The 144,179-nt window shown below is 37.9% G+C and overlaps 1 pseudogene; it reads right to left on the reverse strand.

Annotated features, from left to right (window-relative positions):
* Positions 1–17,216: 17,216 nt before the first annotated feature.
* Positions 17,217–59,040, reverse strand: LOC118838599 (annotated as a pseudogene).
* Positions 59,041–144,179: the final 85,139 nt, after the last annotated feature.

A 144,179-nucleotide genomic window follows, 5' to 3' on the forward strand; every position in this document is an offset into this window, starting at 1 on the left:
AAACAAAACCTCTCTGAGGTCCTTGATACTTTTTTAGTGTAAAGAGTTTCTGACACCAAAATGTTTGAGAACTGTTTACCTAGGACCTGGGTGAAGGAAAGATATTCTATTGAGGCTAAAGGCAGGGAGAGCAAGGAAAAAATTTTCCCTTGAATGCCCAGTCTTACTCATATATCAACATCCATATTCTCCTAGATATAGAGACCTAACAGTCTATTTCAAATTGGGTGTAAGTGACCTCTAAATGTCTCACTTTCCTCAATATGGTAGGCACAAAATTGGTAGTGATCAAAACTGTGAATTTCATAAATTTTTTTTATCACTCTCCCTCCAACCTGTCTCTGGGACTACTTTTCCTTGATTTAAGTAGAATTAGTTGATGGACCAGCACCAAAGAGTAGCCATTAATGAGTACATATAAACTAGGCTCTATTGGAGTGTCCCCTGGGGTCTGTCCCTGACCCTGTGCCGTTTAAAATTTTTGTCATTGACTTGAAGGTATACATAACATGCCTATACTATTCCCAGATGACATGAACAGGAAGAATTGCTTGCAAGCTAGATGTCAAAGTCAGCATTCAAAAAGACCTTGACAAGTTAGAATAATTGAGTAAGAAGAAATTTAATAGAGATAAGTATAAAGTACTACATTTGGATTTTTAAAAATCAGTTTCACAAGTGTAGTATGGGTAGAAAACAGTTCAGATGAAAAAGATTTTGGTTGACAAGCAGTATAAGTCAACAATTTGCCATAGTAAAAATAAATAACAATTTCAGGCTACATTGAGAGAAATGCTGTCCGGAATGAGGGATGAGATAGATGTACTTTATTCTATTCTGGTCCTAACCTATGTGGATTATTGTGTTCAGTACTGAGTACCACATTTTAGGAAGGACTTAGACAATCTGAACAATGTTCAGAGAAGGGCGATGAGGCTAGTAAGGTGACTGGAATTCATTTTTATCTAAGGCCTGATGGAAGGACTTGGGATGTTTGACCTGGGAAGAACAGTGGGCGAAGACATGAGAACAGTATGGCAAATATGGAAGACAGATAAGACCCATTCTGCTTGACTTCAAAGGGGCCCAAGTTGCAGAGAGGAAGACTAGGGAAGGAAAACCTCTAAAATTAGAGCTCTCCAAAAGTGAAAAATGCTGCCTGCAGAGGTGCTCAGCGCCCGCTCACTAGATGTATTCATATGAAGGCTGAATGACCATATTTCAGGGCTGTTGTAGAGGCGGTTCTTGGTCAGGCACAGGTTAGAATAAGTGACCTCTGAGATCTCTTGTGATTATATTTCTGTAATCCTGTAATTATGTTTATTCCATACTCTGGAATTCTAGTGTCTTATGCAGTTTCCTCCATAGCATCCATAACAGATTTGCTACAATGCTTTAAATATTTCTACTTTATTCAAATACATAAAGGTCAGGCTAAGTAAATCTAATGTGTATTTCCACTTAGATATTAATTGTTATCAATGAGAGGACATTTTCATTTGAATATGGACTCTCCGGATACACAATTGTTTAACCAAAAGCCATAACTTTCTATGTGTGGAATTTATTTACCATAAAGGGGATATTTAGGGGGATAGGGCTCTTCTCAAGATCTCTCAAAAATATTATGTTGCTTACTGTCTAGAAGACAGATCTTGTGGGTTGGAGAGTCATGTTTGATGGGGAAAGAATACCTGCAGAAAGGATTATCCTTGTTCTCCAAGGTACACAGCATTGACAACAGCCTTGTATGTGAACTCTGATCAAAATAGACTGTGGCAAATAGAGAATATTACTCACTAATTCCCAGGACATGTGGGGAAAGTTTTCCTCCCAATGAAATAATTACCTGGGCTGTGGAAGAATCTGTTTTTGGAAAAATTCAGGAAGTTTTCCAAATGTTGTGTTTACTCTTTAATGAAAGCATTCTATCAATTATTCTCTCAGACTAATAAGCAAAAACAAGCTTCAATTCAGTAACTTTAACTTTGCAATGTACTTTTCCTTTTCTTAATTTCTTCTTCTTGCTGTGTATTATTACATTTTATTTTACATCATTTGCATTTCCCTATTTCCATTTCCCCTCCACTCTCCCTCCCCCTCCTAGAGAGCTATCTATCATAAAAAAAGAATAAAAACAAGAGGAAAAAACAGTTTAGCAAAACTAACCAAAACATCATCCAAAGCTGCATTTTCTGTTAAATCCGTCGATGCTTATTATTGTGTTATCAAGTAGGAAGACCGAGAAGTTCCTTTATCTTTTGACAGATAAGAAAATTGTGGTCTAGAGGGATAAATTGACATGTCTAAAGCCATACAACAAGTTGGTAGCTATACTAAAAAGGAAAAGCAACTCATCTGGCTCTCTACCTTCAGCCTTTTTTATTTTGCCACTTTCCAAGCCAGCGGGAAAACTTTTCGAACCAAACAAATTCAAACGAACTCAGAAAAGTCAGTTGTGTCATAAAAAAGGCAGATATTAAAATGTCTCCTCTAATTTTTGCTCCTCCGTCATATGTTTTATCCCGGGATATCAAATTGTTTACAAGCAATTACAGTAATTAAGCATAAATACACCCTGGTGAGGCAAATATTATTATCCACTTTTTAACAGATGGGAAAGCAAAGACTTGGAGGATTGGAGTGACCTGTACAAGGCCAAAGAGGGTGTTAGCTACAGATGTACAGATAGAGCCCAGGAATTGTACACAGCAGCACTTGGATTTGCACTGCCTCCCCCTCCCTTCTTTCTCCATTTCATTTCTTTGACTTTTGAGTGATTCTTTGTGTTTGAAAAGATTTGAAAAAGGAAAATCAGAGATGGACATCATACAACGACAGCATGAGAAATAATATAAATAACAAAACCATTGGGAGATGGTAGGGGAATGGTAGGAAAATGACAGAGCCCCTGCCTTGGAAGCTGTTCAGGCACTGGCCAGGCATCTTACCCGACTCCTTGAATTCCATAGCAGGGGCCAATGATGGAATGTCAAATAGCTTCTTCTTAGGAATAAGGCAGTTACGTTTTCTAGTTCTGCTTGTTCAGAACAAGCCTGAGCCCATAAAATGAAGATGACTGGAACCAAAAAATAAAAGGAGGCAATTGGAAAGAACTCCTGTATTTACACAAGCAATCACACTGCCCTTTCTGAAGGGCTTTGGAATTTGTAAGTCAAATGTATAGTTGCATTAATATCAGGGAAATTACAGCCCGGGAAGAATGCAGAAAGACAAGGAGGCTAACTCCTCGCACTGTGCCTCCCTGCCCATTATCACATTTGACAAACAGCTTGAATTCAAGCAGAAAGAATGGGGCAAAATAGAATCAGACAAGAACAATGGAGTTAAATGTTAACAAAAACAAATCAGAAATGAAAAGTCAACAGGCAAGGTTCATGGCACATTCCCCACATCTGAAGCAGAAAAGCCAAAAAGAGAAAAGGAGAAGAAGAAGAAGAAGAAGAAGAAGAAGAAGAAGAAGAAGAAGAAGAAGAAGAAGAAGAAGAAGAAGAAGAAGAAGAAGAAGAAGAAGAAGAAGAAGAAGAAGAAGAAGAAGAAGAAGAGTTGGATTTTTTTATTGAAACATTTGAGAAATTTTTTAGCTGGTTTGTCATCATTTATCAAAGTAAGATGGATGCCGCCTACAATAAGCCAGGAAGAGTTTTGAAAGCATCCCACAGACAGCTTTATGAAGTTGTGTGTATAGGATGGAGAAGTATCAGGGCACCCATTTTTACTGAGAAGCAAAAGTTATTTATGGCCCTAGTCAATTTTGTGAAAACATATATAGCCACTATATACCAAAGTTGATAAGGAAAGCAGAGCTTGGTGATGTGGAGAAAGGCTTATAAGGCCTGTCTCACTGACCTTCTTTCTGGAACATGCAATCATTGCATTTGTCAGCCTCTATTTCTTCAGGTAAGGGAAAAAAAGGTAATAAAGTAGACCCATCCCAAGCAAAATCTCTATGAGAACATACTTTGGTCCAGGGAAGAAGATTCTTCAGTGGGACAATTCACAACAAGGCACAGAAGTATTTTGATAAATTTAATTATTTGCAGTCAGTTTGGGGAGGAAATATCTAAGGAAAATAAAAATATATATATACTTCTATGACTTTGGAGTCATGCCAGTCATTCATAGCACCCAGAGGAAAAAAAATTGTGATAGTCACAAGCCACATACCTTTTATCAAATTATGACCTCCTTCCTTGCCTTGATCTACATGCTCTGAGCAATGTCATTAGATCGGTTCACTGTATTAATTTTTTTATATGTTTTAAAGGAGCACAGTGTTGGGCTTAGGTTTCCATTATTTGGTATTGCTATTATTTGAGAGATTGATTGATTAATCAGTCCTGACTTTTGATGTCATTTGGTATAGAGAACTCCCAGCTTAGAAACTCTCTCCAACTTTGCAGATTAGCAACTCATACTTAACCTATAGTCTTAAAGAGCTGCCTAGAGCATTGAGAAGTTTATAGAGCTTGCAGAGCCCTCAAAGGCCATTTAGTCCCACCCCCTAATTTTAAACATAAGGAAATGAAGTCTTAATTAGAATTTAAGTGTCTTGCCTAAGGTCACAAAAATGGTTAGGTAACTTGCTCATGGTCACAAAGCCAGTATGTGTAAAAGGAAGGATTTGATTGAAAATTGAGGGGATGCCCATCAATTGGAGAATGGCTGAACAAGTTATGATATATGAATGTAATAGAATACTGTTGTTTCATAAGAAATGATGAACAGACATATTTCAAAAAAACCTGGAAAGACTTACATGAACTGATGCTGAGTGAAGTGAGCAGAACCAGGAGAACATTGTACACAGAAACAGTGACATCATGAGATGACCAACTTTAATAGACTTACCTCTTACTTAGCTCTTCTCAGCAATACAATTATACAGTACGATGACGATTCCAACACTCATGTTAGAAAATGCTATCCACATCCAGAAAAAGAAAATATGTATTCTGAATGCAGATTGAAGCATACTATTTTCTCCCTTTTTTTCTTTCTCATGATTTTTCCTTTTTGTCCTGATCCTTCTTTCACAACATGACTAATGTGGAAATATATTTTATATGATTGGACATGTATAGCCTATATCAGATTGCATAGGGAGGGAGAAAATAATTTGGAACTCAAAATCTTATAAAAATGAATGTTGAAAACTATTTTTGTATGCAATTGGAAAAAAAATCAAATACTATTAAGTTGAAAAAAATTTTTAAAGGAAGGATTTGAATCTATATATTCCTGTCTCTATCTAAGGCCACAACCAACAAGGAAATTCGGAAAAATTGGTTTAGAGCTTAAATAATCCAGATAGTTCACTAGTGCTGAAGTGACTTCACTATGCATTATGGTCTGTCAAACTAGTGTTTTATTGGTCTGAGAGAATAATAACACTGCAAAATATTGGTATGACAGTGAGAATCCCAACCCAGCTTCATCTTTGATTTCCTACCTTTTATCACACTTGGTTCAAGTTAAGAGGTTTTCCCATTCATTTGAAATAATGGGCACTAGTACCGATAGCATAGTATGTTCAACATTTGACCTCAAGTGCTTGGCTTAGTCATGGTAGCACAGTCTTCTATCTCAGTTGAGAAGAGCAGGTCCCTCTGGAAGCAATTATCAATCCTGATTGGCAGTGCTTTTGCTGGAATTCCAGCTCCCAGGTCTACATTTCAATAATATAATCAAATGTCCACTTTCCCACAGAGCTGGTAATCTACAAGATGTTCAATAGAGAACAAAGAAGTAACTTCCTAATGACCTCCCCAGCTGAGATAACCTAACTTTTTCCATGACATTTGAGTTTATGCTTCCCTATATTGCACAAATGTACACAATGCAAAGGACAAACTCCTTGGCTAGAGAACCAGGCTTTATCAATCTCCACTCTCTCTTCCATTGTTCTGTTCTGGGTTTTGTTTTCCTAAAAACCAACATGAATATCATGCAGCAACATCAGATTGTCACCAAATACACAATGTCAATGATGTCATTGTTCTTATGATGTTTATTGTTTCTCTTGCAACCAATTTTTCTCTTCCCCTTTCCTCACAGTTCGCAGTTGGATGAAATTGCTGAAAGCCTAAATCTCCCCCCAGTTAATCCCAATTTATTAATGAATCTCTAAGTTTACTGGTCTGCAAGTATTGTCATAACCCCCTCCCTGGGTTAGGAACTTAAAGTAAACTGCCCCCATGTCCTTTTTGGTGATTATGAGACTTGAGAGAAAGCCAATCCAGATCTCATTAGAAAAATCTGGTAATCCATGCCCTAAGAAAATAAGAGGAATCCTCCCACCTTTTCCCAATACATCCTAGAGAATAAAGTGTCCCCATATAGGAAGATGTATCATGGGTAGGGAAAGCAACAGTCAGTAGCATTTTGCTCATATGGCCATTTGGTTAGAAGGTTCAATAAAAGTGGTCACAGTCACTTTGCTTCTCCACAACTAGAATCTGGGAATGGAACATAGATGAAATATTTAGGAGAAATAGCCAAGAAGACTGGCCTCAGTTGTGGAGCCCTTTGGCATGTTGAGTTATTAGTAGAGACCATGTTGGATCCAGTTAGTCACTGAGTCATCAGGTTGTCAGGGTTACATTGCTTGGGACCCTCTGGGGTACCTACTTTGATATTGCTATGTTTCTGTGTGTCTTTTAGGGTATTAACCCATGGGAAGGTAGCCAGGGAATAACTCAATATTTCTTTTGGTTTCCATTCACCTAATGTATCCAGTTTTCTATGGCTAGGCTAAGTTCTGCCCAACTTGCTGGAAATTAGCTTTCCAGTCTGGGAAATCTTGGATGCTGCCATTTTGAAACAACCTAAGTTACAATTAGAACAAGGAAATTTTATACAAATGACCTATCAAGCACAGGGTGTTTCTGAGAGTCTCAGAAATATAATAGTTGAATTGATGACAATACTCTTTTTCTGTTTCACTGACCGTGGGTAGGTAGGCTATTTACAGGCTCAAGAAAGATGTGTTTGATTTGTAGGATGTGATTGGAAAGTAAGTATCCAAGGCAAGATCAAGCCATCTATCTCATCACGATAGCTAAGGCCCCAGACCCATGAGTCTGCTGTTATATTGTTGCTTGTATCTAAGGAAACATTAAAGCAAACAGTGATCTACCAGAATGAAGTAAGCTTTATGACACAATTTTGTACTTTTGCATCAGCTGGGCTCGAGTGGCATTAAGATAAATAAAACAGGAAGATTTATTCTTAGCTAGATTGTTGTCCTTTAGGGAAGTACATTATTGGATGTTATGGGAAGTTTAGGGGTGAGAGCTTTATGATGCCTACGTAGTCACATAAATGGGATACAGTAACCAGTGTTAGAAATAAAAAGGAGGATGGTCACTAATATTAATATCAATAAATTTAGACAATTATGCATGGTTCTGTGTTGGGATGAGGTGGTCATGTGTAAAGGCAATCAGTGAATGGGAAGATCTCTGCCCATTTGAGTGGGCTTTGAGGGCAGGGCTCTCAGGATCCTGGGGGAGTGATTAGGACTGGAGCCAATGGAAGCCTGTGGTGGGAGGAGCTTGCTGAAAGTTTGGAGCAGAGCTAAGAGGGAGTTGGTGAGGCAGTTGGTGAGAACAGTTAAGAGCTGAAGGAGAGAGGAAGCAGTCAGCTAGCTGAAACACAGCTTGAAGATTGCAGCGGAAGCGGTGGTAACGGTGGCAGGTGCTATAAAAAGGCAGGACTGACCCTTGTGGAGACCGGAGAGTGCTGAGCAGGGGCTTGAGGCCAGTGGGTGGTCTTCTTGCTGCAGGGCCCTGGCATTGGGGGGGGGGGCGGGGAGGGAAGCACCAGTATGGCTTGGCTTGCTGCCATAATGTTTTCCTATGGCCTCCTAGTCACTATTGTGACATGGCCATATTGGCCTTGGAAGATTCTTGCCAGGATGTCGAACTGGGGACACTGGTCTGTAGGTCTGCTACTTCTGAGTTTCAATAAATGCTTTAACTCCTCTGCTTTCTACTTAGAGAATTCCTTATATCTTGCGATTCTGCACCATTCAGGCACATTCATGGTTATCTTTGAAGTCATGAATTCTGCCTTTTGGACCTCCTTTTCTGGCTAATTCTGCCTTTCAAGGCATTCTTCTCCTCATCAGCTTTTTGGAGCTCTTTTGCCATTGGAGTTAGTCTATTTTTTAAGGTGTTACTTCTTCAGCATTTTTTGGGTCTCCTTTAGCAAGTCATTGACTTGTTTTTCATGATTTTCTTGCATCACTCTCATTTCTCTCCCCAGTTTTTCCTCTACTTCTCTTACTTGCTTTTCCAAATCCTTTTTGAGCTCTTCCATGGTCTGAGACCAATTCCTATTTTTTGTGGAGGCTTTTGATGTAGGCTCTTTGACTTTGTTGAGTTCTTCTGGCTGTATGTTTTGCTCTTCTTTGTCACCAAAAAAAGATTCAAAAGTCTGAGTCTGAATCTGAGTCCATTTTCGCTGCCTGTTTGTGTTCCCAGTCAACTACTTGACCCTCGAGCTTTCTGTCGGGGTATGAATGCTTGTAGAGTAGAGGGTACTTTGTCCCAAGCTTTAGTGGCCTTGTGCTGCTGTTTTCAGAGCTACTTCTACACAGCAATCTCTGCCACACCAATGCTCTTCCTCCCCCAAGAACCGCCAACCGGGACCGCAACTCAGATCCAAGCAGGCTTTGCACTCTCGCTCTGATCTACCACTTAATTCCTCCCACCAGGTAGGCCTGGGGCAGGAAGCAACTGCAGCTGGAAGCAGCCCCAGAGCTGCACCACTTCTGCGCCCCCAAGGCTGGGGCTGACTGTGCACTCCTTTCACTCTTTTCTAGCAGTTCTACCCACTAACCTTCTCTGTTGTCTTTGGTGTTTGTGGGTTGAGAAGTCTGGAACTGCCACAGCTCGATGACTCAGGGCCCTACCACCTTTTCTGCCTGGCTCCTGGTCTGGTTGGTCCTGGCACAGTCCAGGATGGGCTGTGCTCCACTCCACTCCCAGCTTCATGTGACACACCCTTCCCCGCGACCATCCAGGCTTTCCTGGGCTGGAGCCCTGCTTCCCTCTGCTACCTTGTGGGTTCTGCAGCTCTATAATTTGTTCAGAGGCATTTTCTACAGGTGTTTGGAGGGACCTGGGGGAGAGTCTAGGCAAGTCCCTGCTTTCCAGCTGCCATCTTGGCTCCACCCCCTAAGGTTAACATTTCTGGTACATTATCAAATAATAGAAGTGATAATGGGCATCCTTGCTTCACCCCTGATTTTATTGGGAATGCTTCTAGTTTATCCCCATTATATATAATGCTTGCTAAACATTTTAGATTTATATTACTTATCATTTTAAGGAAAATTCCATTTACTTCTGTGCTCTTTAGCGCTTTTAATAGGAATGAGTGCTGTATTTTGTCAAAAGCTTTTTATGCAACTCTTGATATAATCATAGGATTCCTATCAGTTTTGTTATTGATATGATCAATTAAGCAGAGAGTTTTCCTAATATTGAACCAGCCTTGCATTCCTCGTATAAATCTCACATAATCATAATGTATTATCCTGGTGATAAATTGGTGTAATCTCCATCTGGCCCTAAAGAATTTTTCTTAGGCAGTTCATTTATGGTTTGTCCAATTCCTTTTTCTAAAATCAGGTTATTGAAGTATTTTATTTCTTCTTCCGTTAATATGGGCAATTTATATTTTTGTAAATATTCATCCATTTCACTAAGATTGTCAGATTTACTGGCATACAGTTGGGCAAAATGGCTCTGAATGATTGTTTTAATTTCCTCTTCATTAGTATTGAATTCACCCTTTTCATTTTAGATACTGTTAATTTGGTTTGCTTCTTTTTTTATCAAATTAACCAAAGGTTTAGCCATTTTATTGTTTTTTTTTCCATAAAGCCAACTCTTAGTTTTATTTTTAAGTTCAATAGTTTTCTTTCAATTCTTTTAATCTCTCCTTTCTAATTTCGTACTTAATAGGGGATTTTAAATTTAATCTTTTTCTAGCTTTTTTAGTTGCATGCACAATTCATTGATCCCCACTTTCTTTAATTTATTCATGTAAATATTTAGAGATATAAAACATCCCCAAGAACTGCTTTGGCTGCATCTTATATGTTTTGGTATGTTGTCTTATGATTATCACTTTCTTTGATGAAAATATTGATAGTTTCTATGATTTTTTGTTTGACCTACTCATTCTTCAAGACTAGATTATTTAGTTTCAGTTAATTTTAGTCTATCATTACATGACCCTTTATTACATGTAATCTTTATTGCATCTTAATCTAAAAATAATTCATTTAATATTTATGCCTTTCTGCATTTGATTGTGAGGTTTTTAATGCCCTAATACATGGTCATTTTTATGTAGGTGCCATGCACTGGTGAGAAAAAGTTATATTCTTTTCTTATCCCAATTCCATTTTCTCTAGAGGTCTACCATATCTAACTTTTCTAAAATTCCATTTACCTCCTTAACTTTTTTCTTCTTTATTTTGTGCTTAGATTTATCTAGTTCTGAGAGGGAGAGATTGAGGGCCCCCATTAGTATAGTTTTGCTGGCTATTTCTTCTTGTAATTCACTTATCTTTCTCCTCTAGGAATTTGGGTACTATACCACTTGGTGCATATAAATTTAGTGTTGATATTACTCCATTGTTTATGGTACCTTTTAGCAAAATGTAGATCCCTTCCTTATCTCTTTCAATCAGGTCTATTTTTGCTTTTGTTTGTCTGAGATCAGGTTTGCTACCCCTGCTGTATTTTACTTCAGCTGAAGCATAATATATTCTGGTCCAGCCATTGACTTTTACTCTGTGTGTATCTTTCTGCTTCAAATGTGTTTCTTGTAAACGACATATTGTAAGAGTCTGGTTTTAAATACACTCTGCTATCTGCTTCTGTTTTATGGGAGAGTCCATCCCATTCACATTCACAGTTATGATTAGTAACTGTGTATTTCCCTCCATTCTATCCTTCCCCCTGTTTACACTTTTCTCTCTCCTTTTACTCTGTCTCTCCTCACCAGTGTTTTGGTTTTGACCACTGCCTCCCTTAACCTGCCTTCCCTTCTATCAGCCCCCTGGCCTTTTCTTTCCTCTTTCTCCTCATACTTCTTATGGGGTAAGATAGATTTCTATACCCAACTGAGTGTATATGTTGTTCCCTCTTTGAGCCAAATTTGATGAGTGTGAGGTTCAAACAATGCTCATTCCCCTCCCTTTATCCCCTCTATTGTAATTGGTCTTTTGCACGTCTTCATGGGATATAATTTACCATATTTTCATCCCCTTTCCTCTTCTCCCATTACGATCCTTTTTTCAACCCTTAATTTTTTTTATATCATCATATTAAAGTCAACTTATACCCACATCCTCTGTCTATGTATACCCCTTCTAACTGCCCTAATAAAGATACAGTTCTCAAGAGTTACACATATCTTCTTCCCATGTAGGGATGTAAATAGTTTAAACTTATCAAATAACATGGTTTTTTTTTAATTCTCTTTCTTGTTTACCTTTTTATGCTTATCTTGGGTCTTATATTTGAAGATGAAAATTTCTGTTCAGCTCTGGTCTTTTCATCAGAACTGATTGAAATTCCCCTATTTCATTGAATTTCCATTTTTTCCTCTAAAATATTATGCTCATTTTTTCTGGGCTGGAATATCATATTCCAAGCTCTCTGATCATTTAATGTAGAACCTGCTAGATCCTGTATAATCATGACTGTGGCTCCAAGATATTTGAATTATTTTCTTTCTGGCTGCTTACAGTATTTTCTCTTTGACCTAAACATTCTAGAATTTGGCTACAATATTCTTTGGAGTTTTATTTTGGGTCTCTTTCAAGAGGTGATCAGTGGATTCTTTCAATGGCTATTTTACCCTCTGGTTCTAGGATATCAGGCAGTATTCCTTGATGGTATCTTAAGAGACGCTATCCAGGCTCTTTTTTTAAAAAAATCATGGCTTTTAAGTAGTTTAATAATTCTTCAATTATCTTCCCTGGATATCTTTCCCAGGTCAGTTGTTTTTCCAATGAAGTATTTTACATTTTCTTCTATTTTTTCATTCTTTTGATTTTGTTTGACTGATTCTTGATATCTCATAGAGTCATTAACTTCCACTTGCCCAATTCTAATTTCTAAGGAATTATTTTCTTCCATTAGCTTTTGTACCATTTGGCCAATTATATTTTTTAAGGAATTGTTTTCTTTAGTGGATTGTTTTTCTATTTGGCTAATTGTATTTCTTAAGGAATTGTTTTTCCTCAATCAATTTTTGTCCTTCCTTTTCCTAGCTGTTGCCTCCACATACTTCTCATTTGTTTTCTCTCTTCTACCTCTCTTACATGACTTTTAAAATCCTTTTTGAGCTCTTTCAAGAAGACTTTTTGGGCTTGAGACCAATTCATATTAGCCTTGGAGGTTTCACATATAGATGCTATAACATTGTTGTCCTCTTCTGAGTTTGTGTTTTGATCTTCCCTGTCACTGTAGTAACTTCATATGGTCAATATTATTTTTGATTCTTGCTCAATTTTCAACCTATTTTGTGGCTTTTAAGGTTGTGCTCTCCTTCTGGGGCACAGGGTTAAGCTTTTAGTTCTGGGGACCAGGGTCATGGTCATTGTTTTTATATACCATGATTTTAGATGCTAGGGGCTTGCTCATTACACTGAGGTGGCCCAGCCTAGTCATGCCTGTTGTTGCCTGGTTTCCAGAGCTGGCAATTTGCCTTCTGTGCTGGGGCTAGAGGCCTCACAGATGGCCTACTCTCCCACTGGTAAGCTGATCTAGGGCCAAGGGTCCTTGGTTGCTGATCTGTCCTGTGGCTAAGATCCTCCCACTTGCTTGCCTGAACACCATTTGCACTGGGCTGTACTCCCTTTTTACCCAAGTGAGACTGACCTTTTAAGTCATCTTAAGCTGGAAAATTGTTTCACTCCAACTTTTTGTAGGTTATCTCACTTTAGAATTTGGTTTAGAGGCTCGATTTAATGTTGTTTCTGTGGGGAAACCAGGGAGAGATCAGGCAACTTCTGGTCTTCTCTCTGCCATCTTACCTTGAAGGTAGATTCTTGATAACTTTCTACGTCATATGAAAAACATAGCTACATTGTTTGACATCTCCAGGAAACTTGCCCAATGTGAATATGTTTCCATCTATTATATCTCTCCTAGTACATTGACCTGTGGGATAGAGCTCAGGAAAACATGGTGTTGTGCTGGTTTTTCCCTACCTTCCACAAGGACTTTGTGTGGTGACATGTATGGCACTTCCTGACAGCACTAAAATTGGGCAAATGTGGTCAGCTTTCTATTCTAAAGCAGAATAGAACTTACCAGTTGCCTGCTTACAGTTTCTTCTGATGTTATACCAATCTATCCAGACCTTCTATGAGTTTCCTATTACTATATTCTTCCCAAATTACATTCCCCACTACCTAGTCTATAAATATTGGCTACTATGTGTGGACTCTCAAATACACCAAAAGACTTATAATGCGTGGCCTTGGCATAAGTTCCTGTTTCTGAAAGACCTTATAAAATCAATTCTTATAAGGAAGTTAGGGTCCTACCACCTTAGGCGGGGCATAGGGTGTGGGAGCCATGGGATACCACATGCCCAAGGAAGGCAAACAAAATGCAACACAGATTCCAGCAGTTGCCACTTGGCTGGTCAGCACTTAAGAAGGAGAAAAAAAAAAACAGAAATAAAGAAATTTCTCTTTCAGAATTACAAATAACATAAAAATGTATGTCTTAAGTCACAGCATTGTAGCATTCGAGCTAGAAGAGAACCCAAAATCATCTAGTTATACCTGCTTATTTGACAGATAAGGAAATTGAGGATCAGAGAGATTATGTGATTTACTCAGGGTTGCACAACTAGTTACTGCCAAAGTCAGAATTTGAACTCAGGTCTTTTTTTTTTTTTTTGCTTAATGCTTGGCACATATTAGGAACTTAATAAAATTTCATTGATTGTTTCCTTGCTTGTTTGATTTATAAGTCCTGTACTCTCCTTTACAGAAATCCTGGATGCTTACCTGTACTTGACTCTCTCCTCTAGTAATTAAGTCATCAAAAGGCAAGTCTAATATCCACCAGCACATCCTACCTAAATATCCTATCTAATGCTACCCCACAATATTGTAATTCAATATACAGAGTGGTGCAATGGATAGACCATAGGACTTAAAGTGAGAAAATCCGAGATTTAAATCCCACCTTAGCTAGAGCTCAGTGCTGTCATGTTCTCTGAGAATATTCTGAACATTGTCCATATCCAATCCAGATCATTTCACCATGCACCAAGCTTGTATTCCTACACTATTATGGTCCAAAGTAATTGCCCTTCAGTTTTCTCAGGAAGCTAGCAAGTACAAACTATTCCACTAGTTTGTGAGCTCTCAGCATCTATGGTCTCTTTAGAAGCTTCATTGTGACATTCCCATAAACTAAAATCTAACCATAATGTCTTAGAAATGTGTTTTGTGAAATGCTGTGTAATGTTTTGATGTAATCCTGGGTGATCTTTCCTGCTTCCAGCAGCTTAGCTAGTTTTAAGAATTGGACCCTAAAACACCACATTCACTGAGTAATTAAGATTCTTTAGGTGTTCCAGACTTATTAGTCTTGTGTGGTTTGAACATAACATTGGAAGTTCACAACAGTAATAAAATCAACATGTTTTATACAATTCATTTTGATGGGGGAGACTAGCCAAGATGGCAGATGGTAGGAGGAAGTAGTAAGCTCAACTCCCTGATCACTATTCCAACAACAATCTAAGGAGAATGCCAGACCAAATAGTGATTGAAAAATCAAAAGAGAAACTGAAGTAAGGCATCTTTGGAGTCTAAAATCGCAAATTCAACCTACAGGCAAGGAACCAGAGCAGAAACTGTGGAATATGGCTGGCCCAGGATCATGGACACAGCTCCCAGAGCTCCAAGCTAGACTAGTATTCCAGAGACATCCAGGGCTGATCTCAGACTCTCCTACAGTCCCATGTCAGTATCAAGGGGTCTTCCAGGGGGCCCAAGAATGGGGTAACCCAAAGGGGTTAAGAACATTGACTCAATACCTCGTGTCCTGAGGTAGGCCAAAACCTTGAAGACAAAAAAGAATGGAAAACTCAGACTCAGTGGCCAGGTCATTAACTAGGTTACAGAGATGCCAAGAACTGTTTTCTGACTAAGACCCCTGCCTGGGCTAGTATCTTGAGACATCTCAATGGGGCCAGAAACATAGACTAAATTCCAAGAACCTCAAGGTCTGAGTGACCTAGAGCAGACTGTAGACAACGTCTCCTGCCCATGATGGCAGTGCAGGAGTCTCTTCAAAGGACCAGAATCCTAGTGTCAGTCCTCATATCTCCCAGCTATGTTTGCAGAGAGCAGACAACTGGAAGAATGATTAAAAAATAAGACAAAGATCTATTATGATGCCAGGGATACACAAGACACAAAGACAGAAGAAGAAAATGACTAAAATACCTACAACAAAGCCTCAAAGAAAAGCTTGTTCAGATGATCAATTAAAACTCCTAAAATTATGCAAAATGATTTTTATGGATTTAAAATTATATTTTAAGTGAAATGTGAGTGACAGAGAAAAGAATTGGAAAAAGAAAATTTTTGTAATGTGTCAATGATTTTGAAAAAGGGAGAGAGAAAAGGATACACTAGGGAGTAAAAGTGGAAGAATGGAGGCAGAACTTACTTTCTCACATGATGGTAAGTGAAAGGAGAAGTCTATGCAAGTGAGGAAGGAATAGAATGAATAGACAATCACTTGATTCTCATTTTGAGCTGACGCAAAGTGAAGTGAGCAGAACCAGGACAATATTTACACTTTAACAACAACATTATGAAAATAATTGTGAAAGGCAAGAATTCTGATCAGCAAAATGATCAACCATGATCCCAGAGGACTGATGATTAAGAAAGTTGCCCAGCTGCTGACAGAGGGGTGATAGACTAAATAAGCAGAGTGAGATACATTTTTGGGCATGGCAAATGTCGAGATTTGTTCTACTTGACTAAGTATTTTGTGATGGGTTTTTGTTTTAATTATGTTTGGTTTTAAGTGGAAGGAGTAGACCTGGGAAGAAAAGAGGATAGATATTTGCTAATTTAAAAAAAATTAATGCAATTCAACAAACATCTATAAAGCACAAATAGTATTGGGATACCTTGCTAGTAACTAGAAGAAGATATAATATCTGTTTATAGCAAAACTTTTTGTGATAGCTAAGAATTGAAAACAAGGTAGATGCCTAACAATTGAGGCATGGCTAAACAAATTGCAGAGGGATATAAGCCTGGAAGAATGACTTAGAGACATAAGGAGAGTCTTAATGAAATCTAGACCTTGTTAAACTTTTCTGGATTCTGAATTGTCTATTAATTTTATTTAATTTAGGTATTTATTCTGCTTCATACATTAATCACAAATTGTGGGCTCTAGAGATTTGAACAAACTGAGTTCAGTGACAAGTGCAACAGTAATGATACTGACCTTGAACCCAACAGTCCTGATTCTAGGGCTTAGCCCAGTGCCTGGCACTTAGTAAGAATTTAATAAGCGTTTGCTAACTGAATTTCGCTCCCATTTCCTTACCTGGAACAGCTCCCTCAAAACAAGGCCTCCAGAGATCATGCTTCCTTTCATGCATGAGTTTTTTCCACTAGAGTTTGGAATTATAACATAGGGCTGAGCCGTTATGATTAAAGAACAGATGACCACAAACTCATCTACAATCAGCCAGCCCCATACTATGCCTCAAATTCTTCCATCGCAGATTTCTTGTCATCTGCTCTGCTGGGAAATATATGCCTGCTGCATTCCAAGGGAACAATAATCAAGTCAATATTATGTTGTTTGACAAAAGGTATGACAATCAACTGTTCTGCAGCTCCAAAAACTGTCCCTGTAAGTCTCATGGTAATTACTCTCTTCTCTGGCTATCCCTTCTTTCTGTTTGTTGTCTCCTCCTTTTAGAACATAACCTCTGTGAGAACAGGGTCTTAGCCTACTTAGGTATTCATATGCCCAGAATGTTGCACACTTCTTGATACACACAGCACTTAATAAATGCTTTTCCATTCATACTAGCTATGTAAATTGAAAGATCATTTAACCTCTCTGAACTAGTCTCAACTATAAAAAAAGGAAAAGATAATTCTTTCATTTCTTAGAACTCCAATTCCATTGCAACTGCCCACTGGACATCTCCACGTGGGCCCAGGTCAGTGACTCAAAACTTGGCTGGAAGTAGTCAAGTCGAGTGCTGTAGGCATGAGGCATCTCCTCCAGTTGTCTGTTCTTGGCTTCAAAGTCATCCTTCACAGGCCAGAGTTCTTCTTGTACCTGGTGGAGTTTGCCCAGATCTGGCCCTGTCTTTTCCTTTTCATCATACTTTTCCACCTTGTATTGCAGCTGTTTGTAGCCCTACAGGGCCTGTTCCCACCTCTTCACTGCCATTTTGAGGCTGGGGAAGACACTACCAAACTTTTTAAAGCGCTTGATCACCATCTTTTGGATCTGGTTCATCTTTTCCTGGTTAAAGGCATCCATCTGTTTCATGGTCATATCTAGTTCAGTCACCATGTTTAAAAATTCCTGGTCTTGCTCACAAAGTGGGTTGGAGAGGAGATCAGAGGAGATCTTCACAGCTGATTTGGACATGGCCAGATTGTTAGCAGTGCTCTTTTTCAGGTCCTGCTGTACCTTCTTGGTCTGATACTCCAGTGTTTGAGCTTTCCATACTCCCTTTCAAAGTCTCTTTCCACTGTCTTGGGGAGAATCTATTTCTTGGGCTCCCCAATCTTGAATAGAATCCAGCTCACGGTGGCAGCCCCCGTGTCTGAGCCTGACGTTGCAGTCCTGGACCTGGCCTCAGAAAATTATAATTCTTAAGCATTCTTTCTCACAAGATTGCTATTTTTAAAATATAAATTGTAAAACATTATAGAAATATGGCTAGTTTGGTCCCAACCATGGTAACAAATGGGGCAGGTAGGTGGCACAATGAATAGAGTGCTGGGCCTGAAATCAGGAAAACCTGAGTTCAAATGTAGCTTCAGAAACTTACTAGCTGGGCAAGTATCAGTTTCTTTATCTGTAAAAATGATCTGGAGAAGAAAATGGCAAACCATTCTAGTATTTTTACAAAGAAAACCCCAAACAGGGTGTAATGGCAAGCAAAGTGGGACTTAACGCAGTTGTTTTTCTTTTGGAGTGCTTCCCAGCACTAAGGTAATGAAGTACCTTTGACTGAGCCTTGACTTTGTTTGAATCGAGAGTCTTTGATTGAATCAAGGGTCTTTGATGACCTGCTTAAGTCACAAGAAAGCCTAAGTCACATGAGTTTGAGTCACATGGTTGTGACACCCTCTGTGGGCTGACCCTGAAGAAGTTAAGAAGTGAAGAAGCTGAGGTTAGCTTTTTGCTTTGGGGGGCTTACTGATTGGAAGAGTGCAGACTCTAGGTAGCCATTAAGGAGCCCCCCAGCTTTGAAAACCCAGATGTTGATGCTTCTATCTCTCTTTGGTAACTATGTATTGCTATGGACAAACTGTTAGAAGCCCTCTCTGCTGATTTGTGTTATTTGCTCTGTTTATATAATTTCTGCTTGTAAATTTTCTCTCTGAAGTTCAGGGTGCTTACTTTTTCCCCCTGAACTAAGTAAATGATATATGTATGTTTAATTAAAGTGAGATTATAAACCCCTTAAAGATGCTTTCCCTAGAAAAGCAGATCAAAGGACCTGTGCTAGCAGCCCTCCTGTGTGCTGGTGCTGTTGGTCTTACACCTCCACAGCAGCTGCAAGTAGCATTGTTGTTACACAGGGACACAAAGAATCAGACCTGATTTAGAAAAAAATGACTAAATAGCATTGTAAGAGGTAACTCTGGTTTTGTTTTTGTTTGCTGAAAAACAGTAGGTCTTCTGCCACCAGGGATGATTTGTGACTCTAAAACTGCCTAGTTGTGATCTTGCACCCAGATTCTAATTTAATGAGTGTTTAAACATGTGTTGACAACCTGTTCATTATGTGATTACTTTGAAGCCCCTAAAGATCTGTCAGGGTTAAGTTCATCACTGTTCATAACTGAAGTGACAGCTATAGGATGAGGACCCAGGAAAGAAAACATACTAATGTCATTTCCTTTTTTTATAATTTACTTTCTCCTCAATTTGAGGGCTATCTTGCTTTTCAAGTGGTTTTCCAAAATTGCTCTATCTCCAGTTTTCCTTGGTTGGCACAATGTGTGTCAGAGGTATCATCCACTCATTTTTAGCACCACTTCTCTCAGTCACACCCTTCAGACCTCTGGGAAGAGAGGACACATGGATGATGAAAAGCAAACATTTTGACAGAGGAGAAAATCAGGTTTGCTTGTTATGTAAATGTCTTACCTGTCTACCTTTAGAAACTATGCAAGCTGATTGCTTGCTGGTTTTTAGTAAAATATTGTATCTTTTAAAATTTTAATATTTAATTTATTTATTTTCAGTTTTCAATATTCATTTCCACAAGTTTTAAATTATCTCCCCTTCCTTCCCCTCTCCCTCCCCAAGATGGCATGCAATCCGATATGGGCTCTGTAAATACATTCCTATTAAACACATTTTCACATTAGTCATGTTTCATAGAGGAATTATAATGAATGGGAGAAACCATGAGAAACAAAACAGAAGAGAAAAGAATCTGCTTCACTCTGCATTCTGACTCCATAGTTCTTTCTCTGGATGTGTATGGCATTTTCCATCATGAGTCCTTTGGAAAAGTTTTAGGTCCTTGCATTGATGAGAAGGCCCAGGTCTATCAAAATCAGTCCGCACACACTGTGGCTGTTACTGTGTACAAAGTTCTCCTGGTTCTGCTCACTTCACTCAGGATCAGTTCATATAAGTATTTTTAGGTTTTCCCAAAGTCTACCTGCCCATCATTTCTTATAGCACAATAGTGTTCCATTATGTTTGTATGCCACAACTTGTTCAGCCATTCCCCAATTGATGGGCTCTCCTCAATTTCTAGTTCTTGGTCACCACAAAAAGAGCTGCCATAAATATTTTCATACCTGTGTGTCCTTTTCCCATTTTTATGATTTCTTTGGGATACAGCCCTAGAAAAAATATTGCTGGGTCAAAGAGTATGCCCATTTTTATGCCCTTTTGGGCATAGTTACAAATTGCTCCCCAAGAATGGCTAGATCAGCTCACAGCTCCACCAACAATGAACTAGTGTTCCATCTTTCCCACATTTTCTCCAACATTTATCATTTTCTTGTTTTGTCATGTTAGCCAATCTGGTAGGTGTGATCTGGCACCTCAGAGTTGTTTTGATTTGCATCTCTCTAATCAATAGTGATTTAGAACATTTTCATATGACTATAGATAGTTTTAATTTCTTCCTCTGAAAACTGCCTGTTCATATCCTTTGACTATTTATCAATTGTGGAATGACTTATATTCTTGAAAATTTGACTCAGTTCTCTCTGTATAAAATATTGGATCTTAACAAAATGAATAAATACAGGCATATTTTTATTTCCCATGAGAATGTGTGGATTCCATAATCCTAAATTTCCTGCCAGTTAACACTTTCATGTTCTGACATTCTAGCCAAAATGAAAGGACTTATTTCAGTGCAATTTAGTTCACCACCTATTGAACACCTGTTATGCACAAAGCACTGTGCTTGCTTTTAGGAAAACAAAAGTAAAACTGAAGATCTGCCTTTGAAGATCTTACAATCAGTGAGGAGTCAAAATAGGACATCTCTACAAATAGACATGTTGCAAGACAGTGTACAATCAGAAAGTGTGTTTGAAGACATTTTGAGGAGGAACAGACTACTTTTAATAAGGGCACTCAGGGAAGAATTCATTGAAGGCATGCAACCTGAGCTGGGCCATGATGGAAGATTTCAACAGCTATTGTGGGTTAGCTACTACAATATTATTAGGAAGAGGTGATGAGGTCTGAAATTAGGTGATGACAGAAGGGATGGCTGGCAGACATTTTGTCCAGATTGATCAAACTAAGAGTTATCATTGAATGTAAAAGAGTTAACATAATTTTAATATGTGTATTTGCTAATTATTATTCTCTTTTCTGAATGTTAACCAGTGTTCTTTTAGCTGCATAATAGATGTGGAACAAGTATAGATCATATTGTTGAAAGCATGGACTTTTTAAAAAATTCTGCTCAATTTTGTCTTACATGATTCGACTAATTAGTTAGTCTCCATTTTACTCCAGACTAAGAAACTAAACCCTATACCAATATGCCACAATTAATTATAAAAATCCTAGGTTATCATTACATAGATATTGTCTTAGTAACAAACTCTTGATATAACTGTATCTTATTTCAACACACAAAGCCAAAGATCTCTTTTTAAGGAACATAGAAGGGGGACAAAAAATGGAGGTCTCAGGTAATTAATTCTATTACCTCTTTCTCCATTCTCTCTAGGTACCACAAATCTATACTTCTTGAGATTCTCTTTCAGTACACACTAGAAAGACATCTTGAACTTGTCCACAGCTATTTCTAACTTGTCTGATCTTCATCAGTCAGTTTAAAGGAGCATAAAATGTCATCTGCCTCATCCGTCACTGTGTGTGTTAATGTATTTATCTGATTCCCTTACCTTTGCTCTCTCAGCTTGATGCGATTCTGAATCTTTCCAATCACTTAATTTATTTCAGTCACTCTTCAGGCTTACTGAAGTTGAATTTCTCAGGTGGACTAGTTTGAAATGATGCCATGCTCTAGCAGTTCTATAAGCAATTATCATCCTAATAGCCTGTAAGGCCTGCTTTGTATATCTCTGTTGGTTGAGTGCCAGATAGAGGTCTATTTTCCCCTAAGCCCTTGTCTTACTTCTTTAGGAAGACTTCCTGATGATGTCTGGTTTTACTTATTTACAATGACTTTCCAACTTAGAGATGGCTAATGACACTGCTATGTATAATTGGTTCATATGGACCCTGGTTTCAATGGCCAATGCCACCAATTAAAGCTAACCTAGCAAACACATAGCCATAGTTGTCAAATACACATATAGTACATAGAAAGTTGTTCACCAATTGTGGGTAACATAGCCTAGTACAGAAATCATCAATGTTTTATCACCATAAACAGCAGCAGCAACAAATATTTGTTTATTGTCTTGAGACAGTATGAAGGAATGCAGGAAAGTTGAGCTTGGGGATATGGAAAGCAACAATTGTTGCCCATTGCCCTGGGGAGAGCACCATTCTTTTTCATGATGGAGTTGAATGTGTCCCTAATATAAAAGTAAAAAGAAGCAAATCTTTTTTGCTTGATGTTTATAAATACCCACATTTCACTGATAAAGGAGAAAGAGAATAGAATCAAGAGAGACTACTCAGAGTCAGCAAAGCCATAGGATTGTGTTGCTCCTGAGAAGTGTTCCTTATATTTCTGTGTTGTATGTGTTCTTGGAGAAATTTTTCATTTTGAATCAGGTTGTAAACTGCTTGAAGTCTTAGAATTAGCAAAGGTGTTCTGATGAAGAATTTGTGACTATAGGGCAATGAAAATGCCTCATCACCACTTTGATAATACCCTCTAAGTTATTCCTTCCAATACAATGACAGAGATGAGTTGATTATTATTCCAGAGGAGCAATTTGATGCATTTGCCATTCAACTTAATGAGATTAAATATGTTTAGAGACATGTAAAGGGTACCTCCCATGGATATAGTTATGGTACCTGGAACCTTACTGAATAAGCACAGATTACTCCTCTTATTGATTCTGGTGACTGCGATTGTCTCCCAGATTATTGGCTACTGAAAGTCAAGAAGGATGAAACATCTTTAGAAAAGATGCCTCCCATCCAAAGTGTGGTTACTTAGAAGAAACAAAATTTAAAAACAAAGGCATATACAGAATTTAAAGAGGTAACCAAAATAAGAAACCAAAATATGTATCATGTGAGTCTAATAAAGTAGAATTACAATTGGACAAAGCAAAAAATAATAATTAGCAATATAAACAAAAATGAATAAGGAAATTACATTACATTTATAGGAAACATAGACAACAGACCAATATCAATAATAAACTGATGCATTCCAGGTCACATATCATCTTAATTCACAAAGGAAAAATTAACCAATTCTTTTTAAAAAGAGCTAGCAACAAAATAATAGTGGGAGACTCTGATATTCCTCTATCAGAATTGGACAAATCAAACATTAAAAGAGAAAATGAAAATAAAATTAAACACATTAAAACAATTCAGAACTAAAAATTGCCTGCTAAATGCGACCAGCAAAGAACATATTTCTCAACATCATATGACACTTTTACAAAAATTGATAACGTAGAAGACCTGCAAAAATGGCAGAGTAGGAAGAAACAGTACAGTTTAGCTTCCCCCATAACTACTCCAACAAAAACTAAGAATTCTAGGTTAATTAGTGATTAAAAAATTGAAGGAAAAACTAAAGTGGATCATGTTTCTAGTTAAGATTTCAAATTTGATCTATAGACAAATGACCAGAGCAGGAACTGTGTAATAGAAGTAGATTGGCATGAAGGACTTAATGCCTCAAACTCCAAATTAGGCAAGCAGTAGAGGAACAAAATGAAGTCAATTTGGGACTCACCTACAGGACTAGTCCAAAAGGAAGGGGTTTATATCTTTTGACCAGGACAAATTTCTGCTATGATCAGAACATGTGCTAGTTCATGGTATGGAAAAAGAGAAGAAGAAAAGAGCCCTCATTTGGTCCTGGGGTCTAACTGTCTAATACCTAAAGAGTTAGCAAATGGTGTTTGCAAATTTAACACATAATATTTTATATGAACAGCCTACATTTCCCAAAATGCTTGTAAAAAGAAAATGAAACTCATTGAGTAAATTCTAAGAACTTGAATCCCTGTGTTACTATGTATCTAGAGAAAGAAAAAATGTGTCATACAGGCAATGGAGATGGTGAAGATCACTCAATTCATCAACAAATATTTGTTAATTACCTACTATTACTATGTGCCAGGTACTAGAGAAACAAAAAAAGGAAAAAAAAAAGAAACAGTCCTTACCATCAAGAAGCTTACAATACACTCCATTTGGAGAGATAGCATATGCAAGAAATACATGCATATATATATATATATATATAGATATATATAGATATAGATATATGTATGTATGTATGTATGTACATATATATACACACATATATACAGGTACATATGTGTGTGTATATGTGTGTGTAATAGCAATGCCCCTTGAAGGATTGGGGTATTATTTATACCTTTAATGTGAATACACAAATTAGATTCTCTAAAACTCATGGCCCCAAACCAAAGTTCTTCATTTAAATGGACCAAGTTTAATTTTAGGGACTCCTTAATAATTGCATTCTTTATCCCTTGTCTCTTTTTCTACTGAAGCTATTGCCTGGAAACATCAGATTTTGGCTCATCTGTGAGTCTCCAAAAATACAGGAGAAGTTTAAAAACAATTTCTTGTCAGAGCCTGAACAGATCATGTGGAGAGACCAAAAATATTGACTGAGACTACTGTGGCAGTGTTCAGAAACCCAAAAGTCCCAGAATGTTGATGAGGATCAATGGAACAAGAAGGAAGCTGAGGTTCTGTCAAGCTTCATATACTGACTCCTAACTGGAGAGAAGCCAACATCTTGAGTCTGAGGTGAGGGCGTCTAGGAAGACAATGACAGCATTCAAGACTACTAAGGTGTTTCTGAGCCCCCAAATACCAATACTCCCTAGAGCAAGAAGAAATAGCTACTTAGCTACAAAGATGAGCTAGAATAGTGTGATCCTAGCAGGCATAGTCTTCAAGAGGGATGACTTCATTGAAGTTTCCACTCATTTTTTTTCACATTCTAAGAAGTGAGGATCCTTTTCCTCTCTTTAGATGAGTAAGTCTTAGAGGAGCTGTTTGCCCACACTTGTCTAATGGGAATCATGAATGAATTCATTCTCAAATGAATGCTGAGAAATAGAATTGATTTGAAAAGCTTTGCTTTTCAAGTCAATCCTCATTAAATAATCTTTTATTTCAATGTTATTCCTCCCTGGCATGGTGGTAAAGTGCAAATGGAATTTAGATAACTTTTAGATATTTATTGAAAACTGGGGGAGGGGAAACCATGGAGCAAATTATGATCATCCACAATACCATCACACTTAACCCTACTCCATTTGAAGCTAAGTGGAATCGAAATGAAAATTGTACCCTCAATTTCTTAGGCACTAGTGGTCCTTAGGATGGGGGAAAATATACCTACCATTTTTCTCAGATTCAGAACTTGCTCTTCTACTGGAGAAACAAATAATCCTGCTAGACTGAGAAGCAAAGCACTGTTAGGATATATCTATACAAGCAAGGTAAGACTGAAGCAATTATCTGATGAAGATAATTACTGAAGACTGCCAAGTTGGAAAATTCACTCAAAAAGTCATCTTTTTTTTCCTCAATAGCAATCTGAACCAATCCAGATAATTGTCTTATATCTCCCCTTCCTCTACCAGAAGTGACAGCCTTTGGGTTTCAGAAGTCATTAATATTTATTGAGCACCTACTATGTGTCCAGCACTATAGAATGGAGGGCTCAAAAGAAACATAAGACACAGTCAATCACTTTATTAAGCAGAAGCAAAAACAAAAGAGTTAAAATAGCACCTTAGGGTGAACAAAGTGTGGGTGGAGACAAAGAAGAACAGAGGCACAACCCGGGTCTTCCTGGGACAATTTGAGAAGATCCAAAGAAATATCCCAGGATGAGGTTTGGTTCCTATGAAGAGTAAACACCTCCAGACTAATAATTAAATAATTAGACAAAACATGAATAATGAAAAAAATAGGAAAGTGAAACATCTTATAAGAAAAACAAAAGATTTGGAGAATAGATCAAGAAGAGAACATATAAAATATGAAAACAATTGGACTAACTGAAAGTTATGATCAAAAAAGAATCTTGATACAATAATACAAAAATAATTAAAGAATATTGTCCTGAAGCATTAGAAGAAGGCAGGGAAGTAGAAATATAAAAAAAAAAAAATTCATCAAACACCACTTAAAAGAGATCCTATGAGGAAAACTCATAGGAATATCATAGTCAAAAACTGAAACCCCCAGCTCAAGTTTAAAATATTAAAAGCATCAAGATCAAAACAATTTAAATATGATGGTACCACAATTAGAATTGCACAAGACCTAGCAGCAGAGACGTTAAAGGACCGCAGGTCTTGGAATACAATATATCAAAGAGCAAAAGACCTGGGGCTGTGGCCAAAAATATCATACCCTGCAAATTTAAGTATTATCTTGAATGGAAAAAATGGACATTTTATAAACTCTCAGACTTTCAAGACTTTGTTAAAAAAAGTCCTGGACTTAATAGAAGATTCGACATACAAGAACCAAGAGAAACATAAGGTACATACCAAAGACTGACTATAAGGGATTCATAAGGACAGACTGTTTACCTTTTATATAACATAAAATTAAAATGTATGTCTAAGATTCTTATTAATAATTGGCAAGTTCATAAAAAAGAGGTAAACCTGACTATGATATGAATTTAAAAAGTAAAACTATTTAGAAACTGTTAAAAAGAGTAACTATTTTATACAAAAGAGGTGCAAGAGGAAGAAAGGATACAGAGGAATTAAATGGGGGAGGAGGGCTGGTAGTTCTGATAACTTACTTTCAGTGGGAATAGGTTTAAGAGGGAAATATATATATGTTTAAAAGTGTATAGGTCTTCTAAATTTAGAAGAAATAAAGTGGTAGGGGTATAGTGGGGGGTGGAGAGGACAAGGGAGGGATTTTTAGAGGGGAGAATGAGGAAAAAGGTAAAAGGGGGTATAGAAGGTGTTTAGATTTATGGGAACAGGAAGAAAGGGGAGAGATCCGTGGAGAGGGCACCTAATAAGAGGGCAAGGTAGTTGGTAGAAGTAAGGTAGAGGAATTCAGAGGGATAGGAAACAAGAGATATCCACAAATAAAAACAAAGATCAGGAGTAGAGTATGTTTGGGAAAGTATATGTCTATATATGTATATGTGTGTGTGTATATATATATATATATATATATATATATATATATATATATAGCTACAGAGAAACATATCCAAACTTTATTGTAACCTTCAGTAGTGGGGTGGGGGGAGGAGGGAAAATAAAAAGAACAAAGTAAAAATGTACACAGCAGAGAATAAAATAAAATTCACAAGAAATAGAAGAAAAGATGGACAATTCTCAACACAACATGTATTACTTATCATATAGACGTTCTTGAAATGAAAATCTATGGTTATATATTTTGAATCCTCTCCTATATTCTGCTATGCACATGATGTTTTTTTTTTCTTTCTTTGTATTTAAGTTTCAATATTTAAGTTTGTGATATGTTTTGTTCCTTTTCTCTGTTTTGTATTTGTGTTCTGGCCTTTGAGTCTAAAATAATTTTTTTTTGAAAAAAAGGCAGCTTAGGTGATGCAGTGAATAGAGCACCAGTCCTGGAGTCAGGAGGTCCTGAGTTCAAATCCAGCTTCACATACTTGACACTAACTGTGTGACCTTGGGCAAGTCACTTAACCCCAATTGCCTTGCCTTCCCCATCAAAAAAAAAAGCTTAAGAATTGAAATGGGATTTGGGAAAAAGAATAGTTGAAATGTTGTTTCAATGTTTGTGGCAAAGAATATGCATTGAGCAGAGCCCCCTACTCCTACCCCCAGCTTCCAAGTTCCTGACACTGTGACTGGCTCCTTTGCTCCCAAACTTGACTCAGTTGTAGTGATCAGTAGGTCATAGGGGATGGAAAAATTGTCCTTTCTCTTTTTCTGTCCCTCCAGAATAAGTCTTTTAAACCCACACTTATAAGTACCCATTCGGGAAGAGCAAGGTAGACTAAACATAGAATAATTTGGATATGTCCTTAACATTTATCTTACTTTCCCATATCATAGTTATTTTTGTTTTTTATGTTGTTTTCCTGATTAGACTGTGAACTCTTTGACAATTTTTTCTTGTGGTGGTTTTTGTTTGGGTTTTGTTTTTGCCTTTCTTTGTATCCCTAGAACTTACCACAGTGCCTGGCACATAGTAGATGTTTATTAAATGTTATTTGTTTGAAGCACATTTCTTTACCAATTGTACTGTATGTAACGGCCCAGAACCTGAATGAAGTCTAAGTCAGGGTAAGGAAAGATATAATTGGGAGAGTCCATTATATGGATCAAACCCTTAGGACCAGAGTTCAAACTCTAGATCTTCCATTTGCTACCTCTGTGATCTCAGGCAAGTAAAGTAACCTCTCCGAGCTGTTTCCTCATTTGTACAATGGGATGGTTGGGCTAGATGGCATCTAAGGCCCCTTCCCTTCTAAGGTCCTATACCTTGAAAGCTATAATCCAATAACCTTTTCCTGGAATGAGAAGGCTTTCCTATAAGTGGAGTTGGGGCACACAGGAGCAATTCTGTCCATACCAGGAGCTAGGGTGACAGGTTAACTCATTAGAAACGGACAGAGGCAGAAGGTGATGTAAGATGTTACAGAGAGGCTATACAATCGAGCTCTACCCTCAAGATATGTTCAGTGTACTCTGCTTACTGCCTGTCCTTGTGGAAATGATATGGGAGCCTGATTCTGGAAAGCCATGATGACAAGAACTATGATTGCCTTATTTGGAGAACGCAAAGATATTCAGTAACTGCTAACTATGCGGCGAAGAGATGGACTAATGATTGACTGCTGAGCTAGAACTGGGCTGAATTCAAAAGACGCTAACCAAGCCAAAGTGAGGGTTCTTCCTCTTCCCTGATGCTGTGCTCAGATGAGGAGGTTCAAATGAGGAGGTTAAGTATTGCCTTTAACCCTCAAGGTTCCGATCTATAAACATAAGGACTCTTTCTCTCTTGTGTCTACGCTTTAAAGTAAAGGAGTATAGACAATGACTACGACCTTGTGAGCTTACCCCAGAAGTCCAGGAGCTTGAGTTCATCATGAGGTTTGTGGGAGACCAACCACAGGAGAGGTAGCCACCAAAGACATATATAAGTGACTCACCCGACCTAGTCCAGTGATAGCAGAAATGCAGATTCATCCATCCTTCAGCTATGCTGTACTTGGAAGTGAATTTAATGGGGCGATGATATGGAGAAGTTGCTTTAATATTGAGTTTAGCCTCTATCAGGGACTGACATGGTATAGGAGAAAGTATGCCCTCAGATGTTAGGGGAAATTGTTTTGTAATTTTTCTTGTTATATGTTCCACAGTAAATAGCCTTTTTTATAAAAGGTAATTGTCATTTGGCTAAATGAAACTGAGGCACTAATCACTGTCGGTTAGAAAGAACATGCTGGAGTGAGTGCCCAAGCTAATAGCATTAAAGGGACATATTTTAATCCCTCAGGATACCCCTAGAACTCTGAAGGGAAGATGTATATGACCAAACTCTGGTAACGCAATTCATCAATGCAAAGAGGATTTGAGAGAAGTAACTCAAAGTTTAAAGACTAAACAGGGATAGAAATGTTAAGAAACAGAAATTTACAATACTCAAAGGAGGAACTGATGATTGGAAAAGTCAGGTCATCTCTATGTTAGAGTTGAATTCCAACAGACAGAGGATCAAGCTAGACAATGAATATAAATGTATTACTCTCTGAGACTTCAAGAGTACATTTAGCTGTGTATCAGCCAGCCCTGTGGTACATTTCTAAGGTGTCCTAAACGGCTGGAGAACTCCTACTTACTCATGCTACCCTCCATAGAATTTACAGGGTAACAGGCACATTGGTTTGTCAACTCCTTAAGAGGACAGCTTGTATTCTCTCAGTCTTTGTAACCCCTCCATCTAACAAAGTGTCTTACAGATAGAAGGCACACAGTAAATGTCTGTAGACTGAATAAATTGCCACCCAAACTCAAACAGACTCCTAGGCACTAAAATAAGAATGATTTTCAGGTTGTACTATATGTTTTATGACAAGGTGAAATCAAAAGGCTTTGTTCTTTTGAAAAGCACTTACTAAGCACCTACTGTTTATATAGCTCAGTGCCTGTAAGGGCCCCACAAGTGTCAATGAGATGAATTTCATGCTGGTACAAAATCACCCATCTCAGCAAGCCAAGCACCCAGGGATCTGGGATGGTTGACCCAGTTAGGACCTGGTAAGCCCTTTCATAAAGTTTCCTTCATCATAGCCACACAATGACCCCATCTCAGCCCCATGTTGCTATGCGACCATTTTCCCACTGGATTCCAAAAGTAGAACCTGCAACATAGCAAATACATTTCAAAGAACAGAGGTTGATGTCGTAATCTCCCCAGAGAACACAGGGTAAGAGTGACCTCCTGTCCTTCCAGAATTTTAGACTCTGTGTTGAACGCTTAGAATCAATGCATATGGATTTTTGTTTAATTAAACTGAAGTGGCAATATTTCCTTCAAAGATATTTCGACAATTGCAGAAAAAGTGAAATGATGGATCAGAGAGGGCCTTCAGAATCTTTTCCATTAAAAAATAAAATATTGACACAGGAAGAAATGCATAAATAGAGAAAAATGTAATGCTCATCAATGCAATTGGACAACAGCAGCTGTGATTACCTACCTCCACTTGACTATTGGAGTGACCCTCATTCTTTGGTCACCATTAATAATAGCACAATGATTATTTGGCTTGAATGACCAGAATGTAACTAAGATCACAGTCCCCTGGGCGAGTCAGTGACTTTTATTTACAGCGACAAGATGATCTTTTCACTTGTTTCTCTTTGGATAACACACACACACACATACATGTAAACACACACACATGCACGAGCACACACCTCTCTATAAAATAGGTACAACTAGGCCTATCCCTTGTGCTATGTATTTTTTTTAATCTGCTGTTAATTCTTGATGATAGGTAAGGTTCTTCTCTTTCCCCTTGAGGATTATTTTTTTTTTTGCCCCTTCAGTTTTGTGATTGGGAAGGACAAGTATGAAGTCCTGTGACATTTACAAGGACCTATTCAACTACTGACAGAGTTATGATTGAGCATGTAGAAACATCATCTTGAAACCATTTCTGTAGGAACTTCTCTGTTAATTGCTGTTTGATATAGTTCAGATTTTAAATACCTATCTACATACACATACATATATACACACATATGTGTATATATGTATATGTATGTATGTATATATTTATGCATTTAATTCAAACCACTATAGTAACTCTTTAGGTTAGCTTGTTCTTCTTAACTAGGACACCTGGGGGAATTTATGGAGAGGAAAGCTTGACTCATTCGGGGAGGGGGGGGGAACCTATACCAAAATGAGAAAGGATGATGATAAAACAAAATGAAACAAACAACAAAAGAACTATCCCTGTTCTCAAGGACCATGAGTTATCTAAGAGGAGAGAAAAACTGGATAGTGGTGGGGCAAGGGTATGGATGGGATTCTATCTGTAGTTGAGAAGCTGAAAAGAAGCAAATTTTGGTTCATATGTTATTTTCTTCTAGAAGAATAGCAGCTCTTTGAGTACAGGGAATGTTTCATTTTTGTCTTTGTACTCCCATCTTCTAGCACAATGACTGGTGCAAAAGTGATACAAATATTTGTTGCACTGAAATTCTACTGTGGAGTACAGCATGCAAACAACAAACATTAAACATCTACTATATGTAGGCACTGTGTGAGAAGGTGTGTCTTAAGTAGAAAACTGAGCCAGTCCCTGCCCTTGAAAAGCCTATGTTCTACTGGGCAGGATAAAACATGTTCATAAATAATATATGCAGGGTATGTGCAAAAATAAATACACAGGGTTTGGGGTGGGTTACACTATCAAGAAAGGACCCTGGAAGGAGGTGATACGTGTACTGAGACTTGAATAGAGCTTGTAGTACAAGAAGTAGAAGGGAGGAGGACCAGTAATGCAAACCAGGTTAGCAACAACACAAAAATCAAAGCAGAAGAGAATATTCAGATGGAGGGAGTTATTTACTCAGTTGAAGATTGCAAATGTAGTTAGGATGAGTACTGAGACAAAGACACTAGGTTTAGCAACAAAAAGACCCTTGGTGACCTAGGAAAAAGAAGTTTCAGTTGCATGGTAAGGAAAGAAATCAGATTGCAAAGGGCTGAAAAGTAAACTGGAGATGAAAAAGTAGAAGCAATGACCTGCTTCATTTCCAAGATGGGCTGGTTTTCCCTTCCTTAAGCATACCGATGTTCCCTCAATCACTGAGTGAAGGTATCTTTGAGGTAGAAGTTTAGGTAGGTATCTTTTTCTAGCAGCTTAGTTATGAAAGGGAGATGAGATCAAGAAAGATTGCTGAAGTGGATGGTAGAGTCAAGCTAAAATGTCATTTTAATAAACATAGGATTTAGGAATGTTTATAGTCAGCAGGGAAAGAGATAGTAGATAAGGATGCATTGAAAATAATTAAGGAGAGAGAGGCAAACCTTAAGGAAAGATGGAAAGGGATGGTATAAAAGACACAAAGTGGAAGATAATAACCTTCTCATTCTTTAAAACTAGAGCAAAGGAGGGGAGGGGATGGGATTATATTGAGTTGATTTAAAATTTTGAATTGGTAAGGAGAGGGAACCTGAAATGAATGGCTTCATTTTTTTCAGCAAAGTTCTCTCCTGAGAGAGAGGAAGTAGGAATGGTGTTCCTTGAGGAAGGAAAATAAAATTTGGAACAACTACTGTTCAAAGAGTGATAAAGAGCATCAAAGAAGAGTAAAAAGACAAGAGTGAGTTAAGATTGGATAACATAAATTTATTTTACAAGCAACAGAGTTGTGTCGTTTCTTCTAGTTGTGCTTCTGGGTATATGTGTATGTGTGTGTTTATTTTTTAAGACTAGATCTCATTCAGGCTGGAAGTTTAGGAGGTACCTGTGGGGTCCAATACCACTACCAAGCCCATGATTAGCATGGGAGTTTTGACCTGCTTCATTTCTGAAATGGGCTGGTTTTCCCTTCCTTAAGCATACAGATGGGCCCTCAGTCACTGAGTCTCACCATATTGACACTGTACTTAGTACAAACACCCAATAATCTTAGCCTACTGCAGTTCAGAACTCTCTAGTTCAAGAGAATAGCTTGCCTCAATATCTGTGGTAGCCAGAAATGCAGGCTGTGCCACCAAACCCCACCCAATTGTATTCACCAGTATGTGACCTGTGGCAGAGCTCAAGTGGTGGCAGTAATTCAAGGTTTGAATTGGGAAAGGAATGAGTACCAATAGAATAATGATGAATAGGATTCAAAAATAGAAGACAGTGTAAATCTGAAGTAATTAAGATTTTGAAATGAAGAAAGTGAGACCAGTGCAGGTTAATGGCCTGAGAAAGTGTTTGTGTGTGGGGCGGGGGGGGGGGGGGGGGGGAGGGGTGTCAGAGGGTGGTGGGAAGAGAGTTGTATGTATGAAATTATTGATGTTTTAGTGAAGATAGAGTGCATGTTTAGGATGAGAGAGGCCCAAGGAAAAATGGAAGAATAAGAGGTTATGATCACCTAGAGGAATTTTAGAGTTGTGGATTATGGATGAGAAATAATTGGTGGAGTGATAATGAAAACAAAGGAAGACCTATTTCTGTATAGGACTGAGGTAGAATGAAAGTATAGATCATGTCAGTTGAGTTTGGTGAACTAAAGTTGGGTCAAAGATATTTCAGTAAGACCAACATGTAAATTGAAATGCCCAAGTACAAGGGCAAAGATGAAAATATAGAGAAAGATTGTGAGTCAGGTACTGAACTCCCAGACATAGGAAGGTGAAGGACTAGGAAGACAGTAGATAATAGCCACCAGGATGTATTTATGATGTATTTAGATGCCATGATCTTCAAAGAAGAAGTTTCTAAGGACTAGCAAAAGAGAAAAAGCAGTGAGGAGCAAGAAGGACTGCTCCTTCTCCCAACCCAGGTGATCAAGGGGCATGAGATAAGATATGTTATACTGGAGAAGGTAGCCAAGGATCAATCTACCCAAAAAGTATTTCTTAAGTCTCTACAACATTTTAGGCTCTGGGGATACAAGCATAAAGAATGAAAAACAACCTGCTCTTCAGTGAGCTTACATTCTAATGGCATGAAAAAGTATATATAGTGAATAAATACAAATACATACAAAGTCGTGAAATAAAAACCAGTTGGAGAAGGAGATCAACAAAAGTTGAGAGTATTAGGAAAGGCTTGAACTATGTTTAAAGGAAGAGAAGGGTTCTATGGGACAAGTACAGGTGAAGGAGTAATGTCCAGCAAGGCTGGAAAGATAGGAGGAGATAGGTTGTAAGCCATTTTTAAACTTAAAAGGGGAATTTTATTTTATTTTTCCTAGAGGCAATAGGAAGCCACTGGAATTGATTGAGTAGTCACATGGTCAGATATGTGCTAAAAGAAAATTAATTTAACAGATATGTATGATAAACTAGAGTGGAGGGATATTTGAGGCAAGGAGACCAATTGGGAGGCTGTTGTAATAATATAGGTAGAAGGTAAAAAGAGCTTGATTTAAGGTAGAATTTGTGTGAGTGGAGGAGAGAAGGGTTTTAGAAGAGGAAAGGCAAGATTTTGCAGTTGCTTAGGTTTTACTTAGAGAGGGGAGAGAGAGAGAGAGAGAGAGAGAGAGAGAGAGAGAGAAAGAGAGAGAGAGAGAAAACAAGCAGAGTGAGTCCAGGATAATCCCAATGCTAAAACCCTAGGAAACTGGAAGGTTAGTAGTGTGTTTGACAGAAAGTAAATCTGGAAGAATGGTAGGTTTGGAGGGAAAGATGGTGAGTTCCGTTTTGGATAGTATCTGGTGGGGAGTTACATTTCTGCAATTACAAGATGAAAGCAGTATGAGAAGAAGAGGTCTAATACAAGCTTTTTTATCAATTTGAGGGGGAAGAAAAATAGAAAAAAATAAATTTGGGAATAAAAAAGGGACACAATGTAGAATGGAATACAAAGCAATTGGACTTTTCCTATGGTATAGTGAAAGGAGCATTTTTTGGGCTTATAGGTGCTGGACATCCTCTTCACTACTAAGAGACCTACCCCTCTTCTCTGGATTCTAATATGTGTTTTGGTCCAGATTCAGAAGTATGTGAGATTGGCTTTCAATAAAAGGGCTTAAACTACCTTTACTCATAGTCACTAGTTTATTTAAGTGCAGTCAACCTCACCCCTCCCCATACTGGTAATTAAGGTGGGACTTTTTTAATGTTTTCTCTTTTAGAAATGCTAAAGTAATCAAATGCCTTTGATTAAGCCTTACAAGTGCAAAGCCCCAGATCCACACCCTTTTGCTAACTAGGAGCTAAACCCCAGGCCCACACCCTTTTGCTGATTAGGTGTGAATCCTTCAGCCCTGAGAAGGGTATATAAGATCCAAAGTTGGCCTTGAACTTTTGGGGATCTCAGTCACTGGAAGAGTGGCATGGGACCCTGGGCAGCTGCCTTAAGAGCCCTTCCCCCCGGCTCATAAACCCGGATGTTTTTTTTTTTTTTTATTTAATATATTTAGTTTTCAACATTGATTTTCACAAGAGTTTGAATTACAAATTTTCTCCCCATTTCTACCCTTCCCCCACTCCAAGATGGCGTATATTCTGGTTGCCCTGTTCCCCAGTCAGCCCTCCCTTCTGTCACCCCACTCCCCTCCCATCCCCTTTTCCCTTCCTTTCTTATAGGGTAAGATAAATTTCTGTGCTCCATTGCCTGTGTATATTATTTTCTAGCTGCATGAAAAACTTTTTTTTGTGTTTTTGAACATCTGTTTTCAAAACTTTGAGTTCCAAATTCTCTTCCCTCTTCCCTTCCCACCCACCCTCCCTAAGAAGTCAAGCAATTCAACATAGGCCACATGCTTATCATTATGTATAACCCTTCCACAATACTCATGTAGTGAAAAACTAACTATATTTTGCTCCTTCCTAACCTATCCCCCTTTATCCAATTTTCTCCCTTGACCCTGTCCCCTTTCAAAAGTATTTGTTTTTGATTACCTCCACCCCCATCTGCCCTCCCTTCTATCATCTCCCCCTTTTTTATCTTCATCTTCCTGCTTTTTTCCTGCGGGGTAAGTTACCCAATTGAGTATGTATGGTATTCCCTCCTCAGGTCAAATCTGATGAGAGCAAGATTCACTCATTCCCCCTCACCTGACTTCTCTTCCCTTCCTACAGAGCTGCTTTTTCTTGCCACTTTTATGGGAGATAATTTACCCCATTCTATCTCTCCCTATCTCCCTCTCTCAATATATTCCTCTCTCATCCCTTAATTTTATTTTATTTCTTTTAGATATCTTCCCTTCATCTCCAACTCACCCTGTGCCCGCTCTCACTCTCTCTTTCTCTCTTTCTCTCTCTCTCTCTCTCTCTCTCTCTCTATATATATATATATATATATATATACACACACATACATTTATACATACATACACACTCACATATACATATATACATAAACATGTATATATATATAATATATATATATATATGAATATTCCCTTCAGCTACCCTAATACTGAGGTCTCATGAATCATACACATCATCTTTCCATGTAGGAATGTAAACAAAATAGTTCAACTTTAGTAAGTCCCTTGCAATTTCTTTTTCTTGATTACTTTTTCATGCTTCTCTTGATTCTTGTGCTTGACAGTCAAATTTTCTATTCAGTTCTGGTCTTTTCACTGAGAAAGCTTGAAAGTCCTCTATTTTATTGAAAATCCATATTTTGCCTTAGAGCATGATACTCAGTTTTGCTGAGTAGGTGATTCTTGGTTTTAATCTTAGCTCCATTGACCTCCGGAATATCGTATTCCAAGCCCTTCGATCTCTTAATGTAGAAGCTGCCAGATCTTGGATTATTCTGATTGTGTTTCCACAATACTCAAATTGTTTCTTTCTGGCTGCTTGCAGTATATTCTCCTTGACCTGGGAGCTCTGGAATTTGGTGACAATATTCCTAGGAGATTTCCTTTTGGGATCTATTTGAGGAGGCGATCGATGGATTCTTTCAATTTCTATTTTGCCCTGTGGCTCTAGAATATCAGGGCAGTTCTCCTTGATAATTTCTTGAAAGATGATATCTAGGCTCTTTTTTTGATCATGACTTTCAGGTAGTCCAATAATTTTTAAATTCTCTCTCCTGGATCTATTTTCCAGGTCAGTGGTTTTTCCAATGAGATATTTGACATTGTCTACCATTTTTTCATTCCTTTGGTTCTGTTTTATAATATCTTGATTTCTCTTTAAGTCACTAGCTTCCACTTGCTCCAATCTAATTTTTAAGGTAGTATTTTCTTCAGTGGTCTTTTGGACCTCCTTTTCCATTTGGCTAATTCTGCCTTTCAAGGCATTCTTCTCCTCATTGGCTTTTTGGAGCTCTTTTGCCATTTGAGTTAGTCTGTTTTTTAAGGTGTTGTTTTCTTCAGTGTATTTTTCAGCATTTTTTTGATTCTCCTTTAGCAAGTCATTGACTTGTTTTCCATGGTTTTCTTGCATCCTTCTCATTTCTCTTCCCAATTTTTCCTCTCCTTCTCTAACTTGCTTTTCCAAATCCTTTTTGAGCTCTTCCATGGCCTGAGACCAGTTCATGTTTTTCTTGGAGGCTTTTGTTGTAGGCTCTTTGACTTTGTTGACTTCTTCTGGCTGTATGTTTTGGTCTTCTTTGTCACCAAAGTAAGATTCCAAAGTCTGAGACTGAATCTGGGTGTGTTTTTGCTGCCTGACCATATTCCCAACCAATTAACTTGACCCTTGAGTTTTTCAGCATGGTATGACTTCTTGTAGACTAAAGAGTTCTATGTTCCAAGCTTGGGGGGATGTGCCACACCAGCACTCCTCCTTCCCCAAGAACTCCCAAACCAGACTGGACTTAGATCTTCAGCAGGCTGTGCACTCCTGCTCTGATCCACCACTTAATTCCTCCCACCAGGTGGGCCTGGGGCCAGAAGCAACTGCAGCTGCCCCACCTCCGCTGTCCCCAGGGCAGTAGCCGAACCAGGAACTCCTTCCACTCCTGCAGCTTTTCCCAACTAACCTTCTCTGTTGTCTTTGGTGTTTGTGGGTTGAGAAGTCTGGTAACTGCTGCAGCTCACTGATTCAGGGTGCTAGGGCCCGCTCCTCCCGGCTCCTAGTCTGGTTGGTCTGCGCTGCCCATGCTGGGCTCTGCTCCGCTCCACTCCACTCCTCTCCCAGCTCTGTGCAGGATAGACCTCACCCAGAGACCCTCCAGGCTGTCCTGGGCTGGAGCCCTGCTTCCCTCTGCTGTTCTGTGGGTTCTGCAGTTCTAGAATTGGTTTACAGCCATTTTTATAGGTTTTTGGAGGGACTCTGTGGGGAGCTCACGCTAGTCCCTGCTTTTCAGCCACCATCTTGGCTCCGCCCTGAATCAACGTAAACCCAGATGTTGATGCTTTCCTGGTAACTATGAATTGTGATTTGGTCTGTTTATATTGTGTATGTTTGTAATTCGTTTGTATTTGCTCTGAAGCTCAGGTTGCTGGCTTTTCTTCTTGAATTAAGTGAATGATATTTGTATGGTGGATTAAAGTAAGATTGTTAACCCCTTAACATTGCTTTCCTTAGTAAAGCAGATCAAGCAACCTGTGTTGGAGGCCTTCTGCGTGCTAGTCATTGCTGGTTTTTACACAGCCACAGTAGCTGCTAGCCAGATTGTTGCTACACGCACCCCCACCTCACTTCTTTCTGTAAGATCAAAACAGTCCTGATAATGTCAAGAAAAAAAGGGAGAGGATCAAGTGACTCCTGTTTTTAAATTTATACATCAGAATACCTATGTGGTGGAGTGGATAGAGCACCAGACATGAAATCAGGAAGAGTCTTGTTCCTGAGTTCAAGTCTGATGTCAAACGTCCTAGCTGTGTGACCCTAGGCAAGCCACTTAACCTTGTTTGCCTCGGTTCTTCCTCTGTAAAATGAGCCATAGAAGAAAATGGCAAATAATTCCAGCATCTTTCACAAGAAAACACCAAATGGATTCACAAAGAGTCAGACGTTACTGAAAGGACAGAGCAAGGACAAAAGTTATGTTGACACCATCAACATGAAAAAAATACATTCTGTAATGACATCCACAATATATGTTTTTAATTTATACAGCAACTAAGTCATCTGGTCTTCTAGATGAAAAGGCAATAAGGGGATTATCCATTACCTCAAAGTACTTTAGCCCTTTAAAGTGCTAGCAACACTTGGTTAGAAGCAGGCCCCAAAGCTCCCATGCCGTCCTCCAGACTTCAGGAATGACAACACTGAGCATGTTCCATTAGCTAGTTCCCATTGGCTTATTCAGCCTTGCTAGAAAAAGAAATATTGGATGTGGAATCAGAAGATCTGGAGGTCTTTTACCAGTGTTCCCATTTATCAGCTGCATCATTCTGGGCAAGTCACTTAATCCTTCTTGTCCTTATTTTCTTATATCTAAAATAAGAAGAAAAGACTAGATTATTGTGATGGAGAAAATAACTACTTGTGTTTATATTGCATTGTAAGGTTTACAGAGTTTTCTTTCCAGCTCTAAAAGGTTAGAGTTTAAAGATTGCTTCTTATTTTGAAACTGACCTTCCTGACACTTTTCACTCCATTTTTTTTCAAGAGACAAAGAATATCAACTTTCATACAGTAGTGAATGGGGTCTTGTTGTTTGCTTTAGCTTTAAGAATTAGACTGCAGTCATTTCATTTGGTTCTTAGTGTTGCTGGGACCTGACTCTCATATATTTTCACTGGACTATTAAATATTAAAGAAGTTAGGATTTGCTGAAGTTTTCTGCTGGACATAGAAATGTTCATTCACAGGATCTAGAGTGTCAAGAAAACAATATCCAATCTTAGTTTGCCAGAAAACTTTATTGACTATGCTCATCCAGCCACATGATGAAGAGGGTGACTTTAGTTTACCTGGATCCAACTTTAAAGGCTCAGAATTCTGGATCATTTTACTTCCTGCCCCCCTCGGCCTTCTCATGTATAAAATAAGAATGTTAAACCACAGCTTATAAAGTTTGTTCTAGACCTACATCTATGATTCTAGGATCCTATAATTGAGGGCCAGAAGTGATATTTGAGGTCATCTAATTCAACCTGTTTATTGTATAGATGGGGAAACTGAGGCCCAGAATAGACTTGTCCAAGATTTGTACTTTACCCCATTTCACATGTATTTGATTGATTTGTATCATTTTTTAAAATGTTTGATATTTTGTCACTTTCATTTTTTAATGTATTCCTCTACCCTTCCCTATGCAGAGACATCCCTCATAATGAAGAATAAAACAGAGAAAGGAGAAAAGCAATTTACCAAAAATTAACAAAATATCAACCAAGTCTGAAAGCACATAATTCCCCCACCCCTATAGTTCCATAGTTCCCCCACTCCTACAAATAGAGGAGAGTGGTATATTTTCTCATCTTTCATCTTGGTACAAAAGCAATCCTTAAAATTATATAGCATTCAGAATCATTTTTTTCTTTTCACATATATTGTTGCAGTTGTTGTGTATATTTCTTGGTTCTGCCCCATTCACTCTATATCAGTTCATATGTCTTCCGTTCTTGTCTGCTTTCTACATATCCATTTCTTATGGTTCAGTAACATTCCATTACTTTCATGAATGTAATATAATTCATTCATTCACTGCATTCAATGGCCACAGTTTGTTTATCCATTGCCCGATTAATGAGCACCTACTTAATTTCTGCCAATTTTTTTTCTCGTTTTCTTAAAAGTCCTTGTCAAATCAAAAGTTCTTCCTTGAGAAATTGATGTTCTCTGGTTAGTAAAAAATTGGGTTATTAATTTTGATCGTTTCAGATTCTTCCTTCTCTAGTGTACTCCACTAATCTAATTTTCTATTTTTTTTTACCAGCAGCAAGCCATCACTATCTTTAAAAAAGCAATTGTTCCTTTCCCTATTTTATCACCTTTAGAGACCAAACCAACAATTTTCCAGTTATCTTCCTCAGATACCGCATTATGTCTCAAGAGAGTCTTGCATTATGTCTCAATCATATCTATCTTGTTTCTTTAATGACCTATTAAATCCTCTCATCTAAGGTGGCTTTTCAAGAACTTTGTGAAGTAGGCAATTCAAATATAATGGGCATCTCACATTTGAGTAGAAGGTCTCAGATGGTATCTTTCCATATAATTTCTCATTCAAAAGTGAGAGAGTGACTTTCAGTCAACCTCAAGTCCTAAATACCTTTGGAGAGAGATTCATGTGATTTCCAAGCAGTGCAATAGGAACGAGACTTTTTTTCCCTGTAAGAAATTGATTGTCATTGCATTTTTTAAAATTTGCATTTGGCTTGAGAAAGACCATCCAAGCACCAAGTCAAGCTCTTGTTGAGTAATAAGCAAGCAATAATATTTGGTAGACTTTGTGAAATGTCGCTTATTTGTCAAATCTGAAGAATTTTAGATTGGGAACAATCTTGGTTTTCATCTGAATATGTGAGACAATATAAGACCATATGACACTGACTGTTTTGAGATTCTTTCTGTATGGCACTGCAGAAGTAAGAGACAGAACAATGCTTCTAGGGTCTTTGGGAGGTAGAAGATTGTTCTGGATTGGCATTTTGAATGGTAGATCCTGTAATTGCCTGAGGAATTCACAGAAGACAGATGTCAATGAGACATGTGGTAGGACAACAAAGGCTATATGGACAAGACAAGACATGATCTGGACTAGAAAGAATAGGTAGAATTCAGACTGAAGAAAAGAGAGGAAGAAAGAGGAACAGAGAGTGGGTGAGACATAAGGGGGAAGAATGGGGGGCAGAAGAGAAAGGGAGAAAAGAGGAGAAAAGAGGATAAAATTCTTGCCTCTTATGTTCACAGACTTGTTTCCATACCAAATGGAGACTTCTACAGGAATTCAGTCTTTTCTTATTAGGCAGGGAAATGAGCAGAGCAGATATAGACCTCTTTAATCTATAACATCCTAACTATTTAGCCACTGTCACTGAATAGATGAATGACATCTCCACTCATCCCTAACCTCAACAGTGGTTTTAATACCACAGAGAGGATGTTTCCACCACAGCCAAATTAATCCATTTTTTAAAAATTAATAGATTTGTATTGATATATTTAAAGCCCCTGTCAGTCTCTGTGCAGCCTGCCAAATCATGTGTTAAATATAAGAATAGAACTAAACACTTAAAACTCATCAGACTGTACTAAATGAGCTTAGATTGAGGAAAGAAAGACATCTGATAGGAGACAGGGAAGAAAAACTGAATTAACCAGGTCTCTCTGACCTTGCAGAGTTAGAATAGTCTATAGTAGCTTTATTGATTAGAAGTCTCAAATTGGTCTCCACTGGTGACTGCCATGCTAATTTTAATACTCAACCAGTAAGAAACTCAGATATTCTCAGTGACCCTCAAATTTAGTGGAACAGCACCAGAAGAAGTAAAGTATATCTTTCTTTTCTCCAATAATGCTAGAGTAGCAGGCTAATTAAGAAAGAAGGGATACCTGACTTTTCCCAAGATCCTTTGTCAACATGGTTTAGTTAGTTAAGCTTTTGGATTTAACAGTCACCCTTCTGAGATATTATAAATGAATTACACTGGCCATGTCATCTCACATGCTTCTGTCCACTCTCCTACTTCTCCCTAATCTTGCTTCTATCTCTCTCCCCAAAGGGAAAAAGGGGTGTGTGTGTGTGTGTGTGTGTGTGTGTATTTAGCTTAGGGCCTTGATAAAACAAGGAACTTTCTCCTAAAAGCCAAATCTAGATTTATTTTCAAATTTACATTTAAGTCTCAAATCACATCCTCAGCTTATTATATTAAATCAACTCATCAAACATTTATTAAGTATACCATATCCATGACACTGGAAGAATACAGAGAAAATATGAGAAAGATCCAATTCTTGCCCTTGAGGAGCTTACAATACGCCTAAAGAGACAAGATTCATACACATCAAACAACTGAGAAAACATGGCAAAATATGATTGACAAATTTTGTTAAATAGACTCAGTTATTTCGTAAATTAAAAATTAAGTAACAATAGTTGTAGGATATGGTGGATCTTCTGTGGATATTCTATACAAATGTTCATCATAATTACTGTGTACTTCAGTAGGCAATTGTTACAATGGAAGAATTCAGCACCTAATGACAAATGATGTGATCATAACTTTTTTTCACTTAGCTAGTCTGGTACATTGGACCTACCCAAGTCTTTTCTGGCTTGAGAGGACCTAACAGAGCTTGCTCTCCAATCTCATAGTCTTGTAGAATGCATAGTCTCTATTAGACCAAAAAAATGGTATTGGAGAAGAATTTTAGTCAAGAAGAATAACTCTGGAGAAGCTATTCAAATGCTTGAAGATAGGTATCATGTTCTCCTAAGTCTTCTCTTCTCTAGTCTAAACTTTTTTTAAAAAATTCAATAAACACTTATTAAGTATCTATTATGAGACACTGTGCTAAGCACTGGAGTTTACAGTCTAATGGGGGAAGACTACAAACAAAAGGAAGTTGGAAAGTTGTGTGTGTATATATATATGCACACACATACATATACTTATATGTGCATGTTTGTGTGTATGTATATATGTATGTATGTCTACATGTATGGCTGTATATTATATTGTGTATGTATATATGTATATATGATAGATATGGATAAAAATAGATAAGATAGGCATAGATAAAATAATCTCAGGGCATTTTGGCATTCTAGTTTCTTGTTTCCCGCCTCTGTATACTCTCTAGCTAACCAGTGTCCTTCCTAAAATGTGTTACCCAGAACTAAACACAATACTCCACTTATAGTCTGAACAGAGCAAAGTATAATGGGACTGTCACCTCCATATTGTTATACACTATATTTCTCTTAATATAGCCTAATACAGGAATAGTATTAGCTTTCTTCACTGCTATACCATACTGTTGGTGCTAAAAAGAAGCAATGTATGTAAAACACTTTTCATGATTTAAACCAATACAAAAATGTACAGTGTTATTATTAATAATGCCTCATTTTGAGCTTACAATCCATTAAAATATATAGATTTTCTTTTTCAAATGAACAGCTGTCTGTGAGGGCAACTAGGTGGTACAGTGGATAGAGGACTCAACTTGGAATCGGGAAGACTCATCATCCTGAGTTCAAATCCGGCCTCAGACATCTTGTGATCCTGGGCAAGTTGCTTAACTCTGTTTGCCTCAGTTTCCTCATCTGTAAAATGAGCTGAGGAAGAAAATGGCAAGCCACTCCAGTAGCTTTGCCAAGAAAACCCCAAATGGGGTCATAAAGAGTCAGATTCAATAGAAAAAGGACTGAACAAAAAGCTGCCTATTATGGACACTTCTTCCATACTTCATACTTCTGAAAGTTGAGGGGTCACAAGGAAATCCCAAATATTTCCCTCAATGGCTTTCCATGGCATCTAAAATTCTATCATTAAAGAGACATTATTATTATAAAACAGAGAAAAGGTCAATACCAGAAGTAGAGGCATAAGATATTGCAAGAAGTGCTTTGGGGTGTCTGCAGCTGCAGAGCAACTTGGAATAACCTGCCAAGTGGCAATTAATTGCACAGGCACTTCCAAGGAAGACTCATTATGGTAAGGGTGCTGATTAAGTTATTCTAACCTACACTTGGAAGTGAGGTGAGCACTAGTAGAATGACATTTGGGGAAAAGATCTGTGCAGCCTGGGAGACTCAAAGTGGCTAAGGCCTTTCCTTCTGAATCTCCTCTCCTTAAATGGTATGTATTCTTGGGTATCAGTGTCAGTACAGTAGTGTGGCTTATGTTGTTTCAGAATTGACAATATAGCATACAACAGACTTGGAAATTAAGATACAATGAGGTCTGTGGTCAGATACAGCTCTGCACATCTTATAAGAATACAGGCAGTGAGGTGTCGTAGGACGTAGTAGAGCACTGCACTTGGAATAGGAAGAGCTGAGCTTGAATCCTGTGTCAGATGCTTACTAGCGATGTGATGCTGAACAAGGCAGTCTCACTTTTCCCATCTGTAGAATAGGAATAGTAGCAAGACATAAGCAAAGTGCTTTGCAAGCCTTGAAGTTCTATAGAAATGTCAGCTATTACTATTACCATGATTATTCGAGGTAGTCCCTTAGAGAAGAGTACCTGAAAGTGGACAGGAGCCATGTGTAGAGCTCATTCATTTCTGTCTTAAAGTTTTCTGTGATATCCAAAGTTCTTTGTTAAAATTCAGGTGCCCTGGGGCTGGGAAGGTGTTATTGACCATTAATGCTTTATTAGCATTCTATTGTATTGTGTGTGGGTGCACGTGTGTACATGCACGTATGTGTGTGTGTTTGGGGTACAAGACTGGGAAAGGGAGCTCCAACGTGATGCAGAAAAGCCTGAAAAGGAAAGAGAAAAGACCAAAGGCAAACTTTAACAACCTAATAAATTTACCTGAGTTCTCTTCTGCTGAACTCATGTTCTTTGTTTTCCATTCCATTCCACCTCCTTGAAACAAAGCTATTTAGATTCTTTGTGTGCAATCCTTGTTAACAGAGAAGGTGAATTAATACAGCCAATGTCAAAAGGCTGTATTCTTAAATTTCACTTTGATGCTAGCAATAAATGACCTTTCCTTTCCTTTAAAAGGATAATGTTGTCTTCCATTTTCTTGGTTTGAAGGTGTTGAGTGGTCATGTTTTTAATTTTATTTTTGCCTGTGTGTGTGTGTGTGTGTGTGTGTGTGTGTGTGTGTGTGTGTGTGTGTGTGTGTGTTTTCCTCCCTTTTCAGTAGACACCATATTGGCTTTATCAACTTGAGGCATGGATAAATGTAATTGAAAACAAGCTTATTATTAGCATAGCACTTTGCAATATGGTGCTGAAAACACCAGAGTAAATTAAGAGGTGGCTGTACAGATTGGAAGCATTTGTCCTGAAAAATGAAGGCCAAAGAGAGTGCTTATCTGTGGAAAAGTGAATATTTTGGAATTTGGTCTAATATAGAGAAGATAAATCTAACTCATAGAGTTGTTAGAGAAACTAGCTGTGCCAGGCTGTTGTGGGGCTTGAGAAAAGCAGCCAGGAAGAAGAAATTCAACTGAATTTTCTGGAGAGTTATGATAGGAAGAACTAAGATGTGAGACCAGCCCTACCCATTAGAACTCAGATTTTAGGTTACCAGATATCTGGGTAAAAGAGTTCAAGTCAGGGAAGGGAAACAGAGTAGTAAAAGGTGAGAGGTTGTAAGATTTGGCTTTTAACCCTGGATTTGCCACTAACTATGTGCAAGACCTTATACAAGTTACTCAGTCTCCCAGGTATCAGGTTCCTCATCTGGAAAATGGAGGGGATTGGATTACTTGATTTTGAATGTCCCTTCTTGGTTTAGCATTCTATAATCAATTACCCTTTCTCAGCTGTAGTTTCCTGTTAAGTCAAATGGGAATGATAATATTTATCCCACCTCTTTCACAAAGTCATTGGGAGAAGTTAATGTAATAATAGGCATTGTAGTGTGGAAGAAAGACTACTGCCCTTAGAACCAAAAGACCTGATTTTAGCTCCTGGCTCTGCCATTTATTTGTTGTTTGACCTTGGGGAAATCACTTATTCATTCTCTTCATTGGGACAAGTTTTTCCAAGTATCAAATGAAATATTTGGGTGGAAGGCTCATTTGACATGCAAAGATAATGCATTTGAGATCTTTAAAGTATAATATGCACAAGTGTGAGATATTATTTAATATAAATTCTAAAAGAGGACTGGACAAAGAGTCAGGGAGACCTCATTAGCTGTATGACCTTCAACAAGTCAGCAGACCTCTCTAAGTGTCAGGTGTTTTTCAGAGGCTGCTAGCAGTGTGGTAGATAGAGCTCTGGTCATGGAGTCAGGAAAATCTGAATTCAGGGTTTCATACATTTACTAGCTATGCGATCTTAGGTAAATCACTTGACGCCTGTCTACCTCAGTTTCTTCAAAAATAAAATGGGGATAACAATAGCACATACTTCCTAGGGTTCTTATGAGGAGCAAAAGAGACAATATTTGTAAAGTACTTAGCAAAATGCTGGGCACATGGTAGGTGCTTAATAAATGTTTATTTCTTTCCTTGATTTTCTCATCTGGAATTGCAGGGGAGTTAGATGGTTATTAAATCTTATTCCATAAGTATGGTTTAGTTCAGAGTTTTGGAAAAAGAGCTAGAAAAAATTCAGAATTTCTAGGTTCTCGCGTGCTTCGGCCACTTAATATTTGGCTGGTCCTGTTCAAATCACTTCACCTCCAGATCTTAGTTTCCTCATCTGTAAAATAAGGGACTTGATCAATAGATAAATGCACAAAGGACTAAATCAAACAATTTTTGAAAAAAAATGCAAATTATAAGTGACCACATGAAAACATGCTCCACTAATAGGAAAAAAATGCAAATTGAAACATTGAGGTTTCATTTCACATGCTGAAAATTGGCAAAGATGACAAATAATAGGGACATTCCCTGTGGAAAGGACTGTGGAAAGACAGACACGGGATAAAATTGTTGGTGAAGCTACAAATTGGATATTAGTTTAGAATTAGGCAAGAAAAGTGACTAGACTAAATTATCCATACCCTATGACACAGAAAATCATAAAACTAAAGAGATGTTCCAAGGAAGTCAAAGACAGAAACAAAGGCCCAATGCAAATCAAATATTCATAACAGAGCAGCACTTTTTATGATACCAAATTGCTAGAAACACATTTGATGTCCACCCAGTGAGAAATATCCCTCAAAAGTTATAGCATGGGAATGTTATGGAATAACATTGTGTAGTAAGAAATTATAAATATGAAGAATTCAAAAATTATGAAAGATTGATATAAACTGATGCAAAGTAAAATAAACAGAACCCAATGAAGACTATATTCATCGACTTAAACAATAGTTCCTTGAGGGCAGGGACTGTCTTTTGCCTCTTTTTGTAGCCCTAGCCTTAGCATGGTGCGTGGCACATAGTAGGCACTTTAAAAAATATTGTTATGATTGGATGTTTTAACAATCCAGCTAGCAGCTTCTGTGGGGGCATAAGATCCCCCCACAGTCAGCACCCAGGAGGCTGCCAGCACGCCGGGAAAGCACAGGTTCTTTTTATCTGCTTAAACAAGGAAAGCACAGTGAAGGGGTTGACCAGCTTTCTTTAATCCAGCATTCAGTTAGTTCAGAGGAGCATACAGGCAACATTCATTTAGTTCGGGGGAAAAAACCAGCACCCCGAACTTCAGAACAAAATACGAACAAATTACAAGCAACAACAGACAGACCAAATACAGATTCATTCACTTACTTCAAGGGGAAAAGCCAGCACCCTGAAGTTCAGAATATTCATTTAGTTCGGGGGAAAAACCAGTACCCTGAACTTCAGAACAAAATACAAACAAATTACAAATATCAACAGACAGACCCAATACAATTCATAGTTACCAACATCTGGGCTCAGCCCGAGAGCAAGGGCTGGCCCAGAGTCACGCTCGCCACTGCTCCCACGCCAACCGGAAAAGGAAAGAGGAATCTTCAAGCCATATTCTCCCCTCTTATAGAGTTTTTGACATCATCAAGCGCCGCCTGAATGACCAGGGCTGATTGGTTCGTGAGTTGGCCCCTCCCCCTGGCGTAGACTAGGTTAACACCCAATAGGGCGTGGCTCTGGAGTCAACACCTCCCCTCAGCTAGCCCCATGAATCATCACACAGGAAGTTCTCTGCTCCCAGGCATGGTCTCTGGGCTTCCTGTCCCAGAAGAGAAACCGTAGACCCAGCACCCAGCAAGACCCAATGAGATAAACTGAGCTACCCAAAGAAAACAAAGGCCATTCTGGTCACACTGGATAATTAAATAAAAAGACCACCAAAGGATAACTGAGCTCTGGGTAATTGAAAACCAAGAAAGCTCCAACAAACTGGTAATGAAACATACCTTCCAGCACAAGAGAAGCAAAAGACTCTTTGAAGCACAAGAGTAAAATGTTTTTTATACTATCAGATGCAGTTACTACAAGGACTTTTGTTTTGTGACTGTTTTTCTTTGTTAAAAGGGAAAGTTGAATGAGGAGGATGGGAGAAGGCCCACTTTCCAGAAATGACTGTGATGTTAAGAAAGATGGGATCAATATACATTTTTTGGACAAAATAGTGTCTAAGTCACTATAAATTCTAATATTCAATGATTGTGATTCTATGAGCCCTTCCCTCTTTCATGTTCTTTGGCTAACAGGACTTTTAAATAGTTTTAATTTCTCTAGATTTCTTTTTAAACATTTAATAAATTTAAATTTCATATGAAATCATATAAAATATTGGGTAGTCAGCTGGTATAGGGTCACACACTTTGGGAATATCAGAACTGTGACACAAATAGCCAGCCAGTCAATTAACAAGCATTTATTACTGCTTACTGATAGGTGTCAGACACCTGATAAGTGGGGAGACAAAAAGAAAGGCAAAAACAACATTTGGGGGGGGAACTGTAGGTTGAAACTACCACTAGAGATGAATTATAATTTTATGGGTGCTGAGGACTTGATGGTTAAAAAAAACCTACTATGAACTTCATCTCATCTACTTAAGCCTTTGATCCCTATCAAAATTCTAATACCCATGGGAGTGGAGGGAAAGGGACTGGGCCTGTGATTTCATTGACACAGGGAACTCCCTGATGAGGAAACTTCCACTGCCAATGCAGATCAGTACCCAACTTAGAGAGTGGACCTTCTCTGTCACTCTCTCATACTCTTTTGAAGCTGTTATTAATCATTGATACCTCAAGGAGAAGAAAGATCTGAGCGCAGGAGGATATTGGGTGCCTGAAAAATTTGTATTGGGGGCAAAGACAGGAAGATCAGGCAACTATGAAATGGAAGAAAACAGTAGGGGACATTTGGAAAACAAAGATTAAAGTTACTAGGGTTGTGAACCAGCAATTGTATTCCTTAGAAATCTTTCTTAGAAGGAAAGCAGAAAGCTGAGAAACAATTTTTACTGCCAATGTCTCTGATAAAGGCCTCATTTCTCAAATATATAGAGAACTGAGCCAAATTTATAAGCACACAAGTCATTCTCCAATTAATGAATGGTCAAAGGATATAGATAATTTTAGAAGAAATCTTTTGGAAGAAATCAAAGCTATCTGTAGTCATATGAAAAAATTCTCTAAATCACTATTAATGAAATGGAAATTAAAACAACTCTGAGGTACCATCTCACAACTATCAGATTAGCTAATATGACAGAAAAGGAAAATGCTAAATGTTGGAGATGATGTGGGGAAATTGGGACATTAACGCATAGTTGGTGGAGTTGTGAACAGATCCAACCATTCTGGAAAGCAGTTTAGAACTATGCTCAAAGCGTAATCAAACTGTACATACATTTTAATCCAAGTGAGATGCAAAGAGATTGTAAAAAAAAAAGGAAAAAGTTCTATGTGTACAAAAACATTTGTAACAGCTCTTTTTGAGGTGGCAAAGAACTAGAAATTAAAGGGATGCCCATCAATCTGTGAATGGTGAACTAGTTGTGGTATATGAATGTAATGGAATACTATTGTTCCATAAGAAATGATGAGCAGGCGGACTTCAGACTCATAAATGAGCAGAACTAGGACAACAATGTACACAGCAACATCAACATTGTGTAATGATCAACTATGATTGACTTAGCTCTTCTCAGCAATACAATGATCCAAGTCAATTCCAAAAGACTCATGATAGAAAATGCTAACCACCTCAAGAGAAAAAATTGCTGGAGTCTGAATGCAGATCAAAGCATACTATATTCACTTTTTTTATTATGTTTTTTTCTTTTGCTAGTGTTTTGCAAACTTTTTTCTTTCAAAGCATGACTAATATGGAAATAGATTTCACATGTTTGCACATATATAGCCTACAGCAAATTGCTTACTGTCTTACAGAGGAGGGGTGGTAAGGAGGGAGGGAGACAATTTGGAACTTAAAATTTTATTTAAAAGTGAATGTTAAAAGTTATATTTACATGTCATTGGAAAAAAAAAAGAAAATCCTGTTTAAAAAATCTTTCTCTGTCCTCCAGTGCTTTAGAACTATTCACAGAGTATCAGGTGTTGGATCAGTCTTATGAATATCTCTACAGGATCATTTTGCTATTGTCTTAATCATTCTATAAAGTAGTACATAGATGTCAAAATAAATAGATCAATGGACAGTGCTTTAGTTAATCATTAGGGAAAGAGAAAAATGGAAGGAAATGGCAATTGATGGGTTGGAGAAAAAATATGGAAGCACTGCAATGGATGGTAGTGGGCTGTGAGAAGAAGAATTCAGGGAGAAGGAAGAGAGAATGACGTGCTCTAAGGAAGCCCTCACTTTTTTTTCTATCATTAGACCTGTGTTAACAAAAAAAAGTGAGCTCCATGAATGTGTTTATTGTTTTCCTCATTGGCTCTGTAAGGAAATGTTCCAATAGAGGAAGAGAGGTAGATATAACTGCTGAAGCTTGACCACTCCATGTGACACTACCATTTTTTTTACAAATAAAAACCTTCTCTTATCCAAACTAAAACCTGGGACATTTTTCTCATGAGTGCATTTCTGTATTTTAATAGAGGATTCATGCCATGAGTGTTCAATCAATTTGTTGAAGGAAGGAGAAGCAAAAGGGAGAAGCAGAAAAGGAAAGAGAAGCAGAAGGGAAGGAGAAACAAAACTTCTTAAGTTCAGTTTAATACTCTTTTAAGGCAGTATTAAACCAGTTTGACCTCTTGTTACTCCTCCTGACCTCTCCTCTCTTAAACTTCTTCTCCCTAAGTTTCTCTTTGTTCAATTCAATAAACTTTTATTTAGCACCTACTATGTGTACTGTGAGCAGCTAGGTAGCAGAGTGGATAAAGTGCTGGGCCTGAAATCAGGAAGACTCATCTTCCTGAGTTCAAATTTGACCTCAGACATTTACTAGGTATGTGACCCTGGGTTAGTCACTTAACCCTGTTTGCAGCAATTCCTCTTCTATAAAATGAGCTAGAGAAGGAAACAGCAAACCACTTCAGTGTTTTTCCCAAGAAAATTCCAAAAGGGATCACAAAGAGTCAGACATGAGTGAAATGACTGAACAATAACAACAACAAATATATATATATATATATATATAGAGAGAGAGAGAGAGAGAGTACTAGATGTATATAGTACTATATATATAGTACTCCTGTAAGTCTCTGCTCAATGCAGTTCAACTTAATAAAACACTTCATAATCAAAAGGCTATGGTATGGGATTTTTGTTTGTTTTGATTGTGATTATTTGAGACTGTCTCCCCATCTCACTCAAATTGAAGGTTCATAAGTGCAGTGGCCACCAATGGGTATAATCCCACCACCACTCAATATGGGAGCATAGCCCTAGTCTGTTGCTGACCTGCATCAAACACCCTGTCACCTTATCCTATTGTAGCTCAGAACTCTTGAGCCCAAGAGATCCACTGGATTCAGCTTTCACAGGAGCAGGGATGAAAAGCATGTGTCACCATGCTCAGTGGTATGTTTTCTCTATGTGCTTATTTGGAACAAAACCAATGAAAGGTATCCCAAGTTCCCTGATGATTATTGATATGGAGTTGTTTTGGCTGTGGATGATGAGACATTGTTCAGCTTGGACTGGGTAGTGAATTTTGTTTGTTTGGTTGGTTGGTTGATTGTTTTTTTCAGTCACCAAATTCCCTGGTGAGTAAACAAGTGGGGAACGAGGGTCTTACCCAGTGGCTAATACCATCATCAGAGCAGCCAGTTGGCACCCAGCTATAACTGCCCATCATTTCAGGAATCCTGTCACTGTAGCACTTGAATGTCCCTCTTGACTTCCCCAAGTGTCAAACTAGATTTGTGGGCAACTTTTCCCTCTCCCCCTCTGCCCAGGTATAGGCAAAAGGGCAGGGAGTTTGCTGGTCTCTCCCAATAGCTCCCTTTGATTTGGGGCCAGGGGGTAGGCTGTCTAGCTACTGCTGAAAACAGAGCACAGCACATTAGCATTTCCAGTCCGCCACATAAGAGTCTCAGCGTTTTCAATATATATTTAAAATAACGGAGTGAGACAAGCCGCTGCCTTCCCCTGAAATTGCCAACGTATGCTCCGAGATCTCCTGCATTTTGCATTGTGTCAGTCTGTGTCAGAGGTTTCAGGAAAGGTAATATAGAAGATGAATGCAAGTCTATCATTGCAGTGCCAAGATGAAAAAGTGACAGCTCATAATGAAAAGAAAAATAGTTTCCATTTTGGGCCTCTGTAAGTAAGAAAGTGACAGAGTCATGGGAGCTGTGAGCCTGAAAAATGGTCCCTTTGACAGACATGCCTGTAAGTGAAAGTGCACCAGATATAATACTACCCATAATATAGGGAATAATGATTATTTTAGGGATCGCATGATTTTGAATAAATCCTTGACTACTCCCCAGAAAATGGAGTTGAAAAGGACCCAGGAAGAACGGTGGATTAATTTAAGGAATAAATGACCACGTCAGTTTTTTTCCTTTCTTTTTTCTTTCTTTTTTTCTCTTTGGAGCCTAACTTGGTTGAATTTATTCCTGTCAGAAGAGACAAAAAGCCAACACATTTTTTTTGAGTTCTGGAAGAAGAGTTGGTAGGAATGATGTCACTTTAGCATCTTCCTTCAGTTTTGTTTTTGGGGGTAAATTAAATTCTCTGAAGCGAAGCTGCAGTTGGATATGAACAAATGGTATATATATAACCCACAAGTCTAGGAAAGCTAGAGTCAGGCTATGTCTATGCAACACCAAACATTTAGGGATAATTGAAAAGATAAAAACTCAGATAAAATTCTGGATATATTCTTCTCACAATCCTAAAGTCTGGATACTAGACGTTCTCTGAATAACTCAGTATTTCCTTCAAGATTTTCTAGTTACTTTTATTGATGAGAAAGCTGAGGCTCAGGGAATGTAAGTTTCTTGCCCAAGACCACAGAAAACTAAAAAATGGCTGGATCGCTGGGCCAGATCTTTCTCCAAATCAAGTGGGCTATTTGTGATACCACCTCACCTGCCAAGGGCAGGTTCTCATTTTTTTTCTTTGTCTTTGGATTCCTAGCACCTGGCATAGTGCCTAGCACCAAGAAGACACCAAATTAATGTTTGTTAAGTCAACAAATAATATGACATGGATCCAGTCTTAGTTGTTTCTTAGGCCTTTTGCTCTGTGTTTAAAATAGTTCCCTTTAAATAATCTTTTTCATCAACATTCCTCCTGTGGATAAGAGAAAACAGCATCCAAAAATGCCCTGCATGAAGTTTTGACATAGTGGATGAGCTGCATTCCTCATAATGTATTTGCTATATTCCAGGTCAAGGGGACTCTGAAACACATAGTGTTTTATTGATTTTTCCCCTAGATTATGCACAGCAAATTCTGTCTAAGGTCAGAGCCCCTCGAATTTCCATTCTTTTAAATTGAATTAAATCAGTTAAAATAAGTGAATGATCTCTAAACGACAGTTATCCCTGCTGAGAAGTATGAAGATGGGGAGATGTGGGAGGAAAGAGGATAAATATTAATCATAAGATCTTAACGTTCATTGAAGGAACCTTAGCAATTATCTAATATAACTCCCCCAAACAATGCTAGAATTCAATTCAAATCTATTAAGGGTCTAGTCAGGCTGAAAAAATGTGTTCAGCATCTACCATTCAAAGCCCTGTGACAAGCATTGGAAGAAATACTTGGCCTACCCCCTTAGAGCTTATCATGTAGAAGAGGAAATTAAATAAACAAAAAAAAACAAAATTAATAGAGAAATGAATAAATGATCAATAAATTGGATATCAAATAGATTGTTAAAAGTAGAGCCACGTGAAAAATCGGATCTGATTAATGGAGTCAATGAAACCTTCATGGCAGAAGTAACTTGTGATCTGAGTCTTTCAAAACGTGTAGGGATTTAACCGTTAGACGTGGGTGGAAGGCAATATGACATTCCTCATTGATGGTCACCCCAAATATGTTTGAACACATTAGCGATAGAAAATTAACAATTATTAGAGCAATTCAATTTTGATCAGTTAGAAAATAGCTCTAATATTGAGCCAAAATTTGTCTACCTCTATCTTTCACTCATTACTAGTCAGTCAACAAGCATTCTTTACACCCTTATTATGTGCAAGAAACTGTGCTAAGCACTGGTAGTACAAATGAAGGACAAAAATGTCACTTCTCTTAAAAATTTCAGTCTAATGGAGGAGACAACACATAGACAGCTAAGTATGTGCACAGAGTAATCTCAGAAGGGAAGGCCCTAGATACTGGGGAGACTGGGAAAGACCTCCTGCAGAAGAATTACTCCTAGAATGATCTTTCTCATGATGGTCTTCAAATATACCTAGTACTTCATTCTATTCAAGACAAATCTCAATGTGCTTCTACCTTTCTTCCCACTTTTTTATGCAGGTAAAATCAAGTTCACATGTGCTTTGCTCTTAAATGAACAAAATTTGTCTTGTTCTCTATACCACACAAATAAAATGAATATAATAATACAAATTGCCCAAATCATTGACCCACAGCAGGATGGTCAGACCACTAATGCCATTCATAAGTATGCATTTCTTGGACAGATGCTACAGGTGATTGATAAACTGAACCCGTAGCTGAGTAAGAAGAGAAGACGGTATTTGGGAAAATGTGCAGTACTTTCAATTGTCACAATCCATTCAGTCTCATAAAGGTCCATCTCACTATCACCTGTGTTCTCCTAGTGGAAAAACAGGTCCATGGATCATGGAGAATCATGATCTCAGAAGAATTACAATTGGCATTTTAACTAATAAACAGTGAAAAAATGCAGAGAGTTTCAGTAGGCTGGAGTATGTTACCCAAAATGGTTGGTACACAGAGTGCAAATATACAGTATACAAAATTTAAGTGACTTGGAAAAGGAGGTGGGATAGTCATGTAAAAAGAATTAGAGAAAATAGATGGATAGCCCAAGAGGTATAGTCATACAGAGCCATCAAAAGTACCAGAAGAGGGCCTCCAGAATGCTTACAGAGGATCTAGAGGAAGTCATGGACAAGGTAGGGTTTGCGTGGATGGAAGAAACAGCTATTCCAATAGGCACATGGATCCATGAAAATCATAAATCAAGTTAAAATGAAAACAAAAGGCAGCTTTGGACAGGAAAAGAATTGATGAAAAAGCAATTATGTAATGTTGGGCAACAAGGGCATATAAGGGTAAAAGTATTGACCTACCTATTTTGGTATGTTGATGGTATAGAAACCTCCAGATTGTTTGTTTACTAATAGCTATAGATCTTTATCTCTCCTCAAACCCTGTTCCTGACCTCCATAGGAATAATACTGGACTTGGAATTTCCTTAATGTTAGGAACTACCGAGTGAAAAAATTCCCTCTAACAATATGGGCCGGTACTTTTTCTACAATTCAGTCTTGAGAGTTGCCTAGAGTACTAAGAGGGCAAATGATTTTCCCAGGGTTCCAAAGCCATTATGTGTCTAAGATGGGACTTGAACCCCAGCCTTCCTGACTCCAAAGCCAGTCTCTAACCACTAGGTAACACTGCCTGCCTCTCTAATGTCTCTCTGATCTGCTCTGCCTCCTCTCCTCCCCACAAATGCAGAACCTGAGCCTCAATTCATTTAGCACTAGGAATGGCTCTGGAAAGTTAAGACTTTAAAACTGTGGAAACAATTTTGGTAGACTAGACTGGAGAAATGTTGAATTTAGAGAACTGAAGAAAGTACAAGGGATATGTATGTTCTGATCAGAAATTGTTTAAGATGGTGACAGTCTGACCAAGTGAATATAGGGAGCTCTAGTACTTGAAGCTGCTAAATCCTGACTGGACCAAAGATAAAAGAGGCTGAATAAAGGAATAGGAATGAATAACTCAGAACAAAGAGTTAGGAAAATGTACTGACATGGCCTTTCCATTCTAATACAATTTCCTCATGGTTGAAATAACCGTGAAAAGATTTCATTTATCCCCAATATACAACGTAATCATATATGTGTATGTATATTTGTGTGTATGTGTGTATGTATGTATGTTTGTCTGTATGTATGTATGTATGCATTTTATGCATGGCATAGTGGCAGAAAAACCTCTAGATTTCCCTACAGAACAGCTAGATTTGAGTTTTAGCTTCTATGCTTACTATATGACCTTGGGTAAGTCATGGCACTATAGGACCATAGTTTTGGAGCTGAAACAGATCTCAGAGATCACTTAGTTAAATCTCCTCATTTAGACAAGGAAACTGAGATATAGGGAAATTAAATAGCATGTCCAGGGTCATGCCAGTGTTAAGTGTCAGAGGTTCTACAGAGCCAAATCATCTAATCTCTCTGAGTCTCAGTTTCCTTATTTTCAAATAGGGATAATATTTTCATTATCTAAATAACAGGCACCACCTAATTCAAGATTGTTAAATAGAAAATAATTGGCACACTACAGAGCACTATATTAATCAATGAACTATTATGGTCACCCAAATATTTCATGCATCTAATACTTGCCTTTACAGGAAACAGTTAGTTGTCAATTAGTTTCATTTTTTTTGTTTGTCTTCATAAATCACTCAAAATGTCTTACATGGTGTTAAGTATATGTTAGCTGCTAATAAAGACTTGTAGAATTGAATTTTACAAGGGGCAAGGTGTTTTAAATAAAGTCAGCCCCGGAAAGTCAGGACAACCTGAATTCAAATCCCTCCTCCTGCACATACTGGCTGTGTGAGCCCAGGAAGTCCTTCAGTTTTTTAGTGCCTCAGGATACTCTCTAAGTCTATAAATTTGCAAGGCAGAAGTCGATCCACATTGGGAGAGAGAGTGAGTGAGGGCAAAGTGGGGGCAGGAGGGAGGGAGAGACTGACAGAGACAGAGGGAGACAGAGGAAGTGGGGAGGGAGGGGAAGAGAATGTTGCAAAGCTCTATTGTCCTAGGGAATGGTTAAACAAATTGTGATACACTAATGTAATGTGATATCATTGTACTGTAAGATAGGATGAATACAAGGAATACAAAGAAAAATGGAAAGATTATGAATATATACATACACATATGTATGTATATATTATACATAGACTATACGTTATATATGTGTGTGTTTCATATACAACAACCAAAAAACAAAAAAAAAATATGGAAGTATGTGTTTGCATTGATCAAGCTTGACCCAAAAGAAGAGATGATACAATATGCCTATCTCCCTTCTTTGAAGGGATGAGAGACTAAGGCAGTGGAACTTTGCATATGCTATCAGACAGGATTTATATATTTCTTATACTAGGTAAACTTTTCTTTCTTTTTTTATTTATTAAAAAGAACAACCCCAGAAAGGGGAAGGAGAGGTTTATATATTTGGAAATGATGGTGATATAAATATAAAAGATCAATAATTTAAACAAATAAAAATGTCTATTTTTCTCCAAATATTTAGATTCCACTTCCTCTCTAAAGCTATTCTCTTTTCAACACTCTATTAGTTCCTCTGATTTTATATAAAACATAAAGCCTCCTTTAAGTCATACTGGTCCTTAACATCTGCTTACCTTCCTTTTAATAAGGAGGTTGTAAACCTGGTTTAGAGTTATCTGAAAGCAGAAATCAATAAATATTAAAAGTTTACAATTCTGAATTTATAAATCAAAAGACCTTCCTACTCAATTTTCTTCCAGCTGTAATGATCTGCTCTTGATCTGGCCTGATCTTTTATACTCACATCTTACCAACTCTTCCTGAATACTCCATCTATACAATTTCTTCCTGAATACTTTTTCCACTGTTTTTTTTTTTTTATAACACTCTTCTCCTCTAATTCTTCTTCCACCCCACTGCTTCTTCTCAGTCTCACCTGCTGGATCTTTACCTGCATTATGACTACTAACCATAGGCGCCCACTAAGTGTCTGTCCTCTTCTCTTTTCGATCCATACTGTCTCAGGTGGTGTCCTTATCATATCTCATAGATTCAATTATCCCATCTATGCAGATAAGTGCCAAAGCTATATATCTAGCCCTAGTCTCTTCTCTGAACATTTCATGCCCAGGCACTTTTCCCTCTGTTTCCTTGAATGTCCTCCCTTTATCCCCTATATACATCTAAATCCTGCCCATTGTTTTGAGTCTCAACTCAAAAAACTACAGAAAAGACTATAGATCACATTATAGTAGAGTAGTTATGAAAGCCTTTCATGGAAGAAGTAAAATATGTTAGTTGCTGAAGAATGGGTAGGATTTTCATAGGGAAGAATATGAAGGCTATTTCTTAATTTTTTTCTTCAAGTTCTTCTGTCTTTTACTGTAAGACATAGAAGATCTAAGGGAATTGCCAGTCACTCAACACACATTTATTAAATGCCTACTATGTTCCAAGCACAAGCACTAGAAATACAAAGAGAGTCAAAAGACAGTCCCTATTCTCAAAGAGTTTACTTGAACACAGATTATACGTGTCATGTCCTATCTAAAGACTGGGTTATTTCTTGGAATCGTAGAATCACTGAGTTGGATTCAAGCTTTGGATTGCACTAGTACAATCTGGGCCCAAAAGGGAATCTCCTTTTTAACATCCTTGAAAAATAACAATTGAGATTCCATTTGAAAATTCAGTGGCAGGGAACTCACTACTTCCAGGGCAGTCCAATCCATTTTGGTACAACTCTAATTGTTAGAAAGTGTTTTTATTTTTTTTTCCACCCTTATATCAAACTAATTCCATTCTCCTGCAGCTTCTACCCACTGCTCTTAATTCTGCCCTCTGGGGCAAAGTAAAACAAATGTCATCCTTTTTCCACATGACAGCTGCTTAAATACTAGAAGACAGCTATTCTGTCATCCTCTAAGTCTTCTCTTCTCTAGGCTAAATATCCTGTTCTTTTCATATTTGGCAGGCTCTCCAGTTTTCTCCCTATCTTAGTCATCCTCCTTTGGATATACCCCAACCCTTTTATGTCCCTTTCTCAAACTGGGGGCGCAGACCTGAAGACAATAGTGTATATGTGATTAGACTAGGGTCACCTATCATGAAATCATGGGCTCTCTCCTTTTAGGGACACTGCTTCTCTTAATACAGCAAAAGATTTCATTAGTTCATTAGCTTTTTGGGTTACCATGTTACACTACTGACTCAAGCTGTGTTCACAAGTGTCATTTTCACATAAAGACAAAGGGAGTGGGGTGTTAGGGTGGTGGCTGATAGAGTCAGAGACAGAGAAACAGAAAAAGAGGGGCAGAGATACATAGAGAGAAAAACAGAGACAGAGAAGGGAAGGGAACCATTTACTATGCATCAGGTGCTGTGATAAACAGTGTAATGTAAATGAAAGCAAGCAAGACAGTACCTGCTTAGTTCATATTCTAATGGGCAAAGACGACACATAAAAGGGAAATGGAAAATGGGTGGACCTATCAAAGACTAAGATGGGTCTGGATACAAAGTCCCATTTCCTGAGGAGAAGGAGTGAAGATGATGGCCTGATTGAATTCTAGTGGAGGCAACATGGCTGGAGATACACAGGAGGAAATGCTATGGAGACTTTAACTAGATTAAATCAAATGTTAACGGAATGGAAATATTCAACCATATATTTAAGTACTAAGTTGCACTGATAGCCACTCAGATGATACAGTTTAGGAAAAAACATGATCCTAGGGGATCACATACTGACCCTACCTACCAGTTATGAATACATGCCCCCACACTTCCCAAAAAAATGTGTTGAAAGTTTTTCATGTTTCTATGACTTTCAAAGAGTGAATGGCCTCCTTTTTCTTGGCTCTGTCTTTCTCCTAGGTTGCATTGATTCGTCTTCTAGACATACTAGCCTCAAAGAAGTGTGCTGACATGACTTTTAAAAAGCATTTTATACCTGATTTTCATCAAAACAAATATTTCAAGCTCTCTGTCACTTTGAAATTTTCCATTGCTGCTAATTTCTTTTTTAGGTAGTATCACAGCTGCTTTAGAATCATAATTCATGAGGTGGCTCCAAGAAGGTGGAGAAAAGGCAGTTACCTGAGCTCTCCCCAATTTCCCTTGAAACAATTTTAAATCATGTCTCAAAATGAATTCTGGAGAGATAGAATTCAAAAGATGGGGTGAAACAATTTTCCAGCCCAAAATAACTTAGGACTACAGGAAATGTCTCTTTAACTTGATCAAAAGGGGAGCACAGACCAGTTTGAGCAGTGTCCAGACAAGCCAATGGGAGATCCCTGGGCCCTGCACAGATCAGCAACCAAGGCCAGGTTGTCCTGGCTTAATAGGCCAGCAGCACAGAGGGCCAGTTGTGAGGCTCCAGCCCTGAAGCAGCAGGCTAGTAGTCAGGCCTGACATACTTGGAAGCCTCTGGTGTAGCCAGCTAAACAAGGCTGGGCAACCACAATTCACCCCAGTGCAGAAAGCCAGGGACCAGCCCCTTCACCCTGAGTGCAAGAAGCCTGGGACAGTGTCATCTGTACCCCAGGAATAGAGCTCAACTTTAAAAGTCACTAGAAAGCCTGGAAAATGAGGGAAAATTAACAAACAAACAAAAGCCCTGACCCTGGAAAGCTACAATGGCAACAGGGAAGATCAAAACACAAACTCTGAAGAGGATGACAATATCAAAACAATGATATGTGAAGCCTCAAAGAGAAATATAAATTGATCTTAGGTCCAAAAAGTTGTCCTAAAAAAGCTCAATTTTTTTAAATCAAATAAGAAGGGTAGAAGAAAAATAGGGGGAAAAATGAAGGTTATGTATTACAATTATGAAAAAAAAAGAGTCAACAGCTTGGAAAGGAAGCACAAAAATATGGAAAAAGAAAACAACTCCTTAAAAAGTAGAACTGGCCAAATGGAAATGGAGGTACAAACATCCACTGAAGAAAACAACTCTTTAAAAAGCAGAATTGTACAAATGGAAAAGGAGGTACAAAAGCTCACTGAAGAAAATAATTCCTTAAAAATTAGAATTGGACAAGTGGAAGCTAATGACTCTATGAGACATCAAGAATCAATGAAACAAAATCAAAAGAATGAAAAAAATAGAAGAAAATTTGAAATATCTCATTGGAAAAACAACTGACCTGAAAAATAGATCCAGGAAAGATAATTTAGGAATTATTGGACTATCTAGAAGCTATGATCCAAAAAAGATCCTAGACAGGCTCTTCAAGAAATTATCAAGAAAAAATGCCCTGATATCCTAGAACAAGATAGTAAAATAGTAATTAAAAGAATCCATCAATCACCTCGTGAGGGAGATGCCAAAATGAAAACTTCCAGGAATATTATGCCCAAATTCCAGAACTCTCAGGTCAGGGAAAAAATACTGCAAGCAGCCAGAAAGAAACAATTCAACTACCAAGGAGTCACATCAGAATTACTCAGGATTTAGCAGCTTCTACATTTAAGGATCAGAGGACTTGGGATATGATATTACAAAAGGCAAAGGAGATTGGATTACAACCAAGAATCAACTACTCAGAAAAAATAAATAAGCATATTCTTTCTGGGGGAAAAATGGATATGTAATGAAATAGAGGTTTTTCAAACATTCCTGATAAAAAGACCAGACCTAAATAGAAAATTGAATTTTTAAATACAAGACTCAAGAGAAACACAAAAAGATAAATAGGAAACAAAAACATGTTATTAAATAAAGTCAAACTTTTTATATTCTTACATAGAAAGATGAGACATGTAACTCTTAAGAACTGTATCTCTATTACAACACTTAGAAGGAGGATATATAGGCAGAAGGTGTGGGTATAAACTGACTGATGGGATTATATAAGAAAATTAAGGGGTGAGAAAGAAGATTGTACTCGGAGAAGGGAGAGGCAGAATGGGGTAAATTACTATATATGAATAGGTACAAAAGACCTATTACAATGGAGAGAAAATAAGGAGGGGTTGAGCATTGCTTGAACCTTATTCTCAGCAGATTTGGCCCAAAGAGGGAAAAACATACACACTTAATTGGGTATAAAAATCCATCTTCCTCTATGGGGAAGTGGGAGGGGAGGGGGACATGAAAAGGAGGGTGACTGATAGAAGGGAGGGCAGATTGAGAGAAGTGGTGGTCAGAAGCAAAACATGACTAAGGAGAGACAAGGTAAAACGAGAGAGAAAAAAAATATAAACAGTGGAAAATAGGATAGAGAGGAATACACAGTAAAAATGAATGTTAAAAATTATCTTTACATGTAATTGGAAAAAATAAAAATACAATTTTTAAAAAAGATAATTTCTTGACAAAAAAGAATCATAATTCATTTTATTGTCTCTTTATTCAATAGCTAACTCTTTCCCTGGTCTACCACCTGGTCTTCCTGTGGATTTATCAAATCAGAAATCAGTTTTCAAGCTCCTAAACACTGACAAAACCTGCCTCCTTCTTGAACTTGCTGGGTTTTAGCGAGTCCTAATATGTGACTTTGTGGTGCGAGGAAATGCTAGAAAACTTTATAAACTGAAGAATGAAATGAGCGTACAAGGAGAACAATTTATACAGTAACAACATTATAAAAACAAACCACTTTGAAAGCTGTTAGGACCTGTGATCAACTTAATAATCATTCATGATTCCAGAGGACTGATGATAAAACATGCTATCCATTAATAAAAGCTAACAGCTAACATTTATATAGTACTTACTATGTGCCAGGCACAATGATAAGTGTTTTACAATTATTGTTTCATTTGATTCTCAAAACAAACCTTGGAGGTAGGTGCTATTATTATCCCCATTTTACAGATAAGGAAACTGAAACAAGCAGAGGATAAAGGACTTGCCCAGGGTCACACAAATAGTAAGTATCTGAGGGCACATTTGAACTCAGGTCCTCCTGACCCCAGGGCCAGCACTCTCTCCATTGTGCTATCTATCTGTCATCATGAGGATATGACAGATTTAAAATATAGAATGCATGTATATATATATATACACACACATGTTTATTATATGTATTATAGTCTATATTTTAAATTTGTTATGGATGGAGAGAGAGAGAGAGAGAGAGAGAGAGAGAGAGAGAGAGAGAGAGAAATGTAAACAACTATGGAGGGAATGTTTTGCTTGACTCTGCATATTTGTTAAAAGAAATTTATTTTTCTTTTCTTCTCCCAATAAAGTGAGTGGTGAGAAGGAAGAAAAAAATTGATTTCTCTTAATCTTTTTAAATATATAGAAGTAGGAGGGTACTACAGATGTGAAATACATGTGCATACAGATGTATGCACTCTGAGATGAAGTCACTGAATGATTAATTTCACTTAACTTTCATACTTGTTACAAGAGATCTCTCATGAAGTGGCAATAATCTATAAATGTGTCTAATGTGAAAAGGAAACAAATCAATAAAACTGAAAAATAAAAAATGAGAAGGTTGCTATATAAGGACTATTGCCAGCTACACCTACTCCATCCTGTGCCTGCATAGCTGATTTTCTGAACCCCTGTGTAGGAGTTTACATTGATGACCATCAAATTCCATCTTAGGTGATTCAGCCCATCATTCTAGCCTGGCAAGATCTTTATGGATCTGGATTCTGTCATCCATCGTGTTAGTTACCCTTTCCACCTTCATACCAACAGCAAATTTGATAAGCATAAAATCTAAGCCTTCATCTATGTTCTCATAAAAATATAAGACCATACAGAGCCATTCCTGAACAGAATTTTCCCTGACTCATATATAGAATTCACAATGTATACTTGTCATTGCCTGCAGTTCTATCCTCCATCAAATATACATATATAGTACTCTTTCAATATATTCCTATCTTTAAGGGTTAAATTGAAAGGCATAAAAATTGGCTAATAAAAATCCGGGCCACTAAGAATAGCACACTTTGGCAGATTTTGCTTTCCCTGGGGGAAAGCACCTTTCCATTTCTCTGTGACTTTCAAAAATACATTTGGTCACTCTATTAATTCTCTTCATTCCCTGGGTGTTTTATTGTCTGGCCTCACTGATGTAGGTTGGCACAAGTTTTACAAGCAATCCTTACCTGATTTTCATCAATACAAATATTTGCAAGATATCTATTACTTTGAAATTTTCCTTTGCTGCTTATTTCTTTTCTTTTTTAGACAGCATCATGGCTGTTTCAGAATCATAATTCATTTTGCTGCTTCTTGACTTATTAATAAGCTGACACTCTCCCTGGTCTACTTTTCCTCCTGTTAGTTTTTTGGGCAAAAAAAATGAGAAAACTAAATGGAAGCAGTTCTAAGGCCTCAAGCCCCATGGTAGACTTTGACCCCATGTGTAAAATAAAGAAGATGCTAAATACAAAGTTCCAGACAAATCAGGTGGGAGGCAACACCACTTATTATTAAGAGATGACATTTGTATAGGATTTACTTTAAGTTTAGTAATCATCAGCTATCCTGTGGAGTAGATGTTTTGGCTATTATCAGTATTTAATAGATGAGAAAGAGAGGCATAGAGATATTGAAGGAACCTATGGCCACATATCTAGAAAGCTCAAATCACCACTCTACTGCCTCTAAGACCAGATCTCTTTCCACAACAGCACACTGCCTTCCCTATTTTTTCCTGAGGTCCCTAAGTAATTTGAGAAGCTGGGTGACTCAGTGGCTAGAGCACTGGACCTGGAGTCAGGAAGACTTGAATTTAAATCCAGGCCTCAAATACTAACTAACTGTGTGACCTGGGCAAATCACTTAAGCCTGTTTGCCTCAGTTTCCTCACCTGTAAACTGAGCTAGGGAAGGGAATGGCAAACCACTCCAGTATCTTTGCCAAGAAAAGCCCAAATGAGGTCACAGAGAGTTGGACACAATTGGAACAATTCAACAGCAACAACCCCAAGTAACTGAGGCAAAATAGGAAATTTTAGGACTGTGGTCTTTCCATTCTCACATCTGGTACAGATGCAGACAGAGGGGTTAGAAAGCTCGACTAATATGAAGTACCAGTTGCATGCTAATGTTAATCATTGATGAGAGGAAAGGCCCTGGAGAGTAGCTTTATTGAGAAATAACAGAAATGTTCCTTTGCCCCTCAGATATTTTCTCAATAAGTTTGCCATGGCTTACTTTAACACTTCAAGTTCTGTAATTTCAGGGCAATGCATGTTCCTTCTACTGACGCCAGTCAGGACCCTTCTCTGTTTTGGTTGGCGATCTTAATGAGTTGTTGTGGCCAAAAAATTAATTGCCCTGTGGTTAATCTGTGTCATCAGCTTCCCCATATTTAGGGAGGCTGGTCCTCAGATGATAAACATTCAGTGTGTTGCCAGCCTGTACTGGAATCTGGCCATTCTTGTTTGATTAGGAGCAGCCAAAACTTGAGTTCCACTGGCATAGCAGTCAAGAATATAGTTACTGCCAAACCACAATGAGGCACTCTTGGATAAGATAATTTTTACCTCTAGGGTTCATTTCAGAGCCCCATATAAAAATTAAAATGTGCCCAAAGGAATGATGATGGTGAAGATAATCATGCTCATGGTGAAGAGGAAGAGAAAGAGAAGGAAAAGGATATAGATGATGATAATGAGCATGATGATGAGGGGGAGGAGGAGAAGGAGGAGGATGATGATAACTTGGGCCTATTTCATTGATGTAGATCAGGGTTCAGGAAATTATGACCCATGGGCCAAATTCAGTCTCATGTATGTTTTTTTATACAATTCATGAGCTAAGAATAGTTTTTATACTTTAAAATAAAATTTTATAGTATTTAAAAATGTAAAAATCACTAGATTTGACCAGTACCAAAACGGGCCCTGACTATAGTTTACTGAACCCCAATGTAAATAATGAAGATGATAATGATTAGTATTTATAGGGTACTTTAAATTTTATAAAGCACTTTACAGATATTCCCCATGTGAGTCTCAGTACCAGTGCAGAAAATATTATTGTCATTTTACAGATGTAGAAACTAACATCTGGAGAGGTTGTGTCTTGCCCATGGTCACACAATTGCCCAAGTATCAGAAGCAGCTTTTGAGCCCAGGTATCTCTACTCAAAGTCCAATGTTCAAATCACTGCTTTTTGTTGTTGTTGTTCTTGTTGGTTTTATTGTTATTGCATCATTATTCTTCATTTGTGCTTTAGCAGGGCTTCATTTATCAGGTTGTTTCCTGGTTTGATAGATAGATGAGAGATGATAGATAGATACATAGACAGGTAGACAGATGGACAGACAGATGATAGATAGACAGACAGGTAGATAGATAGATAGACAGGTAGACAGACAGAAGAACAGATGATAGACAGATAGACAGACAGGATAGACAGAAAGATAGATAGATAGACAGACAGACAGACAGATAGATACATAGATACATAGGTAGAGATAGATAGATAGATAGATAGATAGATAGATAGATAGACAGACAGGGCCATAGGACTGGTCATTTTTGCAACAGCCTCAGAGAAAAGAAAATGCTAAAATATGAATTGCTACACGGGAAGAACCGACTTCAGTGGGACACGACAGTAGAGGGAGCATTATGAGGGCCTGGCATAGGCAGAGAGTCTGGAGGAAGGAGTGACACTACAGGGAAATGGGAGAAAACCAATCCATTGTTCCTTCCTTTGCAGTTTTACCAAATTGCTGAAGGTAAAGAGAGGAAGTGGCATACCAGAAACAGCCTAGAAGGGAAAGAGAATCACAAATGAGAAATAAGGATGAGTTTCCCGTTGGCCCCAATAAGGCCAAAGTAGCTCTTTTGAACAGGCGATCCCCTGGATGGGAAGGGGATTGCTTTGATGGCATGGTGCAGAAAGGCCAATCCCGGAGCAGCACATTCACTTTGGGCACCTTATAAAGATGTTGACAGACGCGAGAGAGTTCAGAGAAGAGCAGTGAGATTATTACAGGGGCTGGAGGGATTGATTTATGAGGAAAGATGGGAAAAGCTGCACTGTTACCGTTTGGATAAATGATAGCTAAGGGAGGCATAATGGTATCTATAAATATTTGTAGGGCAGAAACAGCAAGAAGAGAAAGGGATTTGTGTGCTACTGATGGAATACAATATCCTCAGCTTTCTTCCATTGAACTACCAGGAAAAAACTTTGTGACAGCAACATCAGGAAGACAAAAAAAAGCCCAAAGGGAAAAAGGTGAAAGAGATAGTCCACATTCTGTCACCCTGGTTTCATTTCAACCTTATTTCATACAATTCTCTAATGCATATGTTACATTCCACCAATTGTTGAACCAGTCTCTGTTCCTCCCCTCCCCCAAACACCAGATGTTTTCTCACTTCCCTGCCTTTCCTCTCACCCTTCCCAAATCTAAATGGAATACCCTCTTCATCTGTTGAATTTTTCACTCATCCTTTGAAGCCCAGTTCCAGTGCCACATGGTTCAGGGACTTTTCCCTGATACTTCTGGTAAGTAATAAATTTTTCCTCCTCAAATATCACATATCTCTTTTTTTATGCCTTTATAATGCATTTTAAATGTATTTCATATTATAATTAACTCTGTGTGTGTGGAGAGAGAGAGAGAGAGAGAGAGAGAGAGAAAGAGAGAGAGAGAGAGGAAAGTGTCTTGGCTAAACTTTAGTCTGGACTTTTGATTTCATCAGTGCAGCAATTCCCTTCAATCATGTATAGCTTCAATCCCTCTGTAATTTACAATCCCAGAGATTCGACTGGGGGCATTGAAAGCTTAATGAATTGTCTTTGGTCACACAGTTAGAATCTGTCATAAGGAAAACTGGAACCCAGGTTTCATGACTCCAAGACTTAACTATTATGTCATATTGCAACCCTCTGCTTCTTTCTCTGTCTTTGTTTCTTTCTCTCTCTATCTCTCTGTCTTTGTTTCTCTTTCACATACACCCATGTATACACAGCCACAAACAGCTAGAATACAAGATATCACATTAGAAGAACATTTTAAAGTATAAAATATGCTCTGTGAGGTCAGAGTAAAGGTCATGTACAAGTATGTGCTTGCTTACATACATTCCTCCACTAAACTCTGAACTCCATGAGGGCAGGGGGAACCATGAATTAAACAAATGTTATATTCCCAGGGTTTTGCACAGCACTGCACACAAAATGTGCTCATCAAGTGTTTGCTGAATAGAATGGAAGGTGATTGCTCAAAGTTCTTAAGGCTAGACTAAATGCAGTGAGTATAACTAAATTAATCCTGCTGCTCTCATCCTGGATTTGGATGGAGAGGTGGGATGGAAGTCTTTATAAACATGAGAGTGGAAAATTATTTTTACAAACTGTACCCATTCACACTCTTGAGACATAATCTTAAGTAAAGCCTCTGTTGCCACTCTACCAGTTTTCCTCATCATCTCCAGATCCTTGCTCTCTTCTCCCTGCTCCTCCAGGCCTCTCTGCATCCCATGCTTTGTTCAAGGTTCAGATCAATTCAAACCTTTTACATGAAGTCTTCACTGACCATCCACAGCAGAAGTGATCTAAATTTTCCCCAAAACTTCTAAGGCCCTGAATGCTGCTATCATTGTTTGGACTATGGTTCACTTGAAATAAGTGCTTTTGGGTTCTTTTGTGCACCTATCTTTTCCGCTCCACAATATTGTAAACAGGACAATGAGAAGGATTTAGAAGAGAGGCTTTGAAATGTCCCTTTGAAAGGTTTCCTCCAGAAGACATGAGAGTAGAAGCAGGGACTTGATTGAGCTCTCCCCACAAATCCCTTGAAATACCTGTAAAAAATGACTCTAAACATATTCTAGAGCAGCAGAAGCCACAAAACGACAAAGTGAAGCAGATTTCCAGGGTCTATCACACCGTACTTAGAGTGGAAAGCAGCCCAGCCTGGGCCACGCTGGCACAGACAGAACAGGAACAGTCCTCAGGGAACTGAATCACTGGCAGTTGTGGCATTTTCCAGACTTCTTAACCCACAAACATCAAAGACAGCTTTAAAGGTCAGTGGGAAAGCTCTCTCACCTGGATGAGAGAGGAGTGTGGTCCGGCCACAGCCCCAGCCCCAGCCCTAGGGTGGTGGAAGCCACTGCCACAACAGTGGCTGTTTCTGGAGCTCTTGGCCTACAGACAGTGGGAGAACCAAGTGGCTAATCTGGGTTGCTGTCCTGGGTGGTATACTTGCTGCTACTGTGGCTGTGAAAGACCAATAACACCAGCATACAGGAGGGCTGCTAGCACAGGTTGTTTGATCGGCTTTTCTAAGAAAGGTAACTCCAAGGGGTTTGCCATTTCACTTTAATCAAACATACATATATTATTCACTTACTTCAAGGGGGAAAGCCAGCACCCTGAATTTAGAACAAATACAAACAGAAATTACAGAGAAAATATAAACAGAGCAAATAACAGACAGGCATCTAGCTGTCTGACCAAAGCTATACATACACAGTTACCAGAGAGAGGAGTACCAACATCTGGGTTTTCAAAGGTGGGGGGACAGGATAGGATGGAGGGAAATATAGTTAGTCTTTCACAACATGACTATTATGGAAGTTTTGCATAACGATACATGTGTGGCCTATGTTGAATGGCTTGCCTTCTCAAGGAGGGTGGGTGGGAAGGGAAGAAGGGAGATAATTTGGAACTCAAAATTCTAAAAACAAATGTTCAAAAAAAGTTGTTTTTTACATGCAACTGGGAAATAAGATATAGAAGATATAGGGGCATAGAAATCTATCTTGCCCTACAAGAAAGTAAGGGGAAAGAGAATGGGGGAGGGGAGTGGGGTGACAGAAGGGAAGGCAGACCGGGAAAAGGGACAATCAGAATATATGCCATCTTGGGATGGGGGGGAGGGCAGAAATGGGGAGAAAATTTGTAACTCAAAATCTTGTGGAAATCAATGTTGACAACTAAAAACATTAAATAATAAAAATAATAGCAATTAAAAAATACTACTTAAAAAAATAGGCTAACTCAAATGGCAAAAGAGGTCCAAAAAGCCAATGAGGAGAAGAATGACTTGAAAAGCAGAATTGGCCAAATGGAAAAGGAGGTCCAAAAGCTCACTGAAGTAAAAAATTCCTTAAAAATTAGAATGCAGCAAATGGAAGTTAATGACTTTATGAGAAATCAAGAAGTCATAAAACAAAACCAAAAGAATGAAAAAATGGAAGACCATATGAAATATCTCATTGGAAAAACAACTGACCTAGAAAATAAATCCAGGAGCGATAATTGAAAAAAAGAGTCCAGGCATCATCTTTCAAGAAATTATCAAGGAAAACTGCCCTAATATTCTAGAACCAGAGGGCAAAATAGAAATGGAAAGAATCCGCTGATCACCTCCTGAAAGAGATCCCAAAAGGAAAACTCCTAGGAATATTGTAGCCAAATTCCAGAGTTCCCAAGTCAAGGAAAAAATATTACAAGCAGTCAGAAAGAAACAATTCAAGTATTGTAGAAATACAAGCAGAAAAATACAGGATTTAGCAGCTTCTTCACTAAGGGATTGGAGGGCTTGGAATATGATATTCCAGAGGTCAAAGGAGATAGGATTAAAACCTACCTGGCAAAACTGAGTACAATATTTCAGTGGGAAAATGGAATTTCAATAAAATAGAGGACTTCTAAGCATTCTTATTGAAAAGACCAGAGCTGGATAGAAAATTTGACTTTCAAATACAAGAATCAAGAGAAACATGAAAAGGTAAACAGGAAAGAGAAGTCATAAGGTACTTATTAAAGTTGAACTATTTATATTCCTACATGGAAAGACGATATATGTAACTTTAGAGACCTTTCTCAGTATTAGGGTAGTCAGATGGAATATATATATATGTATGTGTGTGTATGTATGTGTATACATATTTGTATGTATATTTGTATATGTGTATGTATATGTATATATATATATATATATGTGTGTGTGTGTGTGTGCACATGTAAGTGTGTATGTGTGTGTATATGTAGACAGAGGACACAGGGTGAACTGAATATGAAGGGACGATACCTAAAAAATAAAATAAGTGTTGAGAGGAATGTACTGGGTGAAAGAGAAAGAGAGAGGTAGAATGTAGTAAATCATCTCACATAAAAGAGGCAAGAAATAGCTTTTACAATGGAAGGGAAGAGGGGAGAGGAGAGAGAGAATAAGTGAGCCTTACTCTCATCGGATTTGGCTTAAGGAGGCAATAACATACACATTCAATTGGGCATGAAAATCTATCTTACCCTATAGGGAAGCAGGAGGGAAGGGGATAAGAACAGGAAGATGATAGATGGGATGGCAGATTGGGGGAAGGGGCAATCAGAAGCAAACACTTTTGTGGAGGGACACATCAAAGGAGACAATAGAATAAATAAAGCGCAGGACAGGATAGAGAGTAGTATAGTTAGTCTTTCGCAACATGACTGTTATGGAAGTGTTTTGCATGACTACACATGTATAACCTATATAGAATTACTTGTTTTCTCAATAAGGGTGGGTGAGGAGGGAGGAAGGGAGAGAATGTGGAATTCAAGGCTTTAAAAATGACTGTAAAAAACTGTTTTTACATGCAACTGAGAAATAAGATATACAGGCAATGGGGTACAGAAATCTATCTTTCCCTATAGGAAAATAGAAGGGAAAGAGATAAGAGAAGGGGATGAGGGGTAATAGAAGGGAGGGCAGATTGGAGGAAGGGGTAAACAAAATGCCCACTGTCCTGGGGTAGGGGGAGGGGAGAGATGGGGAGAAAATTTGGAATTCAGAATCTCGTGGAAGTGAATGTTGAAAACTGAAAATAAATAAATTTATATATTTAAAAAAAGGTTCCCTTCAGTTCTAAAAACTCTATGATCCTCTAAACAGGAAAATGTCTCAAGATCCCAGCATAGCAACTAGTAGAATGCCTTACACATAGTAGGGATGCAACAAATGTTGCTGATTGATCCTTGCCCCTCATTTCATGCAGTGTTACAGCTACTGTGCTTAGGCAGTGAGTACTGCTAGGTAATTAACATAAACCAGGACAGCTTTCTATCTCAGAGGGGCATCTGGCTGGAGATTCCTACCCTAGACTGTTTCTAGCCACTGGTGGATCTTTCACTGTGATTCAAATTACTCAGAACATAATAGAGAATCTCTCACGTGGGAACTGAGGGTTTCTCCACCTACCATTTCTTATCAGAGTGGTTAGCATCCATGTGTCATTTTGAACTCAGCCGGAATGAATTGGACTCCTGGTGGCCATGTTGAACCCCCTTGACCCTGGATGTAAGCAGCAAGAAGACCAAGGCTGCCACTAAAGCTGGGCACTCAAACATACAAAGCCTGTACCACTTGTGGCAGCTGCAGTTAGTATGGACGATTGGTTTGGATGGATAAAAACAGATTTCCCAAACCAACTGTATTCAATGCAACATATTTTTCATATGTTTAATGGAACAGAAATTTTTATTTTATCCGACATTTATGGGCATTACTAGTGTTCTGTGGAGGGAGGAGAGACCTGGTGGGGAGAGATAGCAGGTGTAGGAATCATATTATTTTTATCATAAGATTAGGGCTCTCTGCGATTTCCTCCCCAAGGCCGTTTCCCCTCCTCCTTGTGTAGAAAAAGGCAAGATTATAGATGGAGGCTTCTGCTGTACAAAGCCCAGGCTGCTCAGTTAACCCTTCCTCCTGAGCCATTTAGGCACCAGAGATCCCATTATTTAATGCTAATGTCTTGTTGTTCTAGTGCCTGGCACTAGGAGATCCAGATTCTTGGCTCCATAACCCCAGGCATCAGCCAAAGCAATAAAGAAGAGACAATTCTTCATTATCATCCCTGGGTGATTCACAGTGACAATGAACGGGCATGCTTGAGATTTGTTTGTCTTTTTTATTTAGGACATTTGTATGGAGCTTTGCAGTTTTTTTTCACATACCTTATCTATTCTGATTCTACCAACACCTCTGTTCACTATTCAGCTCATCAAGTTATGATTTTGTTTTATATTTTAAAGCAACAGGTTTGCTTTTTGCTATGGATAAGGAAGACCCTAAGGCTTATTAGGTTGTGATCTGATGACAATCACCTTTTGTTCTCTAATCCTCCTAAAGATTAGTAGTTAATGGATCAGAACTCTCAGATTATTTGGGAAAACTAAAGTGCCCTTGAGATGACCACGCCTTCTTTCTCTTTATTATTTCTGTGCTTTCCCTTCCTTTCTCAGACTTTTATTCTAGAGACTCAGTTTCCTCATCTGCAGATTGAAAGGTCTGGGCTAGATAAGGGACAGATTGGCGCAACATAATTTAAATGACTTTGGATTCAGAGGGCTTGGTTTTTAACTCTACCTTGAGCATCTATGTTTTTGTATTCTAAGTTGTAAAATGAGGGAGTTGGAGTAGACAGCCCCAAATGTCCATTCCAGTTCTAAATCTATAATCCTGTGACCCATAGATTTCTCTCTAACTCTGACTTTCTTTCACTGTATATATTTTCTTTTGACTACTATGTAATTACCACAGTATTAGGCACATAGTAGATGCCTGATAAATACTTAATAAATTCAATTGAAGTATCAAGATATAAATAATAACCAACATTTACATAGTGCTTTAAGGTTTGAAAAAAACTTTATATGTGTTCTCTCTTCACAAAAGTACTTCGACAGAACTGCTTTAATTATCCTCATTTTGTAAATGTGGAAACTGAGTTTAAGAAAGTTCAAGGGCCTTGACCAGAATACATAGACAGGTTAAAAAAATCATTTTTCATGGTACAGATTTCTCTAATCTCTAAAATATACGCCAGAGTTAGCTCTCATTGAATGAAATTTAGGTTTGCCAATGATTCCATGCAACCTCATCCCCACTCCTGGCAAAATATTGAAAATCATACATCGTGTCAAAGTTAATGACATTTGTGTTTTATTTGGATATAAAAGATGCAACATTGTACAATCAAATATGGAGCTGAATGTTAGATTTTGAAAACCCATTAGTAGTTTCATTTGTTAATCTTACATTAAATATACCTAGCTCATCATTCTCTTTATTGTTATAGCTAAATATTTTACATCAATGGAAACATTACTGTATGATAATAGAATATGGGAGCTAAAAGGAATCTTAGGCAAAAATACAGTCCAATCCCTTCACTTTTTCCAGGAAAAAACTGAAGTCCAAAGAGAAGTAACTTATGATTAAAGGTTCATTAATTTAGAGCTAGAAGGGATCTTAGAAGTCATCACATCCTCATCCAAACCCATCATTTTGCAGATGAGAAAATGGTCCCAGAAAAGTTAAATAACTTAAGCAAGATCAAAGAGGTAGCAAATATAAGGACTGGAATATGAACCCAGGCCCTATGACTCTAAATCTGGTATTTTCCAAGCATTCAAGATGTATCTTAGGTCCTATATGTCATCAAACCCAAGCCTTCTCACTGAATCCTGTGTTCCCAGTACTCCAGTACTCCAACACTGCTTACTTTCTTTGACAGGTAGAGAACTATCTGAGATTTATGTTTTGTTTACTTAGCATTGAAACCTAATTGAATCCTCCTGGTCCCAAGAATGAGGTGAAAAAGCTCAAAGAGGGGGTAGGTCACTGTGGAAGATGCTTATTATTCTGATTTTAATAAATTAACAATTCTAGGAGGTTTTTTTTTTGATCTATCTTCTCAGTGTCTCTAATCTATCTCTCTTTGTTTCTCTCTTTGTCTCTGTCTCTCCCATCTCTCTCTCTCTTTCTCTCTCTTCCTCTCTTTCTCTCCTGTGTGTTTTTCCATCTATTTCTGTCTGTCTCTCTGTCTTTCTGTGTGTTTCTCTATCCTTCTCTCTGTCTTTCTCTTCTCTGTATGTGTTTGTGTGTGTTTCTGTCTGTCTATCTGTCTCTCTCACTCTGTGCATGTGTTTCTCTCTGTCTGTCTCTCTTTCTTTCTCACACTTTCTCTCTCCATATTCTATTCTTTCTGTTTTAAGCTACAACCAGGATTTAGAGGAATGAAATATTGTCCCTGGCTGAAAGAGCAGTAGGCTAGCAGACTGTCTGTTCTTTCCAGACTGGCTCTGCTGTAGGAAACAGAATGGCTTGGAGCTTGTGTTCATATCACAGATGCTGAGCAGGTGAGCTTTAAAAAATGGGATTTCATCTGAATAATCTGTCAGGCTACAGACCCACAAAAATTGTCATTTCTGACTCCAGCCACAATGAGTGATTACTTTGATAACAAATTAAAACAAGCTTGGAAATTGGAAATTATGAGAATTAAGCAATCTCTAATGAATGACTAAGCTCCCCCTTCCTGAACATTTTCTTCTATATTAGCCATAAACATGAGCTCTTCATTAATAGAAATGGGTTCGTTGCTACTAGCCACAGGGGGAATCTATTGGATGTGTGACACTAACTTCCCACCTGATCAAGAAGACAACTTGTTCTTAATGCAAGTACTTTCTTGGGAACTTAAAAAAAAATGTTTATGTCTCCTTTGGCTTCCTACACATGAAGCCTACTGCAATGTTCAACTTTCAAATGTTCACATATTTTTCCTGTATGGGATGTTTAAGGCATCAGATAATTTCTGGATGATTACTGTTTTTAATAATCATTTAATTACTATATTAATCAGAAATGTCCTTTTGGCTTATGGAAGGAACCAAGGGACAGAGGTAAAAAAACAAAGATATTCATTTAGCAAACCACTTGCAGAAAAAAATATCTGTGCTTTCAGGTTGAAAGATACAGAAAATCAGTTGCTAAGTTTAGCCTAAAGAATAGAAGATTTGGGGGAGGGGAGGGTGATAGCTGTCTCCAGCTACATAGAGTTCTGTCATACTGCAGGAGGATTAGGCCTGTTTTCCTTCATCTCAGAGGACAGAACTATGAGATAGCAGGTGGTAACTTCAGAGGGGCAGCATAAGGCAAAACTTTCTAATAATTAGAGTTATCCAGAAGTTGACAGGGATATATCAGAAGGTAATGAGCTCTTCATGAGTCATGGTTCCAAGTCAGATGAACACTTGATAGGATACTGCAGTGGGGATTCCATTTTAGGAAGAGATTGGACAAGAGAATCATAGGCTTTAAGATAGAATGGACCTTAGAGATCACCTAATCAAACTCATTCTACAGACTAGGAAAGGGAGGTTGAGGGGTTAAATTACTTACCCAAGGTCAGAAATATAGTAAATACCAGAGCCAGGATTCAAATCCAGGTCCTTTGACTCTAAATCTGGTGCCCCTTCTGCTAAACCACATTCTTATCTTTAGACTCTCACACCCTAGGACTCCTACGATTTTTAAGCTAGAGTCCCAACTGACAATGTTAAAGAGGGTTATGTAAAAATACACCATTGATTGGCCCTCAAGGTTGTGCCTAGCAGAACAGGCATCCCTTAAGGCTCCTGGAATGGTGTACATATTGAAGAACAGGAGTCAATCATCTTGGATGTCAGCCATGGACAAGAGCAAATGATGTTTCTTACAGAGTAAGTGTATCAGTAATTAAGGTGGGACTTTCTTTTACTGTTTTCTCTTTTAGCACTTAATCAAGTACCCTTGAAGAGTCTGGCCTTTGTTTTTTTGATTAAATCAGGAGCCTTTAATGACCTCCTTGCCTCAAGGGAAAGCCTAGTTTACATGGGTTTGAGTCACATATTTGTGACACCAGAAGCTTTTAGGTCACATGGGTTTAAGTCAGGCCACATAGGTTTAAGTAGCATGTTTGTGATGCTTCTAGGTCACGTGGGTGACTCGCATGTTGTGATGTCCTTTGGCATGGAACAGAATATATAAACTCAAGAGGTTGACATTTTACCCTGGGGCTCTCACTCATTGAAAGAGTAGAGTGACTTGAAGAGACTCTGAGCAGCTGTTAAGAGCCCCCTGGCTTGTAAACCCAGATACTGGGACTTCTAAAATGAGAATGTTACAGAGGTGGCAATTGGAAGAACTGAGATTTGAATTGAATTCCTCTGACTCCAAACCAGATGCTCTTTCCATTGTCCCATACTGCCTTCCATTGGGGTTTGTGTTTCCTTTGTCAGATTTCATCTAGAATATTGCTTTCAGTTCTGGGCACCACATTTTAAGAAAGACATTGAAAAGCTGAGAGCCAAGTGATGGTAAACAACCAAGGTGGTCAGAGGTCTCAGGTTTGTGTCATATGAAGGTTTCTTGAAAGGACTGGAGAAGTTTATCCTGGAAAAGAAAGAAAAGAAGGAAGGAAGGAAGGAAGGAAGGAAGGAAGGAAGGAAGGAAGGAAGGAAGGGAGGGAGGAAGGAAGGATGGAAGGAAGGAAGGAAGGAAGAGAGAGAGAAAAAGAAAGGATGGAAGGATGGAAGGGAGTAAGGAAGGAAGGAAGAAAAGAAGGAAGGAAGGAAAGAAAGAAAGGAAGGAAGGAAGAAAGGAAGGGAGGAACAAAGAAAGAAAGGAAGGAACAAAGAAAGAAAGGAAGGAACAAAGAAAGAAAGAAAGAAAGAATGAATGAAAGGAAGGAAGGAAGGAAGGAAGGAACAAAGAAAGAAAGGAAGGAACAAAGAAAGAAAGAGAAAGAAAGAAAGAAAGAAAGAAAGAAAGAAAGAGAAAGAAAGAAAGGAAGAAAACCTTAGGGAGAATATGATTACCGTCTCCAAGTATTTTTAGCATTATCAGGTGGAAGAAAGATTACACTTGTTCTATGTGGCCCCAGAGGGCAGAACCAAGGGCACTGGGTGGAAACTGCACAAAGACAGATTTGGGTTTAATGTAAAGGGAAGTTTGCTGACCATTAGAGCTATACAAAAGTGAAGTGCGCTGCTTCTGGTGATAGTGGGTTCCTTGTAACTAAAGGTCTGCAAGCAGGGCTAGATGATTATTTGTCGAGGATATTGTGGAGGAGATTTACATTCTGTCATGGGTTGCACTAGATGACCATTGAAGTCCTTTGCAAATCTAAGATTGAGATTCTTTAAATCACGCTTCTATGCTGTCTGTGCATAAGAAAAAGAGTCACTCTCTCTTCTCTTTCACCTCTCTCTCTTTTCTCTCCATCTTTCTCACCTTTCTTTCTTCTCTCTGTCTCCCTCTCTCTTCTCTCTTCTTTCCCTTTCTCCTTTCTCTCTCTCTGTTTCTCTCTCTCATCTAGAGGAAGAGGGAAGGTATGATGAGGAATAATCACTGTGGACCCCTCCTACCCAAAATGGATGTTTCATTAGGGCAAGTGCAGTGATATTTTCTGTGTCTATGACTAGACAGTGCTAACATGACTTCCCTTTCATACTGATTTTGATGGACAGTCTCTCTTTTAATGTACAAATAATCTTTATGACCCTGGTAAGCAGGGCTGATGATACTCAGCTGAGCAATGTACCAGAACTGAAATTTCCATCTACTTGATGTTTTGCACGGGGGCTTTGATGAAGTCACTGTCACCTGCTATTAACTTAATATCAAGTCTTAATAGGGTCCCTTTCTTTCCATCTCCACGCTGTTGGGGTCCAAATTAATTACTAAGTAAAAATTCTACCACATAAATCCTCACTTGGCTGGCAGGGGAAAAAAAGTTTCCAACCTCATCTGAGAGCTGGGAGCTGAGTGAAAGAAGCATTGAGGAGCATTCTCCAATTGATAGGTATGCACTTTCAAGATTTTTTTTCTACCACAAAAGTGCTGCTGCTACATGAATATTTTGCTATATATTTCTTTCTGAATCTGAACTCCTTTTCATATATACACAGCAGTGAGACTTCTAGAATAAAAGGGTATAAATAATTCTAACTTCTCTAATGATCCCAAATTGTTTATCAGAATGGGTAGACCAATACCACCAATTCTGTATTAATATACTTAATTCCCCCAGCCCTTCCAACATTGAATACTTTTACTTTCTCCTTTTGCCATCTTTGCCAGTTTGCTGGGTGTGAGTGAAACCTCAAAGTAGTTTTGATTTGTGTTTTTTATATTTTTACTGATTTGAAACAATGTTTCACATACTTAATAATTGTTCATTTGAAAACTAATTGTTCATATCTTTTAACCCACATTATGAAGGCTGAAGAAATTGCAGCATATGAAAGCAATGGGATGGAATATATATATATATATATATATATATATATATGCACACATATATACACATATGTACACATATATACTATAGATATATGAAACAATGAATATGAGAAGTGCAGAGAAACATGGGAAGAGGTGTATGAACGGCTACAGAATTAAGTAAAACAAAACAGGAAAATAAAATGCATGATGACTACAATAATATAAAACAAAAGAGCATGAAAACAAATTCTAGTACCATTTAATTATAACAATTAATTCTACTCTCTGAAAAGAGATGGGAAAATCTTTCAATAAGGAACTTATTAGTGCAAAATGTTGTGCATACTGTCAGATGTAGTTGAGCTATGTTATTTGGTTTTCTTACTTTTTCTTTGTTATAAGGAAGGATTCACCAGGGGAAGTTGGGTAGGAGGGATGACTGTATGTACACATGTTTATGTGCACATATATGTTCATGTTTATAATGTTAAAACAAATAACAGAAAAATCCTGTTTTTAAGTGAAGGATTACAGGTTTAAAGACACTTCTGAAACAATATAAGGACCTTGAAGTTATCAAAAAGATCTTGCTAAGTGATGGCTCTTGTATGCCTAAGCAAGACTCTTCTTTCTCAAATATAGTCTCTTAACTTCTTTATCATTTAAGTGTTGACCCTTACAATCTATTTGGCCCTTTCACAGTGTCAACCTTACCATTAGATCCTTGGTTATAGTGCATAGTTTTAGAGGACTCAGGCCTTCTATTACCTTAGACAAGTCATTTTTCCTTTATGTTTTTAAGTTTATTCATCTATAAAATGAAAAAGTTGAGTTAAATTGTTTCTAATCCCTCTTCCAGCTCTAAATCTCATAATCCTGTCATCCTAAGGCCTCTCATCAGAACAATGACAAGGCCTGTCACTGATGCTTTAAATTCTACTGTTAGAAACTCATTATTTTAGATTAAGACTTAGTTAGCAAATAAATAATGATCTCCCTGGGAGAGACAACATATTGTATTACAAGTTCTGATGTATGTGTATTGGATGATCCATGTAGATTTATCTCGGCAAAGGATGAAAAACAGTCTTCAGTGAGGCTGCTTTATTAGAAGCCAGTACCTGCCGTTCCCCTACTTGATAAATTCCAATGGATGCCTATTGCCTCAAGGATTAAATATAAAGTTCTATATTTAGCATTTATGTTTTTTTCATAATCTGTTACCTTCATATTTTTTCATTTCCCCCATTACTCCCCTCCACACATTCTACAATTAGTTATCCTGGTCAATTTACCATTTCTCCCACTTACCACACTCCACCTTCCATCTCTACACTAGCGGTCTCTAATGCATGGAGTGTTCTCCTTCCCGACTCCTTCATATTTTAACTCCATTCCCACCTGTTGTAGGAGACCTTAACTGGTTCCCTAGCTCCTAACGCCTACCCCTCTGAGGTTACCTCCTTTCTATTCTGTACATATCTTGTATTACCTGGTTATTTATAAGTTTTCTCTCCCTATATAATGTGAGCTTCTTGAGGGCAGGGATTAGTTCAATTTTGTTTTTTGCTTTTCTTTGTATGCCTAGCCCATGGCACAGTGCTTGGCACGTAACAAGTACCTAATAAATATTTTTTCAATTTAATGAAACCAGGATTAATTCAAGTCATTGTCTAATACTATTCTCAAGCAACATGGATTAGTGGACAGAGGGCAGGATTTGAAGTCAGAAAACCTGAATTTGAATTCTAGTCCTGCTACTTACTATTTATGTGAACTTGAAAAAAAATCACTTCTCAGGTTTGTGCCTCAGTTTGCTCACCTGTAAAATAAGGAGAATTGATATAGGTGACATATCTAAAGTCCTTCTAACTCTAAATCTTATGATCCTATCATCTCTATGGGATCATTCTAGCACAAGCTTAAGGAAAAATAAACCAATATCCCCAACAAATATCCACCGGATTCTGACCAGGTCCTATAGTTCCAAAATAAGAATTAATATCTAAAGTTTTATAGAATTAATATTTAATGTTTTATAGATGTGGGTACACATCTGGCCTCAGGTACTTATTATCTGTATGACCTTGGGCAAGTCACTTAGACAGCTAACTGGCACAGATGAAAGACTGCTTGCCCTGAAGTCCCCAAAGACCTGGGTTTGAAGTAGCAGCAGCAGCAGTAGCAGTAGAAGTCACTCTTTGCCTCAGTTTCCTCATCTGTAAAATGAGGGTTTCAGATCCATGGCTTTTAAAATGCCTCCTAGTTTTCAGTCTATGATGCTATGATGCCAAAGTCACTGCTTGTTCTCTTCTACCACACTAATCCCTGAGTATATCTGGCTGGCTTGGAATTTTTTCCATAAGCTACCTTACTATAGATATTACCCTTGACAAATATTTATTGAACACCTCCTATGTATAATGTATAGCTGAAGAAGACATGATCCTTGCTTTCAAGAAACTTGCAATCTAATAGAAGAGATGACCCATTCACAAATAATTATATTACATGGTGATTAAGAGGACCATGATGTCATGAATCACTGAATGGGTGTTGCCTCTGTCAAACTGAGACCTGGGAAAGACCTTAGCTTAAAATTGCCAAGGTTTCCCACAATATCCGGGACCATCTCCAGTTGTTCTGATTTGTATCTTGCCACTGGACCCAGATGGAGAGAGTGTGGCTGGTAACTTTGTGTAACCTTCCCTCACTTAAAGCCAATTCCTTTCCAAGTCATGACATCACCTTCCTGATGGTCTCCTTCGAGAATGAAGGATGAGCAATAATCTGTGAGTAGTAGTAGCTGCCTCACTAGGGACCCAACTGGCCAGTTCCAGTTGGGCAACACAGCTCCTTCTTTCCTTCCTTAACTCCTTTTCTCCTTCCCTCCATCCTCTCCCTCTGCCCACATAGAGAATCATACTCTTACCTGCAGGTGCTCTGCCCAAAGGAATATAAATTTTGATTGCTGAAACCTCACAAGATATCTTGGGGTTTACAAGCTAGATTTCTTTTAAGAACCATGCCTTAAACCCAAATCAGTCTAGTTCTGAATCATTGACCACGAATGGGTGCCAGTCCAAGCCTAGCTTGGTCATTGTTTGCATTCTAATGGCTCAGAGTGACGGTAAATAGCAATTGTCTCTGTTTTGGCCAGAAACCTTGAGGGCCTTCCCCTCGAAGACTGATTTTGGTTTTTTGTTTGTTTTTGTTGTTTTTACTAGATACAAGAGGCTATTCTGTGCCTCATTTCTTACCTAGCCTTGGTCACTGAGTCGCTGTTATCTCAATCTAATTGAGAACTGAGAAAGACCTTAACTTAAAAATGCCAACATCTCCCACTGCATCCAGGGCCATATCCAGTCATCCTGATCTATATCTTGCCACTGGATCCTGATGGCTCCTGAGGAAAGAGTGAGGGTGGTGACTTTGCCTAGCCCTCCCTCATTTAAATCCAATTCACTTGCAAGTCATGACATCGCCTTCCTGATGTCATGGTCCTCTTCAAGAACAAGGACAAACAATGATGTTACACAGTATTATATAAGTGCTATGCAAATGGAATCCCCAAAGAAAATTTATCAGCATGTCAAAACGAGGAATGCTTATTACTGTCAGGTTTTGGGGCTGAGGCAATAGAATGAAGGGAATTAGGGAAAACATATCATTTGAGTCAGGCCCTGAGAGATGAGCAGGATTTCAATAAGACGCCTATCCAATCCAACATGGATTTATAAAGATGCAAATCACTATGAGAAGAAATCAAGGATAAGTTTCTAGCCTCCAAGAATTTCCCCCAAATTCTCTAGCACCACACCAATATCACCTTATCTCCTACTATTCATAAACATGGATCCCTTTCTGTATCCTCTCCCAATTTTAACATACCAAAACCAAACCAAAACAATTTAATTCAATTCACCAAAAATACCCACTACTTGTCCTACCCTCATGTAAGTAATATAAGGAATACAACAGAAAAAAACACAATGCTTCCTAACATAATAGCTAGCACTCATGGTATTTTAAGATTTGAAAAGTGCTTTACAAATGTTACCTCATTGTATACTCAACAATAATCCTGGGGGATGTGTTATTACTATCCCCATTTTACAGATGAGAAAACAGAGGCAGATAGTAGTTAAGTGACTTGCCCAGGGTCACAGAGCCAGTAAATGTCTAAGGCTAGTTTTGAATTTGGATGATACCTAGCTGCCTATAAACTAACATGAAACAATTAAAGAATAGTAGAAGGTGGAAGAGGTGGAAAAATGTAATCCAGATGAGAAACAACAGCATGTCCCTTAACTTCTTTGTGTCTCCTTATCTGTATAATGAATGAGTTCAACAAGGTTATTCTAAGGTTCCTTTAAGCTCTCAAACTCTATACTACTTTATATTATAGGTAGAGAGGTTAGATTCTTCTTTTTTAACATTAATGCAGTATGTACCTCCAGGCAAGTAACTACCTTGCCTTTGCTACATTTTCTCAATCTGGAAAACTGAGATAATGATATTTTCCAGTCACCTCAGCCTTTGGTAAGTGAGTAGAACAAGTCAATGTTCATCAAAAGAAGACAGAGGTCATAATGGTGAAGGACATCTCTTTGAGTGCAAAGAGTCCCAGACTAGTCCCAGGCTGTGCCTCTGTGATTATTTCTATAAATATAGAACCCTGAAATGTTCATCATTTGTTCTTGGAAAGGAAAAATTGACCCCTGTGTTTATTGTTTCTCCACAGTAGGGAATGACAACAAAAATTCTGGGCAGAAATTGGTGGTGAAGTAAAGAGTCCTAGCTCTGGACTCCTTCTACTGATGAGGGCACAGTCTCTGGGAACCTCCTTGAACCTGGAATACAGTCTCTGGGAGCCCCCTTGAACTCTCCTTGAGTCTTCCAACTGGATCTGGCCTTCCCCTAAGGCTATGGGCTTTGCATTATCATTGGGCCCAAGTTTCTGCCTAGCCTAGCCCTCTATTGTCCAGCTCTTTCCCATACTCAATCCTGATCAAAATATCTATACCCTAGCTCTGTTACCCCAGCCCTCTATTGTCTGTATATCTCCATGTAGCCTTCAGCTATTTCCCACCCTGGAGTCTGACCTCATCTCAGTCCCCTCAAGTCCCTCCCTAAACCCCTCCTCTAGTCACCCCAAACCACCCCTCAATCCCTCCCACAATCTTTGTGTATATAATCTCCATCTTGCCTCCATGAAGGCGCTCAGGTTCAATCTAGCTCAGTAGGTTGAATCTGGCCGGCTTGTGGAAACAGGCATCACAAAGGGTGGGATTTCTTAAGAGAGCCCATTATGGTGAATCCTTAATAAACTTTTTCTTTTCCCTTGGCTGAGAAAGCTTGAGTCGAATTCTTTCGGCAGGACCCGGCATGTAGGTATTTTGGGGTCTCGAGCACCCTTATGGTTTTTTTTACCAATAACCTCTTCACTACCAGACTACCTGGCCTCAATGGCATCTCTCCAGACCCTGAACAACGATACCTCAATTTGAGCAATGTCAGGGCCAAACCATGTATCAGTACTCACTATAATCTCAGCCCACCTCTTGAACTAAACTCCTTCTTAGTTTGTGGCTCTACTTTCTTCAGCCATGCCATTGTCATTCATCTCTGCTTCTAAACAAGTTTCAATCCTGAACCAATCTCACACATAGCTGAATCCAATTGAAACTTTCACATTTGTCCCGTTGTTGGCTCCATCCATTTACTATGAGGGAAGGACACTTACCTTATAAAGATCTAAAGGTACCATATCATAGGAAGAATAAACCACTGAGTGTCATCAAAGTAGAAAAGAGTTTAGGCAGTGCCTAGAACTTTGCAAAATCAGTCCTCCTTGTGAAACTCTTCCCAAGCACCAGGATTTCAGGAAACAACACAGTGGTGCCTGATTGAACTTTTACTTCTGCCAGGGTATTCAATGGAGTCAGATAAGGGGAAAGAGTTGCTGTTGATGATGCATGATGGTGGGGATGGGGAGGGAGGGCTTGGATTCAAGAATCAGAAGACTTAAGTTCAAATCCTTGGTCTCATTTTCACAAACTTTGTGAGTGGGCAAGTCTTTTAACTTCTTGCAGTTCAATCTCCTCATCTCTAAAAAAAAGGGATTGGACTAGATAACCTCTGACTTCCCTTTTAGTTATAGGTTTATTCTCCTATGCTCCCAGAAAAAGAATGTGGTTGGAAACTGAGGTTGAAAGACTATCTAGGTACAGATGTACTCAAGGTGTTAGGTCCTGAGCCTTCTACTGTTTTGTCATTGTGGTGAGTAGGGGGTTAGGATGTTTCTGAGTACCTGTTAAGGTCTTGATTGTGGCTTGTGATGCTTCAATGTACACAGAATTCATAGAATATTGGGAGAAGTAAGTGATGATGAAGCTATGGCCAGATTCCTCACATCATCATCATCATCATCATAACAGATAAACTAATGTGAACAAGGCAGCTCGACAATAATCAACAAAGGACAGCCATTGCATTGCAGCACCATGTTAATGTGTCATCAAGAAAATGCAAACTTAGAGTCAGAGGATTTTAGAGATAGAAGACACCTTATAGAATATTGGGTTCAATCCCATGTTATTATAGAAGAGTAAAATAAGGCCTAGAAGGGGAAAACGATTAGCCCAAAGTCACATATTGTTTAAAAATATATACATTTTATGTACTTACAGTTTTAAAAAATACATTTATTTTTCCCATATACTACAGGTATTTCAAATTACTACTACTGTCCTCACTTTGTTACAAAAACAAGTACACATACAATTAAGAAAAAAACTGATACAGATGTCAAGATTGGTAAATGAATTCTTTTAACAAGCAGGGGAACATAATAAGTTTAGAGTAGTTTCCAAAAATATTGAAAATTACATATCTGTAATCAAGGCAGCAATTACATGAATGAACGAATGAATGAATGAATGAGTCTGCCCTCCTGTAATACAGATCATAGAAGTACAGTGTCCATTCATCTACTACTTTGGTCCATATCCTCTAGCAAAACATGCCGAGAATATGCCTCTGACATAGAGGTGTTATTCGCCTAGGTGTCTTGACATTGCACGGATTTCAAAGTACGGCATAGGCTCCCTAACTCTTGCTATGTGACCTGAAACTTTTTTGTTATTGTTATTGCTTATTTGTTTTTGTTTTCCCCAGTCATTCACTTTAGGATGACAATTTTTATAGCAAGTTCCAGCGCTTAAGGAAAGAAAACCCAAATTATCTGGAAAATTGAAACATTTAAAATATTTCGTTCTATTGCAGTTTCCAGATAGCCAACTACTACTGTATATATTGCAATTCATTATTTCACAAATTATCTCAACTTTATATACACTGTAGGATTATGAGGTAGTTGAGGGCAGACATTATCCATACATATCCAACTTTGATCTAATGCACCCAATACCCAATATAGAATTAAGCACATGGCAAATATTCAATAAATATTTGTTGATTAGCCACTGACTTTAAAGAATGTGAAGTCTCATGCAGTTCTTGAATATAAGTGCATAATAATGATGAAAATAATAAGAAATAGACATCAACAAAGGAAATAGCAATTATGTTTTGCCAGCATAACGACAATGAGTTGAATTAGTCAATTACAACAGAATAAGTAGAAAACAACAATTATTTGACCCATTTCTAGAAAATGCTGATCACCCCCAAAGATATATCCTAATTTTAATCATCGATTAAATGAACTCATTACATAGGCTACATTCTTCATGCCATTTTTTTAGTATAACCCAAATATCCTTGAAGTTGGTTATTTCTTACAGCCGATGAGAAAACACTCATCATCATTTCTAGCAAATAGGGCAGAGAAAGGAAAGACATGTTTGCTTGGTTTTGAGGAATCCGGCTTTCAAGACCTATTCATTAAAAAAAATATATTGGTTTTCTTCAGTTGCATCAGTTCAGATGAATTCTCTAAAAATGACAATTCCTGACACAGAGACATGTTACATGCCAGTGGTCACAATAGTTCACATACTATTAAATGACTTTTAGAGACATAGCCTTCCTCAATCTTGCCCAACCTCCACAGCTGTCTTTTTTGCCTCCATTCACTGGGAAGTATGGGAAATGAATGAAACAGTTTAGTAGAAAAGAGCCAGATTTTCCCAAAGTGAACAGCATTAAGGAGAAGTACCTCCCATACCAAAAAAATTAATAAATCATCCAACCATTCTCACATTATAAGAAAATAATGAAGTGGGTAGGATACATGAGGCAGAGAGAGAGGAGTTAGTTTTTCAGAGATAATCAAAGTATCCTTCCTTCAACATGCTCCTGTCTAGGCAGCACTTTGAGTTCAGAATACTGAGTTGATTGACCCTGCAGAGAACTAATCTGAAGTGTGATTTCAAATGTAAGTATACTTAGGCACTAAAAGGGAAAATGAATGACTTGTCCAAGGTCACACAGCAAGCAAGAGGCAAATGTGAACAGGCCCTTGGATTCCAATTTCTGAGTCCTTGATCTATGGGCCAGAACAAAATTTCTCCCTAGAGCTGGAAAATGCATTATTTATGCCTCAATTTCATTAGGATGAATGAGAATGTATGTTTCTATTGATGATTTAAGGGGACCTCTTGATAATTTTTTTAAATACATAAAGCCAGTGGGAAGTATAGTATTCCCTTGATGTTGTTTTGTCCTTACTCCTTTCACCCAATTTGGATTTTCCCCACTTTGGAATCTAGGTCTTCATTGTTTTTAGCTCCAAAGAGACCCTAGATTGTTCCCTGAGACCCAATGATGGTCCTGATTCTTCCTCCCTTTAGATTCCTCTAAGGAAACATGCCTCAGATGGCAGAAAGAAACAGACGATCTGGTGGGGTGCCCCAGTATTTTTGTTTCCATATAACAGGCACCTACTGGAACTAGTGAAAGGGCACTGCTCGCTGTCCTTGTCTCTCCAGAGCACGAATAGCATTTATCTCTGTGCAGCGGGCAGCGCCAACTCGGGTTTTTGTCAACCTGTCAATTTTTTTTTTCTTAAACAGAAAGCAGAGTTCAGTAAATAAAGATAAATGATTGTGCTCCTTCTCTGCAGACCCTGGAGCTAAACTGAACAGGCCTCTTATGGTTTGGCCCTGCTTCATTGACTGTTCAGACAGCCCAGTAATACGACAGATGTACCCAGCCGTTCCCTCTTCCCCGCTGTCCATTAGATTATGTTCATTTTGTCTGAGATGCCATTAGAAGTCTCAAGGTCAAAGAAGTCACAGAGAAGAAAAGAGGAGGACTAATTTTCCCCTGCAGCCCTTCATTGCCTGAAGAGCCATTGGACAGGCTGGTATACACGTTTGCGAGGGGCTTGGAGTGGGGACTCAGCACAATTTATTTGAAATAAAATGCAGGTGTACAATTAACCCAGGCACATTTCTGGCAAGCCAGGAATCAGACATGTTATTTGAATCAGAGAGGAATATTATTTGGGATCCTTTCCCAAATAACAAATGCATTTTTGTTTGTTTGTTTTGTTTTAGCTCAACAATGTATTGAGGAAGACCTAGTGGAACAGAGGGTACTTGATATTTATTTTTAAGGCACTTTTGGTCCCAGACTCTATTTTTCTTGGACATTCCTTCTGTTGTCATGAAAATAACCTTTGTGAGAGCTACAAGAGGGACAATCTACCTCAACTTAACAAGAACAATACTTATTAATATACTTGAATGGATTGTGTCTTGCTTCTGTTGAATTCAAAATCCTTTTAAAAACACCATTCTACTTAGTACTCAGAATCATGGAGAATTATAAGGTTCAAAAACCTAACATAAATCATTTGGTCTAATTATCCTTTATTTTACAAATTAAGATGTCATAGTGCTTTGCATTGTTCTCTCATTGCTCCTTTGCAAGGGTTTTGTATCCTCAACTAGAGTTAGAGCTCACTAAGAGCAGAGATTCTTCCTCTTCTTTGGTTCCTTACATAATCTAACACATAGCTTGGCACCTAGCAAGTACTTAATAAATACTTGCTAACTACATGACAATGCTGAGGATGCAGCAATCAGAAACTGTGTAGAGATTTGTGAACAAAGCAGATTGCATCCTTCTCCCAACTTCTACCTAGCAAATAAAAAAAAAAAAGAAACTTCCCATCATTGGGTTATACTGATTCTATGGTATCTAACATCTAGATGTACGCCATTGCAGTTTCCAAACTAACAATTGACATTTCAGACATAGATTAAATAAGAGGCAACATTGTGTACATCACCATGCACCACCATTAGAGGTTCTAGCCTTGAATGTGAGCGATATGGTTAGGACATTAGTTACCTTCTTCAGCCCTTAATTATACACAGATTCCTAGGGCAACCAAAATAATGGCACCTTCTAATACAAAGGGCATGCAAATATTTGTATCTCTTTATCCTCCCATTATACTAAAGATTTGTAAAGTCATGTGTGTTTGATGCTTGGTGACAGAATAAGCACTTAACAAATGTTTTGGTGGTGTTGTCTTTTTCCCATTCACTTATTTATTCAATTACTCTTGGTAAAAAGGGCTCATATTTATATTTCTTGCTAATTAATTTCATAGATGAAAAGTTGGGAAGGATCTTACAGATCATCTAATCCAATGTTCTAGTTTTACTGTTAAGCAAAAATAGCCCCAGACAAATTAGGTAACTTGACCATGATCACATAGGTTTAATAGTAGAGTTCGAAGTTGAACCCGGGTCCTCTGATTCAAATCTAATTTTCTTTCAAATATTTTTTAAAACATCTTTTAAAGTCAAGGAATCTTCAAGTAAAAAGAGATATTTGAGAATGCGGTAATGCAAAGGATATTGGATTTACAGTAAAAGAACTGGCTTTAAATCTGTCTTTTTTAACTTTCTACTTGTATAACCTTGGGAAAGTTACTTTTGGGACATAGTTTTCTCATTTGCAAAATAAGATGGATTAGTTAATATCTAACATACTTAGCATAAAATACTATAGTCCAAGCAGTATGGGAGAAATTAGATTACTAATACCTCATATCTTTACCAAGAAAAGCCCCAGATGGGTACATGACCTTGATATAAGAGGTCATACATAAATTAGAGAAACATTGACAAAATGCTTATCGGCTTTATGTACAGGATAAAAAAGTTCATAATAAATAAAGGGATAGAGAGGATTGTAGAAGATTAAAACAAATAATCTTAATTATATAAAATTTAAATTTTTTGCACAAACAAATCCAATAAAGCTAAGATTAAAAGGGAAACATTTAACTAGGAAAAATTCTTTGTAGCAACCTTCACAGATTAAGGTCTCATTTCCAATAACTATATAAGAAGCTAATTCAAATTTATAAGAATAAGAGCCATTCCCCACTGCATAAAAAGTCTAAGGAAATGAACAGGCAGTTCTCCAGGGAAGAAACACTGACTACCTATAAAAATATGAGCAGTGCGGGCAGTGAATGCTGCAAATCACTAATTAGAAAAATGCAAATTAAAGCAACTCTGAAATTCTATCTTATGACCATAAGATTAGCAAAGATGATAAAATTTTAAAAAAAGGAAAATGGTAAGTGTTGGAGGGCCTGTGACACATTGAGGTATTATTGGTGGACCTGTGAATGAGTACAGTCATTCTAGAAATCAATGTGAAACTACACATAGAAAAGTTGGTGAATAATGCATGCCTTTTGATTCAGCTATAACACTGTTAGGCTTATACCCAAAAGAAAAGAAATCAGAAAATTTCCTATATGCTCAAAAACAGCTCTTTTTGTAGTGGTAAAACCCTGAAAACTAAAAGGATGCCCATCAATAGGAAGGATGAGTGTGGTATACGAATGTGATGGAATACTACTGTGCTATAAAAAGGAGAGAAACTTTCAAAGCCTAGAATAGTCAGGGAAGATTTCATGGAGCAGAGAGATCTGCTATAACTCTAATGGTGAGATCAATTGAATCATAGAACTGCAAGGGATCTAAGAAGTTGGCTTCTCATATATCACCAATCATAGGATCTTATATCCAGAAGAGGACTTTGATATTGATATATCCAATCCTTCATTTAAAATAAAGTGAGGAAATTGAAGTAGAGAGAGATTAGACAACTTAGCCAAGATCACAAAGTGTGCTAGTGCTAAAGTTGTGGTCATCTTTTTGGATTTTTTTCTAATTCTTTTCACCATCTCACATTTCATTATCCCTGTTGCCACCCTGACATGACTTGGACCCTGAAGGATAGATGGGTTTTGGACAAGTGGAGATAGAAGCAGACTGTATTCTAGAAATTCCATGCAGATGAAACCACCTATGTACAAGGGAATGAATATTCAAAATATGTTCCAAGGAACTGTGAAGAAATTTACCCATATAATAAATTTCTCTGACCTCAGCAAGCCATATGGAAGAAAGAATGAAAGCTGGTGGGGGAGACACAGAATATGCAATGAGGGCATTGCCTCCATCAGGGTGACCTGATCACTCAGTCCTTGCTGCTAAGATCTTTCCCAGCTATAAATCTATGTTAATGAGAACATTTCAGAACACCAGGATCCAACCAGCAATTGACTGACACCCAGATATTTTCAGAGCATGTAATCTCAGTTTAGGAAAGTTTCAGGGAAGAGAGAACATAGGGCATCAGGTAAATGATGGTTACACATACTGAAAGACTCTGGGAAGGAACACATCCTTTCCTGATCCCATTCTGGAAGGCTCATTCCGCTGCTGAGCTTGTCAATTTCATGAGCACTAAATTCACTCACAAATGTTAATGGATCTGAAAAAATAATTACAATGATAACAAATTAGGGGTCTGTTACACTAACTAACTTTTCTCTATTAACACAGAATTTACTTTGAGGAAGAATAGAAAGAGCCAACCGAGCAGATTTCGTAATTGCCAAACTTTATTTTCAGTCTGCCTTTAACTTTCCCTGTGAAACAGAACATAAAGAAAGCCTTTTTACAAATGGATAATTATATACTTACACATCTCATGATTATGAGTGCATAACCTTCTCTTCTCCTTCTCTAATGTGACTGAACACTATCATATAGATAGATGACTCGGGCCAATTGAAAAGGAAAATAAAAAATTAAAGTCAAATGTCTATGTCTATATAAACTATACACCTCTACTTGTGTAACCTTGTGTTAATATTAATTTTCTTTTTCTCTGGAACTATGATTTTATTGGTGTGAGGAACTTTCTATTGTGGAAATTTTCCCACCTTTGGGAAATTCTTCATAATTTAAAGTCTGAGAGAATTGCCTGGGACATTGAGAGAGTAAGCAAGATCCTACTCACAAGACAGGATGCATGAGAGGCAAGCTTCAAACTGAGGTCTTTCTGTCTCCAGGAACTGACCTTTTGTACATTATGCCCCCGTCTCAATTATATTAAAACAGCTATTTATAGGAACCTGAAATTTAGAAAGTGCTTTATTTATCTGATATTTTTAACTGGAAGAGGACTTGGATGTTTTCTAGCCAAATTCTGAGGCACAGAGATGAAATGAACTTCACAAGGTCATACATAGAGTAGGTGACATAGCTAGATCTCTGTCATTCAGGTCATTAAGCATCCATCCCAGTGTGGTTTCTATTTGCTTAGTACAGTTATATAAATTGTGTTCCTAATGTCATCCCTTGTCTTACTATCATGCATTTTAAGTTGAGAAGGGTAAGTTTCAAGTTTCTTTCCAAGTTAAGAAAATTTGAGTTTAAATATTATTTTCAGAGTAGGAGTACCAAGCTGTGAATATTTCCAATTCCAATATTAGATAATTGGTTTTTACCAAAAGTACATTTAGGATTCCTAACAGGTGGCTTGATCTTGAATTGATGTTCTTACACCTAGTAGACTATATAAAAACCAATTAACTTCTCTAAAATATCATACTTCTGCTACCAACCTCATATTATTAGAAGAAAAGAATTGGTCATCAATCAGTCTATCAATAAGTATTTATTAAATTCCTCCTATGGCACAGGGAATGAAAGAATGAGAGAAGAGAGAGTACAGAGAGAAAGAGACAGAGAGAGAGAGGGAGGGAGAGAGGGAGGGAGAGGGAAAGAGAGGGAAGGAGGGAGGGGGAGAGAAGGAGAAAGGGGGAGAGAGGGAAAGAGAGGGAGAGAGAGGAAGGGAGGGAGGGAGAGAGAGGGAGAGAAAGGGAGGGAGAGAGAGAGAGATTGTTCCTACTCCCAAATAACTTACATTCTGAGATTTCGTAAAATGAGAATTGATAATATTAAAAGTTGAATTTTGCTGATCAATGGTTTTATTATTGCCCTACAATCTCTAAATTACTTCCAAGTATTTGACATCTTATTTAGGCTAGATTCATGGGACAAATATCTGACTAAAATCCAAAAAGGGGGTGGGAGGATTTTTTAGTACACTGGATGGTGAGAAATGTTTGAATGACTGAGGTTGTATAGATTGGACACCAGGATTTTTAGTGAGGTTTTTTTCAGTTTTCATCCAGATCCTAGATATTATAAAAAATCTCCTTGGAGAAATCTATTGATGGGATTCAATTAGTAAGAATGATATTCCTATTCAGTTTGTTACCTTTCACGCATTCTTGTCTTCAGCCTAGAGCAGTATACATGTCAAATTTCAACAAGAAACATAAAAGTTTCAGTAACCCTTTCATTACTGATCATATATTTATTAAATGCCTACTATGTGCTAGGTAATGCAGGAAGTGGGCAGGTAGGTGGTGCAGTGCATAGAGTGCCAGGCCTGAAATCAGGAAGACTCATCTTCTTGAGTTCAAATCTGGCCTCAGATACATCCTAGCTATGTGACCTTGGGCAAGTCACTTAATTCTGTTTGCCTCAGTTCCTCATCTGTAAGATGAGCTGGAGAGGGAAATGGTTAAGCACTGCAGTATCTTTGCCAAGAAAATCCCTACTAGGATGAAAAGTTACTAAACAACAACAATGTAGGAAATAGAAAGAAATGGAATATATAGTTGCTGTCTTACAATCTTATTGGAAAAGATTTACACATGTGAACTTTTAAAAGAGCAATACAAGACAATATTGTTAGAGACATCACAGATGATAAGTGATACAGGCTCAACAAACAGTGTTACACATAAGAGCTATCATTATTTTAAGTAGAGAAGAATCACTGTGGGCTAGGGAGAGCTAGTTAGGAAAGGCTTCACAGAAGAGGTAGAAATTGAGCTGCAAATGGGAAAATGGGTAGTATCACTACAGAGAAAGGACAATGAAAAGGGCAGTTGAGACAGATACTTTGTGAGTAGGGTAGAGAATGCTGATAATAATTGTGATCTTAACAAACGAGGAAACTGAGAATCACAAAGGTGACTAGACTGACTCTTAGATCACACAGTTAGTAGATGAGCTAGAACTTACCTGGGGTCTCCTGACTCCCTTCCCAGAAGTCTTTGCTTCTTCAGGTGTGTTTAAAATGAGCAGGCCTTCTTGATTCGAAGTAAATGACTGTCAGCATAACTGATGAATCAAGATCCGTTGCACACTGTCTTTTAGTAGCAATTGGTGGCAATATATTTTCTCCCCCACTTACTGCATCCATAAAATACTTCTCCAGATATAGTTACCCTGAATTTCCATATTTTGAAATTTTTCTGGTCATATATACCGAGAGTGTTTACTATTAACAGCTTTACTTTTAGAAACAAAGAAAACACACACACACACACACACACACACACACACATACACTCACCAATATGTCTTTGACTTCCAATGTTGCTGTTTTTTTTTCTTTTCATCTTGTTTCCCAGGAGGGATTCTAGACTACAATATGTGCTCTTGACTCTGAACATCAGTTTTCATAGCTCCATAGGCAACTCTGAGAGCAATCTTATTTACTCTTTAGGCATGTGTATTGGCAACCAAAAATGGGCTCCTTAGCACTTAGTCAACAAGTGCCCTTGACTAGTTTAGCTTTTTCCCCTGAACTGAATGCTGTTTGTATCTTGGACTGGAGTAAGCTTGTCGGCCCCTTCACCTTGCTTCCCTTGCTTAAGCTGATGGAAAGAACCTGTGCTTTCCTGGTCAACCCCTTCACCTTGCTTAAGCAGATTGAAAGAACCTGTGCTTTCCCCAGCGTACCTTACACCCCCGCAGAAGCTGGATGGTTAAAAGCAGCTCCCGTTGGAGCCAGAGGCTGCCACAGCCACAGCCACAGCTGAAGCAGGAGCTGCCAGTAGCAGAGCTGACCTATGGGAGGAAGCTGAACAAAGACTTCAGGCCAGTGGGTAATCTTTTTACCATAGAGGGGGAAGCATGATTTTGCTTTACGCAATCATGCTTCTCTGTAGCCTCCTGGTTACTCTTTCAAGGCGTACTTATTGGGCCTGGAAGCTTTTGATCAATATATCAAAATGGGGTTGCTGGTTCATGGGTTGGTTACTGTGGAGCCTAAATATATGTTTTGATTCTTCTACCTTCTACTTTGAGAGTTTCTTATATCCGGCGGTTCCGAACCTTTCAGACATGTTTATGATCCTCTTTGAGATTATAAACTCTGCCCTCCTATTACAGCATGCTAGCTAGTATTTCCTGAAGAGATATCCTTGGAGAGTTTTCATTCAGATAGGGACTTTTTCCATATTTGTCCAAATGAACAGTAGGACAGGAAATGCTATTCTGATTCTCAAAGAGTTAATGCACCTTCTCAAGTGTCTTTCTTGAAACCCACATAGGAACTCAGACACTGGGGCAAGTGGGACTCAATATTCCTTCCCATTCCTAACATCTTTTCTCTCTATAATTGCATATTTTGGAGACCTTTCCTGCCTGGATTTCTGAAACATTGATTCTGAGGGCTTCGATTTATTGTGACATGATGCCAACATGATAACTCAGTTCAGGGAAATGCTCCTAGTTGCTTGGCATCATGTAGACAAAATAAATTATTGATTGATTTTTGTCCTTTTTAAAATCTGATTATGTTTGCAATATTCCCTTTGGGAAAGTATCCGCAATCAGAGAAGTTAGGAGAGGGGTCTCACTAAGCTTCAGTAATAACTAGACCCTCACAATACAGGATATGAGATCAAGAAGCATCTCAAGATCCTCCAAGGAAGGAAGGAATTAAGAACTTTCCATGCGCCAGGCAACATGCTATGTATTTTACAAATAGTATCTCATTTTATCCTCACGATAATTGTGGGAAGTAGGTGCTATTATTATTACTATTTGACAGTTAAGGAAACTGAGGCAGATAGCAGTTAAGGGATTGCCCCATCATGTAACCAGTGTCTGATGCTAGATTTGAACTCGGGCATTCCTGACTCTAGGCCCAGCACTCTATCTATGGTGCCACCTACTGGCCTCTAACAGAATCAAAAGAATAGAAGGAATTTTTAGAGGTCACTATTCCATTCATGCCAACTATCTCAAATAACATCAGAAGGTGAAAATCACTTATAAACCTGTTGAATTTATCTTGTTGCCTGTTGAATTGAATCATGTAGATAAATTTTTATATAATAAAACCCTAGTCATTTTCAAACACAGCTAATGGTAGGAGTAGATATAGCCTCATGACCATGCAATCAGTTTATCGGCAAGATGAAATAAGGAACACAGAGTATACTCTCTTGCTCCACTTGCCAAGTGACCCCAAAATTTCCTTGTACCTGAAATTTCATCACAAGATACTATTGGCTCAATTCAAACTCTGCTTTCTGCATGAGATTTTCTCTGACTTGTTCAATATTCATCCATCTTTATTTTTTTTTCTGAATTTATATTGTTGACCTGTTTTCCTATTCTTGAGCTACTGTATGGTACCTTGCATCTAGTAGGTGCACCAGAAATATTTCTCCCCAACTGGATTATAAAATCCTTGACAAGAGGGATTATGTTGTCTTTGTTTTTGTTTGTTCTGTATCCTTTCCAATATTTCATACAAAGGATCCATGTCTGGGAACCTATAGAATTTTCCTCATGGACTACTCTTTCAGAGGATTTGGAGGCAAAGGGAACAAGGATTCCTGAAAGTGACTTTCAAGGGTATATAAAGGAAAGAATATGTAAATGTCACTGAATTTGGAATCGTGAAGTTGAAAGACAAGGACTGAAAGAAAATACAATGACAGCAGAGGCAAACCTGCTCTCATTCCCCCAAAACTATTGTGATAGTTGTGTCAAATGACTCCTGGGCATTTGAGCCAGAACTAGATTTTAGTGCTGGTGGTTCCAGGGCTAAAGAGAAGCAAAAGCAGATGTTATAGCAGGCACCCTCTGACCTTAGAGGAATGTTTCTGTGTCACTGTTTGTCTATGCAGTCAGTCAATAAGAATTTATTAAATGTCAACTATGTGCCAGGCACTATGCTAAGTGCTGGGTATAGAAAGAAAGGAAAAAGACAGTTCCTGCCCCCTGAGGATCTCACAATCTAATGGGGGAGACAACATGCAAATAACTGTACAAACAAGCTATATACAGGATAAATTGGGAAAATAGCTTTTTTTTTAACACATACAGCTATAATCATGAGAATCACCAAAGTTTCTATGGAACTCTATAATATAATAATGCCTATACCCAGTTCCTGTGTTACAGGGAGGTGAGAGGTATGAAACATAGTGAACTTCTCAGTCACTTTCTATGATCCTACCCTGCAAGGAGGAGACTAAAAGAAGGAAGGTGGACTCTAACCCAAAATGGGGTTATTGACTTGGAAGGGGTTGAAACTAGATATGAACATATGATTGATGCTTCTGCTTTTACTATAAATTTACTAATATAAACTTCTGATATAAAATAGAATCTTGAGTGATGGTAGATTGTGTTGTTGTGTTTTTCCTTCATTTTCAAAGAGGACCATGGCACCAGGGAAATGATGACATGACTTGAAGTTGACTTTGAGTTGAGTGAGTGAGGGCTATGCAAGGTCACCAGCCTCACTTTCTCTTCCAGAGACATCTGGATCCAGTGACTAGATATTCATCTGGATAACTGGAGAATATTCAGGATGCAATGGGAGACTCTGGTGCTTTTAGGCTAAGGCCTTTTCATGTACTCAATTAGAGTGAGGCAAGCCCCATTCAGTGAATAGACCTCTTTAAGAAATGAGGCAAGGGATGGCCCCTTTAATTAGAAAAAGAAAAAAAAAATTCAAGATGTTAGATAAATGAAAAGAAAAGGATGTGACCAAGTAAGTGGTAGCTGAAACCGAGAATGAATGAGCCTTTCTTCTAAATATGAATCCAGAACATATTAGTGATATAATAGTGGAGTTAGAGTTTTGGTTGATAGCCATATGCCCCAAGGTCCTGCCCATATATTTTGTAAGATTTATTGATCCTCATAATTACCTTTGTTCACACTTGTTATACCAAAAAATTCTGTAGCAAAATACTCAATAAATGCCTGAGGATTTGCTTAATCTGTGAAGAGGGAGATGATAGGAAAGATGAAGGAAATTTTAGCCTCCCAGGTTTAAAATGCCAGCAATTCCAGAAGTGTCTAACTTTAGCTATGTATCAGCTAATCTCCAAGTCACTTTTAGTCAACAACTAAGTAGGACCCTGAAAGATACGAGTATATTATATAGTGGAAGGAAGGGACAGGAGGAGAAATGGGTATGGATAGGGAAAAGAGTGGTGGGAGGATGTGATCTGACCACACAATGCCCAGGGCTGCCCTGAGTGGGAAATTACTTGGGGGAAATGAGAAGTGAGTAAGTTAATGGTAAAGTGAGATGAAAGGGGATTCAGAAAAGCTTGATTCTAGAGAAGGCAGGAGAGAGGTACTGATGGCTTATTTATATCGCCTTTTTGACATGAAGATTGAGCCACCTATTACATAACTAAAGTATTAACAAGATCATTTTAGAAGCCAAGGTGTGATCTATGCTTCAATCTTTAGTGCAAAACTTAGCAAGGAGAGCTCACTGCATGATGGCTCAATGGCGTTTTCTTCATTATACTGGCACTTTACAAATTCCAAAAGGAGCCCTTACTTCATGCTATTTGTTTTCCTGAGACAGCTCCAAGAAGAAAAATGCCAAATAATTATATTCTTGTTACTCTCCAGAATTTTCATTTGATATTCAATATGAAGACTAATATGAGGGGGTGGAAAATAATTTCTCTTCACCTATCTGATGCAGTTTGCCTTTATTACCTGAGCTCTTTACTGAAAATTCAATTGAATGCTTATGGTCCATCTTTTAATCTGTGAACTTCCTATTCTGCTAATTCTCACACTGACTACATGATGCACAGCTATATCAATATAAATACATACATGTGTATGTGTCTATACATATATGTTTACATTTATATCTTTACATGTGTTTTTAAAAACAGAATGTGATAACAAAATTGACACATGGTGAATTGTTCTATTTTCTGGCACTTTTATTGGGGAAAAACATGCTACTTGCTACATTATAGTAATGATGATGATTATATCCAACATATTTAATAAAGTGCTTTAGCTTTGACTATTTCTATTAAATTAACCAGATGGTGATAGCACATAATTTCACCCAGAAATGTACATTAATTATTAACAATAAATGTAGGGCAAAACAACAGGCTTCAGTAATATAGCTGCACATCTGCAAAGGAGATTGTTGGCGACTTGAAAATGCTAATTCCGTGATTAATCTTCCATTTGGCTACTGAGCAACATACTCCATGCAAACTAGGAAACTAAGATGAGTGATCAGGCATACAGACATCAAATCAGGATTCTGACTTCAAACAGCAGGAGGAAAGCTTGATAGGCAGCCCCAAATTCTAACAACTTATGCCTGGTTACTTTCAGACTTGTAATCACAACACAAGTTAGTGAAAGATCAGAGAGATAGATTTAAATTGGGGGATTTGACCTGACATAAACTTGTGTACATCCTCTTTCTTTGCTCTTTTTTTCAATGACTTCATATCCTATAGCTTCTTCTTTCTACAGTTCTTCAGGAAACAGAGGAAGGATAATTTTCTCTCATGAGAGACTCATGTTGTGGTCTTACTTGGAAAATTGTGATCTCTCTTGATTGCTGCACCTCAAGAGAGATAGAACAATTATGGAGAGGAGCTGATTTAACAGGCATTCTGTAAGAATAATGGCTAGCATTTATGTTGCATTTTAATGTTTGAATGTGATTTCCATGTGTTAACTCATTTGATCCTCACATACAACCCTACGAAGCAGGTGCTACAATTATCCCCATATAATAGGTGAGGAAACTGAGACATGGAGAGGTTAACTGACTTGCCCAACGTCACACAACTTAATAATTGAGACCACACTTAAATTCAGGTCTTCCTGAGTTCCAAAACTCTATTGACTGCATCACTTATCTACCTAACTTTAGAAATACTCTTGAGTCGATAGACAAGGCCAAACAGGGATTTGACCAAATTCCATGAAGCCATAACGAAAGACAAATGAACCTATGTTCAAATGAACACAATCATACAGTTCAAGAGGAGTCAGCTGCTCTTTGCTCTTTGCCCTGAGACCATATTTTTGATCTAGAGAAACAATCTAAAATAAAGCTAAGGTATAGCTCATATCTAGGTTTCTCCAAATATGGGTAATAGTACCCTCAACTCCTGGAGCAAACTTTTGTCATCCTGGTGAGTCTGTCTTTCCCACAGAGCCCCACATTGTGTCTCAAGAACTCATAGTATTGCTCTGTATTTCAGACTTTCCCTGACAGATAAACAAATTGGAAAGGTTGCTAAAAAAGCAAGCTGCTCCCACAATAGCTGCACTATCTGAGTTACTGGCTTTGTTCACCAAGTCAAACACCATACAACAAAGTTGTGGACCAGCTAGTTCTTTCTGTAAAGAGATCATGTCATCTTACCATCTAACCTATTGCTTCTTCCTAGCTACTCCTTACCTCCATCATCACCTTTTTCGTTAGACTTCCAGAACCCTTCATCTGTTGCCTGGGGAAGTTATCCACCAAATTTGGGAAATCCCAGTTACATTGTTTGGAGATTGTGATTGTAAACTTACTTGCCCACGATATGTAAGGGCATCTTGCCCTGCTGCCAAACAGAACTTTACTCTTGCCTCCTACCAACTGTTGCTCTAGACATGATAATCAAATTAATAGTGCCATTACTTTTTGAAAAAAAGTTATATCCACTGAGAGGTTGATCAGTCAACAATGGCTCAAAGTGAATGTAAATAGCAATTGTTTCTGCTCTGGTCAGAAATCCTGAGGGTCTTCCCTCCAGGATTAATTTTTTTTGACCGGGTAAAAGAGACCATTCTTTGTCTCATTTCTTATCTAGCCTTGATCACTGAATGGGTGTTGCCTCAGTCAAACTGAAACCTGGGAAAAAATCTTAGCTTAAAAAGGCCAAGATCTCCTAATGCATTGTGGGCCATCTCTAGTCATCCTGATCTATATCTTGCCACTGGACCCAGATGACTCTGGAGGAGAAAGTGAGGCTGGTGACTTTGCATAGCCCTCCCTCACTTAAATCCAATTCACCTGAAAGTCATGGTATCACCTTCCTGATGTTATGGTCCCCTTCCAGAATGAAGGACGACAACAACAACAACAATATCCACTGATGAACTTATGGGTCAACTCACCAATTCTTTGACTACTCTGAACTACTTGCTACTGGGCATCATTGCCCTATAAGCGTTGTTTCTCACATTTGAATGTATGCAAAGACTGCTCTGACTTTTTAATTTATGTCCTTAGTACTTAGGGTGGTTTTTGGCACATAGCACTTAATAATTGCCTTTACATACTTTCATTCTTTCATTCATTCCAAACAGGACACTGCATAGAAACTATATACAATATCTTCTTTATTCTAGGAAAATCCCTAGAGGAACTGGAGTTCATTAACATTGTCTATAAACTACCATTTTAGAGGTTGTCTGTAAGCATGTCTAACATTGTCATGTGCTTCTTCTATAATGAGGCATTCAGATTCACACAACAGGACATGCCCAAACTTCATCAGAAAGCCTAAAAGGAAATATGTCACTCTAAACTTGCTCCATGAACCTTGGACCCCATACTCCCCAACTATATGTGAAGGTTGCAAAATATCTTTCCCCTCTCTAAACACCCCCCAAAATATTTTTCCCTCAGGACCCTGTGCCTCTCTCAATATATCTATTTGTTTCTCATATTTAAATATTTCCTTTAGCTTCTCAGATGGAGCTTTGCTCTGAAAGACCAATAGAGACTGCCAGAGTGAGTCGGGGGGGGGAGGGAGTAAGGCTAGAGAGAGTTGCAGCCAGCTTGCTTTTATAAGCTCTGTGGGTAGAGTAGATTATCCAAAATGAATTTATAATGCTGGCCTTAAGCTTTGAAGAAGCCCCAGTTACCAGAAACCAACCAGTTCAACAGCCAGTTCCTTAATGCAAAGTAAGGGTGCCAGAGTTCTTGTCAATCTCCATGACAACCGTGCTTCAAAGAAAGATAGTTATCCTGCAATATCAAGTTGACTGATGGCTCATAAAACTAATCAGAGGATTCCCTGATCAGCACCACCCATTACAGTTAAATAACAAAGTTGGTACAAGATAAAAATAATAACCAGTATCACAGAAGGTCTAGATCATTTCTTAGATGATAGCTCCATAATGAGTTACTAAAGGAAACAGAAAGCTTGTGTGACATTAGTGACCTTTTGAAGTAGATAGATTGGCTAGCTTATTTGCCCCATCAGCAGCAATTAATTGAGAGTTGGTGTTGATAGTGAACACAATGGGCATCATCTCTACACAGATTGCTCCTCAGATTATGGTCGTGTGTGCAGGGAGGGAGGGGTCAGGGGTGAGTATTAAGCTGGAAACAGGACTGATGATCTGAGGGACATGGTTATTCCCAAGGCTACGGGGCTCAAGGAAGCTGAGTTATTTCCACCAAGGTGGAAGTGACGGGAAGGTAGGGAAAGTGATGTTGAAAGAAGTGATGTTTATGGTGGTTTGAATACTTGGAACATGCCACTTCTTTCCATCTCTCCTTTGGAATTATTTGCTGATTCAGCTACCCTGACTTCCCTGCTCCAGGACTTTCTCAGAATTCCTAGTAAAGAAAGTTCATAGGATCATAGATCATATAATGATACTTGGAAGGTACCTGAGAGGTAATCTGTTCTGGCCCCCTCATTTTACAGGTGAGGAAACTGAGTTCTAGAGAGTATAAGTGACTATTCCAAGGTCATACACATGCAAAGCAGGAGAACAAGTATTCTGACACAGTTCCTCAGATCCCAGATTCAATTATGGGTCCAATGTATTAGGCTGCCTCCATGCTTAGGTTTTCTTATACACACAGAAATCACAGATCTTCCCTACATATGCATAAAAACACAGTACTTTTGAGTTAATAATTCCAATTGTTAACAAAAAAGTAAACATAAGTATATTTTATCATTTGCTAGGCCCAATGAAGGCCACTTCAATGTGATCATTCCTAATGAGTACAGCAGACTTCACTAAACTAGACAAAGCATTGGGTTGAGAACAGAAATGTCAACACAGGCATAGTCTCCTAATTTACTGATGTTTGATGTACATTAGCTGACTAATAGACTTGAGCCAGGGCATCTACACAGTCAAAGCAAAGTGGATAATTGAGCAATTATCTGATGATTTCAACTTCACTTGAAAGTCAGGATGGATAATTAAGGCCAAATAAACCTCTTTCATCTTATTAGTAATTTCCCCCTCCTCTTCAAAATTAATAGAATATTGTCTAAATCTTTTAATTCAGTTTTCCTCTGCAGACACAGGCACAGAAAACACCTTGGAAGAGAAACCAGGTGAAGACCTAATATATTTCACATTAGGGTTGGTCAAGTGAGCATTAAAGACAAGAAGGAGTGATGTAAAGTGTTGGTTTCGAAGACAAGGTACAGGAGTTCTGGTGTCAGCATTACCTTTAACTAGCTAGCTATGGGACAATGAGCCTCTCTTTCCTTATCTGTAAAAGGTGGAGTTTGGATTAAAAGATTTTTAAGGTACTACAAGGTCAAAAAATCCTCCAAAGTTTTATATCTGGCTACGTAATCTGGATTCACAAATAATAATTAGTTAATACAACAGTATCAAAACTCTTTAAGAAGGAAGGAATTGAAGGGAGGCATTTGTTGAGAAAGAGAGACAGAAACAGATAGAGGGAGAGGAAGAAGAAGGAGAGGGAGAGCGAGAGGGAGAGCAAGAGGGAGAGGGAGGGAGGATGAAGGATTCAAATATGTTAATACAGTGGAACTAAATCATTTTCACCATTGGAGAGGTTTCTGTTTCTATCTATCTATTTTATTCATTCATTCATTTGTTTACTTATTTGTTTGTTTCTTTATCTGTTTGTTTGTCCAGTATAGTCTCATTTCCTAAATGACTGGATACTGGTTGAATTCCTATCAATATCTAATCAACAGTTAGGACAAGAACCACCAGAGAAGCTTCTTATAAAGAAACTGAAGACTATGAAAATGGAGTGATTAATCTTAAGCTCCCTTAAAAAAAATCAGTGTTTTTTTTTTTTGCCCTGGGGTCTATAGATTACTCTGAGCCTAAGGTGGCATAAACATTAGTGTTTTATTGGGTGGGTAGATCCATCCCCAAAAATATTCTCTTGCTGTAAAAGAGGGATTTTTAATCTTTCTTATGTGTAATGTACCCCCATTGGCAGTCTACTGAGATCTATGGACTCTTTTTCAAAATAATGTTTTAAATCCATGAAATCAAATTCATAGGATTACAAAGGAAATAAATTATATTAAAATAATGTCATATATATGTATGTATGTATTTTTTTAATTTTAAAAATACACAGACATTAAGCTAAAAATCATCTGGCCTAAAACATTTTTCTTTCTATCAAGTAGCTAGGCACCAAATGTGATTTCATTTGTGTTTTTATATTAACTAAAATATTTCAATCAATCACAGCCGATTTTTACACATAGCCATAATTGTAACTGCTGCTAGAGGTCCTGCCTGAGGAATGACCTTGTACAGCACAAAAATTGTAAAATTACATGGATTTGTAAGAAAAGAATTTTTATTTCATTTATTTTATTGTATGGAAAGTGAAAGATTTGTGATATCTAGGGAAAGTTTGTGGATTAATTTGCAAGATCTATATTTAGGGTCCATCCTATATGAAATTAATGTCTGCCTCCTGCCCCTGCCTCCACTTTCAGTGTATAGTCTTCCTCTGCTCACATAACCCTATGACCTGATCTTTCATAAGGAATTTATGAACTCATTCAGACTAAGGTACACATGAATGATTAGGAATTATATTTTATCCCTCAGATTTACTTGTATTTTTAAGAGGAAATACATAGAAGGAATATATGTTTATTAGATAATTTCAGGCTTCAGTGACAAATACATGAGGGAGACATTGGGGGGGAAGTTGTCTCCAGGCATCCCTCAAATGATATCATGAGGGCAGTTAGTCTCCCAACATCCATGCCTTCCTGTGGTCCCTGGGGAAATTAATCCCCTCATTTTAGAAGAGTTCCCACCCTCCAGCCCAATCCAATTAATATAATGATCTTCCCAGGATTCCAAAACCAGTATCTTCCCCAAACACACCCTGCTTTAGACTGTAAGAGCCCTGTGAGACAGCACTGTTTCTTATTGCCTTTGTATTCCCATCATTAGCAAGTTCTTTAAAGGTGCTTCCTAATATTTATCAAATTGTTCAACTGAATTGAATTTTCATTTGGGGGAAGTAGCTTCAGGACATGCTAAAAGGTGGGGGAAAGAGAGAAAGATTCTGAGTTTAAAACCATCTTTTATTAGCTTCTAGATCCTTGGAACTCCCTGAGAGTCAAAGAAAAATCAAGACTAAAACAAATGCATCTATCTGTATCCCCAGGACGAAATGGGATCTCAAACATCAAAAGACAAAGCTTTGAGTCTACACCAAGTTTTATCAGTGGTCAGGTGGGGGAAATATTATAAAGGTTCAATTAAAGGTCACTTTTCTAAGAGTGATCTCAGAAGTCCTATCATTCAGAAAGCAAAGAAAACAAGTTCAGGGGGGAAAATAGTGTCTTAAGTTGAAAGGCAAAGCAAGAAATGAATCACACAATGGAGGTGAATGAGCTGTGTGTCACATGTAATATTCGAGTGGCAATGCTAGGACACTAGGCTGGGCAAGAATTACAGTGAAAGATTGCCCTGTTGAAATAGCAATTAAGGACTTAATGGGGGGAAGTAATCAGGAATATGGGTGATGTAGCCACTAAAAGTGCAATATTGGGCAATACAGGAACTCAAAAATGTCCTGTGAATATTCATGAGTTGATCTTATTATGACTTATCTACACAGTGACATTTTCCAGAAGGAAAACATTTGACTAAAGGGAAATAACTCCTCACCACTGGATATCATAGAAATACCATTCTGAAGGCAAGAAGATAGAAGCTACATGAGTTAGATGGGACACTTGAACAAAATGTTTACAATAGGAGGGCCATGTTGCAAAATTAACATGTAACACTTGGGGGCAATTCAGTAGATAACTTCCCCTGTTATGATTGCTTCAAAAAACAGGAGAGATTTTAAAGTGTTCACCAAAAAAAACCAAGACAGACACATACACATACAAACCACCTCAAACTCTCATGCCCTTAAGTTGCTGTAAGCGCAAGCAAAGCGGGCCTTTTTACTGTTTTTTTTTCTTTTGGAGTGCTTCTCAGCACCAAGGCAATGAAGCACCTTTGATTGAGTCTTGCCTTTGTTTGCAGGAAGGCCTACACCCTTTTGCTAATTAGGTCAGAAGAGGTATGAAGTCCTGACCCTGAAGAAGTATATATATACTCTGAGGTTAGCATTTTGGGGGGGGCTCGCTCATTGGAAGAGTGTTGTTGTGGAAATTCTGGGTAGCCATTAAGGAGCCCTCCTCACCCAGCTTTGAAAACCCAGATATTGGTGCTTCTCTCTCTGGTAACGATGTATGTATAGCTTTGATCAGACAGCTAGAAGCCTGTCTGTTGATTTGTGTCATTTTTTCTGTTTTTAATTTCTGTTTGAATTTGCTCTGAAGTTCAGGGTGCTGACTTTTTCCCCTGAACTAAGTGAATGATATATGTATGTTTGATTAAAGTGAGATTGTTAACCCCTTAAAGTTTCTTTCCTTAGAAAAGCAGATCAAAGAACCAGCAGCCCTCCTTTATGTTGGTGTTATTGGCCTTATACAGCTATAGCAGCTGCAAGTAGCATTGTTGTTACAGTTGCTTACATTCTGAGGATGAATGTGCATCTAGTTAAATCAATACTACATACATATGTACATGTATATATACATATATGTGGGAGGGGCACTTACCATTGTGGGGCTTAGGGGGCTCATTGCAGAGCCTTGGTAAAGGAAGCAGAATTTCAATATGTATCTAGGTAAATCAATACTACTATGGAGACATATATATATATATGGATAGAGAGAGAGAGAGAGAGAGAGAGAGACAGATAGATAGAGAGAGTGAAAGAGAGAGAGAAAGAAAAATGTGGGAGGGGCACTTACCATTGTGGGGCTCAAGATAGACTTGATAAAGGAAGCAGAATTTGAATTGAGCCTTGAAGGGATCTAGAGATTCCGAGAGACAGAGATGAGAAAGGAATGGACCATAGTCATGGGGGGCTCAGTCTATACAAAGGTATTGAGGCAGGAAAGGGAATGTTGTTTGAGATTATGTTAACTACCGTGTAGTGGAAAGGTATACATGATGAATTTAATTTTTTTAATTAAGACTTTTTATTTTTAGTTTACAATACTCAGTTCCACATGATTTTGAGTTCTAGATTTTCTTCCCCCCCCCCCTTCCCCAAGATGGCATGGGATCCAATATATCTTCTACATGTAACTTTGCATTGAACTTATTTACACAATAGTCAAGTTGTAAAGAAAAATTATGACCAATGGAAGGAATCATGAGAAAGAAGAAACAAAACCAAAAAATAAAACTAAACAAAAACAAGAGAAAAAAAAAAAAAAGAAGAAAAAAGGCAAGCATAGAGAATGCCTCAATCTGCATTCAGACTCCATAGTTCTTTCTCTGGATGTAGATAGCTCTCTCTTTCATGAGTCCTTTGGAGTTGTCTTTGAATCTTGTATTGCTGAGAAGAGCAAAGTCTATCAGGGTTAGTCATCACAGAATCCACATATAGGTGGTTGTGTATAATGTTCTCCTGGTTTTGCTCTGCTCACTCGGCATTATATCATGTAGGTTTTTCCAGGTTATTATGCAGTCCATATGTTCCCCAGTTCTTATGGCACAATAGTATTCCATTATATTCATGTACCACAACTTGTTCAGCCATTCCCCAATTGATGGTCATCCCCTTGATTTCCAATTCTTTGTTACTACAAATAGAGCCACTATAAATATTTTAATACATATGGGTCCTTTTCCCACTTGTGTGATTTCTTTGGGATACAGCCCTAGAAGTGGTATTGCTGAGTCAAAGGGTATGCACATTTTTATAGCTCTTTGGGCATAGATCCAAAATGCTCTCCAGAATGGCTGGATCAGTTCACAGTTCCACCTGCAATGTAACACTGTTCCAATTTTCCCACATCCTCTCCAGCATTTATCAGTTTTCTGTTTTGTCATTTTAGCCAATCTGACAGGAGAGATGTGGTACTGTGTGAGTTGTTTTGATTTGCATTTCTCTAATCAGTAGTGATTTTAAGCATTTTTTCATATGCCTATAGATAACTTAATTTCTTCCTCTGAAAACTGCCTGTTCATACCTTTGACCATTTCTCAATTGGGGAATGACTTGTATTCCTATAAATTTTGCTCAGTTCCTTGTATATTTTAGACATGAGGCCTTTATCACAGGTAATAGCTGTAAAGATTTTCTCCTATTTTTCTGCTTCCCTCCTAATCTTTGTTGCATTGGCTTTTTAATACAAAAGCATTTCAATTTAACATAATCAAAATTATCCATTTTGCATCTTGTAATGCTGTCTCTTGTTGTGTCATAAATTCTTTGCTTTTCCATAAATCTGATAGGTAAACTATTCTTTGCTCTCCCAAATTGCTTATAGTATCAGCCTTTATTCCTAAATCATGAACCCATTTTGACTTCATTTTGGTATATGGTGTAAGATATTGGTCTATGCCCAGTTTCTGCCCTACCATTTTCCAATTTTCCCAGCAGTTTCTGTGAAATAGTGAATTCTTAGCCTAGAAGCTAGATTCTTTGGGTTTATCAAAGAGTTGATTGCTATAGTCATTGACTGCTGTGTCTTGCGTACCTAACCTATTCCACTGATCCCCGACTCTGTTTCTTAGCCAGTACCAGCTAGTTTTGATGACTGCTGCTTTATAGTACAGTTTAATATCTGGTATGGCTAGGCCACCTTCACGATAAATTTATAATTAGTAGTGTAATATATATCTCTATATACAAAAATTCTTTGCCATGAGACTTCACAGAATCACATAACAAACATTTTATTATTAATTAATAGCTCACATTGATATCATTCTTTAATATTTGCAAAGTATTTTAAATATATTATCTCACATGAACCCCCAACAACAAGATGAGATAAATACTTTTATTATTCCTATTGTACCTATGGGGAAAGCGAGGTTTTTATAAGTTAAAGGATTTGCAAAACTAGGGACTAGTGTAGAATTCAAAACCAGGTCTCTTCATCTTCTAGGATTTTCTCAACTCTTCTAGGCCATTCTATAGAAGAAGAAACTGAGGTTGAAAGAGAAAAATGTCTTGCCCTTTCTAAGCAAACAGTATGTGAGACAAGATTTACAAAACAAAGATTCGCCCACCAAATCTTCTCTCTTCCAAACTAAATAGCCATCATTCTGATCCTGAGTCCTGATCTGCAATCCTTTCACCATCAGTGTCATTCTTATCTGAAGGCTAGGTTTATCAGTAACCCTCTCAAAATGTGACATTTGGATCCAAACACAATGTTTTACATGTAGTACAATCAGATCAGAGTACAATTGGATAATCACCATAGCTAGATAAGAGAGGGTCAGATACTGATTCATCCACCTATCATCTATGGGGCCTAAGGAAACAATCTGCCTTCTCTGGGATTCAGTTTTTCTATATATGGAGTGAGGAGTTTGTACTAAGTGACCACTAAGATGCCCTTCAGCTTTAGGGCTATGATCCTACAATCTCATACTTATTAACTTAACAAAAGTGAATTAATATTTTTTTCAAAGAGATTTTTCACTGCCAAGTTCATTTAAATAAATAAATACCTTATTATCTGTATTTTAAGGTACTCATTTTGTATGAATTAAGTTTATGCACACTTTTCTAGGAGCACACAATCTGAAAAAAGTAATGAGTATCTTATTCAAATTGCTTTAATTATTTCTAGATGAAGACCAAGGCTCTGCTGGAGGAAGGGCTGTATACAGCTCTCCAAAACCAATTGGGCTGGCTCTCTTGCTCCTGGAGCTAGCATTATAATCCTTAGGTTGTCATTCCCAGCAGCACACATAGACTAAACATCATCAGGGTACAGCCCCAGACTTTAATATATAAATGATTGCTGAGGAGTCGACAACTAAAGGACAAAGTCTATGGAAGAGGTAGCTCTTTTTGCTAAGATTAGTCCCTCTGATTGATCTCATCCATTCCAGTCTCCTCTTGGAAATTTCTCCTGCAATCATCCCCATTCCTTCCTCCCCTCCATCTTCAGTCTCTCCCTACCTAATCATTCCTTCTGTGCTGCCTACAAATATGCCCAGATCACCTCCACTTACATTTTTTCTTAACCCTAATATCTCCTTTATCCATTGTTCTATAACCATCCTCCCTTTCACAGAAAACTCATAGAAAAAGCCTCCCATACTTAAGACCTCCACTTCCTCTCCTCACTACTCAGACTCATAGATTGACTTCCAACCTCATCGTTCAACTGAAATTATTCCTTCTGAAGATACTAATAATCTCTTAACTGTCAAATACACTGTTCTTTTGCCAGCCCTCATCCTTCTTGACCTTTGTATTATTTGACATAATTCATCATTTCCATCCTTCAGAATATTTTTTTTCCTCCTTGGTTGTTCTTGACACCTATATCTTTAATTTCTCCCTATCTGTCTAACCATTCCTTAGTTCCCTTTGCTGAATTATTCAAAAAGATCCCCTAACTCTGGGTATATCCTGAGGCTCTAACCTGACTTCTCTTCTCCCTTTACACTCACTCATGTTGACCTCATCAGTTCCCATGGTTTCAATTATCATCTCTGTGGAGATAACTCCCAGATCTGTATACCCAAGCCTCATCTCTCTCCTGAGCTCCAGCCATTCTTCTATTAACTATTGGACATTTCCTATTGAATATCCTATGAGCATCTCAAGCTCAGCAAATCCAAGATAGAACTCATTATCTTCCTCCAAATAAGTCTCTAATTTCCCTATTTCTGCTGAGAGGCTCACCATCCTTCTAGTCACTCGAGTTTGTTACTTTGGAATCACCCTTGGATATCCACTTTTCACTATTCACCTTCCAAACAATCATTTGCAAAGTCTCACTGATGCTACACCTATATGATCTCTCTTGGCTGTGCTCCAATAATATGGCTACCATACTGATTAAGATCCTTATTACCTCTGGAATATTACAACAGATTCTAATTGTGATCTCCCTACCTCAAGGCTCTTCTGCACAATGCATCTTCCACACAGTTATCATAGTAAATTTCATGTAAAGCAAGATATGATCACGCCTTTATCCTGGCTCAAAAAATTTCTATTGAACAAACTCTTCTGGCTTTTAGAATCTTTTATTCACTCTAAATTCTAGTCTGTTTCCTAGAGTTCAAGGATTATTTTTCATTCTGTCTTTGCAGGTCTAGAACCTTTCAAATAAGTGCTTAATAAATATTTGTTGATTGATCATGGAACAGTTAAGACTAGCAATGAGAGGCTGGAGGGAAGAGGAGTCATAGAAGAGTTGTGAAGAGGACATGGACCTTGTCTTTGCAATTCAGTTATTTTGGCCACTGGTATGTAACTTTGCTCTCAGGTTGGAGCAGGACTGTGGAAGTGGTCTTTAAAAACGTGGAAGTGAGTTGAGGATGTTGTTTTTAAAAAAAGATGCTAATGTATATGTGATAAGAACAATTTTGAATTCAGAAAATGAAATGTTCTGGAACCTAGTATTTGAAGCCAAAGCATAATAGATCATTCTATCTTTATGAGAATGAAGAGGGATTACTGTGTGTGTTTGTATTGTGTACATGAGCACCACAGAGTGACAAAGCTGCACATTTACACACACCCTCGCATTTTTTTCTTTTCATATAATAAGGCCAAACTGGCTCCAATAAACAAAGGCCAATTTTTTTAGGCTTGTATTGTATATTGTATATTCTTCTTGTGTTATTGCATTCACAAAAATAGTTTAGAAGCATGTAAAAAATTAACAATGAAGAGAAGCATGAAAAATTAATTGTATCCCCAGAAGGAGCAATGACTTCAAGTGCCCTAGTTTGGTGACAAGCCTGCCATTTGCCCTAACCCTACCCAATAGAAATAATCTTTTAACTCAAAATATGGCTTAACTCGTCTTGCTTTTGTTTGGATTTCTCAGAGGCAGAGGGATTGTCTCCTCTGTGTTTATTTCCTTAGGAGGCAGTCCTGATATCCTTTTTAAGCCCAAGCTTAGCAAGGGCCTGATGCCAGGCTTTTCCTTAAAGCTGGTAAACCTTGCTATATTTCTGTTCCACCTCCTGGCAGCTTCCACATGTTCATACTACATGCTCAAGGATTAAAGGCAGGAAATGTCCATGAGCTATTTAATGGAAAGAAAACAACTTTAACACCACCAGCATCTCTCTCTCCCCATGAAACGATTTCCAAATTACGGGCCTATTCTCTGGACATTGTTCTCTTTCTCTGCCCCTTGCTCCTTTCCAATTTCATTTTATGTGCTGTGTTTTATAGGAAAAGCTCCTTAAGACAAAGGATTTTCTTGCTTTTTTGTATTTGTATGCCCAGCATTTAGAACAATGCCCAGCAAATGACAATCTCTTAATAAACACTTTATTATTTACTTATCTATCACTCATAACTTTAGGCAGAAGCACATGTATTGGAAGTGCCAAGAAGGAAGAATCTATACAGAATGGGTTTGGGATTCCCTGGAAATGCAATTGCAATTAGTATTAATTCATATTGTCAGTACCCTGTGTCATTACTCTGAGAAAATCTTCTTGCTAGGACGAAATCAGTCAATCATTTGATCAATGAGCATTTATTAAATTGCTACTAAGTGCCACCACAGAGATATTGGCCAGTGTCCACCTTCGGGTCCTTGAGCCAAACTACAGTGTGTTATTTTTTCCCCAAACATGCTCAAATAACGAATTTATTGTTTCACTCAGCAAACCGTGCTGAAGAAAAGTGAAAATTAAGCATGGGACTTACAGAGCTCCACCACCGTATGTTAAGTTCTGAATTTGTCTTTAGCTATTGAAATTTCTCTTGAACAATTAATGTTCTTCATTTCCATCAAAAGTAAAAAAATCATAGTTTCTTTGCTTCCTGAAGAAAAAATGCATGATCGCTTGGAAGATGGATTCTTCTAATTAATACACTATGTGAATGTCAGCTTCTGCATAACTTCTCTCTCCCTGCTTGTCAGTTGTCTCATCCATCCTTGAGGGATCTATCAATTGCAAAAGAAGCATGCAGAGGCCACAACACAAGTTTCTCTTTGCTTCTAACTTCTTTCCAAGGCTAACTACCTCCAGGTCCCATTCAAACTAAAATAAGATACTCAGTTCTTTCCAAAATTTTAGCTCTTAAATGTGAAAAAAGAAGAACCTGAAATTAAAAGTCAAATAAGCATATGCTGCATATTCATGAAGGACATGGCTATATTTAAGCTATTTCCTAGTTCGTGACCTTGATCTATATATCCCTAACCTTGGTCTGCAAGTTTGCTGGATTTAGAAAGTTGGCAAACTCAGATATAATCTTCTTCCAATTGTAAATATGATTCTTATTGTTTTTACATCATTCTACTATTTTTAGATAATTATGCAAAGTTTAGCTTCTCACCCAAATTTTCTCTTATGTGATTTATTCAGGTGAGTTCTCAGAACTTTGAGATGAATACATGAGGCAGGATAATAGGCTAGCACATGACCAGCTCTTAGCACTGGTCTCTTCCATAACTTAATTCACCGAGCGATTGTTTCCAGCAAACTCCCAGGGCTGACCAAAACCACATAGACAGGGTGATCTCTCCATTTGCCTGCAGAGGCATTAGGATCTCCCAGAACTACACATACCATCATGTAACTTTTCCACACCAGAGTCCATGACTCTGTCCCTGGAACCACCCTGGCCTCTGGCCACATTTTAAAAATCATTCCACCTGCATATAAGCCATCATTCATATTGCTGCCATCTCTGATCTACTGGAACCTTGAGCTTTTCCCTTGGTACCATGCTAGACTCTTCTATGTGAACAATTACCTTATCTTGCCTAGCAGCAGGCCTCTGGGACACTTCCAGGCCGCCACTTCCAAAACATAGGCACTGAACTCCTTACATTGTTCTCTTCTTGCTGCTTCCTCTCCCCTTCTAACTCCCCCTGAGGTAGTCTTCCCCCATTTTAATGTAAGCACATTACCTAGCACATAGTAAGCATTTAGAAAAATGCTTTCATTCATCTGTTCATTTGGGCTAGAGCAGTGCACAGGCACTTCCAGAATGGAAGAAACAAACCAGCAACAACATCAAAAAGTCATGTCAGGAATATCCAGAAATGAATTTCATTTAGATTTAATTCAGAATGCCACCATATTTTCTTACTCTGAGAAAAATCGTCTTGTTAGGCTTATGTCAATCAATCAATCGCCAAGTATTTATTGAGCACCTACTAAATGCCACCACTGAGATGATGTCCTGTGATAAAATAACCAGGGATGCTTTGAACTCTGCAAGGTTTTTGTAATTCTGACTACTTGTAATTGTCATTATATCGACGTGGATACAGTTTTCATGAACTGTCTATAGCTATGGTCAATTAGTAAGTATTTACTTACTTGCCAATTTCAAATAAGGACAACATTTTTCCTTTACTATGACTGATTTGGGCCCATAGAGGACATCTGATTCTTGTCAATTGTGAAGAATCTTTTTTACTCAAAATCCATGATAGAATCCTAAGAATGCCAAACAAAACTAAGTATAACCCCAGTCCAAAAGTCCATTGGTATGGGGTTCTCTCCTTGTTGGCTAGAAATATTTGCATGGGTAAGTGGGGCAGAGATGGAGAGAATGGAAAAGAGCTTCAATATCATTGGTCTTCAATTCTCTTTTAATTGTTTTAAGCTCTGTAAGCTTTTCAGTGCTTCTGGCTTCCAGCTTCAAGAGAGAAGATGTAAGAGGCCAACTCCAGTTCAGGATGCTGAAGAAAAAAGACTCTGGGAAGAAGCCAACATGAGAGAAGCTGGCAGTCTCCATCATGTCCCTGTTCTCAGCTTGCTACACTAGAGACTTCAGTAACTTGAACTTCCTTGGGTGATATCTAAAACTTTCTCTCTTGTTTAAGCTGAGTTGCCTGGCTCCCAACAGGAGAGTTCCTTCACTCTATATTGTCTGGCATATATTCTTATATGTATACTTTCTCTGACTTCTATTTTGTTAGCGATTTGAATAAATGAGCTTTTTTGACTAACTACTATGTGTGTTCACTATGGAAGCAGTATTTGATAAAAAGGGGTCAAACCTTGGATATAAAGCTTGAGGTCTTTTTATTTCTCCCAATATGGAAATAACAATCAAAGGTTAGCTTGAACATGAAAACCATATCCTCTAGACTAACGATATTTAAGGGAGCAGAAAGATATACTTTTAGCTTAATACCCCCTCTCTGTAAGGCATGCAGAGTAGCAGCTTCTGGCCCCAAATTCCTTCTTCCCTTCCTGGCAGGAATTAAAGTCTCCCTTGGATAAGGGTGGGAGGTTACATGCCCCTTCAAGGCATATAACAACATCCCCCTTTGCTACATAAAGAAAGAGCCCTGTATATATATATATATATATATATATATATATATATATATTATATATACATACATATATATATATATATAATACCACAGACAACCCTCCAGGGTGACATCAATTCAGAATCAATATTTGGGGGGTCTTGTTGTTTTCCATTCAAAACACCTCTTAATTATTTTATCATGCGATCAGCATTTGTTTTTGCTTATTTGAATAATATCAAGGGAGAATTTCTTAAATATTTTATGGAAATAATGACATTCCCCAAAACTATCAATTTAATAATTGTATCACGAGAAAAAGAATCATAAGAATGGTTAGAGGATTGGGTTAAAGTGCTACTTTTGACACATTCTAGTGGTATATATAATCCTAGACTTGTCATGCCCCCAGACAACCTAAAAGACTCTAAACTACAGATGAATTACTGACCTTCATTGGTGGAAGGAGTTTCTACTCCAAGATTTCCCTCACACTGATTCATCGAGACTCATGCTTCCAAACCCTAAAAAATAATAAACAAAGGAAATATGGTAAATTAGATATGATTTATTCTTGGTGAATCCATGTTGATATCTTATAATCTTCATATTCTTTTCTAAATGTCTAAAATAATCTCTCCTATGTGTCCTAAAATTTTGAGAGCTGTTATCAAATTTGCATAATACTATTTCCAGAATTTCTTTTTTTCCTTCTTTTTGAAAATCAGGATGTTTCGTTATTTCCATTGTCCTAGAGCCTCTTCTGTTTTTCATGAATTCTCAAAGATTATTGATGATTATTTTAAGATTACACATTCAAGATTCTATAATCTCACAACGATTTGAGGCTATAATTCCTCTCATAATTTCTTAATTCTACTTTTTGTAACTTGATGTCAATTCAAACAAAGAGTACAGGACTGCTCCCCTGTTGAAGAAGACTGAAGTAAAAAAAATGAGAGAATAAAGCCACTGTTCCTCCCTTAAACATTATTTAGGTAAGAACCTAAGGTCATTTCATTGCAGGGTGATTTAGAAGGCATCATTAGTGGATAGATTAAGGGTGGAACCTTTTGAGGGATTGAATCATACCTAGAAATTTTACTTGAAGAGGATCTGGGACAATATGAGGTACTGAGTCAGAGGACATTACTAAAAATCCAGGGACTATGAATCAGGAATTAGAAATCATATCATTCAAAGGCCCTATGTTTCTTGTGCAAATGTCACCCCTCTTTCCACTTGTGAATGTCTTCAGATTTCTCTCTTAACAGCATGTTCCCTATACATAATCTTAAAAAAAAAGAGCAGACCTTTTCTCTTCTTATTGTACTTACTTTGACCATAGCATGGGTGGTAGGAGGGGAAAACAGGAAAATGAGAGGAGAAAGAAAACAAGTTATAATTCATTTATGATTTAACACTTCTGACAGTGTCCTTACATATTCACGCCATTCCTTTATATTAGGTTTTGTTATATGCATGTCCTTCTCTCTGTAACATACTGTGTTTTTATTTCTTTTTTGTTTTGTTTTTTAAGATTGCAGTTTGCCAGAGAGCAACCTGTGCAGCTCCATCTTTAAACGCTTTCCCATTTTTTTTCACTAGACTCATTCCTAATTACAGGATTAGAATTACAATATTTAAAACATTTTCTATCCTTTATCATGTCTCTAGTCATGGTGTTATGCATTTCATTAGAATGTTTTAGATGATGTTGTCCTAAAATTTAGCAAACATTTATGACAATTCACACCATTTCAATTCATTTCACAATTAACATCTTCTATATTCATAACAAATTTTTTTAAGTACTGAGGCAGATGTGGAGATAAATGAGGCTGGTTCTTAATCCTCATTAAGCTTATAATCTACTAAGCATGTATGAGACATATGCAAATAATTATAGTAAAAATAGCATAATCAGTATATAATTGTTTTTGTTACAAAATATTTTGCAAGTTTTAATAAGTAAACATAAATTGAAGTTGGAGCGATTAGGGAAGGCTTCCTGGTGGCATTTGAATTGGGACATGAAGAATGGGTCATATTTTAATAGTCAGAGATTCAGAGCCCCTTAGAAATAGAAAATGGTGTGAGGAAAGGCAAAGAGGTGGGAAAAGGAGCAGGAGTGTATTGAAGCCAACTTTACATGGTTTGTGAGAGCTGATTTTTAGATTTTCAGTGAGAGCTTTCACTCCTCAGAAATCATTTACTACAAATCAGGGCCTGACTTATTGTTTTGTTAATTGTCTCTAGACCTAAGAAAGTGTCAATAATACAGATTAAACTTAAAAGTGTATATGCATAGATTTTTTTTTCCTCCAAGAGCCATTTGTTAAATATTTATTCACATGACCCTATATTGATCTTTAAACATTGCTTAAGCTCAGTAGGAGTACAATAGAAGGCTCAGGGAATGAAGTAATCAACAGATTTGAGGCCTAGTAACTATATGCTTATAATAATAATAACTTTCATTTATCTAGCTTAAGGTATCCAAAGTCCTTTACAACCATTATATCATTTAAGCATCACAATACCTCTGAGTAGGAAGGTCATTGGATCGTCCAGTTTAACTAGAAACTAGAGTATCAGTTGTATGGAGGGACCATGACTCAACACATATTTATTAAGTTCAAAGCACTGTGACAGGTTCTAGTATAAAGGAAAATAATGAAACAATCTCTATCCTTAAGGAGTTTAAATTTTACTTAAATGATGTGATGCATACAAATAAGTAAATTCAAAGCATACATAAAGCCACTTGGAAAAGGAGAAGGCACTAACAACTATGCAGTTAAAGGTCTTAAATATGAAGTATCACCTCGTGCTTTAAAGGAAGCTAGGATTTCTAAAAACTGAAGATTAGGATTGAGTGCATCCTAGACTTAGAGGAATACCTGTGCAAAAGCACTGAGGTGGGAGATTCAGAGTCATATTCATGGAATAGCTGTATCTTCAGGATAGTTTGGCTGCAATGGAAAGTGCATAAAAGGGAGTGTTGTTTCATATATCTTTGAAGCTAGGGAAGAAATGGTTTGGGAATGGCCTCAAGTGCCTGGATAATGAGTTTTGACTGTGGGTGGTAAGCAATAAGGAGTTATTGAAGAGTTCTTTGCAGAGTACTGACATCATGATATTTGTGCATGTGTAAGAATAATATAAAAGTGGCTTAATTGATGAATTGGAGGAGGCAAAAACCAAAAATAAACACCTCTCAGGAGGTTCTGGAAATAGCTGAGGAAGAGAATAATGAGAACCTAAACTAAGACGGCAGCCCTGACAATAGGAAATTGAGAGAAATGCTAAAGACATTATATGAGTAAAATTGATAGGACGAGTAACTGACTAGATGTAGGAGATAATAAATAGGAAACAGTAAAAGATAATACTAAAGTTCCAGTACAGGTGACCAGGTAAATGGGGCTGTAATGACAGGGGAACAAGTTTTAAAGGAGAGATTATAAATTTTGCTTTTTTATATATGGAGTTTGAGATGCTGCCCAGAAATCTAGTTTCAGATGTCCAGTGTGTAGTTGGAAATGTTTATTTGGAGATCTAAGGAAAAGCTAATTCTGAAATGTAGATCTTTATATTATCTATATCAGACCTGCACAGATTTCGGGCGGCCCGTGAAAAACGTAACGGATGTTTTCCTCTACATTTTTTGCAGTCCACCCACGCTGCAAGCAGCCTGTGAACCACAGGTTGTGCAGCCCTGATCTACATAGAGGTAATAGCTGAAACTATAAAAGATGGTGAGATTGTGAATGGAGAGAGTACAGAGAAAATAGAAGAGGTCTGAGGATAAACTCATAGAACATCCACCTAAGGGAATACGGGAAGAGGAGAAGAAGCCAGCAGAGAAGATAAGAGGGTTGTTAGACAAATTGGGTTCTTGCTGAGTTTTATAAGAAAGGAAATAAGCATAATTTTGTAACTTTCTCCAACAACTAGCAATGACACAGGAAAAGCCAAAGAGAATTAAGAGAGTAGAAATCAGTGAATTGGACTAAGAGAATGTTGCACAGGACCAAAGCCTCCCTGGAAAAGAGTATAGCTACTCTATATAGAGGAGAGGTTGGAGGAGGTATGAAAGCATGCAACTTTGCAGAGCAATACATGATGCTGCATGAGTGGACTAAGCAACTAGTAAGTTAGCTGGGAAACTAGCAAGGCTTATAAGCAGCACTAAAGAGAGATTGTTGAGTAAGCAAAATTTAATCATTGAAAAAGCTGAAAGAACTAATGACATCCAAAGCTCTAAATACTGTAGAATGTGAGATATTAGCTATCACCAATCTCATTTGCAGGTGTTCTTGGGCCTTATAACAACAATGCTTCTTGCAGCTGCTGTGGAGGTGTAAGGCCAATAACACCAGCACACAGGAGGGCTTCTAGCACAAGTTCTTTTCTAAGTAAAGCAACTTTAAGGGGTTTACAATTTCACTTTAATTAAACATACATATATCATTCACTTAGTTCAGGGGAAAAAGTCAGCACCCTGAACTTGAGAGAAAACACAAATAGAAATTACAAGCAGAAACAATATAAACAAAGCAAATAACACAAATCAGCAAACAGGGCTTCTAACTGTCTCACCATAGCAATATATACATAGTTACCAGAGAGAGAAGCACCAACATCTGGGTTTTCAAAGCTGGGGGGCTCCTTAATGGCTACTCAGAGTTTTGTCTGGCCGAATCACACAAACACTCTTCCATGAGTGAGCCCCAAAGCAAAATGCTAACCTTGGAGTCTATATACACTTCTTCAGAGTCAGAGGGCATCACAACCATGTGACTCAAACTCATGTGACTTAGCCTTTCTTGTGACTTAAGCAGGTCATCAAAGACTCTTGATTCAATCAAAGACTCTTGATTCAAACAAAGGCAAGACTCAATCAAAGGTACTTGATTGCTTTAGTGCTAAGAAGCCTTCTAAAAGAAAAAAACAGAAAAAAGTCCCACTTTGCTTGCCATTGCAGACCTTCACATAGAATCCAGAAAGTATACGGTTGGCCTTCATTCTCAAAGTGACCCAAATGGTATCACTATGTTGGAGCCAAGGTACAATATGTCCAATTGGAATGCTTTACCACAGGTCAGGCAAAAATAACCCATATGAACATAAAGCACATAATAAAGGAGGTAAGAGATCTCACATTTCTCACTTCTTAAGTAGTCATATAGTCTCTGACAGCCAAAACCTATTTTCCTCACTATTATGAACTAAATGAATAGGACTATTTTGTCCTAAGTTTCCTGTAGGTTCTATATTATAAACTTGCCCTTTATTGGTCAAAATAAAATCCAAAATAGCATTTCTCCACATGGCCTCTTCTACTCTATAAAAGATTAAATCATCAGGAAAAGGAGACATGAATTTGGCAAGTTTTCTACTTTTAGCAGAATTAGGCTTCAATGTATCAAAATATTTTAAGTACCTCATCACTGCATTTTGCTTTTAGATCAGTTTTATCATTTGTATTAAGAAAACATCATCCATGTAATCCATCTGGTCAAGCAGTCTGAATATACGCACAATCATTTCATTTCTATTTCATTCTCTTTTCTCCTCATCAAAATTTTTTTCATTGTGTTTCCAATCTCATGGTCAAGAATTTCCACAAATGTGTATTTCCTCTATGTTCAATACAATTTCTTCCCTCCGAAAGGTCTGTTTTGTTTGGATAATTTATATTTTTCCCACTGTTGTAGTCCAGCCATAAGTCCCATCTTATGTAATCTGACCTATGCCTGGTATGAAATACTTCATTGTTAAAAAGTCTAGTTTACTTTGCTATCTGCACTAGTATGCATTTAGTACCATACATCTGGAGCCATAAGTACTTTTCACAAGGATCTTCCTTGTTACTTTCATGTGAGAAATACCATGTGTAATAGGCACTATGGGATATGCAAAGAAACATGAAATATAGTTCCTGCCTTTAAGAAACCATTATTTTTGCTTCAAAATTATTATGTATCTTTACTATGTATATGTATGTTTGTATGCATACATATCTTATATGTATCTATTATGCATATACACACATAGATGTGTATATATATACACATATGGATATATATACAGACATATGTCTGTATGTGTATAGATAGATAGATACATAGATAAATAGATACTCATGTGTTACCCTTATTATTGCCTAGGTTTATGGTTTCATTTGGACCTTTTCTCACACCTCTTCCAATTCAGTTTAAGTTGGTCAGTTTCCTACTAAAGACATTTTTCCTAATTTGGGAAAGGTACATATTACCCTTTAACAAAAACTTGTCATTCTAATTGTATTGCGCTCAAAGAATCCATTTCCTTTTCTTAGCTATCATGTAAATTGCCCATGTTCTCTCCCTAGGGCCTCCTCTCTTTTCCAAGTCATTATTATTTACTGGAAAAAGAGCTGGCAGCATGACTTGAGTCCTATGTCCTGGGATCTCATAGTCATACATTCTAGATTTCTTCTGACAGTATCATTCATTCCTATGGGCATCAGCAGAATCAAGTAGTCATGAGTAAACTTGATGAAGTTTGGCTATCTTTCTGCTATGTCTTGGATATGTGCTTCATTAAGGTAAAATACCTTTGAATTTGCTGCTTTTGATAATTCACATAACAACATTCATACCCCATCAGTGGGGAATCACCAACATTTATGACTCACCTATTTGTGATGGGTATGGTAATGAGATTCTACTCACATTTTATTGTATATGCATCTCCCTTATTGAAATGTCCTCAATGCTGATTCCATAAGAAGAGCCTAATAAGCCTTTCAGAGATAGGTTCAGTGGTTTCTTCACCCCCTCCATTGGATATACCCTGCAAGTCAAAGTAGCGGCTATGTGTGTTTATACTTTTGAAAATTCTAGAAGAACTAATAGTACTTCTTAATGATCCTGGAAAATCTCTCAATGGAAATTTCCCAATTCTGTTCCTGTTTTCCAATGCTCTGGACATAAATTCTGGTCATAAGGGGAATAATGATGTGTAATCACTGGGATCTCTTCGTAACTCCTCTCTTCTATGGTTGAAGACAACAGATTTTATTAGATTTTAAGGACAAGCAGTTCAGTCAACTATGTTCTCCTACTTATCAGAGGCAAACTACTACGCTAAAATAATACTCTGGTACTTTATATTGGCATAAGTTTGACACAAAAATTTCAAGGGCTATACAATGAAGAACAATCTCTAGCAAGTTCTGCCAAACTGGAAAAGTTTTCAGAATAGGCCAACAAGGACCACTCAACTTATATGTAGACAAGCTTATTAATAGAAATTTGGCCTTCAGGTGTTTTTTGTTTTGGGCGTTTTTTTTGGGGGGGGGGGGGAAGGAAGAATAGCAACATGCAAACGCCATCTACTAAGCCTCTACACTGTGTATCAGTGGAAGACACCAACTAACAGCTCTTTGAGGTACTGAAGCATCAGACCATTGGTTGGAAGAGGAGGATCAGATTTATTGTGTGTGTTGTGAGATGGGGTTATACTGATCATAAACAAACACTATTAAAAAACTCTTGCAAAATCACCAATGATTTTTCTTTAAAAAGAAATTTATGCAAAAGCACCAATAAATCAACAACTATCTTTATCACCTACAAGGTATTCAGCCTTGTTCTATGTGATACCAAGTATACAAAAACAAAAGCAAACCCTCTGTCAAATTAGGAAAGAGATATCAATGAGGTCAGGTGAATTGGGCAGTGGGCATAGCACTGTTACATGTTGTACGGATGTGCCCACAACTCAATTCAATAATCATTTACTAAGTGCCTGTTACCTGTTATGAACTGGGTGAGGTAAGATAAGATGCAATCTCTGCCTTCATGAAGTTTATGGTCTAGTAGGAGGTTATCACATATATTTTGACAACTATAAAAGAGTTCATGATAATAGCATAAAAGAGAAGCAAAGTGTTTTGTGGTGAGAGGAGAAAAGGTTATCTATTGACTGGGAAAAGGGAGAATTGAGACTTCTATTTGGAGATGGTGATGACTCAAGTTAGATTTGTCCTACTAAAAGAAAGAGAGAGGATAAGAATGGCATGGCATTCATGTCAAGTTAATCAAGGACTTGATTAACTCCCAGTCCAAGCCCTTTCTTCTCCATTAAAACTGTCATTGCTTACCATCAACAGTAATAATTTCTGCCCTGCTTGACTCACCCTTACTTTGCAACATACCAATCATTTCAGAAAATTAGGGATAGTAACTAGTATACTTTTCTGGCTTTAATGACCAGCTCCCTATCCATATATCATTTTACCTCTCAATCCAAAATTTTAATATTATATTTAGTATGTTAAATGTCTTTACTGTACAATGGAAAGAGAGGTGCCAATCATAAGCAAAAGTGATCTGGGGGAATGGATAGAGTCAGAGTCCTCAGCAGGGCTTTAGTATGGTGTGTGTCAAGTTGAAGCTCTTAATCTGAGGTCACTTAACTTGTATTTTTGTTTGTTTTCAACATTTTGGCCCTGGTATTCATTATAATTGGTTGTCCTCTGCAACCCTATACATTTTATTTTATGCATTTAAAAACATTATTGTGAGAAAGAGGTTATAGGTTTCATCAGACTGCCAACTGGGTCCATGACACAGAAAACATTCCAAACATCTAGTGGCAAGGGAAACCCAAGGATAGAAATTAAATGGGAAAGAGGTAACACTGAAGGAATAGGAAGAAAATGGTTAGTTAGCAGTCAGTTTGAAACAAAATGAACAGAATAGCCAAGATGCAAAAATAAAAATACCCAGGACAGAAACTGGCAGTAAGGAAGCCAGAAAATAGGACTGGGTGGTGCTCACGTAGCTACTAGGAAGATAGGTAGCCATGTGACCAGGATCTCCCGTCTATGTCTTCCTTTTGAAATCTATTTGGGAAGAGCATTTCACCTGTAGAACCTATTGCTGCTTAAAGAACTCAGGGCCCCAGGGAAAACCATAGCACATGAGTGTATACTATTGTGAATGCACTAATGAGCAAGGGCCCCCACAGTGTGTTTGGGGGGAGAGATACAGATTGGTATAGCTTGAAGTAATCTACAACCTGAAGATGATAATCAAAAGAGGAGGGAAATGTTATAAAGAGGAAGTAGAAGGGAACCAACCTTAAACTATCTAATAAAGAATCAATTTTCTCAATGGCATCTCCAGGGCTAGCCTCTGCACAACTTCAAATTATCAATACCTGCCTTCAACACCCATTGGCCAGCTTCCTAGCCATTTGGTTCCCTTTTGCAGGCCTCTGGAAGCTCCAGATGTGCACATCAGTGTCCTGGTCTGTCCAATTCTCTGTCTCTTTATCCCACTCACCGAAATAATCCCTCCTTGTTTCTAAGTGAAGCTCTCACTTCAAAGAGCAACTGGCCTCTAAGGTAACCATTAGGAGAGAAACAACTGATTAAACTAATGCAAGTGAATTGTAAATTATAGCCTCACCATCAGTTTAGGGTACTTTCCATCCAAAACGGAATCTGTTTCTTCTCAGCAATACAGTGATCTAAGACACTTCCAAAAGACTTGTGATGGAAAATACTATCCACATCCAGATAAAGAGCTATGGAGTCTGAAGGCAGACTGAAGCATACTGTTCTCACGTTTTCTGTTGTTGTTTTGTCTTTCTCTTGGTTTTTCCCTTTTATTCTGATTCTTCTTTTGTAACATGACTAATGTGAAAATATGTTTTGTAAGACTGTATATGTATAAGCTATATCAGATTGCTTGCCATCTTGGGGAGGGGGAAGGGGAGTGAGAGAGAGAAAAAAAAAGTTTGGAACTCAAAATCATAAAAAATGAGTGTTGAAAACTTTCTTTACATGTAATTGGGAAAAAATAAAATACTATGAAAAAACACAACAGGAGCTGTTTATCCCAATGAATCTCCTGTTGATAGGAATGTTGGGCAGTATAACAAAAGAGAATCAAAAAATGTCAGGCAAGGGGGTAAATATTTGGGGGCAGGGCCTTCTTGGTAATTTATAAGACTTCCTAGCCTATGAATAAGATTAATCTGTGAGGTCAGGGGTAAAGTGAGATAAGAGAGATTCTTTTCATGGGCTAGAACAAACCCCTTAAGGCCAAGGTTAAAATCTCTGATGAATGTCAAGGAAAAGAGCGTGAAAATAATTTAGAGGAAAAGAAGAATAACAGATAAGGAAGATATCCTGATGGTGCTGAATTGCCCCTGTAGGAAAAAGAATGAAGAACTCCAAGATAATTCCAGTGGCTCAGCAGCCCAAGGACAGGTGACATTCACATTGGATAAAGGAATGATAATGCAAGATAGTTAGAGCTTCACAAACTTCTGACCTCAACTGGAGACATATAGGGTCCTCACATGAAAAGAACTTCAGATGAAGCATTGTTAAGTGATCAATAAAGATGTTTTCCCAGTGTGAAGTAGCAGTTAACAAGCAAATAGGTTTGCTGTATGTCACAAAAAGTGCTGAAAGATATTGTATCATGTTGAACAATGTGGCTCTTTTCAGAAGGACTGAGTGCTTGCCATCTCATCACTGGAAAGACTGAAAGAATCCAGAGGAATGCAATCGAGACAGTCCAAAGTGTGATCTAGGTTGAATGTCTGGGAAAAGTACTTTATAGCTGATCAGATGGAAAGATTTACAATTATGAAAGGCACAGCAAAAGCTGCTTGGTTTCCCTCTTTTTACTGAGCTTCCTAACAACCATTAACCCATTTTCCTCAAATGCTCTTCTCTGTCAGCTCAGGAGATGGGAGTTTGTTTGACAGCATTGCCTAAACAGCATCGTTATGAATGCCAGAATGGCTCTTAGTCCACCTGACCTAGACGGATCTGCTGCTTATGCATCCTCATAGCATAGCCCTAGAATCTAAAATACATTGAGAAGACAAGTCTGGCTGATTTCTGGATGAAAATCCCCTGTCCACTGCTGTGTGCTTCAGCAAATGTGCTAAGTTGAGCATGAACTTCAGCAAAGGGCTGTTGAGCAAATAAAGGCAGATAAAGAATGTTAAAAGGACTAAAAAATTATAAATTGCAGACTGTCAGGCCATCCATAGCCTCAGCTGAGTTGAAATGGCTTCATTCTCCTTTTCTAACATGGCTAGTCCTCTCTAGTCTCTCCCAACAGGGTTTTTGGGATACAATCCAGCCCATTATGAATAGAGCTAGCAATGTGCAGTCATCCTCAAATTGCAAGAAAGTTTTAGACTATTTAAACATATAGATAGAAATATAAATGTAGATCTTCACCAAGGGATTTCATATTTTCAACAAAAGTATCTGCAAATTCCTAGTTTTAGGTAACATGCAAGTTAAAATTGTACCTAGTAAACAAAGTCCAAGTTCAATTTTTTTTTCTCAAATTGTAAATTTCTGTCTCATCCAACCAAGGCTGAACTTGTATTGATGTTTTTATTCCATTAACAAGCTATGATCCTCTCCTTATGGCTTCCAAATTGGAGTAGAGTTGCGTCAATTTGCCAACTCTAATCTCTAGCCAATAGTGAAGGGCTGAGAGTTTAGATGACAAAACAAAACTTTTCTTAATGTCATATGTTCTCTGGGCACAGCTGCTTGGATATGTAGATTAAATAATAGATAATAAAGTTAGAGATGAAGTACTACAATACCTTAATTTCACAGAATATGAACCCAAGCCTTTGACAGAAGAACTTACTTACCTAAGGTAATACAGATTACTTAGTAGGAGAACTAGAGCTGATCCCAGGTACTGTGAATTCAAATCCAATTCTCTTCCCAATATTACTAAAATACAAGTTTCTTTCTCTCATTAACTTTCAGACAGTCATTTTAAAGTAATAATAAATTATTTAGGACAACCTCTGCAATTTTTAAGTGTTTGGTTTTCTGAGAGTTTACAAACTGAGCTTTAACAATCAATGAGCATTTGTTAAGCACCTTAAGAGGGAGAGTAGTACAATAAAAGGAGACCTGCTTCTTTTTGTATCCCCAGTATTTAGCACAGTGCCTGGCATATAGTAGGTACTTAATAAATATTTATTTAACTGAAATGAATTTGTGAATCTTAAATCTGATTCTTATTACTTATGTGGCCTTGGGAAAATCACATCTTCTCTGGGCCTCAGTTTCCCTAATTTTAAGGGGGATTGGATGGATTCTAAAGTCCTTGTCAGCTTTGAATCTATGATCCTCTGATCATATTCATGCAACTATTTCCCACTGGTCATGAAATAAGCCTTCTTTAATCAGACAGGCTTACTTACTCACTGCCCCTGAAAATCCCGTAATAATTTCCAATATCTTGTCTGTGCTCAGGTTGGTGCTCTCACATAGGATGCCCCCTTCATCTTCTATTTGTTTATTTACCTCCTGTTCTTGCTTCAAGGCCTAATTCAGGGTACCCTCTGTTGAATCTTCCTCTGATTAAGCTAGTTTGCATTATTCTTTCCCTTCTCTAAATCTTCAAGTTGAAATGGGCCTAGGAGCTATGTCAAATATCTTCTACAACATCCTTAACACATGGCCTCGCAGTCATGCTTATTAAATTTCATATTGTTAAATTAGAGCCTTCTTACCATAAATCTGGCTTCAAATCCCAAACTTGCCATTCATCAGCCTTGTGACCTTAGCCAAGTCACTTGTCCTACCTTAGTCAGTAAGTTAGTCAATAAGCATTTGTTAAATTATGTCTATATGCCAGGCACTATGCTAAGCACAAGAGATACAAAGTACGACAAAAGATAGTCTGCTCTGAAGGAGAATGGAGGACAAGCAATCATGTACAAAAAACTATATACAAGAAAATGGGAAATAATCAACAGAGGGAAGAGACTAGAATTAGGAGGGGCTGGGAAAAGCTTTCTGAAGAAGAGTTTTAGCTGGGACTTGAAGGATAATGTGGAAGCCAGAAGGTAGAGATTAGGAAGAAGAGTGTTCCGGGTTTGGTGGCAAATGAGTGGAAATGCCCAGAGCTGAGAATAGTGTCTGTCTTGTTTTGGGAACAGAAATGGAGTCTGTCACTAAATTAAAAGGTTGTTGAGTCATTTTTTAATCACATCTGACCCTTTGTGACCCCACTTGGGATTTTCTTGGCGAAGATACTGAAGTGGTTTGCCATCTCCTTCTCCAGCTCCTTTTACAGATGAGGAAACTGAGGAAAACAGGGGTAAGTGACTTGCCTAGGGTCATGCAGCTAGTAAGTGTCTGAAGCAAGAGTTGGACTCAGAAAGATGATTCTTCCTGACTACAGACCTGGTACACTATGCACTGAGCCACCTAGCTGCCCCAGATTAAAAGGTAGGTGGGGAGGGGCTGTTAATTTTCTCATTCATAAAATCAATGTGGTGGACTAGTTGATCTCTGAAGTCTCAGTTAGGCACATCAAACACTCCAAATAAATACTGGTAGATGGATTGCTTGATTCATTAATTCATGGTAGACTGGGTATTTAGTTATTACTAATAATCATCTTATTTCTCAAATTCTGGATTAAGATAAAAAATATTTCACATGATTCAGATGCCATTGCAATTGAACACCCCAGTATTTTAAAGCATAGATTATTTTCACTATTGGGGGATATGTTATTACTTTGTCTCTCCAGGGTCCTTGAATCATATGAATTTATAAATACTATTCCTGCTGAGAGAATTAACAATAAACTATGAAGGGAAAGATCTAGGCTTTTTCAGTAAAGGGGTTCTCTCTCTAGAATTATCTCTGTTCACTTACTTAAAAGAGAATGAATGCCTTCAGTATGAGGTACCATAGTCATCTCTCTTGATCTTGGTACTCAACTCATTCTTGCATTACTAATACTGCTTTATTAAATCCTTAATATGTGGCATCATTTTTATGAGCATGTGCATGAGTGGTACAAGTGGGACTTGGCTAAATAAAATGAGTATTGTTTACCTGTCAACTAAGGCTGTGGCTCACAGTGCAGTTACATGAAAAAAATATTGCATTAGTTTTCCAGTTACAATGTGGAAAGACAATGGAATGTCATGAATAGTTCTTTGTAATCAGAATCTCAGGGCTTAGATCCTCAAACTTCTAATTCTATCGCTAATTAGCTAAATATGTAAAATACTCTGTACCTAGACTACTCTGTCTGTGAACCTGTTGTAAGGAAAAGTGGGGTGTAAGACTCTGAAGGGAAAAAACATGCTATGAAAATAGGATTAATAATTCAGCTCAGTAAAGTATTATATTAAATATAGCTATCCCTTCCATATCACGGGGGTTAGGGATGTGGGGCCCCTGAAATCTGGAAAATCCATGTAAAATTTTTTGGCCCTTCCTTCATACTAGAGAAGAAGTCTGAACTTTTTTCCTTTTCTTTTATGGGGTGTTTACAGTACCTTATTGTAAAATTTGGGTTAAGTATTTGCTCATAGGACCTGAGTCACCTGCTGGCCTTCACATGTCACCATGGCTCTTGCAAAACTCCAAAAAAATTCCCATTTAATTTCTTTTTTAAAATTTATTTTAAATTATATACTAAAACAAATACACAATAATAAAAAAGAAAAATATTATAAACTTAAATATTTAAACTTAAATACAAAATAAGAAAAGGAAAAAAGCATTGTCATTTGCACAGCAAAAGAATTCAAAGAGGATTCAAAATATATAGTAATAAATTTCCATTTCAAGAAAGCCTATATAATAAATACTACACACTGTGTTCAGAGCTGTCCATCTTTTCTTTGTGTCCTGGTAAGTTTTCTTCTGTTCTCTGCTGTGTACGAATTTAAAATTCCCATTTAATTTCTTATGCCAACCCGTGATATATTGAAACCATGATGGGGAAGAGATAACTAAATTTCATCATCATCATGACCATTTTCACCATAGTATCACCATCATCATTATCAACAGCAATAGACACATATAGCCATTTTTTTCTTTTTTCATTTGAATCAATATCCATCTTGCCTATTTCACCTTTTTTGCCCATCGTTATTTATAATTGTTTAACATTTCTCCTTTCTTTCATCAACAAATTTTGCTCCCCTGTGGTATACTTCCCCTAGGGGTAGAACTCATCCATTGTGGTAAAACTACATGGGGCATCTAGATCACACAGTGAACAGAGAACCAGCCCTGGAGTGAGGAGGACCTGGGTTCAAATCTGGCCTCAGCATTTGACACTTACTAGCTATGTGACCCTGGGCAAGTCATTTAACCCTAATTGTCTAACCAAAAACAAACAAACAAACAAACAAAAACCCCACAAACCTTTTCCTTCTACAGGTTGACAAATTCCAGTCTGTAGGACATACATCAGAGAACTGAGGGCACTTCTAGAGGTTGAGGCGGTGTCTTTCATATTCACATAAGGGAGTAACTTTTATAATGTCTTTTAAAATGTTTTACATTCCAACAGAGAGGGGGAAAAAATCATGTTCAAAGGGTAGATCATGTTCTGGTCAGTCTTTGTATGACACTCGTTTTCATGACAGAAAAATCTACAGTCAACAATCTACACTTTCTGTCTGCTTTCAAAATCTTCTATACTCCTTCCTCACCCCCCACCCCCAGAGTATGCCCTCTTGTTTCTCTATTCTGATGTGTAATGATGAGATGGCACCCAGGAAATGGGTTTAATCAATTGCAAAAACTCATTGTGCATTGTGCTATCTGAATCCCATACATCTTAAAACATTTATCAATGTCCTTTTCCTTCGTTCATAATTCTGATGTATCTGGTGCTCCTGTGTCATGTCACTCTACTACATTGCACAACATAACAACATTGCACAATGGAATGATGAAATACTGGCTAGCTTCAGCAAATGTAAAGAGATAATACACTTGTTTTCAGCTGAAAGAGCTTCCATTAGTTCATAGGGTGTCTTGACTTGCCAAGTAGCAAACGACAACTTGAAACGGGTGCAAATCAAAAATTCAACTCAGGCATCTAACCTCATACTGTTCACATGTCAAATGTGAGCAAGAACAGCAGGAAACTGGCCTGTTCTTTCTAATTACAATTATGCTAAGAGGTTAGCGCAAGTCTACTTAAAATCATAAACCCTTTTGGGGGAAGGATTGGTGCTTTCATTTCATTGCATATTCATATGATTAGAGAACTATTTTATTCTGCAGTGGGGGGCTAGGGGATAGAATGCTTCTCATTGTCCAATGGACCCTTATTTTAGATGCTATCAGGAGTATCCAATGTGTAATCATACATTGTCTAGTTCTCATGCAAATGGTTAAGAGCTTGATAAACACAGAAAGAGGAAAGACTTTCTCCCCTCTTCTATCAACTATTAAATTATCCCTTCCAGCAAGAACCACAAATCTCAGGTTGAAATGAAAGACCTTTAATTGGGTAGAATCTCTCTCCAAAACCTAATAGTGTTTGGGCCAGAAGGAGAGTAGGGCTGTAGTAAAATTCTTTATCTCACCAGGGAGCCACATTTTTCCAACCAAGCCAGGTCCCTCTTTGCTGAACCTGGCAAAGAGTATTCCAATTAGCAGGGCTCAATTTTATCTATTGCTCTCCTCATCTCAAGTGTCATTGTGAGGTAAGCAAAGGTGGGCATGAGAAACTGTAATAAGTCACTGAGTGAAGAACCAAGTGATTGATTGATATTGGACCGAAGTAATCTTCTTGTTCATCCATTGGCTTGCCACTCATTGAGAAGCCAGGAGCACTGAAAGCAAGCCAAGGCTGTCAGATGTGCCACTGAGAACACTGCTCTTTGCAGAATATTTTCAGATGCCAGATGCCAATCACTCATGGGACTTTGTTGCTCAATAAGAATTTCAGATATGGACTTTAATTATACCCTGGCAGAAAATAGATTATGGTGGAAGCAGAGGCAACTTTATTTTTAGCAAACTCAGCTCTTAGCCACCACAAACCAAGTAACTCTATTTTAAGGGCTTGTTATTGTTGTTGTTTTGTGGTTTTAAATTACTGTTGCTAGAAGACGCAGGATTGACAGCTGTGGGGTCGAAGGTCTTCACCCAAAGTGCAGGGAGAGGCACAGTGGTGGTTTGGCAGGAGTGGGGCACTGCTGCCTTGTCAGTGACCTTGCAGGACCACCTAGAGGGGAGGGGAATGCTTCCTAACTCAGTAATAATCACCCAAACCACAGTGCTGCTTGCTTCAAATAATTGGCTCTAATGTTTGTCTCACAACACTTCAGGGAGAGATAGAAAGACAATCAAGAAATCTGGCTGCCAAATAAAAGGGACTAAGGGGAAACTTGGAGACAGAACAGCCCTATTCTTATTAGTGCTTTCTTATATGTATGGACTTGTCCACATGACAGCCACTCTGGGTAAGGCCAGACATGGCCCAGTGAGGCAGAAATAAGTCAGGTTACATTTGCCAAGCCCTTACTCTGTGCAGGGCACTATACTGGAGGAAGTAGTAAGAAACTGGAAAAAAATTTGAAAAGACAGTTCTTTTCCTCTAAGTTGAAATCTAAATCCAGGTTCAGAAACAAAACATATACTTAGAAAGCAGCTCAAGAAAACCCATAAGCAACCTATCAACAAGTGGCAATGAATAAGATACGCAGCTCTGAGGTGCATAAATCTAGAGTCCAAATAAATGCTGATAAGATTCAGAGTAAAGGAGTGAGCAGTCAGGTAGAGATAATCACAGAAATCTTCCAGAAGAAAGCTCCTCACTTGCTCATACATTCAGCTACCTCCCCCACTCCCATACTAGGAATTAGAAAAAGTCATTTTACCCAGACCATTGGAGGCAGGCAGCCATCGGAAGGTAATGGCTTATTGTTATTAGCAACATAAACTAGCATCCTATTGGTGATGGAGAGTCCCGATCAGCACATTCCTGCTTCCCAGGGCTTTGCAGCCCCCATTTCTCAGCTACATTTTAAGGAGCAATGAGCCAAAGACAACATACTTGGAACTGTTCTTTCATTATTTATTTATTCATTGTCTTCTGTATATTGCCTTTAAAAAGTTCCTCATTTAAAACCAGGTTATCATTTGGCAGGAGAAGTAATTTTAAAGTAGCTAAGATGCGTGTGGCACTCTCTCTGTATTGAAAAGAATGATTTCTGAGTCAAGAGAGGGCATAGCACCTGCCCTTAAGGAGTCTATAATCTAACAAGGGAGGCTGGTCAAAGAAGTAGGAATATTGGGCCCCTAGGAAAGCAATGGCTGCATCATCTTAGACTTTATGACAGATAAGGAGTTAAATGCCAGGCCTAGTCTGACACTTACCCTGGATTTCAAGGAAGCAGATTTCAACCTATCAAACTGTCAAAGATGATAAAAGACAAAAATAGTCTATGTTGGAAGGGCTGTGGGAAGACCAGCACACCAATACATTTCTGTGAAGCTGTGAATTTGGTCCAACTGTTCTGGAAAATAATTTGGAATTATTCAAGAAAAGTCAGTACTATTCATACCCTTTGTCCCAGTAATTCCACTATTGGTAATATATCCTGAGGAGGTCAAAGACAGAAAGACCTCATATGTTCCAAAATATTAATAGCGATGCTTCTTTGACATAACAAAATTTTAGAAAATAGATGGGTGTTCATTGAGTGAGGAATGGCTGAACAATGACATAGTAATGTAATGAAATATAATTACATGGTAAGAGATAGCAAATATGATGAATTCACAGAATCATGGGAAGATAGGGATGAATTCATGCAGGATGAAAAAGTGGAACCAGGAGAACAATATACGTAATTACTACAATAATGTAAATGAAATAACACTAAAAGGCAGGTGAACACTGACTAATTGCAATAAATAATCTCAGTTCCTGAAAATAGATGATGAAACTACTTCCTTCCTCTTTACAGATGGGGAACACAACACTAACTGCTATATGCATATGTTGTCAGATAAATATCATCCGGTATTTTTTTCTATAGCTGTTTTTCCATAGTTCCATAAAAGGGAAGATTCAATAATAGGGATTGGGGAATGTATTGTGATGTAAAAAACAAAAGGCATCAATAAAATATTTATTTTATAGAAAAGCAGAATACAAAGAGTTCAAAAAAAAGGGATAGCAGGAGTAGCTGGCTCAGGAGAAATGAAATACTCTCAAAAATGGTAAACAAGGAATCTAAATCCAGGGTAATTTTTTAAATGTTAAGTGAATACCTAGTTAATGTCAGGGAGTTCAAGTCATCAGGTCCAAACACATTATATCCTAGGATACTGAAAGAATTTGTAGATGAGAACCACCATTAGTAATCTTAAACAAATAGTATAGAAAGGAAGATGTTCAGTGGTGCTAAAAGCAGGCAAATGTCCTAATTTTTGGAAAGGAGAAGATCCGGAATCTTCAAATTATAGATCATTTAAATTTAAATGCTCCATTTCATTATTATGACCTCGAAAAACATTAATAAATGTGGACATTTCCCTATACAAAGAAAAATAGGAAAAAAGAGGACTTAATATGTAACCATGAATCTCCACACCATTCAACTTAATTTTTTAAATATATTTTGAATTCAACATGGTAAGTCTAACAATTCCCTGATTGTCTATGGCTTTTCTGATCTTCATTCTGTTACCATTGTGTATTTTTAAAAAAATGATATATTGACATTCATTTCTTTTCTTCCATTTTATTTTTTAATATCACTATCACTACACACCCTTCCTAAGCCTTCTTTTCTAACAAATAAGTAGTCATTCAAAACAAATCTACAAACATTGGCTGTGCCTGTAAATGTATTTCTTATTTTGCACCTCTAGTCCATCACTTCTGTGTCAAAAGATGGAAGCATGTCTAGAATGCATTATTAGAGGGATGTTTTGTGAGCACTTAGAAAAGGAAGCAGTGCTTGATAAAAGAAAGAATTCAATCATTAAGAACAGATCATGACACACCAAACTCAATTTGCTTTTCTGAGAAAGTTATTAGACTGATAAATCAGAGCCATGATATAAACATGTCATACCTGAATTCCAGTGAGACATTTGACAAAAACTTTCATCATATCTTTGAGTTTCAACCTAGCTAAATAGTACAATTAAGTGGAACAACTAGGTTGGAAGAGTGTTAATTAATGAGGTGATGTCAACACGAAGGAATATCTCTAGTGGAATGTTTTTATCAATTGCTTGAATAAAGGGATAGATGGCATGTATTCCAAATATCTGAATGACAAGAAATTGAAAGACATGGTTAATATACTGGACGATTAAATAAGGATCACAAAAAAATCTCAAGTTAATAGAATAATGGCTGAATCTAATAAAATGAAATTAAATGAGGATAAATGTAAAGCTTACAATTATTTTTTTGAACCAGATAAGTACACGATGGTGGAAGCATGACTTGAGAAAAAAGTTCATGTGAAAAAAGATAAGAATTTTAAGTTCTACTGTGAGTCAGCAGTATGAGACGGCAGCCAAAAATGCTGATTAGATCTTAGCTTACATTACTTTGAGAAAAGTGCCAAGAATGAGAGAGGGCTTAACCTCCATATATTCTTTCTTAGATAACTTCTAGAATTCCTGGCACAAAATAGGCATTTAATCTATCAATGTCTGTTGATTGATTGATAAGAGTATTGCTTTCAACTATTAGCACCACATTGTAGGAATAGGATTATCAAACTTTAATGTGCCAAAAGGAGGGAAAAAAGAATTGTGAAAGAATGTGAAACCACACAACAGGAAGATCGCTCAAAGGAAGTAGAAACATTTAACATCGTAAAGTAGGGAACAATTGTTCAGAGTCTGTTATATCCTCTGGTTCAAAGATGGATAGGGAAGCTAGGTGGCACAGTGAATAGAGTGCCAGGCCTAGAGCCAGGAAGACTTTAGTGCAAATCTGTTCTCAGACACTTAATATCTGTGTGACCCTGGGCAAGTCACCTAACCCTGTCTGCCTCAGTTTCCTCATTTGTAAAGCGATCTGGAGAAGGAAGTGGTAAACCACTCTAGTATCTTTGCCAAGAGAACCCCAAATGGGGTTATGAAGAGTCAGACATAACTGAAATGACTCAAAAACAATAACAGATACACAGCTTTATTGGAAATTTATTTATTGCTAGTGGTGATGGTAGTGGTGGTATTTGTCCTGCATTCTTGAAGAGGGCCAGTGACATCAGCAGGGTGATGTCTTGACTTGCAATTGAATTGGATTTAGGTAGGACAGAGCTGTGAAGAGCAATCAGCCTCATTCTCTCCTCCAGAGTCATTGGAGTCGAGTGGCAAGACATACATCAAGATGACGGACGATGGCCCCAGATGCAGTGGGAGACCTTGGCCTTTTTTAGCTAAGGTCTTTCCCAATAGTGATATTAATTAGAAAAGCTTTTTTTTTTCTTTTCAGGGAGAAATTCGAGTTATTAAGAATGCTGTGTTAGTTCCCAAGTCAATCAAGCTTGCTCTATGCAATTTCAAGAGACATAAAGGTGGGCCCCAATAACAACATTGAGTAGACAGATCCTCATGTAAGACATAAAGGAGGGCATAGTCAAGAGTCACATGAGATAACAAGGCATGGATGGGTCTTGATCCTCAAGTGCAGCCTTTGACTGAATCCAAACTTCACAGAACAAATCCTTTTATTAAGGGGCTGAATTTGAAGACATAGAGGGTCGAGGTCACATGTGGCCTCAAGGTCACAGGTTCCCCACCCCTGCTGTAGAGACTAAGTGCAATAAAGCATTAAAGGATTATAGATTTGATCTGGAGGAGACCTTAGAGGTCATTTCATCCAATCCCCTCACTTTATTGATGAAGAAACAGAGGCCCACAGAGGTTAAATGAATACTTCTGATGAGTTTGGAGACTATTTTGAAATTTCAGAAGTTTTACAATTATCTGGTTAATTTAGTCTTTCTAGGAAGAAAATGGAAGAGTTTGGGTAAGAAATACATACTTTGTGGACTGAAGGAGTCATTTTACATCTCTATGCTGATGGAATTTAAAGCCATTATTCCATTTCACTTTGAGTACATACAACCACAAATACCAAATAGGCAGCATTAGGTTTGCGACTATTCAACTTTATTCCTCCTATGGTCCTCACAATGCTGTAGAAATAGCAAAATGCAATTTTATATTTCCATTTCTGACAGCACAACATGAGCAGAGCCACCCTCCCAGCCATGCCTATCATATTTCTCATCCTACTACAGTGTTCATACAAGGTAAACAGAACCCACTCAGTCTGTTCAAAGCAGCTGGAGACAGTTCACAGCAGTGGATCTTAATGACCTGCCTTAACCAATCAGTCAATCGATCAGCAAATGTTTATTGAGCACATGCAATTTGGGGGAAGGGAAAGGAGGGGAAGAAGAGAGGAGAATAAGACATGCTAACCATTAAAACCATACAAAAGTTCAATGGGTTCCTTCCAGCAATAGTAGGTTCTCTTTTTCTCAATGTCTCCAAGCAAAGACTGGATAGCACTTTCTAGGGACATTGTAAGAGAAGATTCTTAGTCAACTGCTTTTGGACTAAAAGACCTTTAACGTGGCTTCTATCTAAGATTCTGGGATCCCAGCTCTCAAGGAGCTAATTAGAAAGGTGAATCATATGCAAATAAAAAGATAACATGCAGTAAATGACATTGCCAAAAGAATGGTATCAGAGAATGCTACCATTTATATATATGAAAGAGTTAGAAAGTGGGAAACAATAAGTTTGCTTTAGCCATTTTGAGTTTAAAATGATGGCATTATATCAAAATGAAATAATATGCTCATCACACAGCTAAAGATAGGGCACTAACTGGGCCTGGAAAAAGATGATGTCACAATTCTCTTAGGAAATTTTACTTTGTATTGGGGGCATGCTGGAGCCAGCTTTAACCATCTCAAAAGCCAATTATTAATTTTTTAGTGTGAGTATTTATATCTCTGAAATTGGCAATCCCTACAAATAAGGGACTGATTTTTTTTTTGGTGGAGGTGGTATGGGATGTTCAGAAAGGACTGGCACCTCTGGTGTGAGGGCTTGCCACATTCACCTTTGGTGACTACCTGGCACTCAACTTTCACCTGTGACTCCAAGAAGCTGTAGTATATGCAGCGGCCACAACCTGACAAAACCTTCTCAGAAGACTGGCTAAAACAGGTTGAGGGTTACTGGCAGGCCTCAAACTTGTTGGTGAGTTAGGAGGGTGTCTATTCCAAGCATGAGAAGACTTTACCCAGTGGATTGGTGGAGTAGAATAATTTGTTCCAAAGGCCATGAAGGCAGCTGAAGCAGGTACTGTGGAGCACTTAGAGCTTGGTCAGACATTGAAGACACCAAGGATCCTGGGCAGTCACCAGGCATCTTGACCTTTGTTCTGCCACTGGATTTCAATGTCTCTGGAAGAATGAGGCTGACAACTTTACTGGGCAACTCTGCCTCACTTAAATCCAACTGACAGGCAAATCAAGACATCACCCCAGGATGTCTTTGAACACTAAGAATGAACAACAGATTTAAGAAAGTATTAATAATTCAGATTAAACTTAAAAGTGTGTGTGAAAACTTTTTTTCCAGACAGCCCAATTATTAAACATTTGCCAGCACGTAGGCAGGGCCCTTAGGTTGAACAAAAATCTGCCTCTGATTTTTCTCCAGTTTCTTCTGTTTTTTTTCTTTCCTTTAAGGCCAAGCAAAACAAGTCCAACCTCTCTCTACATGACAGCTCAAAAGATTGGTGCCAACTTTCCCATCAACTGCAGTATTTTTTCAAACTACTTGTTAGAAGTCATTGATATCACCAATTATTCCTCTTCCCCCTTAAAATTAAATTAAACATTATTAATGAGTACTTATTTGCAAGCAAGGAAGCAAACATTTATTAATTACTTAGTAGTGGGGCAGGCACTGTTCTAGGCACTGGAGGTTTGAACAAAAAATGACAAACAATCCCTACCACTAAGGAACTTACATTCTTTCAGGGGAGACAATATGTACACATATAAGAATATGTGAAGTGTGCATAAAATAAATACAAGGTAATTTTGGAGATAACACTAGTAGCAGAGGGTTAAGAAGGGATTAATATAGGGGAGGGAACAGAGCAAATATTTATTAAGCACCTACTTTGTGTGGCAATTCTGCTAAGTGCTCTTCACCTTCTGTTGCCTCTGTTTCCTCCCATGTAAACTGGGGACAATAAGAATACCTATCTCCCAGGGTTTTTTGAGGATCAAATGGAATAGTACTTCTAAAGTACTTTGCAAACCTTAAAGTACCATATAAATACTAGCTATGTTCAAGGATCTGGACCCCACAGCTGCAGAACTGGGAGTGGTACAGGAACATAAGACCAGGTAACAATCCATGAAAGCCTGGTATGCAAATTGTCCACATTGGTTTTTAGATCCCACATCCTGAGCTCTGATGTGAGCACCTTGACTATCTTTGATTTCTCTGCAGGGCTCTTGGAAGCCTAGTGTAACAGAAATAGCACTACACAGAAGACAGGTTTGAATGCTTGCTTTGGCACTTACTAACTACATGGCATAGAACAAATCACTGGCACCTCTCTGGGTCTCAGTTTCTTCATCTGTAAAATGAGGAGTTGGGCCATCAGGCATGGGGACCCTATGGCCTCCTTTTATTGAGGGGATTTGTTCTGTGAAGTTTGGATTCAGTCAAAGGGCCACACTTGAGGACCTAGAAGGCCCCACATGGCCCCCCTACCCCTGTCAATAATCCCTGTGGTCTCTTCTACCTCTGACATTTGATGATTTTGCTTTTCTTATCTCAGCATCTTCCCTTCCCCTAACACTACCTTCCCAATTCCCCTCCTTCACTGAATTCTTAGTCTAACAGATCCTAGGATAGATATCATTCTCATCTGATCATTCAGAACACTTTCTAGCTGGAGAATGGGGGAGGACAGGAAGGGGTGAAAATGAAAAAGCAAGGGAAAATAGGAGGTGGGGTGGAAACATGTTCAGTCTGGATGAATTGGACCTACTTTAAAGTGATGGCATCAGGATTACTCATAATAAGGGAAACAGCAATGCCCTGTCTGATTTTCTCTACCACATTACGCTCTAGTGCTCACTCAGTCAACGCTTTGACTAACACAGTTCTCTTCTGGATAATCAGAATGAAGCTCAGGTCATTCACAAATTGAACTGACCCCATCTTTAGCAGATTCTATAGGGGGAAAAAAGCATGACTAGAAGGTTGTGACAGGGAATCTGTCAAGAAGGTTGGTAGAATGAGATGGTGAACCAAAGTAACTTAAGGCTGCCCAGGACTCTTGGAAATACTGTATCATAGGCTCCGTGAGAGGTGATCATTAGAGTTGAAGTGTCACTCTTCCTTTGAGATCTATTTAGCATACATGAAATATGTGGGCCCTTATTAACTAACATTTTACTCATAGTTTTCCTCCATTACAAGTAGGCTTCCTATTTCTTGTAAGTCTTCATACAAATCAAATCAACAAACATTTATTGAGTGCTTACTACATGCCAGGCTATGTGCTCTGCACTGGAAATGAAATACAAGCAGAAAGAGAGATTGTCACTTCCCTAAGGACAAATAGAGGAAGATAGTATAAAAGGAAGCTGAAAAGGAGGAGAATGAAGGTCTCTTGCTGGACTCATAACAGAGAAAGTCCAGAGAGTGAGGAGAGGAGGAATGAAGACAGGACTGGCCTCCATATTTTCCTTAAAATGGAGGATCTAGGGGGAGTGACAATTAAGGAAAGGCACTGCAGGGACCTAGTGTACTTCCAGTGTCAGAAGTGAGGGGTAGAGTGAACTTCCAGGGTGTGGAGGCTTCTGTGGCACAGTAGAGAAAGTCCAGGGAGTGAAGAGTAGAGCCTGAAGAGGAATGGAGGCATATTTGGCCTAAAATCACAATTACAATCGAAATCAACCATGCATGCTGACACAAGTTCCATCTCCTTAAATCAAAACTTTCATCATGGCCCCTCCACTTTAAAAATCTTCAGTAGCTCCCTACTACCTACAGAATTAAGTCTAAACTCCTGAACCCAGCTGTCAAGGCTCTCTACCATCAGATGTCAACCTCATCCAGTCAGGTCTTGACTTAATATTATTCTCTATTGGTCTCATTATGCTCAGGGATACACATTATACTTTACAGAATCACACAGAGAGGCTACTATAACCCTCCTCCTTACTGTTCAATGAAATTTTAACCATCTTTGCGATTACACAGCCGCCTCTCTGAGGCCTTTCCTGGCCATCACTGACCAAAATGACTTCTCCTTCCTCCGAACTCCTGGAACACTTTCTGTATATGTGTAGTTATTAACTTTATTTATGCTACATTTATCTTTATGAGTACTTGTTCTTTCCCCCATTCTATTATAAGCTCTTTGTAAGTAGGCATTGCTTCATTCTTTGTACTTATATCTCCAGTGCCTAGAAAATACATGTCATATAGTAGGCAGGTGAGAAATATATGTTGATCTTGCTTGTTTACCATGCAACTTTTTAGATGTCTGTATCTTAAATTCCCAACTGTATTCTGAGGGTTTTGAGTACAGGAACTGTAATGAGAGAGAGAGAGACTCGGGGGGAGGGGGTGCCCAGAGAAAAATACACACATATATTTTATTGATATATTCGGACATATATATATACATATACTTGCGAAGTACATACACTTTATGTATATGTGTAGAAAATGTATATATGTATGTGTATATACATATCTATTTCACATATATACATGTGGATGCATACTTCACATATATGTATACATTATATATTGATAATATATATTATCCCTCATAGTACCTAACATAGTGCTTCTTTGTTTTAAGATAGGTACATAATAAATAATTGTTTAACTGATTCATTGTTTTAAGTAAGGCAGGCATTTGAAAACTGCTCTCTTTTTTGAACATATCCTCAGTTTATGAATAGAAGCCCTTTACAGAGAGCCAGATGTAAATGAGTATAATTGAACTGTGGGCAAACCTGAAAAGTAAGAAAAGATTGTCTCTGGCCCTCCAGCCCTGACATTCAGTGCACTTTCTGCCATTCAGCAACAGAGATTTCTTGTGTGAGAAAGGGTCACTTTATCAGTTATTTAATTTTGGGGGCCTCAGCTTCCTCATATGTAATATTAGGAGAATTGCCATAGTACCTACCTCAAAGGGCTTTTGTGTGGGTTAAATATTATATAGTATATAAAACATTTTGCAAATCTCAAAGCGGTAACTGTCAACCATTATCTTTATTGAAAAACTGTTCTCTTCTAGTTCAGTGGAATTCAGTTAGAACAGCCCCAGGACAAGTCATTAT

Source organism: Trichosurus vulpecula, chromosome 1 (assembly GCF_011100635.1).
Source record: "Trichosurus vulpecula isolate mTriVul1 chromosome 1, mTriVul1.pri, whole genome shotgun sequence".
NCBI lineage: Eukaryota > Metazoa > Chordata > Mammalia > Diprotodontia > Phalangeridae > Trichosurus > Trichosurus vulpecula.